Raw genomic sequence first — 144,179 nt, 5'->3', positions numbered from 1 at the left:
CTTGAAGCTTTTTGGACCAGTAGTCTGATTTGGCTCACCACCATTGATTTCAGATATTTTGAGGGCATGATCCAGACTTTGCTTCCAACAAGATAGCACTGGAAAGACTCCAGAACCCTTCCTGTGCTTTGGAGTTCAAAACTATGAGTGATATTTCCTTGCTTATAGCCCAGTTGATATGCTTTTGAGTTACTGGGGAGTTTTCTGCACTTACTGGTTCTGCCCCTGTTTTCCGCACCTATGGAGACTGAACCTTCAGCCTGATTGAAACTTCCTTCACTTTTGGAGTGCTACCATCATGCACTACGAAGACCAGGAATGTCCTGGAAAAGCTTCTCTTACCAGCTTTTAATCTTTGGTAGCTGAAAGTTTGGAGTGCTTCGATGCATTTCCCTCAGCTCTCTTCCCATGTCCCCCATCATGCTCCACTTTTTGGGAGGTGGGAGCTTTGCATTGGAGAGAGTCTTTGTGAGCCTCAAAGAGAAATGTTTCTCAGCTTTCCTGCCCTCAGCCTCTTGCTTTGGGCATATTACCTTCTATACCCATTAAAAATCTGTGAGTAAAAGTTGGTAGGTAGGTACATATTCACAGAGTTGATTGGAGTTCTTAGGCATGTCCTCCGTCATGTCATCACAATATGGCTATTCAGTATTGGTTTAATGTTTGACTGGCTTCAGTTCTTATACCTACCTATCTACGGGGGGAGCCATAGATTTCTTCTCTCCCAGGAAAAGCTTATCATTTTCTGAATTTCCCTTATTTATGTATCTTTACAGCTTATCTGTTTTTTTTTTTTCCTGCAGCTTATTTTATTTTTTTTATTTAAGATTTTTATTTGTTAAGTCAGGGGCAATGATCTATTGTGACTTTCTATATACATACCAGAAGTTCTATTCAAATATATATTAAACCTGAGAATGGTGGACATTATTCAGTATTTAGATCCCATTAGTTTCATTCTAAGTGATGTTTCAACTTGATTTGAAAAGATTAAATTTATACAGTATTCCAAGAAGCACATCCTTCAGAACTATTTAAACTTATAATGAAAAGTTTTAGATGTCAACTTTAAAAATGTAAGGGAATACATAATTCTTGATATTTTTTTGGAGGTAGTACATGATTGATCTCAGCCATAATAATAAAGGTGATCTTTTTTATTCTTTCCTGATCATAGGAGTTGTTTGACTGGCCCAGTTTTGCTTTAGGCTGTGGGTTCTCTAGGCTTGGCTCTAATCCTCTTTCTGTAGGCTGTAATGGAATGAGGTCAAAGCCTTGCCAGTCTCTCTCTAGATGGAAATTGAAGACATTTGGAGCAGCCTAGAACTCTTTCGAAGAAGAGATTTTAAAAGCAATCATTATTAATTTTATAATTTTCATATCAAAGATATATAATTTTTAAACATCCTTGATTCAGATAAAGTAAATTTCCATTTCTATCTCAAATGTAATACATTTTAGATTTTTTCCTGGAAAATATATTTTAAATTGTTATAACAGACTTTTTTTTACCAAGTCAGCAATTTTAAACAGTCTGCTCCAAAATAAATACTATTCAACATATATTATAGGAAACAGATTTTGTTTTTTTAGTATATCATGTATAGATTTAATTTCCTTCTTTAAAACCTAAGTTTTCATTATATAAGATTCACTTTGGCATTGAATCCAGTCAGATTTAAAAGATTAAAAAATTGTTTTTTTTTTTTAACTCATATTTGAAGAAAAGAATGGTAATCTCTTTTTCATAGGTTGCAGACTTGGCCATTTGATAACTAAAAACAATTCAGCAAAATTATTTGTATGTAAATTTTGGTTGCATTGTTTGTTTGTTGTTGTTGGTTCTTATGGTGTCAATAATTAGACAGTCCACAGTGCAAAAAGGTATTTTTTTCAATCGCTATCAATTCAAGACTTATAATTATCTGGACATAAAATAGAATGAAGCTTGCTTAATATCAGTCCTTTTAATGTAAGTTAACTGTGTAATCATAATTAACTAAAAATTAAATGAAACAGTTTTAAATCCTCAAACGCTTGAGGTAACCAAACAGTTAAAATGCTGACTGTATGTCAGTCTTATATTTTGACCTAAAGTAAGTTCCCTGACAGCTGAAGAACTGTGGTTTTCCTTTTATGTATCTATCCAACAATGTAAAAGCAGCCCCAAACTTCACATTTCTCAGTAAGTCAGGATGCTCTTCCTTTACAATTAGAATATTTCATTGTCGTGCATAAGGTTTTGAATGCAGTAAATCTTAAGTTGTTGATATTTTGTGACTTTCACTTGATAACTAACAATAGCAACTAACATTCATTCTATGCCAGGCCCTGTGCCAAGCTTTTTACAGGGATGATCTCATTTGACTCTTATAGCACCCTATGAAATAAGTATTATTGTCTCTATCCTGGAAATGAGGAAGCCAAGCTTAGTGGGTCAGATAGTTTGTCTAAGCAATAACCAGTAAGTGGCATAGCAAGCATTTGAACCCAGATCTGTCTCAAAACAATACCCTCGACCATACTATTTTCCAGTGTATTTATGTGCTAAATGTGTGTGTGCAGCTGTGCTCAGCCACTCAGTCATGCTCTTTGTGGCCCCATGGGCTGTAGCCTGCCAGCCTCCTCTGTCCATGGAATTTTCTAGGCAAGAATACTGGAGCACATGGCCATTTCCTATTCCAGGGGATCTTCCCAACACAGAGACGGAACTTGCATCTCTTGTGTCTCCTGAACTGGCAGTCAGATTCTTTACCACTGGCACCACCTTGGAGGCCCACGTGCTGAACAGTCATATTCTAAGATACCAAGTGGAATAACAGACTGGTTCCAAATTGAGAATGGAGTACGACAATGCTGTATATTGTCACCCTGCTTATTTAACTTATACGCAGAGTACATCATGAGAAACGCTGGGCTGGAAGAAGCACAAGCTGGAATCAAGATTGCAGGGAGAAATCTCAATAACCTCAGATATGCAGATGACACCACCGTTATGACAGAAAGCTAAGAGGAACTAAAGAGCCTCGTGATGAAAGTGAAAGAGGAGAGTGAGAAAGCTGGCTTACAACTCAGCATTCAAAAAACTAAGATGGCATCTGGTCCTGTAACTTCTTAGCAAATAGATGGGGAAACAACGGAAACAGTGACAGATTTTATTTTCTTGGGCTCCAAGAATCACTGCAGATGGTGACTGCAGCCATGAAATTAAGAGATGCTTGCTCCTTGAAAGAAAAGCTATGAGAAACTTAGACAAAATATTAAAAAGCAGAGATATTATTTTACCAACAAAGGTCTGTCTAGTAAAGGCTATGGTTTTTCCAGTAGCCATGTATGGATGTGAGAGTTGGACAATAAAGAAAGCTGAGGACTAAAGAATTGATGCATTTCAACTGTGATGTTGGAGAAGACTCTTGAGAGTCTCTTGGACTGCAAGGAGATTCAACCAGTCCATCCTAAGGAAATCAATCCTGAATATTCATTGGAAGAAACGATGCTGAAGCTGAATACTTTGGCCACCTGATGCAAAGAGCTGACTCATTAGAAAAGACCCTGATGCTGGGAAAGATTGCAGGCAGGAGGAGAAGAGGTTGACAGAGGATGAGATGGTGGGATGGCATAATCGACTTGATGGACATGATTTTGAGCAAGTTCTGGGATTTGGTGAAGGACAGGGAAGCCTGGTGTGCTGCAATCCATAGGGTCACAAAGTGTAGGACATGACTGAGTGACTGAACTGAAGACACCAAGTATCAAATCTTATTCTTGACATACATAAGCTTTGTTTTAGTTAGTTATTTCTGCAATGATGCCATGTAATAGAACACTCCAAACTGAGTGCTTCTGATAATCAGGATCTGTTGTTTTTTGATCCCATGAATGTAGGGCAGCCAGGAGGACTGCTTCAAGGAGTTGGTCAGCTGGGCTTAGCTTCAGCCTTAGAATTGGGTCTATATCTGCTCTAAGTGTCATCATATTCTCCTTGGGCCAGGAGCTCCCTAAGACATGTTTGTCTTATGGCAAAGCACAGTGGTGCAAGGGTATAATCCAAACCACATAAGCAGATTTTAGGTTTCTCCTTGTATCACATCTGCTCACGGTCCATGGGCCAAGAGAAATCACAGGTCCAGGTTCCAAGTCAGTGGGACAGAAAAATATGCCACACCCCATGGGAATATATATTTCTTTCCTAAGAAAGAGAATATTTCTAACACAAAGTCAGTCTATCACATATTTCTTGTACAGTGCTGTGGGTTGAATGCTTTCTTTTGTTACAGTCAACATTGTACATGATAGGTCTATGAACTGAAGGTATATGTATATCACAGATGCTACACAGAATAGAAACAGAAACATATTATAAATTATCAAGTGCAGCTTCTTTCTTTATACCAATTCTTTACTTTTTAAAATAAAAAATCTGCTGCTATTTGGAAAAATAAAACTAATAAAGCTTAAAAAGTATTTTGAGACAAGATTGGCTATTTAAAAAAACACATATGCGTACATGCGATCCATGGTGGATTCATGTCAATGTATGGAAAAACCAATACAGTATTGTAAAGTAAAATAAAGTAAAAATAAAAAGTTAAAAAAAAACACATATGCATAAATTAAAATTAAATTGCATCTTGGTTTCTAACAGCATTTTCCAATAAAAGGAAAAAGTATGAAAAAGTGGGGGGAAAGAGTAACTTTACTTGGAGAAACTTGACAAACACTACCTCTAGCTGGCTGTCAGGATTAACTTCAGTGGTGATAAGTCAGGTTGATGTGACTGACTTGCCACTGCAGTTTATGTCTATGGTTTTCCTCCCAAAATACACAACATAGAAAAACATTTAAAAAATCTCAGTTGAGAGACATTTGAGAAAATACCTATCCAGTATATCTCAAAATTGCCAGTCATTAAAAAATAAAGAAAGTCTGAGAAATTGTCACAATCAAGAGCAGCCTAAGGAGACACAATGTCTAATGTAATGTGGCATCATAGATGGAGTCCTGGGGTGGGAAAATGCACATTAGGTTAAAACTAAGAAATTTTGAATAAAGGATAGACTTTAGCTGATAATGGGCTTCCCAGATGTCTTAGGATAAAGAATCCGCTTGCCAATGCAGGAGATGCAAGGGACGCAGGTTCAATTCCTGGGTCAGGAAAATCCGCTGCAGAAAGAAATGGCAACCCACTTCAGTATTCTTGCCTGGGAAATCCCGTGGATAGAGGAGCCTGGAGGGCTATAGTCCTTGGGGTCACAAAGAGTCAGACAGGACTGAGTAACTGAGCATGTTAGCTGATAACAGTGTATCCATATGGGTTTATCAGGGCTTTTCTGGTGGCTCAGTCAGTTAAGAACCTGCCTGCAGTCTGCCTGGGTTTAATCCCTGGATTAAGAAGATCCCCTGGAGTAGGAAATGGCAACCCACTTCAGTGTTCTTGCCTGGAGAATTCCATGGACAGAGGAGTTTGGCGGGCTATAGTCCATGGGGTTGTAAAGAGTCAGACATGACTAAGTGACTTAACACAGTATTTATTAATAAACACAGGTTTATTAATTGTGACAAATACACCATACTAATGTAAGATGCTAATAGGAGGGAAACTGGGTGTGAGGTGAATGGGAACTCTGTACTATCTTCACAGTTTTTATGTAAATATAAAACTATCTAAAACAAGTTTCTTTAAGACGAATATTAAATTGCAATGATATACGGGAAAGAAAAACAGTAAAAACTAATTAAAAGAAAAAAACAAATACCAGAAAAAAGTTTCAAGAAGGAAATTTAGTGATACTAAATAATTGTGATAGTTGCAAAAACCCAGTCAAAGCTAAAAACTATGTAACTCTTGCTGAATATGTCTCATTAATATTTGATCTTTTAACATTTAAAGCTGGGTATTCTGAAAGCATTGCCCTGGGACTGCCTAAGACAAAGCATGCCATGCCCTCCTCCAATGAATTCTCCCAACCCAGGGATCGAACCCAGGTCTCCTGCATTGCAGGCAAATTCTTTACCATCTGAGCCACCAGGGAAGTGAAGAAAAAGCAAGGAAGAGTCACATGCCAGTCTTTAGGAATGAAAGTCTTGTTGGTTTGACAGAATTCTCTCTCTCTCTTTCTCACACATACACACTGTATGTGGGGTACCATCCATCCTCCCTGTGGTTTCTGATACCCTCCTGAACCCTTCACCCTTAGCCCTCCTGGTTATACATACACACACACACACACACAGACACACACACACACACACACAAACGCTATTATTACCTTGTGCTTCTCAGAAAGAGAGGAACATGGACAGGAAAGGGTTAAGACAAATGACTGGCAGTGTGTGTAGGGGGGTGGGGGTGGGGGAGAGTGTCTTGGAACATCCCAGGGTCACTAGTAGGAGGCTGGCTAAGAACATCTGAGAAGCCTTCTTAAACTATTGACTGTATAGAATAAAGGCAAAACTCCATTAAATGCATCAAAAAAGAGTAATTATGCTCTCAATTTTTTAAACAATGCAATAAAACATTCAAGAAAAGATATGGTTGGATTTTGATAAAGCTGAAATGGCGTCCAGTAGCAGTCCTCTCTCTGCTTTCTATTTTACTGTTTCTCTTGAGAGCAACCTTGACATCCCATTTCTGGTTCACATGTTTCAGAAAAAAAAAGCGAAAGCATATTGTCAGTCATGGAATTGATATACAGTGCTTCTTGACATGTCTATTTTTAATTAAAACACATTTTAATTAAAAAAGGAGAGAGCAATTTTAAGAAGAGAAACTCTCTGCCAGATGGTGATTCCTAATTTACCTCAAATGTGTTGGGAGCCACATGATTCATTTTTGATTAGCTTGGGTTTGTACGTTGTAGAGAATAGTAATTTTATTATGAAAAATAACCATCTACAGCACCCCTGCTAAGTGAGGTAAGTAGGCGTGGGTAGGCATGGTCACCTGCCTTAGTGGGCGTGTTTTACAGCTATTCACCCAGGAATTCTAATGCCATGAATAACATTTCTGTGTAAAAATCCATGTGTGCAGTAGCACTTTTGTTAATAAATAAAACTCCTGCAATATCAGATTCAAATTTGCAAGGGTAGGACCACATTTGAGTGCCAGGTCTCAGAGCCAAAAAAATACCTCTAGACAGGGGTCCACTTGCAGTCGTGGTCAGGACTTCCAATGAAGCTGGATAGGAGGAAAATTACTGTTCTTCCAAATTTTTTTTTTCCCCTATAGTTTCATATCTCATTGGCTTCATTACCAAATCTAAATTCCTTACAAGCTCTTTGCCCTACAAATACATATACCTCACATGTTCCCAGTCTATAGACCATAGTAAGCATATATAGTATATACTATACAATAGTACTTTCTGTAGAATACTGTGTACTAGAACTACACTAAGTATAGTTCCATGTCTTGAGACTGTCGTGAGTAAAAGAGGGTGACTAGAAGGAAATGGAGAAGGCAATGGCACCCCACTCCAGTACTCTTGCCTGGAAGATCCCATGGACAGAGGAGCCTGGAAGGCTGCAGTCCATGGGGTCACTAAGAGCCAGACACAACTGAGCAACTTCACTTTCACTTTTCACTTTCACACATTGAAGAAGGAAATGGCAACCCACTCTGGAGAGTCCCAGGGATGGGGGAGCCTGGTGGGCTGCCATCTATGAGATAGCACAGAGTCGGACATGACTGAAGCGACTTAGCAGCAGCAGCAGCAGCAGCAGAAGGTAACAATTATTCTAAAGAATTTGTCCCTGATGAGAGGGGCAGAAGGGCTTTCTGGGTGGCTCCTCCCTGCCAATGCAGGGGATGTGGGCTCCATCTCTGGGTCAGGAAGATCCCCTGGAGAAGGAAATGGCAACCCACTCCAGTGTTCTTGCCTGGGAAATCCCATGAACAGAAGGAGCCATGGAGTCTCAAAAGAGTCGGGCACAACTGAGCAACTAAAACAACAACTCAAGAGGGGCAGAGCGAAACTAACATTGGAGCATTCTAAGACCTGATTACAGCATAACCTAAATTATCAAAGTTAAAGCACTAAATTTAAGAGACCAGCAGTAACATCACTTCCATATATGACTTGGACGAATCAGTTAACATCTCTATTTCCCCAGCTGTCAAAAAGAAATAATAATACCTGCCTGCTAGAGCAACTGCAAGGAATGAATGTGATAATGACTATTAAAGCATTTTGTATGGTCAAATAGTAAAATATTAATAGTGAATTCAACAACACTTTTTCTTGGATTTGAATATTATACTGTATACAAAAGAGACTATTGGTATTGTTGTTTGCTGTTTGTTTCTTAATAGTCTCTCTTAAGAATAAGAAGGAATAAAAGAGAAAACGCTCCAGGTATCTTTGGACCTTAAATGAACCAAAATATCTATTTAAAATAAAGCTTTGAGGCATATAATTTTAATCACTCATGAGAAACTCAGTTTCCTTTTTCTTGCTCGGATTCAATTCCTGAGTCATGATTGGTGTTAAAATAGCTCTAGAAATGAGAATGCAAATTAAAGGCATTGTCAGAAATAACCATGCCTTTCAAAATAAGATGCCATTTAGTTCAAAATCCTGGGATGAAATTGACCCTAATTTGAAAAGAAGAAATTGTTCAGTGGACTCAGTGAGATTACTGACCTTTCTGGTGTCTTTAAAAAAGATGTTTTAGTGTTTAAACACTGAGTTTCTGACCACAATTTTGAGAAATGACAGGGTCAGAATATTATATTGATTCTTACAAGTTATTATAATGTAGTGAGATATAATTGATAAGTTGTAGAAACTTAAATTTCAGACTTGAAGATCTTCAATAATAAAAAAAACTTTAATCCCCTTGTAATTCAAATTCACTTTTAGTGTGTGTACCTCAAATTTTCTGACTGTAGTAAAGATACCATGTACCCAAATCATAGAATTTATCAATGATGATAATTGGTGTGAGAAAATGGAGTAAAGAAGTTAAGTATCCTTGAATGTACCTCTTAGAAGTTAGATATTTGACAGATGTCACATTTATCTTGAGGTTAGTTAACATTAATCTTGCCAAAACACAGTTTACTTCTAAATATTAAAGTTTATTTATACAAAGGCTATAAAGACGTGGCTCATTACTTTTACCAAAATGCAGTTGATATGACACTGCTATAATTTATCTATCTAACTCCTACTTTTTATATTAATTTATTTTGCATTGGTATGATTTCTAAAGAGTTCAGATCTTTTAAATTTGCATTTCAAAGTAGCTATAAAATATGTATTCCACTGCAAAACATTAGCATAAAGCGATTCAGTATTATATATTCTGTCGGAAATGCCAGGAAGAATTCCACAACTATTGCATTTCCATCTGGCAGCATCTTCCTACACTGAATATCTGCATAAATATTTCAGCAATAAAGTAAAATTATGAAACATAAACTCTTTAAGTTATATTCCAAATTGATAACCTTTTCAAAATTTAATAAGCAAAGGAACTATGCAATTGCAAAGAAATTACTAGAGTGCTTTCCACCTATTTTCAACTGTCCTAGGGAAATAGTTCCTCCTTCAATACATATTTCACTCATATCTTACCTTTTCTGTCCATAAGGAATGAGTATTCAGTGGTTGAAAAATGAATTCCTACCCAAAATAAGTATGAATGTTTGAGTAGTCTAGCTGCCTTTTCCAGAACATTATTCAGCCAGAATGAAAGAATTACCTGTTGAGTTAATGGCAGGTGACTGTAGTGGAATTGGGACATTATAGAGCAAGAACTTTCTATTTTATTTAAATGAATGCCAGTTTTTTTAGTGGAAAGATAACATTCATCCTCAGAGCTACGTTTTTCAGGATTGGTGACGATTGGCGTGCTAACCAAATTTCCAGACCCTCACTGAGTTTTTACCAGTAATAGCAGAGAGCACCTGTGTTCTATATTGTGAAAGGAATGTTCACATTTTCAAGTGTAAATCAGGCTATAGAGATAGGAGATGTACTTCCTATGCTACTTTATTTAATAATCTAACTCTGCAAGTATCATTATACATTATTGATGGCTGAGTCCCTCTGCAGAGTCAGAAAGAAATGAATATCAGTTTGGCTCTGCCCTTTATTGATTTTGTGACCTTGGGCAGGTTCCTTAAAATCCTTTAATTCTTTTGCGCATCTTGAAAAGAGTATAACAGTAATGCCATTCACTGGGATTGTTTTATAAGTTAAGGAAGATAATGTATGTCACGTTTTCACTCCAATGCCTTGCATAGGTAAAAGCTGAAAAACTCTGAGGTATTAATATTAAAACTATTCTTGTTTTATTATCATAGTTGTTATTACCCATCTGTCCAAACTTTACTAAATGACTTCTTGCATATATATATGATATACATGCATATACATATGATATACATTTCCATGTACATTGAAAGATTTATATGTGATATTTTTGGGAAAGCCACAGCCTGGGATTCAGGGCTCTGGTCTCAGATCTATTACTTATTAGGGTCTTTGGGTCAGTAATTTACATCTCTGAACCTCATTTTCCTTATATAAACAGAAGGTTAGGTTTAAAGATGGTAGTCATGAAAAGATAACTTAGTGAATGGGAGAAAATATTGGCAAATGATATGACTGGTAAAGGATTGGATTATATATATCCAACATATATAAATAGCTCTTATAAATCAACATCAAAAAAAAAAGAAACCAAGCTGAAGAACTGACTATGTATTTTCTAAAGAAATCCAGATGGCCGTCAGGCGCATAAAAAGATACTCAATATCGTAAGCATCAGGGAAGTGTGAACCAAAACCGCAGTAAGATATCACCTCATATCTCAGAATGGCTATTGTCAAAGAGAAGACAAATAACAAATGTTGGCAAGGATGTGGAGAAATGGGAACCCTTCACCCTGTCAGTGGGAATGTAAGTTGGTGTAGCCACTATGGAAAACAGTATGGTGATTGCTCAAAAAAACTAAAAATAGAATTACCATACGATCCAGCAGTTCCATTCATGGCTATATAGCCAAAAAAAAAAAAGAGCTAAATAACTTAAACTTCCTTCACAGTGCACCAGTGGATGTTCAGTGTTCGTGATGGGCTCAGCATAGTCTAAAGCTCACATGTCCTCCAAAGAGAATGCTTGTATCAGAATGAGAGGTGGGTCTGGGGGACTGGAGCCTATAGTATTTATGTATTTACTTCCTTGCTAGTTTGTTGTTTTGGATTAAGTTAGTCATAGCCTAAGCTTTAGAATTGTAATGTTGCATGCACATGAGTTTGATACAGTCATCCTCTGCCTCCACTCAGTATACTCACTTTTTTGTGAAGTGTTTTGCTCTTTTGTCAACCATGGAGATCTGAACACCCCTGTCAAACTATATTACCAGCTATCACTTCATCATCATCTATTACATGCCCACCACTGTGCTGCCCATACCACAGGACCCAGCACTTTTATTCCTAGGTATATACTTGGCAGAAATACACACACATACACTCACACACATATATGTAAAGACGTATTTGAAAATATTTGTAATTGCAACTTTTCCTATTTTTAATGTTTTAATTGGAGGATAAGTGCTTTATAATGTTGTCTTAGTTTCTGCCTTACAATGCAAATCAGTTATAATTATATTAGTATTTATATACCCTCCCTTTTGAGCCTCTCTCCCCCATCCCATTCCACCCCTCTCACAGAGCACCAGACTGGGCTCCCTGTGTTTTACAGCAGCTTCCCACTAGTTATCTATTTTACCCATGATAGTGTATATATGTCAGTGTGAAAAGGCACTTTTTGTAATATCCTCAAAATGTCATTGACCCAAATGCCCATCAACAGCAGAGTGGATAAAAAGAATTATAGCAGGGTCACACTGTGTGTCAGGCTTAAAGAAGATGTTCATTGTATGTTATAATTGCTTAAAAATCTTCAGAGTTATGCAAATATTATTATTCTGTTTTACAACAAATCAAGGAAGCTCTGAAGGCTAAACTGACTTGTCCAAAAGTGTTCGCGTACTAAGTGAAAGTGAAAGCTGCTCAGTCATACCTGACTCTTTGCAATCTCATGGACTACACAGTCCATGGAATTCTGCAGGCAAGAATACTGGAATGCGTAGCCTTTTCCTTCTCCAGGGGATCTTCCCAACCTAGGGAGCGAACCCAGGTCTCCTGCATTGCAAGCAGATTCTTTACCAGGGGAGCTACCACAGAAGCCCTATGTGGTAAGTACTGTATCCAAATAAAGTTCTTCCAGATTCTAAAGTCCAGACTCTTGATCACACCTCACTGTCACTTAATAGCTGTTATTTATTAAGCACTTTGTATGTGGCTCCTAGATGCTTTACATGTTATGTATCAGTGGATTTAATCTCATCCCATTTTAACCTCATAATAACTGCAAGGTTAAGAAACTGAAACTCAGAGAAACAAGAAAGTAGGAAAATTGAAGTTAAAACCTAGCTCTTTTGACCTCAAAACCCACACTTGTTTTGTCACAACACAATATCTCATATGGTATAAGCTGCATGCTTTTTTCTATAAATAAATTTATGAGATTTTTGGCTGAAAGTTTTCATGTTTAAAATCAGAAATTGTATAGTAAAAAACATTTGGTTGTATTGTAATTATTTATCCTAAAGTGTAAAACTGTGACTATTAAACTTGATAGTCTGCTTTGATTTTTTTTTTCACTCAATTAAAAATAGTGATGGGAAAAAGCAATTGGAGGAGATTGATGTTTCTGTAAAATAAACTTGGTACTTTAAACATTTATGTTCAAAGAATAATAGTTGGGAAAAATTGATAAATGTGTTTAAGGTTATTTTCATTAGAAAAATGGAGAAGACAGTGGCAACTCACTCCAATACTCTTGCCTGGAAAATCCCATGGACGAAGGAGCCTGGTAGGCTGCAGTCCATGGGTTCGCTAAGAGTCGGACACGACTGAGCGACTTCCCTTTCACTTCTCACTTTCATGCATTGGAGAAGGAAATGGCAACCCACTCCAGTGTTCTTGCCTGGAGAATCCCAGGGACAGGGGAGCCTGGTGGGCTGCTGTCTATGGGGTCGCACAGAGTCGGACACGACTGAGGTGACTTAGCAGCAGCAGCATGGTATACACTAGCAAGTAGGAGATGAGAGTGAAAGAATTTTTGCATCAGTTGTGTTCTAATATCTTCACTGGCTTAACCCCAGTGTATGGTACATTAAATGCACAGCAAAATGGGTAGAGAAATCATAGACCATCAGATCTAGAAGGAACCTTGTTGTTGTTTAATCACTAAGTTGTGTCTGACTCTTTTGCAACCCCACGGACTGTATAGCCTGCCAGGCTCCTCTATCCATGGGATTTCTTAGGCAAGAATACTGCAGTATTTAAGAATACTGGAGTATTCTTGCCATTTTCTTCCCCAGGGGATCTTCTTGACCCAGGGATAGAACCTTGTCTCTTGCATTGGCAGACTGATTCTTAAGCCCCTGAGCCCCCAGGGACGGCCATAGAAGGAACCTTAGAGTTTTTCAAACCCCTTACTGTACAGAAGGGGGAAACTGTAGCCTTAGACATGAAGGGAAGGGTTACAGATAACACAACTTTTCCAGGGCAGAGTGAAGCAAACTTAATCAGTATCTCCAACACTGTGGGAGACAAGACTACCACTGGTACAGTGGATAAGTTTGAGAACTACTGAGATGAGAATTTTAAAAAATGTATTGATATGTTTATTTGTGTTTTTATTCTCACTGTTGAAAAGATATAGAAGAAAAAATATTTTCCCAGGAGTTGTCCAAGCCTGTCCCATTCTTACTCCTTGGAAGGAAAGTTATGACCAACCTAGACAGCATATTAAAAAGCAGAGACATTACTTTGTCAACAAAGGTCCATCTAGTCAAGGTTATGGATTTTCCCAGTAATCATGTATGGATGTGAGAGTTGGACTATAAAGAAAGCTGAGCACCGAAGAATTGATGCTTTTGAACTGTGGTGTTGGAGAGTCCCTTGTGGTGTTGGACTCTCAACTGTGGTGTTGAGAGTCCCTTGGACTGCAAGGGGATCCAACCAGTCCATTCTAAAGGAGATCAGTCCTGGGTGTTCATTGGAAAGACTGGTGTTGAATCTGAAACTCCAATATTTTGACCACCTGATGCAAAGAGCTGACTCATTGGAAAAGACCCTGATGCTGGGAAAGATTGAGGCAGGAGAAGGGGATGACAGAGGATGAGATGGTTGCATGGCATCACCGACTCGATGGACATGGGTTTGGGTGGACTCCGGGAGTTGGTGATGGACAGAGAGACCTGGCATGCTGTGGTTCATGGGGTTGCAAAGAGTCGGACACGACTGAGCGACTGGACTGAACTGACTAAACTGTCGCATTTAAGTCTGAACAGCCTTCATGCTTCATCATTAAGGGACTTAGGATCTGCAGCAGACCTGACAGTAATTGCATCTCTACCCTGTTTGGCGCTGTACCACAGAAACCCCAGATTCTCACAAGCCCTCATTTTGTTCTATTTCCCACCTTCCTCACAAGGATACATTCAGCTTCTTAATTATACCAGGCCCCTTAATTAGACCAGGCCTTTTGTACATGCAGTTCCCTCTGCCTGTGATACTTGTATTCCTCAGTCTACTTAGCTAGAATCTTCTTTCAGTTTAGGTCTGAGGTTAAATGTAGGGTTGCCAGACAAAATATAAGATGCCCAGCCAAACTCATATCTCAGATAAGCAGCAAATGTCTCTTTTGAATAAATATCTTCCAAATATTGCACAGCAAAGCTTATACTAAAAAATTACCCATTACTTACCTGAAATTCACATTTAGTGGTGCACCTTGTATTAATTTTTTTTCATAAGTGTAGACTGATAAGCAATTGTAAGAAATAATACAGACATCCTGTATACTCTTCATCCAGCTTCTCCCAATGGTAATATCAGGTATAACTATAGTATAATAGCACAACTAAGAAACTGACAATGATATGATCCAGTGATTTTATTCACATTTCACCAGTTTTACAAACAGTGTGTGTGTGTGTGTGTGTGTGTGCGCGTGTGTGTGTGTGTGTAGTCTATGCACTTTTACAAAATGTAGATTTATGCACCAACCACAATCAAGATAAATACCAGTTCCATCATGAGGATTCATATTACTGTTTAGAGCCATAGCCACACGCTCTCTTCCTCCTTCCCTAAGCCCTGGTAGTCACTAATCTGCACCCTCACTAAATATCTTTGTTAAGAGATGAACATTTCTAATAGTTCGATTCTTACTTTAACATATATTGGGAAAATATGCTGTACTTAGTCACTCAGTTGTGTCCAGCTCTTTGCGACCCCATGGACTGCAGCCTGCCACGCACCTTTGTCCATGGGATTCTCCAGGCAAGAATATTGGAGTAGGTTGCCATCCTCTCCTCCAGGGTATCGTCCCAACTCAGGTATCAAACCCAGGTCTCCCACATTGCAGGCAGATTCTTTACCATCTGAGCCACCCAGAAGCCCAGGAATACTGGAGTGGGTAGATTATGCCTTCTCCAGGGGATCTTCCCAACCCAGGAACTGAACCAGGATCTCCTGTATAGCAGGCAGATTCTTTACCTGTTGAGCTTCTAAGGAAAATTATTACTTCATAATCATCGATTTCAGAGATATTGCTTAGGATGAAGGTAACTTAGGTACTTGAGTTTTGTAAAAGAGTCAGTTTAAAGAAACATATTGAGTAAGCAATAATTCCAATGATGCATAGCTATAAGAAAAATTGTAGAGGTGATGGGTGAGGTGTTAGGAAACAAAACATTTAAGCCAGATAGAAGAAGTAGATTGAATGGAGGGAAACCGTCTGTTCATCCCTTTAAGGGTAATTCTAAAGGTTACCCTTAAATGTGAGCTGGGCATCCCAAGCCAGTACCTCTAATCCAGTTTCCAGGGCTCAGTTGCAAATTATCACCTAATTATCCCCATACATTTGAGGAAACGTAAGTGATTAAGTACAAGATAGCTCAGATATACTCTGGCTGATTCTCTATGAATAGAATAGAAATTACCATGTGGCAAACAGAGTCTAAACTTCTGAAGTTTTGTTAGACTGAGTTTGGTTTTTCCACTTGTAATTCATACTCAGTTCTTAAAGAATCAAAGGGAAAAAATAAGGTAGAAATTAGCATACCTGAGCATATTCTAACATAAGGGCTAAGGAGAGGAGTTTGCATAAATCTGCAAAAATTATTTGTATCTTCATATGCAAAAAGGGGGAGGAAGAAGCAGGGCTGAAAATATATATGATCATGTGAGTGGAAGGCATTCTGATTGTCTGTTTTATTCTTTCTGTAGGTGTAATAACAAAGGAAATAGTTTAAAAAGAAAGCTTAAGTACAGATATTTTACTGTTTTCTTCATCAAGAAAATAGTACTGTATTTAGTATTGTAGCCTTTGTATTAATTAGAATAGAATCTCTACCCCCAATGTATCTATTTAGCTATCTGTTAAACTAAAACCACAACAGGGACTCTACAGTGAGTTTTCATCCAGAAGAAATACAACATCAATTCCATTAAACACCACTTCCTACCCTCCTGTACACAAAGTAGCCTTTCAATAAATATTTGTTGTCTACTGCATTGATTTAATTTAGAATAACTTTTTACTAGTTTTGACAGCGAATCTTAAGGTTACAAATTGTTTCATATCCTAGTGAATAAAACTCAATTTCATAAAATTTGAATTTTATGAAAACTATTACCACTAGAGATATTTTAAACTTTTATTTGTGTTTTCATTTCCCATGAACTTCTAAATGACAATGAAATCGAAAGAAAAATTCCTCTTACTCACTGACTTACAACATTAAGAACAAATCTAATCTTTGATTTGAAGATTTACTCCACAATTTCAGTACTCTTTCTTAAAAAATTAACTTAGACAGCTTTTACTGAAAATACACAGCAGAAATGGGGTGGTGCTACAGTTAGTGTAATCTTTAACACAAGCTATTCTAATTCTGGCTCTTAATATAAAATAACAATTTTGTATTTGAGAGTCTTCCTGCATCCTAATTAGAAGCACCATGTTACTATATATCCAGAGGCTATATCTGTAATATTTATCACTGCATTAATTCATAGAAGTTTTCCCCTGAATATTATGAAGACACCCAGTGCATATTTTCTTTCAGAAAAATGTGTCTGGAGTTTCTCAATGGCTATTTAAGGAAAGAAAAAAAAAAAACCTTCATTTCATGTTCTAAATTTTATAAACCAGACTTCTATAACATTCTTCTTGTTGGAAATTTGAAGAATGGGAAGTGATTATTCTCCAGAGGAAAAAGTACAGTGAGGATAGCTTAAATGGTGATTTCTCACTAAATAGAAGGACTATTGATTCCAGGGTAACTCTCACTTTAAAATCTGGTGAAGGTAAAGGGAAAAACTTTACTAAGAGTACTAGTAGGGTTAGCATTTTTAAATGCTAAATGCAATAGCTATTTATAAGAAAAAACTTGTAGCATTTATTTCACATCCAGTACCAGAACTGTGTTAGGAAGGAAAATGCAAGTACAATTCTAGTTTGACGCTTCATCATAATATTTAAAGGAGCCACAGAGAGAAATGGGTTCTACTGGAAGAATTTCTTGCCTTTTCTATCCTGCTAATTAATATGCTAAACATAACTAGATTGGCAAGGCTGAATCCATTTCCTCCCAAGGATGGGTTGAACTTCTGGCTGTGTTTATTGACAAAGCATTTGCAAGTCCACTAGACCTGCCAGGTTGTGCCCAGTTTACAGATAAAGGGTGGCTTTGGGTCACATCAACAGTTCTCTGAGGTTGTCCTACCCTGAAGACATTACAACAAAACAGGCGGGAAGGACGATCTCGACGCTTTAATACATACACACACAGACACGCCTGCACACACACACACATACCTTCAAATTTGCTGGGGAAGAGTTTAAAGAAACTGAGCAAGTCCTCTAAAAGGATGAAAAGCCACCTAATAATTTACTCGCTAGAAATCTGTCAGGAGGCATAAATCAATGACACTCATCCCAATGCAGCATCTCTCTTGCATTGAACCCTCCAACACCATTACTGTGTCAGAGCGAAAACAAGGAAATGACTAGATCAAAACAGCCGGGGCTGAGGACATTTATCTTAGTCATTAGTGCACAGGAAGGTGACATTATATAAGATCGGATTGCTATGTACTCAGAAATCTGAAAATCAATTTCTTCAGATGCATGAAATAGAAACTTGATAAGCATCTATTGCATTTCTAGTATTCAGTATTTATCATGGACTCAAAATTAAATTCACTTTCTTGAAGAGTTTCTCCACTCCCTGGTCATAATAATCCTGATCCTTCCTGAACCCTCCTCCCTGCAACCCTCCAACCCAGCCCCTAATACCCTCATCTGCCACTCATCCTCATTACCAAATCTCTGCCATTTCCCACCTTACCATATTTTTCCTGATGAGGATAAATTTGACCTGGACAATTTAAATTAGAATTTCTCCAGGGAGATTACAAACCATAGTGACTTAGGATACTACTCCTTTTACTGTGCTTCATGAAGTCATTTTCCCTGCTACTTGATTTTAGACACTGGGATTAGTAATTTAATGTGAAATTCTTTATTGAAGGCCAGTTCTGCTCATTGAGCTTTCCTGGTGACTTAGCGGTAAATAAACTTCTGCAATGCAGGAGACCCAAGTTTGATCCCTGGGTCAGGAAGATCCTTTGGAAAAAAAAATGGCAACCCATTCTAGTATTCTTGCCTGGAGAATCCCACGGACAGAGGAGCCTGGCGGGGAGCAGTCTATGGGGTCGCAAAGAGTCAGACACTACTGAGTGGCTGAGCACTCACACACACAATGTCTACACCGAAGAAATTTCTCTTAGGGTTGAGTTTTCTATTGTTTAGCCCTATACTATACTTGGAATGTATTCTTGTAGGCCATGAAAAGTCCCGAAGGACCTACAATACCATGTGCCCTTGGCCATGCCAGATTACCTTCTCTTTGTAATGAAGCCAAAGTTAAATTCCTTCCAAATGGTGGGTAGATCCACACTCAGGCTTTGGTGGGATTATTTGTTGCTGTGTTTTGGACTACCATGGTGCTGTGCTCAGCTGTTTTGGAAGTGGTCTTCTATTTAGTTTCCGTTGCTACTCTTATCTTGATTTTTTTTGCTAGAGTTTGAAGTAGGCATTTTAAGATGGAAAAAGACAGTGTGAGGAGATCGTGAGCTTAACTACACCTCATTAGCTAATTAGATCAAGTTTCTTGAACCAGCACGAACTTTTGAAAAAAAACAATACACCTTCGGGTCTGAAAGAATTAAGAATCCAGAGATGCCGAATTTACTCCCTAGGAGTAGTTTGGGGCCTGGGAGAATTTTGACTCATTATAGTTTTTAACTTTCTGTCTGAAGGAGCAGTTCACACAGAGGCAGACAGACGAAACAGAGCCTTCATTAGAGCCGAAACATGCCTTGCGAGCACCCTTTATGTCTGACAGAGGCCACGCTAAAGAGAGCACAGTTCTAAATTATACTTCTCACAATGCTTCCCAAAGAGAACATGGCAAATGGATTCAATTCTTTTAAACCAAATTGGATATCCGAAAATAAATTCAAACAACCAACTTAGTTTTATGTGTTCCTTTTCCATAATTTCACTGCATTCTCATTATTTGAATTGAGTTAGATCAAATTTAAGATAAGACACCTTAACACAAATTTGTAGAATGAGTTTTTAAAAGAGAGAAAAGGAGGCTTGTTTTGAGATGGAGAGATAGCTTACCTATATTCGAATATCACTTGTATTCATAATGTTTCCCTGTCTAGCAATGGTGGCTTTTGTTATGAAAATAAAGGTGAGAAAATCTGAGTTTAGGAGTGAGCCGTCACAGAACATAGTAAGATATTATCAGGTGTCCACATGAAAAAACTTAGAGCAGACTAAGAATAACGTGCTTTTTTCGTATGCATTTCAAGATTACCGAGAATAATTGAAATTCTAGGGAGAGATATATTTTTCAGACTTGGCACAAAATCTGCGTGGACACACACACAGCACACACACAGAAACACACATACTAGCTGGACAACCAGTCAAGTCGGCCTCAGGTGCATTTTATCCATGAGAGAGCAGGAACTGTTGCCCTTTGGAACATATGTTTCTAGGGGAGAATTGCCACATAGACTGTGCAATGTGCTTAGTTGCTCAGTTGTGTCTGACTCTTTGCAACTCTGTGGACTGTAGCCCGCCAGGCTCCTTTGTCCATGTAATTCTCCAGGCAAGAATACTAGAGTGGGTTGCAGTTTCCTTTTCTAGGGGATCTTCCCAACACAGGGATCAAACCCAGGTCTCCTGCAACACAGGCGGATTCTTTACCATCTGAGCCACCAGGGAAGCCCGTACTACATAGACTAGAATGGCTCATACATTTAACCAAAGTTTATGAATGAATTCTAGTGTGGGATCTGCTAAAAGTGTTGCATTTATCTTGATTTTGGAATCAACATTTTTATTTCATTGAAGTGTTTCCCTATTATATTAATATGTATAAAATCCTCTTAAGAATGAGTAAATAGTATCTATTTCTTTATTGAAGCAAGAAACATATATCGAAAAAATACTGAGCACCAGGCACTATCTTCCATATGTAATGAAAGCATGGATTAAAAAAACCAAATAAACAAACACAGTCACTACCCTTGGAATCATACCTTCCAGGAGGGCCACAGGATACAATGAACTGAGGAATAATGTGAGGGTGCTGTGGGAGCCATGTATAGATGGCCATAGAAGGTCAGGTTAAGAACAACCAACTCTGCCTCCATGGGATAAGCACAGGGGAAGGCTTCCACTGGTGGGAGGAGGGGAGTGGTGGTATCTAAACCAAACTTTGGAGGATGAGACTTGGTACCTGGGAACCACTGGTTGCATGAATAGCAACCGAAAGACAAAGTAAGAAGGGGCTTGATTTAGCACAAAACCAGGAGCCATCAATGGCTGTCATGGAGGCAAACACAGAGCCTAAGGGGAAGGAGGAAAGAAGGGTGGGGGCAGTCAGATGGGAAATTGTTGGACATGCCTGGCTGCTCCATCATCTTTTATTATACTCAGCATCTATCTGAGGACCCCCATAAAGGTGGTTGGAGGTGTCTGGCAAGTCCTCAGGAATGGTGGGAGAAAAAGGCAATCCAGGCAGAGCAAACAGCCTCTCAAAGGAAAAACTTTGCAGCATAATCAGGGAAACTGCAAGCAGTAGTGATAACCTGAGTGTGAAGCACGGCCCTGAGGTACAGTGCCATAGCCCTACATACTGGAAGACCTGTGACAGGAATCAACCCCCCTCTCCCCCCAGAGCATGGCAGGGGCTCCCGGGGGGCAGTGAGAGACTGAAGGTCTTAACAGTCTGCACTTCTCAAAACGAGCCACCCTGCTATTGATGAAACTGCTTCAGCAGAACTTTGCTGTTGACTTTTAAGCTTCCCGAGCAAATACTTCACAGAGTGTCAAAGTCATTGCCAAAAACAGGTGCTTAAACAATTGGACAGAACTCCTCTTGGTACATCACATCATGCAGGCTTAAAATTGTGTAATCTGCATAAAATCCACAAGGCAGCTTAGAAAATAGGTAGGTGACTAAGAGATATTAAGGTACATTTATGAAAGAGTCCCTTGGTAGGGGAAATAAAAATGCAAGCATTGTGAGCTGAAGTGTGCGTGGACTTTCATATGGTATTCGAGTCAAATGTCTATATAGCTTAGTACTCATCAATCTTTTAAAGGACGAGACTGAAAAGAACATGATTATATGCTAATAGGTTTCAGAGTCGCATAAAATGGTGTGAGATTTCATTTTTCATAAAAGAAATGAGGATTACTGATCCCTTACTTGTAACAGGAATGAATCTAGTCCTTGCCTTGCCTCTGATGGGTCATGTGGCCTTGAGAAAGTTACTTAACCATCTTGAACCTCTATGTCTTTTATTTTTGTAATGGCAATGATACTAGCTGTCTGTCCACTTAATCAGTTGGTGTAAAAATTAAAAGATGCTATCCATAACAGATAACATCTATAGTAAACTGTAGGATACATAGTAAATATAGAGTCTAAGCAAAATAACTGGAAATTGTTGTTGTTACTATTTAGTCATTCAGTTAGGTCCATCTCTTTTGAGGCCCCATGGACTGTGGTCCACCAGCCTCCTCTGTCCATGGGATTTCCCAGGCAAGAATACTGGAGTGAGTTGCCATTTCCTTCTCCTGGGTATCTTCCCAACCCCAGGGACCTAACCCAAGTCTCCTGCATTGGCAGGCAGGTTCTCTACAGCTGAGTCACCAGGGAAACCCAACTGGAAATTAGAATAGAATCAAAATGCAGTGTCAGGGAGGGAAATGGCTGATCAGTCAGAAAGAAGCTTGTTCCTTAAAGCAATAATCAAAGGACTGTATGCTTCTCTAAGAAAATCTGTCCTTTAAAAGAACAAGTCATCTGACGCATGAGTAGGTAGCTCTTATAAAGTGAAAGCTGATCTCATCTCATGCAGTCATTGTGAATGGCAAGCCTGTTGTAAAAAACAAAGACCCACAGGTGTGACTTTTGTGTACCTTCCTGGTTGCAAAGAGTCGGACACAGCTGAGCAACTGAACAACAATTTATTTGCTAGCTGACAATACACATGCGGAGGTGACAGGCCAGGGCGGGTTTAATAAATGACACCTTGGAGCAAACACATACCCAGAAATTTTCACTGCCAAATAATGCATGACTGGACAAATGTAAATAACTGGACCCAAAGGAGCCCTCCCTGCTTGTCTAAAGATGTTCAATGCAAACATCATAAGGAACCCCTGGGACCATTAAGCTTCTTCTACTTTCTTTAAAATTTATGAGCACGTAGCCTTACAGCTTAGATTTTAGCAGAGCATCAGCAGTATCTTGTAAAGGGGGAAATGTCAGTTTAAAAATTTGCATACAGTGATATTCGCTTTTTCTAATGCATAGGTCTATGAGTTTTTTAACAAATGCAGAGATCTCATGACCACCATGACAAACAGGGAAACAGACCCGTTTCAATATCTTTTGTAGTCAAAGTCCTCCCCATCCCTAATCCCTGGTCATCTCTGATCTGTCCTCCATTTCTATAGTGTTGCCATTTTTCAGAATGTCACCTAAATGGAGTTATTCAGCATGCAGTTTCTTGCTGGTTTAGGTTTTGAGCTATGACAAGTTATTATAAAAATGCCCCTAGACCAGGGCATCAAAAGAAAGCTAAGCTCAGATTCAGTTGGAGGTGGGGCTGGTTTTAGTGAGCCCTGTGCCTCCCTCTTCATTCTTTGCTGCATCAGGCTGACAGGATTTATATTTTCATAAATGCTTTTTTGCATTGGGTTTTTCTTCTCTAGGGCATCAGTAGCTTCTGTCATGGGGACATTATTCTGCAGTCTTTTACTGACCACTTGTTTTCAAATCAGGATGAGGTGTATACAGTGCTGGTGATTCAGAGCTGAGAGACCTTGGTCTCTGCTATCAAGAGGCAAGAAATTCTCCATCGACTGCTCCCTGGTGTCAGGTGTGTGCTATGGAATTCTCAATTCTTTTCTAACAACATCTGGCTTATTTTCACTTTTATATATTTAACATTTGAGCACGTGTTATATGCCAGGCACCTTTCTTGACATTTGGAATAAAATAGTGAGCAAATAAAGAAAAACCTGTCTTAAAAAAAAAAAACCTCCTATGTTACTGGAATTTATAGTCCAACTGGTGGAAACAAATAATAAAACACTCAGTTCAGTTCAGCTGCTCAGTTGTGTCCAACTCTGTGTGACCCCATGGACTGCAGCACGCCAGGCTTCCCTGTCTATCACCAACTTCCGGAGTTTACTCAAACTCATGTTCATTGAGTTGGTGATGCCATCCAATCATCTCATTCTCTGTCATCCACTTCTCCTCCTGCCTTCAATCTTTCCCAGCATCAGGGTCTTTTCAAATGAGTAAAACATTTTTCAAATTAATAAAACATTAATATAATAAGTAAGTAAACTAAGTGCTATGTTGGAAAGTGAAGAATGCTATGGGAAAAAAGAAAGTGAAATGAAATAATGGAGTGCTCGGGGAAGGTAAAATTGCTATTTAAATGATTCATTTTAAGAAAAGGTGGCATTTCCTTGATAAAAGTTAGAGGATTAGTCATAAAGTTATCCAGTGAAAGAGCATTCCAGGCAGAAGGCATTTCTAGTGCAAAAGGCCTGAGGAAGGAGCATACCCAGAGTGTCAAAGGAAGAGGAAGAAGGACAGACTGGCTGGAGGTAACACAGCACGGGGGTAGGAGATGAGATCATAGAATTAATTGAGGGCTGGGTAATGAGAGCATGTGGGACCAAGTCGACCATTACAAAGTGTCTAGTTTTCACTCTGAAGGCCTTAGGAACCTTTGCAGGGTTTTGAGAGGAGGCCTTGCTTCACCTGACTCACATTTTATAAGGATCTCTCCAGAAAGTGTTTTGAAAATAGATTGTGGGAAGCAGTGGGAATCTATTGTGGTGTTCCTGGAGAGAAATGAGGTTGTAAGGACAATGGTTACTAGCAGTGGAGGTCAGAAAAGTTGAATTTGGGGTATATTTTTAAGGCACATCCAACATGATTCTCTAAGAGTTTGGATGTGAGTTCGGATTTTTATAAAGACTGTTCAAAAATGACTCCATTTATTTTGGGCATAAGGAACTGAAAGGTTGAAATTCCCATCAAGTGATTAAGGACAAGGCATGAATATAATATTACACACATTACACATCAGTGCATATTGAAGGTTAAGATAGATATTAGATATCTTTGCAGATCTGGTAGAGAAGTATGAGTTAGAGATGTACATTTGAGAATTCTTGGTGTAGTGATGGCATTTCTAGTTATATGACTAGATCACACAGAGTAAGTATCAGATCATCTTCCTGTCTTGGGTTTAATAGCTAAACTGAACTAGAAGCCTGAAACAGGAGAGAAAAACCTCCTCTCAGAAATTCAATGTCTCTTACAGTTTGGTCTGGGTTTTTCTGGCTAGCAGTTCCCCCTCCCTCCCTTCTTCCTTCCGCTGTGACTTCTTATCATCAGCATCACCAACCTCCTCCATTTAGAGAAAAGGAAGAGAAACAGAGAGAGAAGAGGAAAGAGGGAAGGGGAAGATTTTTTATGCTAGTGATCATATAGTCATATATGATCATATAATCCCACTTCTTATTTTCACAATGTAATATACACACACACACACACACACACACACATATATATGTAGTGACTGACAAGTAACTTATCCATATATATGTATATATAAAAATTAGTTAACAATGAAATGAATTTTGATTATTTATATATCTAAAGAACCAAGGAGATAAAATGGACAGTTTTATTTATCTGTTTTATATTGGAGTATAGTTGATTAACACATTAATTTCATGTGTACAATGAAGTGATTCAGTTATGCATATACATGTATCTACTCTTTTTCAGTTCTTTCCCCAATTAGGTTGTTACAGAATATTGTGCAGAGTTCCCTGTGCTAAACAGTAGGTCATTTGTTGGTTATCAATTTTAAATATAGCTGTGTGTACACGTCAATCCCAAACTCCATAACTATCCTGTCTCCCTTCCCTTAACCCCTGGTAACCCTACGTTCATTCTCTAAGTCTTTGCATCTGTTTCTGTTTTGTAAATACGTTCACATACATCATTTTTTTAAAGGTTCCACATAAAAGCGATGTCATATGATATTTCTCATTCTCTGACTTACTTCATTCAATACGACAATCTCTAGGTCCATCCACATTGCTGCAAATCCATTATTTCATTCTTTTTAGTGGCTGAGTAATGTGTTTTCCCACTTTTAAATTTCATTGAAAAGGGTGATGAAGAATGTTTGCTGTGAAAGAGAAGGCAGCCAGTGAGTTTTACTAAAGAACTTTGTACAGCATGAGGAGAAAGTTGTTTACTGCCGTTTCACTTTCAAATCCTCAAGTGTCTGGACTTTTAAAGTTACCCAATAAGGTCAGGATTCAGCAATAAGGCAGGCTTTTCATAATGTAATATTTGATTAGCTACATTTTACCAAGAACTGCTTTTTCTCCCCCTGACACCACAACCAATCTCATAGATGAGCTGGGAACTGTGTGGAAAGTGTTGCTGTATGTATTGTCCTGAAGTAACTATTTCCTCTCTACTTCACTGGGTGCCCACAGGAACACCAGAGAGGCCCAGGATCTCCTGCCCATAGAACAGAGCCCAGCATTTGCACATCTGACCATGAGCCTGTCACCCCTGGGAAGAACATGTATAAATATTGGTCAGGGGGACCTTTACCCTCCTCTCCGCCCTGCTCGTGGCCTCTCTCCAGATCACTTTCTCTGCATCACTGGGGGCTGATCCCTCCACAGAACTTTTGCCTCGCTGCTTCTTCCTCCCTCACCATCACTGATGCTTACCACCTTCTCCTGTACCAGGATCAATGGGTCCTTCTGCAGAAAACTGCACAGACAGAAGCCTAGTTCAAAAAGCCTCCATTTAACATTCACTTCTTACCCCATTTCCCTCTCCGCCATCTCAATTTCCTTCTTCTGAATATTCTCAATTATAACTTTTTCTGAAATTAAACTCATATTACTCTTCTTAGTTTAAGTGTATTAACTTGGTCATGACCAAGGTCTGGCTTAGGGAAGGTTGACAAGGAAAATAAAGAGCCGCCATAAGATTAAGTTCATTAAAAAGTGAAAGGAGTAGATTGAAAAGATTTTAAAAAGAAGATTGACATAATAAATAAGTAAATCGCTTTAATAAATAATAGTCTTTTTAATGTAGATGTAAGAAAGTAAAAAATAATCAAGGACCTTGTCTTTTGATAGTAAGCAAAATTTCCTCTTCCATAAGGAGCAGAGTGAAGCATAGATAGAGAGAAGATAAATGAGTACAACAGCTGCTGCGTTGGCTCGAAAGCTAGTAATGTGATAGTAATGAACCCAAAGGATGATGGGCCCTTGCAGGTCGTCCAATAATGAAATATTGAGTAAATACCACAGCAATTGTTCCTCCCCACCAGACAAATACACATCTGTGCAAGTGGCCATCTGGCAGGATTTGGTAGATGAAATTGTCATACTTCATTATCTGAATTTCTGTGAGACCCCTAACAAAACATTCACCAGCCCAATCACCCCCCCCCCCAACAACTATTTTCATATAAAAACAGGACAATTACCTGGTATCTCTGCTAACATTTGGTCAGCTCATTTCAAGGGTGGTATTCGGGATTGCACATTGACATTGTCTCATTGGAGGTCATTTGTTTGGTGTTATTTAGCCCTATTCTGGGGTTTCCTGGTGACTCAGTGGCAAAGAGCCCACCTGCTATGCAGGAGATTCAGATTCAGTTCCTGGGTTGGGAAAATCCCCTGGAGAAGGAAATGGTAACCCACTCCAGTATGCTTGCCTAGGAAATCCCATGGACAGAGGAGCCTGGTGGGCTATAGTCCATGAGGTCACAAAGTCGGACATGACTTAGCAACAAAAAAGCCCTATTCTGACAGAAAACATAAAGGTATAGTTTTTAATATTGATAATGGGTTCTATTTTTACTAGGTACCTGGAGAAGAATAAAAAAGAAAATACCTAAATCCAAGTAGGAGAATAGATGGAAACTCTTCAACTTTTGTTTAATGAAAACTGAATTCCTTTAGACAAGCTAGTTCTAAAACAGCCAACTTTACCTCTTGCTCTTTCTCAGAATGCTAAATAATTATCTTGCATGTTGCTGGTTTCAGTAATAGTTTAATACAGAATTTGGGAACTTTCCAAAGAAGGGACACTTTTTACTGTTCTCTGTTGTTAGCACATCTTGCTATCATCACTCTACTTTTCATTGATCTCAAGCTAAGAATTGCATATTAGCAAAGCTAGGAAACAGGGATTTGTAGTTTGATGTAGCCTTCTAAATGGTCAATAAACATAATCTATGAAAATGTTATTGTTATAAGTTGAGGACATAGTAGACACTCAAAAGTACCTCCTGATTTGTTGTGAAGGACCCTGTGGTCTAAAGGAACTGGATTTCCTAGAACTATTGGGATAGGAATTAAAACAGCATATAATAAATGGAACTCATAGAGAAAGAAATCTTTGTTCTTGTTCCTTTCACTCCAAAAGAGAAGTTGTAGGACTCTGTGTCTAGCACCTAGTAGGTACTCCATGAACATTTCTTTAATGAACCTATAACAGAAAATATTTATAATATACTCCCTGTGGCTTTCCCAGAGATAATATTTCCTCAGCTCTACTGCTAGGGATTTAAAATTGTTCTGCAGTTTGTAATGGAAAGAAATGGAATGGCACCTCTACAATTTGGGAGGCAGAAATAAGAGCTACAGCTAGTGCAGAGAGTCAGACAGAGCAACGTGGAAGTGACTCATGAGATCAAAATTCATCGCAGATCCTCCACTTGACTAATCCACCCATCATTCAAGGGTTTATGTGGCCCTTTCCCTCTAGTTCAGTTCAGTTCAGTTCAGTTGCTCAGTCGTGTCCGACTCTTTGCGACCCCATGAACCACAGCACGCCAGGCCTCCCTGTCCATCACCAACTCTCGGAGTCCACCCAAACCCATATCCATTGAGTCGGTGATGCCATCCAACCATCTCATCCTCTGTTGTCCCCTTCTCCTCCTGCCCTCAATCTTTCCCAGCATCAGGGTCTTTTCCAATGAGTCAGCTCTTCGCATCAGGTGGTCAAAGTATTGAAGTTTCAGCTTCAACATCAGTCCTTCCAATGAACACCCAGGACTGATCTCCTTTAGGATGGACTGGTTGGATCTAGATACTGCTTTTCAAAGTCATAGTCATTGGATACGTTATAGCTAATATAGATTTGTGTACAGGATGGGGGTATATGTCCATTCATTGTCTTAAACATCCTGGTTTGTTCATAATGTTTTGAAACCATTTCAGTGCAAAATGAAACACTTGATAGGCTCAGAGTAAAGTATCCTATATATTCTGGCTCTTAATCTGGTATTTAGTTTTATGTCAAGAATTGAACCTGGCAGTGATGTTGTGGAGTGATGCCTGTATTGTACTGAATTCATTACCATCTACACACCCTGAAGGGCGAAGGATATAGGCAGGTACCCAACTCAAGAGATGAGTCTTGACAGGACTGTCTTCTAATATAAAGTATAATCATCTTGGTCTGTCTCTTGTGATATTGTCCTATTGACCGATATTTTGCTTTTAAAATATTCTCTAACAGAAGCTATATGTTACATGTTGTTACATATGTCACTCTGTTCATTTCAGTTCAGTTCAGTCACTCAGTCATGTCCGACTCTTTGCGACCCCATGAATCGCAGCACGCCAGGCCTCCTTGTCCATCACCAACTCCCAGAGTTCACTCAGACTCATGTCCATTGAGTTGGTGATGCCATCCAGCCATCTCATCCTCTGTTGTCCCCTTCTCCTCCTGCCCCCAATCCCTCCCAGTATCAGAGTCTTTTCCAATGAGTCAGCTCTTCACATGAGGTGGCCAAAGTACTGAAGTTTCAGCTTTAGCATCATTCCTTCCAAAGAACACCCAAGACTGATCTCCTTCAGAATGGACTGGTTGGATCTCCTTGCAGTCCAAGGGACTCTCAAGAGTCTTCTGCAACACCACAGTTCAAAAGCATCAATTCATCGGCGCTCAGCTTTCTTCACAGTCCAACTCTCACATCCATACATGACCACTGGAAAAACCATAGCCTTGATTAGATGGACCTTTGTTGGCAAAGTAATGTCTCTGCTTTTGAATATGCTATCTAGGTTGGTCATAACTTTTCTTCCAAAGAGTAAGCGTCTTTTAATTTCATGGCTGCAGTCACCATCTGCAGTGATTTTGGAGCCCCCAAAACAGTGTGACACTGTTTCCACTGTTTCCCCATCTATTTCCCATGAAGTGATGGGACCGTATGCCATGATCTTCGTTTTATGAATGTTGAGCTTGAAGCCAACTTTTTCACTCTCTTCTTTCACTTTCATCAGGAGGCTTTTTAGTTCCTCTTCGCTTTCTGCCATAAGGGTGGTGTCATCTGCATATCTGAGGTTATTGAGATTTCTCCTGGCAATCTTGATTCCAGCTTGTGCTTCTTCCAGCCCAGCGTTTCTCATGATGTACTCTGCATATAAGTTAAATATGTTAGAGGGTAGTATTTTGAGATGTGCTAAAGTTTTTGAGAGTGGTTGTAGAGTGCTGGGGTGTATGATGCATATCACCACTAAGTGTCTAAAATCGCACCCACTCTGCTACTCTTTGTCCCTTTGTCTTGATCACTTTCTCATATTTTATATATCTATTTTTTATTGTCCCTTGCTCACACTAGAACGTAAGGTCCATGAGGGCAGGCAGTTTGTCTGCCTGTTTACCAATGCACCCTGGTGTTTAAATCCTGACATAGGATAAACACTTAAAATATTTGTTGAACTAATAAACAATGTATTCTGTGATAATTTTAAATCTGACCATGGATTTCTTTGCTCTCATGCTTTCTCTATGCACTCTTTTGAATTATTTAGCTGGTTGCTCTGATCTAAAACCATCTATCGGGATCCAGATGTGTGGTTTGGTTGAATCAGTCGCCTCTTTTCTTTGTGATATTGCTTCTAGCTAAATAACTCTATAAATAGCTCATTCCATTCCCTGATGTGACTCAGGTTGGGCTCAGGTTGCCTCATGTTGGCCAAAACCAATAGCTTCTGTGCTTTAGCTCCCTTACACTGGACAGAGTGAATTACCATCTTGTCTCACTATCACTCTTGCCTTTAGCCAAGGACCACTCTCTCTTGGTTTTTAAATTTCTTTCCACACTGGTCCTCTTGGCAGGCTTTTCTGTACTGAGGGATTCTAACAACCATTTAAACTTAATGGAAGTTGGAATAGCACAGTAAACAAGAACTCAAGCATTTAATTTGTGCAAATATGGGTTCAAATCCTGCTATCAGCACTTGCCAGTTTGTGCCCTTGGACAAGTTACTTAATTTTCCTTACCTCTCAGTTTCCTTATCTGTAAAACTGAGTTAGTGATAATATTCATTTCACATAGTGACATAGAGTAATCCTTTAATAACCATTGCCTCTTGATATTACTGGCAATTTGTGTCTAGATGTACTTCCCCAGGCTGATACATCTGCTGACTCTCTGGACCCATCTGTCATAGGCCCCACTCATTTTAAAGTTAAGAATCGTCTGGCAAAAGCAGAGCTGCCTGTCTCCTCGCCCATATCTCCCTCCATGACCAATACCCTAGGCGTTGCCCACCTGTAGTTTGCATGGGACAACAAATATTTAAAAAGACATTTTTTTGATAGGGAAAAAAAGTTTATAAGAATGATAATTTTTACTTAATAATTAATGACCTTTAGAAAATACTAGTTTCTCCTATCTCCATGATTTTACTAAAAGTATTTTAATCCGCGTCCCCCGCCCCCCCGCCAAATCTAGAAAGGATAAAATCTTGCAGTACGGAATGAATAGTCCTTCTCCAAAAAGAGCATCTAGCAACTGTATCTGTACTGTGCCATCTATGAATCTGCATCCTTACCTATTGTGCTGCCTTTCTGTTTGTTTGTTTTTCTCATTTCACTGGAGATTGGTGAAAATTTTGTACAGAAAAGCACTGGGTGACAGTCTGGCATTTGAAATCCCATCTTTATCATGTACCAAACTATCTCAAGATACTTTGAAATCTTCTAGGGAAGATTCTGTAGCCTCCTTTCAATATTCTCCTACCATCTGTCAGAAATGTTAATCCCATTTGAAACCTTATGACCTGTATGTTGTAATTTACTTTAGTTCACTTGAGTATCCCCTCACTACCATCAAATAATAGATACAAGCCTACATACTAGACACTTTGCTTGCATAATCTACATAGAATTGGGGCATATAGACCATCTTCCAGACAAAATTTATTCAAAAACCAGAATTTTTTTCCATCTCACATAGAATTGAGACTTCACTCCCACCAGCTAGCTTCACCCGAAATGTCCTCAGTCCCAGAACATCCTGAAGAGATGGTATAATCCGATATGCTCAATAATGCAAGATGTAATAACTGCTCAAACAATATAAAGAATGTCACAAGACAGCATATGATTAATGGCCAAATTAATGGTATTGAAAATCTATGCCTCAGTAGCCCAGAATTAGTGAGCGCTCACTGATGGCTTTGAATGTTTGTTCTAACTTATTTGTAAAATAGCACACTGCTGCCTTCACTGCTTTTTTTTCAGATACCTCTCTATATTTCTGTTTCAACTTTCTGATTCTTGTCTAATTCCTGACCTTATCCGCAATCTTTCTAACTGCCATCTCCAGCATTTCCTCTTTACTTAAGGCCTTCCAACTCCTTTGATTAAGACTTTTCACTTTCTAAATGCACCAATAGAGTGATTTTCATCAGGTATCATCTATGATTGTCATAACCTCTATTATTTGTCACAGAATCCCAATTATTACTTACCTAATCATCATTTTCTAACTGGTTTGTGCTACCGTAAGGATGTTACCTCTTTTTTCTTCCATTCTCCTGCACCAGTTCAAGCCCATTTTCTAACTTCTCTCCCCACCACATTTTCCCTCTGTTTCAGATATCTAATTATGATTTTTGGTTAGCAGACCTATGGTTTTTTTAGAATGAGATTGCAGTTCTTAACACTGACCTTGGATGAGAAGACCAAGTCTTAAGTAATGAAGAGCCCATAGTAATTAACTTTGAACAAGTCACTGGGCCAGTAAAAAACATGGAGTAAAATGGTAATTCTAGAAATTGGTACTTTAAAATTGTTGTAACTTAGTGAAATAAAAGTAAGGCAACCCATGAAGTAGCCTTTGTCCCTGACAACAATAGTAAAAACTGTCTTCTAAAATATCACTGATCCATGCAATCCACGTGTCTGACAATGCCTAGGTTAGCAAGTGTGGTGAGAGATGTGGGCAGGGTAACAATGTAGCTTAGCTTTTATCAGATGATGCTTAACTTTAAATCCAGTGGGGCCTGAGAGAGATGTGTCTGGAGAGTCAGTGAGTGATTAAGCCCAGAGAGGTATGTCGAGACACAAGCTATTAATTATTGGATTGGCCAAAAAGTTCATTTGGGTTTTTCCATATGAATAGAGAGAACAAAATAGAGAGCCTAGAAATAAACCCATACACAGATGGTTGATTAATTTATGACAAAGAAGGCAAGAATATACATTGGAGGCAAGAGTATTAGTCTCTTCAATATATGGTTAGGGAAAACTGGACAGCCACCTGCAAAAGAATGAAGCTGGACCCCCACCTTACAACACACACAAAAATCAGCTCAAAATGGATTAAAGATGTGAATGTAATGACTATGCCAAAGCTTTTGACTGTGTGGATCACAATAAACTGCAGAAAATTCTGAAATAGATGGGAATACCAGACCACCTGATCTACCTTTTGAGAAATCTGAATGCAGGTCAGGAAACAACAGTTAGAACTGGACATAGAACAACAGACTGGTTCCAAATAGGGAAAGGAGTATGCCAAGACTGTATATTGTCACCCTGCTTAGTTAACTTCTGTGCAGAGTCCATCATGAGAAATGCTAGGCTGGATGAACATGGCTGGATTCAAGATTGCCAGGAGAAATATCAATAACCTCAGATATGCAGATGACACCACCCTTATGGCAGAAAGTGAAGAAGAACTAAAGAGCCTCTTGATGAAAGTGAAAGAGGAGAGTGAAAAAGTTGGCTTAAAACTCAACATTCAGAAAACGAAGATCATGGCAGCCGGTCCCATCACTTCATGGGAAATAGATGGGGAAACAGTGGAAACAGTGTCACACTGTTTTGGGGGCTCCAAAATCACTGCAGATGGTGATTGCAGCCATGAAATTAAAAGACGCTTACTCCTTGGAAGGAAAGTATGACCAACCTGGATGGCATATTCAAAAGCAGAGACATTATTTTGCCAACAAAGGTCCATCTAATCAAGGCTATGGTTTTTCCAGTGGTCATGTATGGATGTGAGAGTTGGACTATAAAGAAAGCTGAGGGCCGAAGAATTGATGCTTTTGAACTGTGGTGTTGGAGAAGACTCTTGAGAGTCCGTCCCTTGGACTGCAAGGAGATCCAAGTAGTCAATCCTAAAGGAAATCAGTCCTGAATATTCATTGGAAGGACTGATGCTGAAGCTGAAACTCCAATAATTTGGCCACCTGATGTGAAGAACTGACTCATTTGAAAAGACCCTGATGCTGGGAAAAATTGAAAGCAGGAGGAGAAGGGGACAACAGAGGATGAGATGGTTGGATGGCATCATCAACTCAATAGAGATGAGTTTGGGTAAACTCTGGGAGTTGATGATGAACAGGGATGCCTGGCATGCTGTAGTCTATGGGGTCACAAAGAGTCAGACACGCCTGAGTGGCTGAACTGAACTAACTGAAGGCCTGAAATAAAGCTCCTAAAAGAAAACACAGGGATAGGCTCCTTTATTAGTCTTGATGATGACTTTCAGGATACAATACCTAAAGCAAAGACAGCAAAAGTTAAAAGAAACAAATGGACTGCATCATAAAAAGCTTCTACATAGCAAAGAAAATCATAAACAAAATGAAATGTTAAGCTATGGAATGGATAAAATATTTGCAAAGCATATAGCTTATAAGGAGTTAATATCCAAAATATATAAGGAATTCATACAACTGAATAGACAAAAAACAAAACAAAACAAAACCTGATAAAAAAAATTAGGCAGAGGTACGGAACTGACATTTTTCAAAAAAAGTCATACAGATGGTCAACAGATACATGAGAAGGGGCTCAGTATTACCAGTCATCAGGGAAATGAAAACTAAAACAAAAATCTGTTACCTTACACCTGTTAAAATAGCTGTCACCAAAAAGAGAGGAGATAAGTGTTGTTGAGAATGTGGAAGAAAGGAAACCTTCCTCCTCTGATGGTAGTAAATGCAAATGGTACAGCCACTATGGAAAGGACTTCCCTGGTGGCTCAGACGGTAAAGCATCTGGTCACACTGCGGGAGACCCAGGTTTGATCCCTGAATCTGGAAGATACTCTGCAGAAGGAAATGGCAACCCACTCCAGTACTTTTGCCTGGAAAATCCCATGGACAGAGAACGTGGTAGGCTACAGTCTATGGGGTCGCAAAGAGTCGGACTCGACCGAGTGACTTCACTTTCACTTTCACTATGGAAAACTATGAAGGTTCCTCAAAAAATTAAAACTGCAACTACCATGTGATTCAGCAATCTTACTACTGGGTATGTATCCAGATATATATTTAATATTATTCACTCATAAGGAAGAAGAAAACTCTGCCACTTGCAACAATGAGGATGAAACTCGAGGGTATTGTGTTGAATGAAATAAATCAGGCAAAGACAAATAATGTGTGGTTATCACTTCAGTGTGAAATCTGAAAAGATCAACCTCATAGAAACAAAGAGTAGAAAGGTGGTTGCCAAGGGCTGAAGTTTGCAGGAAATAGGGAGAGGTTGGTGAAAGGGTACATACTTCCAGCTATGAGATGAATAAAATCTCAGGATCAAATGTAAAATATGGTGACTATAGTTGATAGCACTCTGTTTTATAACTGACATTTACTAAGATAGTAGAACTAAATGTTCTCACTAAAATAAAATAATATGTGATGTGATAGATGTATTAGCTAACTAGATGGAGGGGAATCCTTTCATAATATGTATATATATTTATATCAAATCATCACAATGTACACTTTAAATATTTTACTGTTTTATATGTCAATTATACATCAATAAGGTTGAAATTTTAAAAAGTTTAATGAAATTGATGACAATTTTCAGGGTTCTTTCTCAGTCCATTGTCTTTAATGAAAATTCATTAAATATTTGTAGCTCCTACTCTGTTTAAATCCCTGTTGAGTCATCACTTTTATTTATCTCAATAATTTATTTAACCATCATCTGTGATATCCTTTTGCCAGTGAAGTGTTAAATAATAAAAATGTACTATTCAGAAGTTTTATTTCAATAATGGCAATTTAGCAGTATTGTAATACTGATAATATCTCATGTTATATACCATTTGTCAGCTGTTTAAGTGAATATTCTTTCTCCTTTCAAGAACAGAGATAATATTTCAGGGAGATAAGTGATCAATGTTATGTCTATATGACCTAAACATCAGGTTGACAATCTGTACCTAAGCATTCAGATGTTGGGAGGAGGGTAGGGGAAAATAAAACAAATTCATTTGATATTATGATACTTATGTATAAATATATGTAGAATTATTTTTAGAAATGAATGTCATATAACTTTCAAATTCATGGCTAACTGCCCCCAAGTGATACTTGTCATGAACATAAATAAAATTGAAGAGACCAATTTGGTACATAAATAACCCAAGGGTAGCTAAATGAAAATGAACAGTTTATCTCACTTCCAAATATGTTGTCTGGACAATGCCAAAAAAAAAAAAAAAAAGCACAATTTTAAATATTCAACATGTGTAGAAAGTTGGGATTATCCAGTTAAAATATCAGAATTGATCGATTTCTTTTTCTTGTGAGTAATCAACTGGCCCTAACATAATCAATGAACAATTTACAGGGAAACAAAAATCATTCTTTTCAACCATATTCACACTCCTGAGAACTATCAGACAGGTTAGGAAGCCTAAATTCTCATCCCACATTTTCCAAGTGTTAATGTGTGTTCAGGCAAAATGCTTCCTTTATGCATCAGCTTCTCCACATGTACATTCTTTTAATGAATGTAATCTTGCTAAAACCTCAATAGAATGTGTCACTACTCTGCTCAAAACCCTCCAATGGATTTCAGTCTTGGCAGTAATCTTCGAGACTGTGGATCTGAATGCCTGTCTCTCCCCTGACCTCTACCCTGACTGATTCTCATTCATTCACCTGGTACCAGTCACTCTGGCCTTGACAGACCAAGCATCCTCCCTGCCCTCTTTCCCCCAGGTATCTGTGTGGTTTGTTTCCTTCTTTCCTTAATCTTTACTTAAATGTCACATTCTCAGTGAGGTAACCCAGTCTCAACAACACTCATTATGCCCCTCCCTGCTCGATTTTTCTCCATGGTGCTTACAATTATCAAACATACTGTATATTTTCCTGATCTGTTTCATTGATTGTCTTCCCTCAGAATGACAGCTCCACAAGAGCAGGGGTTTTATCTCTTTTGTTTCACTGTTGTATCTCCAGCACCTAGAAAGAACCTTAGCTGGAACATAAAAGGCATTTAACAAATATTTGTTAAATGAACACATGAACCGGTCATTTATTTCCTGAGCACGTGTACCTTGCTGTGCATCATGCTGGCTGCTGAGATCCAAATATGAATAAAATTGCAGTCCTAACCCTTAGGAAGGTCACAGTCTGCAGATGTGACCCAGCTCTTGCCAAACAGCTCAGTTAGTTTAATGAGATACAAGGAGCATTGGTCACATAGAGGTTGGACTTTTATAAAACTGGGGATGGTTTCATGGAGGAAGGGAATTTCAAGCTGAGAAGTGTAGCCAGAAGTACTACGGGGAGAATGAAGTCAAGTATAGGGGCACTTCTGACATCATGAATTTTTAAAAATTAAAAGAAATAGTGTATATGGAAGTGCTTTGCAAACTAATGCAATAATAGAATGTATTATCATTATCTACCTTTGGTAATTTTTCTTTTCCCACTGGCGTCATCTCCCAGAATGTCCAAGACACAACTTTATGCAAAAGACAATCATATACATTTGAGTTTTACTGAAATAGATGATAAATTGAGATATTCATATTGGTCAAATATCTGTCAAAGGATATATGAAATGTTTGGCATGCCTAAGCATTTTGTAGATCTGTTTTTCAGTAATTAAAAGCTGTTATCTGTAATTTCTCAGGCTGAGTACAAATTAAGTAGGACACTGAAAAAAATTAGTCTTAAAATAAACCATGCTGTATTTCTCAAGTGTATAAATTGTTAATTAGAATTGGGAAGTGAACAGAAGGGGCTTAAAATAAAGACCTTCCATTTCAAATAAAAGCAAAAATGGACCATATTTGGCACTGGCATTAAAAAAACTAAGGATTATGGGGACTGAAATGGAAATTGAGAATTTCTGAAATATTTAAATAATTTTAATTTAAAATTTTATATTGAGTGATTGAAATATATATTTGCCTTTTAGTAGTCAATTTTAATATTTTAAAATAAAAATAACTTTTTTGAAAGCATGAGAAATTATTTTTGTATTTTTACGTTTATTTTAATTTACATTTTTCTATACTAGACTCAAACTTTGCACACTTTGAAATCAACTGCATTTTGTTTTTCAATTATTTATATCAGAGTTTAGCAGACTATCCTTTGCAGACCAAATGTGTACCTGTTTTTGTAGTCTGCATGCTAAGGATGTATCTACATTTTAAATAGTTGGAAAAAAATCAAAAGAACAGTAATATTTGTGGTATAAAATAGTCATATGAAATTCTGTCTGTAATGTCTATCAGTGAAGCTTAATTGGGACCCAGTCACAGTGTATGTGCTGCTTATAACTGCTTTCCCATGACAACAGCAGAGCTGAGTGGTGGCAACAGACCATGTGGCCCACGATGCTGAAAATACTGACTGTTTGTCTTTTACAGAAAACTGCCTTCAATCAGTCCCTTCTGTAGAACACAAATTATATGAGAACCTTGATTATAATAACACAGTATATCTTCAGGAAAAATAACTTTTATATTTTAAGTGAACAATTATCAATCATATATTTTTATGTTCATTACTCTTCTAAATATCACTGACCCATTCAGTTCAGTTCAGTTCAGTCCCTCAGTCGTGTCCGACTCTTTGCAACCCCATGAATCACAGCACGCCAGGCCTCCCTGTCCATCACCAACTCCCGGAGTTCACTCAGACTCACGTCCATCGAGTCTGTGATGCCATCCAGCCATCTCATCCTCTGTCGTCCCCTTCTCCTCCTGCCCCCAATCCCTCCCAGCATCAAAGTCTTTTCCAATGGGTCAACTCTTCGCATGAGGTGGCCAAAGTACTGGCCCATTAATAGAACATTAAAAAAATTATAACCTTACATGAATATTTTGAATTTTTGGTATATGTTTGTCAGTGGTGAAGGGTGCGTGTATTTTATTGAACAGTGAAGGATGAATGTACTTTATTTAACAGTTTGTTCATATGGTTTGTAAGTATTTAGATATGTGGTAGAGGGGGTTCCACTTGTGCTGTTGGCTCCACCTCTGCCTTGTTAGGAAAGCTGATAAACAGAGTAATCACTGAGAAACAGAAAGGGTGCAGGAAGTGAACAGGATTGTGGCCAAGCAACTGATCTGACAGAAGACATTTTAAAGAAAATTAAGCAAATTAGAATCAAAGAAGCTGGAGTTATCTCTGGACCGTGTGGGAATCTGTGCCCTAAAAAGACAATTAACTCTTGGAAAAGTGTTCTCTTCCTAAGTTATTCCACACATTATGAAGGAGAAGGCTGAAGCACAGTAAGATTGTTGGTCATACTGTTACTTGTTATGAGACATGATTAACTGAATCAATCCATGCACCTAGTAATTTAAAGAACCCAGAGATTATAGGAAGATTTACTTTAAACATTTTTATCAAAATGGCATACAAGGAATTTTCAACCTTATGACACTAAAGACGCAGTAATTATTGTTGCTTGTGATGCATACTCGTTTGTCAGCAACATTTCTTGAGTATCTTCTGGGTTGCAGACACTGCCCTAGAAGCAATGGCATAGAGCTATGTAGTCCAACATGGTGACATAAGCCGTGTGTCGGCTGCTGAGCACTTCAACAGTGGCTGGGCCAAACACAGTTGTGACGTGTGCTCCAAGTGGAAAATATATGCTAGATTTTGAAGATTCACTATGGGAAAAAAAGAATGTAGAATGTCTTTATTCATAGTTCTTTATATTGGCTACATATTTTTAAAATAATATTTTAGATCTATTGGGTTACATAAAATATTATTAAAATTACTTTAACCCATTCCCCTTTCCCTTTTATCATGTGGCTACTAAAAAATTTTAAATTGCATATGCGGCTCCCATGATATTTCCATTGGACAGCACTGGAATGGAAGGCAGAAGGAGTGCCCTCAGGGAGCTCATGCTTTAGGCAGACGGATAAGTAAATAAACAATGGCAGGTGACAGGCGTATACATACAGTTGCTCAGGTAGCATCCAGGCAAGTCACAGGTGTCTGCAGCAGTTGGTGATGGCTGCTCTGAATCTTCCAGTAGAAGCAGGAGAGAAACTTCAGCCAGGGGAGAATGTTCCAGGTAAATAAGGAATACAGCATATGCAAAGGCGCAGTCATTCGAAAGAGCATGTCATGTTTGTGCTTAGTCACTCAGTCGTGTCTGACTCTTTGCAAGCCCATGGACTGTAGACTGCCAGGCTCCTCTGTCCATGGGGATTCTCCAGCGAAGAATACTGGAGTAGGTTGCCATCCCCTCCTCCAGGGGATCTCCCCAACCCAGGGATCAAACACAGGTCTCACACATTGCAGGGGAATTCTTTACCATCTGAGCCAGGAGGGAAGCCCAACATATCATGTTTGGGAGACTATTGATAGTTTGGTATGTTTAAAGCTGGCCTTCCCTCATGGCTCAGTGTTAAAGAACTCACCTGCTAATGCAGGAGATCAGGGTTTGATCCCTGGGTCAGGAAGACCCCCTTGGAGAAGGAAATGGCAGCCTATTCCAATATTCTCGCCTGGAAAATCCCATGGACAGAGGAACCTGGTGTGTTACAGTAAATGGGATGGCAAAAGAGTGGGACACGAATTAGCAATTAAACAGCAACAATATATTTAAAACTAGGGTGGGTTTGTGGGAATGAGAGAAGCAAAGCTAGAGAGGTAGCCAGGCATCACTGATGAAGGGTTTTGAAAGTAGGCGTTAAGGCAAGTTTTGGGGAAATTTGACCCCAGTCTCACATCTAAAAATGTGTTATTTTCCAATAATGTTGAAAAGGCACTTACAAGCTTTGGAGTGAACCTTCTTCAAAACAGCTTAATGTGAATTCTAGAAATGATATTGATTATTCCTTTTCTGTTGATCCACGAATCAATGAATGTATGGCTTAGACGACCGGAAAAGCAGTGTCCAGAGTACGGCTGTGTGGTTTACAAAATGTAAATATTACCTAGAAAGGTGGTGAAAAGTTAAAAGACCCTGTTAAGTAACAGAGCAAATGGTTTTGGAGGATGCAAAAATTACTTACACAGAGGCTACTTCCTTCAGTTGTAATTCACTAATTATTTATGCAAAAAGCAAGCAATATTTCACTGTCAAGGAGACGCTGCAACTTAGGTGACTTATGCAGTCTTCACAAGAAAGAGACAAATGACCATGACATCAGGGACTTTGTGAGGAAATCATTTTTCAAGGCCAGTTCTGTACTGAGAGATGATCATCCTGGCATAACTACTCTTGACTCTTGATGGAAGAGCCTTCTTCTGCCAACAGCTGTGACCGTCTGACTCTCCAAGAAAAGCTTCAGCTTATTCAGTATCCTGGGACCAGTTGCTTCCTAAGTAGAAAACACTTTAAGGACCCTGAATTTAGCACATTGAAGTGTTAGTCACTCAGTCGTGTCCGACTCCTTGTGATTGCATGGACTGGGACTCGTCAGGCTCTTCTGTCCATGGGATTTTCCAGGCAAGAATACTGGAGCTGGTTGCCATTTCCTTCTCCAGGAGATCTTCCTAACCCAGGGACTGAACCCGGGTGTCCTGCATTGCAGGCAAACTCTTTACCATGGAAGCCTCCAGGGAAGCTCAAATTTAGCACATTATTTGACTAAAAAACACTTCAGAAATGTTCTGAGCTTGGACTCTGGGTCTGGTAACCAGACTTTACAAAAGCCCTTACTTTGAACCTCAGCAACTCATAAATGGGAACCTGCCATTTTCTTTAATCTTATCGAGGTTCTGTGCTTCATATTCTTGTCTTGATCTTTCTCTCCATGCTTGTTCTACTCCAATGACCTGTCTTATCTGTCTCCCTCTCTGTACTTGTCTATACATGTGAACATGCCACAGTTCTTGATCTTGTTCCACCCATTAGCCAGTGCCTAACAGTTGATAGACCTGTATACCCTCTATTTCTGCATCAATAACTGAAATTTTAGACATGTTGAAAATGCTCACTGAGAAGTATACACTGTTTAAGAAATCAGGAAAGCACAGGCTTTTGAAAGCACTGTCTTTGAGCCTTACTATTATAGTTTTTCGATGTGGTATCTGATTGCTTGTATGAGCTTAGACTTATTCTTCACAGGTGAACTATTCCATTGTAATGCCAAAGTTGAATTTTCAAAGGTGGTTGAACTTTTCATTTTTATTCTTTTTTGATTCCTTAATTCTTTTGAACCAGAAAGTAGACTTGATTGCTGGGGGGTGGAGGTAAATTAACTAACTGTTCAGTTGGATTGTAGAAAGTAGCATGAATTGTTCTGAAAGTGAAGAACTTTCATTAATACAAACAGCTCATTTTCTCCATATGCCTGCTAATTTTTCTGGTTTCCAACCAAGACACTCTGGACAACGTTAGCCTTTCACAGAAGAGCCCAGTATCTGATCCTGGTCCTCACTCAGCAAAGGAAGTATGGCTGAAGCACTTTCTTCCAAGTGCTTTTTACATACTCAGACTCTGAATTTCATAGGTTTACCTTGATCAGGAACTGGGCCTGCTCACTTCTTTCTTTTGCAGATGGTTTGTTGTATCCTCAGACCTATACCCTATAAATACAGGGGAAATAAAGTTAAATGGCATGAATAGGCAATGACGAACCTATTGCTTTGTTCTGGCTCGGGCTGTTAGCTGCTGTGTCGGTTATCTGTTTTTTGGTGGTCATTTGAGATGCTGAGTAACTGGAAGAAAGTGACTGGTTTTTAAGTAATTGAAGAACAATACCTCTCCAGGGGAGACATCTACATTGGAACAATTTTTGCTTCTTCATCTGAAACTATATAAAGCAAAGTTAATTTTGTGTTTTTAGGCTCTCATCATCTTCTGGTGTTTAAACACTTTTGAAAAAGTGTGTTACTAACAAGTCTGCTTTCTAGGAGAAATCTCACTGACTTAGGGTTTATAAACCCAAGGAAGGGCTATATGAACCACAAAGGCAATGGAGGAGAAAAATGACATGGGTAACCATGGCCGTCCAGATTTGAGAAAGATGAACATACGCTGCATCTTCTTTTAATCTGTCATTGTCTTCGGTCAATTGGCTGCAAGGCTCTGTCAGGTAGGATGGACTGTGGAGTCAGAGTAGGGTTGGGTTTTAAGAATGATTAAGAGATTAGGAAGGGCTTCCCTGATGGCTCAGTGGTAAAGAACTTGCCTCCCAGTGCAGAAGACACGGGTTCAATCCCTGGATCAAGAAGATCCCCTGGAGAAGGAAATGGCAAACCACTGCAGTGTTCTTGCCTGGGAAAGCCCCTGGACAGAAGAGCCTGGTCCATGGGGCCACATAAGAATCAGACACAACTTAGTGACTAAACAAGACATAGGAAGACAGAATCAATGGCTGTGACATGCTTTCTTTGAAAACAGAACCCATCCCTAACAATGAAAACTCTTCAAAGCAAAGTATTTTCTTGGGTGATTTGAAGCTGAGAAAACTGCCTTCAGCAGCCCCACACATCTGCATTCTTATCACCTAATTTATAGTATTTAGGGGAGCAGACCAGGCAGTAGTGAAGGTTAATCTCAGTGTCTGAGTGTCATCGGTAATTCACTCTGTAGAGCTGGGATTTGCTAAGCTTTGGCACACCAGGCAATCATTTCCAGCCACAATCAGGTGGTAAGCAGAGGTATTTAGATAAAAAGGATATTTCTTCCTGAAGGGAGGTGGTTGATTTTCAGGAAACCTTTCCTGGAGGTTTAATATATCAAACAGATCATTGACTCCTGGGGTGGTTGTTTTTGTTCATTTCGAAACTTTCAAAATATTTAGGAATTGTAATGTCTCTTGACTCATCTCACAGGCAAGTGTTCTCTTGGAGAAAGAGGGAGTGAATTTGCATCTTTCTCTTTTGTGAGTGCCCTGATTGGGGTCAGGTCATGGGGCTTGTGAGCACAAACTTGTTTTTATGTCGGCTGACACTGTACTCTTTGAGCTCCGGGCCAGCCCTCCCAGGAAACCTCTGGGCTCTCTCAGGCAGAAAAGCAGGTAATTGAAAGCAGCTCTGGAAGCTGTATCTGTTCACCATCATCAGTTATTATCACCTCGACACAGCCTCTCGTGAAGGTTTTGTATCTGAGGAGTCTGCCTCTGAAGTCGCAGTGGCAATTAATAACGTCCACACCGAAATAAAAATTCCTACCACAGCTCTTGCTAGTAATATAAGATTTTTCCTGTTTCTTTCATAAATTAGTTGATAACTGTTTCTGCTTCTCTTTTGAGTGAAAGGATTTTAATTACACAATGCACAGAAGCACAAAGCTTCATCTCACAGGCAACCGACAATGGAGGCTTGTGATAAAAGCACATTAAACCTTCGTTGAGGTTGTTTACACATTTGTAACGGTGGCTGTGGTCGTCTCTGATAGCAGGGACAATAAATCAAAACCTGAGGATGTTCTTTTCATTAGCCAATGATTTTATAGCCTTTGGTGGCTTTTTAACTACCCATGCGTAAAATGGAGTGATATAATTTGTAATTACTGGAAATAACTAGCTTTAATTCCCTCCACAGATATTTAGAGCTTTCATATGATTTGAAAGCCTCAAGTTGACTTCAAAATAGTGCATATAGTCCCCTATTAGTGATTGCATCCCACTGTGTACTTGGAGAATTTCTGTAGGTGTCTTTCTCAGCCTTTACTAGGGGTTACTTTAGTCCTGTAACTCAAAGTATGACCATCAGAATGGCAATGTTGATCCTAGACAGATGACAAGAAAAGCTGCCTGGTATCCTGGGAAAAAGATGGGATGGGAAGATGAAATGAAATATGAGAAGAAATATGGGGAGAGACTTCTCTCTGGGAAAGTGGGAGAGATCTGTTCTCATTCTAGGTGTACCGAGTACCAGGTGTGTGGACTTTGGCTTGTTCCCAATCTCTCTCAACATCAGTTTACTCATCTGTAAAATGGGAGTGTAACAGCTGCCTTGTTCCAGGACTGATGAGATGATGCTATGACAGTGCTATGATGATGCTATGACAGATTTTGGTTTGGTAAAAGGTGCCCAGTATACCTAGACTCTGTTCACTCACCTGCAGCCTGTGCCAGAGAGTGGTCTGATTCATCTTCAACTTTCCCAGAAGTGTATGAAAAATCAGTAGTGCTTTGGCTCATCTGAAGTCCCCAGATATCATCATTTTATTTTCTAGCAGGGACTCACAAATTAAAACTTGCATTTCAGAACCCTAATTTAATGCTTAGGATGTGTATTTAATTTATAATATGAATTCAAAGGCCAGCCTAAATAATCGATGTTAGAGAAAATATGGCAGAAAGGAGAAATTTTAAAACCGGGGATATCTAGTTTGAAATGCCAAGTTTTCTTGAGTGTCAGAAGGTTTGCAAACTTCTTTCATTGAAAAATGCTGTGACAGAGACAGGCAGTCTTAAAATCCCAAGAGGGTGTTGACAGTATGGATCCCATTTGCAAGTGGTCCTTGGAGAGAATAATGTTTCTCCCAGCCCCTGTGGTCTCATCAAAACATCAGGAAACAGTTTCTGGTTGCTTTGTTTGCCATCAGTTGTTGATGTTTTTTATAAGGCTGACACAGTTTCATTTTGCGTATCTCTTTTCTCCAAGCAACTAGCGATATAAAGGGCACCAAAACTCTAAATATGAAATGTCAAGCTAGAACTTTCCTGTGTCTTCTAATAAAATATAAACCATCAATTAATTCTGCTTTGAATCTGCCTTAGATGTCACTGTCATATTATTATTATATTAATGTATAGAACTTATTAATACAGTACTGACAAATTAAAATATAACCTTATATAACAATATATAATAGCATACATTAATAATTTTATATTATATATTATGAAAGTATCTCTCTATGCTTAGCACCTGCCATGTGCCAGACTTTATACACATTGTTTTAAAGCCTCACAATTACTTTAAAGCAAGTAACATGGAAATTGTCCCAAGGCTAAAGGCAAGGAAAGTGAGTGAAGTTAAAGAGGTTTAGCAAATCTTTCAATGCCACATAGTTAATGATTATCAAAGCCAAGTTTCAAATACAGTCTGGTCTAACTTCAAAACCCAGGCAGTTTTCACCACATTCTGCTGCATCCCTTTCCTGGAATGGGACCACACGCTCGCAAAAAAGGTGTGTTACATACAGAACAGCACCGTCTATAGCAGTTCATAACTGCTCATAAGTGTTCATAAGTATCACTTCCGTGCGGGCAAATTTTAACTACCGCATGAACTATATTTACAAGGAGATGCTTAATTTACTATGGATTGTTTACGAGTGCTCTTGAGCAAGGTGAATCATTTAGGGCAATTTATTTTCACAGTTACCCAAGGGGTGGATGAATAAAAGACAAAAAGAAAAATTTCAAGCAAACAGCCAGCACAAGGTGGACACAGAGCGTTATACGTTTCCCACTGAACTTAGCCCTCATTCCTCTTTGTAATCCTGATACAGACATCACTGCTTTGCATTTCACAAAATCAACTTTTTAGTGAATATAAAGCTTTTTGTTTAGAAAATCTGAATTAAACTTTATTACTATAGGTTTGCTTTCTTCCTAATTTTTAAATTTTATTTATTTAGGCCTCCAAATTTAGAGCTATCCTTGACACCTTTTCTTACATCCCATCCTCCATGCAGAAACCCTGCTGCTGCTGCTGCTGCTGCTGCTGCTGCTGCTGCTAAGTCACTTCAGTCGTGTCCGACTCTGTGCAACCCCATAGACGGCAGCCCACCAGGCTCCCCCGTCCCTGGGATTCTCCAGGCAAGAAACTGGAGTGAGTTGCCATTTCCTTCTCCAATGCATGAAAGTGAAAAGAGAAAGTGAAGTTACTCAGTCATGTCTGACTCTTAGCTACCCCATGGACTGCAGCCTACCAGGCTTCTTTGCCCATGGGATTCTCCAGGCAAAATTACTGGAGTAGGGTGCCATTGCCTTCTCCGAAACCCTGTTAGCTCACCTTAAAGAGTGTGAACTTATCTTACCACTTTTGCAGTTTCTTGCTTCATTCATTTCTAGCCCTGGATTTCTGTAGTAAGCTGCTAACTAGCTTCATTGCTGCAACCCAGTCCCTAGGGTCTGTTCTCAACATAACAGTCAGAATTATTCTCTTAAAACTTTAATCAGCAAGTCATTCCTCTTCTCTGACCCTGTGTGGGCTCCCCCATCTCTCTCAGGGCAAAATCCTAGATGTGCTATGAGATTTTCTTCCTCTCAATGCTTCTCTGCCCTCATTTCCTATGATACCTCTTACTCCCCTACTTTAGTCACCTGGCCTTCTTGCTGTTGTTTGAGGACCCAGACATATTCCACCCTTGGGACTTCACATTGATTGCTTGCTCCATCTGCCTGTAAGACTTTTCCCTAAAGATTTGCCTAGCCAATGACCTCACCTCTTTTAAGTTTTTGATCAGATGTCACCTTCTCAATGAGGCTAACCTTCCATCCCCTTTAACATTGTAACCTGCCAATTTATTCTGTTCTACTACTTCTTTGTATCATCTACTTTATTTTTTATTATTTATTTTTGGCTGCATTGGGTCTTTGTTGCTCCTCGCAGGCTTCCTCTAGTTGGAGTGAGTCGGGGGCTACTCCCCAGTTGCAGTGTGTGGGCCTCTCATTGCGTGGCTTCTCTCATTGAGGAGCACAGGCTGTAGGGTGCAGGCTTCAGCAATTGTAGCACACGAGCTCAGTAGCTGTGGCTCACGGGCTCTAGAGTTCAGGTTCAGTAGTTGTGGCACACGAGCTTAGTTGCCTTATAGTATGTGGAATCTTCCCATACTGGGGATGGATCCCATGTCCCTTGAGTTGGCAGGCAGATTCTTAACCACTAGACCACCAGGAAAGCCACTACTTTTTTTTTTTTTAACGGAGCCATTATCAACTTATTTATTATGCCAATTGTCTGACTTCATCGGCTAGAATGTAGGCCATAAGAGAGCACTGAACTTTGTTTCCCTTGTTGACCTATTTCAAGTGGCTAGAAAAGTGGCTTACTCCTTGGAAGGAAAGTTATAACCAACCTAGACAGCACATTGAAAAGCAGAGACATTACTTTGTCAACAAAGGTCCATCTAGTCAAGGCTATGGTTTTTCCAGTGGTCATGTATGGATGTGAGAGTTGGACTATAAAGAAAGCTGAGGGCCGAAGAATTGATGCTTTTGAATTGTGGTGTTGGAGAAAACTCTTGAGAGTCCCTTGGACTGCAAAAAGATCCAATCAGTCCATCCTAAAGGGGATCAGTCCTGGGTGCTCATTGGAAGGACTGATGTTGAAGCTGAAACTCCAATACTTTGGCCAACTGATGCAAAGAGCTGACTCATTTGAAAAGACCCTGACACTGGAAAAGATTGAGGGCAGGAGGAGAAGGGGACAACAGAGGATGTGATGGTTGGATGGCATCACCGACTCAATGAACATGGGTTTGGGTGGACTTCAGGAGTCGGTGATGGACAGGGAGCCCTGGTGTGCTGCAGTTCATGGGATTTCAAAGAGTCAGACAAGACTGAGTGACTGAACTGAACTGAACTGGAAAAGTGGCTGGCACATAATAGGTGTACAATACATGTTTGTACAGTGTTGATTAAATAAAAGTAGGGTGCCGGAATAATAAAAAGAAAATAATAGTTCTACCTTATATTTCAATTTTTGGTAGATATTTTGTAAATGTATATTTATGCACGTGGACAATTTCCTATTAGACAAAGGTGGCATTTGACTAACATTTTGGACCAAAGTAGCACAAGAATCTTTGCCTGATCTCTGACCCAAACGGCCATTTAATGAATGTAAGAGACCTTTGGCTTTTTCTAGAATGCAGAGGACTCACCTCTGGCTCTACACCTGGAGGGCTTGCTCTTTAGTAAAAGGGCTTTGGCCCTTTTACTAAAAAATGCTCTGTGTTTTATTTATGAGCATCTCATATATCAGTCTTTGATAAAAGTGCCAAGGGATTGTGTCTATTTGTAGCTTTATCAAGACCATTTTATTGAGGAGACAGGTAATTCAGATATAGAGGATTCTGGTAATCCATTCCAAGGGGTAACCAAACAGAGATAGTCTTGAATAACTAATGTTTGGGTGTATCCTTCAAACTCTCTCTAGAATTTTAACTATTTACCTAGGATTTTGCTAAAATACTATTTCAGCTTACTTAAGGTCTCTAAGCAGTATTTAGTGATCAAGAAGGGATGCTCCAAATTAGTAGAAAACCCCTGCAATTCTAAATACATGTAGCTTTCTTTTGAAAGTGAGTTTGTGTTATTCCTTTTTACCTGAATATTTATTCATTCCTTAAGCAGAAAAAGACTGAAGGCAAAGTACTAAAGCACAAAAGTGCAATTTGAATCTACCAAGTTGTCAGAGAATTGCTCTATTTCAGACTCCAGAATCTAGTAGCATTGGGCATGGAAGAAGTAACTTCCACAAAAGATTTTTGAACATAAGAGTTACTTATCTAACTCTATCATAAAAGTCCATAAAATGACATATCTTGAACAAGGCTGATTCTACCGAGATAAATTAATTGCAATATGCAGCTCTTCAAAGAGGGAAACAGTAAGGGTGGGACGCATTGGGAGATTGGAAACTCTGGATTAAAGACTCAATAACAGCGTTTTGAATTTTCTCCATGTATATTTATAAATTCAACGTAAATCCACTCAGAACCACTATAGACCTATTTCAGAGCTGGACAAGGTGATTTTAATATTCAGTGGGAAGATTAAATGTGAAAGAAAAATTAAGCAAAATGTTAAGGGAAAAAGAACATTGAGGGGCACTTGCCTTTCCCAATATTAGAACTCCTATAATGCTATACCATTATTATAATGCTGTAATAATACAGTGTTGTGACAAAAATTTCACAATAGATCAGTGATATACATTATAGACTTCAAAGGTTAACTCAGAAAGATATTTGTAATAAAAGTAGTATTTCAAAGTGGTGAGGAACAGATAAACTATTTGATAAATTATCTTATAATTATTTATCCATCTGAAAACAAATAGATATAAATGCATATCCTCTCCTCACATCATATACAAAATAAATTCCAGATGGACTAAAACACTAAATATATAACAATTTATAAATGCTTTAGAAAAATATTTTCATAAGCTTTCAATGAGACATGTGTTTCATAGGAAATCATATATCCCTGTGCCCAAGAAGGAAAATACTGAACTATTTTACCTAGATGAATGTGTTCTCACACACACACACACACACACACTCATTTAGGTCAAATATCTCAGTATTTATATTGGGCAAAAGTTTAATATCCCCAGTGTAGAAAGAGGCCCTAAAATAAATGAGAATTTTTAAGCAATTTTTTTCTGAAGAAAATGTAGATGTATTGAGTGTTTTATTAAATGGCAAGGACAGTTTTATGTACTTTATTTCATTAGCACACCAATTCTGATATATTTTTCCCCACATTACTAATCAACATGGGAAGATATGTTGAAATGAACATTTTCCTCTATCAAACTGGTAAAGTCAAAGATATATAATATTGTGTTAGCAGTGTTTGGTGATGTGATGAATCCCTCCCTCCCATACACATATACTTATATTGAAATAAAATTATTAATAGCACAGCCTTTTAGGAGGATAATTTGGCTGTTTGATCACTCATTAATGGTCATACTTTTTGACCTAGCAATTCAACTTATGAGAAACTTTCCAACACAAATGCTAGTGAATAGGCATTAAAATACATGCATAAGGATAATCAGTGAAATACTGCTTCTTACAAGAAAAAAAGTTGGAACAATCTGAATGTTGCATTACTCTGACAGACCAAGAGTAAGACAGGGAAATGTGATGACTCTTCTTAAATTGTTTGGAAAAATTGCCCAAGAGTTGGGCAATGGTCAAAAGAGATTACTAGGTGTTCTTTCAATAGGGGAAGGAATGCATACTGTATGGATTATCAGGTTCCGTAAGACATATTTACCTTTATATTTCTATTGACTAAGCTCTTTTGTAACCCTGAAAGAGTAGAAGTTAAGTTGTAGAAGATACATATTAATGCAAAATGATTCTTTGTTGTTGTTGTTTAGTCATTAAGTCCTGTCTAACTCTTTTAGTAACCCCATGGACTGTAGCCCTGCCAGGCTCCTCTGTCCATGGGATTTCCCAGGCAAGAATATTGAAGTAGATTGCCATTTCCTCCTCCAGGGAATCTTCCCAACCCAGTAACTGAACCCCAGTCTCCTGCTCGGCAGGTAGATTCTTTACCACTGAGTCATCTGGGAAGCCAATTATTGTCTATAAGAATGTAAATGAATTATATTCCATAGAAAAGCAATTGATTTCCAGCCTATGGAAAAGATTACTTCAAACAATACATTTAATTGACCCATGGAATATTAACCAGTTTTGCATCTATTACCACATTCATTTCACCATTCCTGATTGCCTATCTATATAATGTTTGTTCTTCAAGTTCTCTTTTGAATTGGTCTTAACACATTATTGTGATTTCCTTATTAATTTATGAGTTGAAAACAATCTTTGATATATAGTCATTTTATATTCGCATGAGAGAATTGTACCTTTTTGGAAATTATATGTCAGCATAATATTAAAGTCATTGCTTTTTATGAGACAAGAAGTTCTTTACTGATCTTTGCTATGGCTTTAACCATCTGTTCTCATTCAAGATCAAAATAAATTTTATTACGCCCTGGACAAGAATAATATTTTATTTGGATATACTGTTAAACTCTACATTGGGACAATGAGATTTAGCTCTTGTACACAAAAAAAGGTGAACCAGAGAACATTTTCTGGAAGTTCTGTATTGTCTTATCCAAAAGTCTTTCAACACAAAAGCTTCGTGTGAAATTTATGCCAAAGGAGAAGGAGATTGTGGATCCCCCAAAATTGAAGAGTTGGAGTGAACTCATTAAAAAATAAATAAACCCAGCTCCAACGATAATTTAAAAAATAGCTCTTGGAAGATTTTTTTGAATTTTATCCTTAACCTTTTTCCCTTTTGCTACCATAAAATGCATTGTGGTATTCAGGTTCAACAAGATGGAATTGTGCCCTGTTCTAATCCATGTTGCCACATGTAGGCTGCCAAAACTGGCATTTGTTGAGGCAGAAGCAAAGGCACAATGGTATAGACTTTGTCATGCATATAGCCAACTCATTCTTACTATGTGTGCAGTGACTCAGGGAGTGGGGGAAATCAAGGTGCTTAAGGAAGAAAAAAATAAATAAATAAAAGAGAAGAGAGAACTCAATCTACAGAGCTCTGTGAAGTACCACTTGCTTCTTCCCTTCATACGATCAGTTAATCACCTTATAAAATGCCAAAATCATCAGAGCCTGAGTTGAAACAGCAAATTCAATTTTTTCCTCTCCTTTAAATGTCTCCTTTTCAGTTATACAGTATTTTATGAAAAATTGATGTCTTGCTAGTCAACATGATGAATGTTGGGACATGCTGGGAATAGTTTAAAGAGTTTGTTTTAACAGTTATGCATTTAAATTGTCCCATTACAGTGGACATGTTTCCTCTGCCAACAAAAAAATCAGTTCTTAAAGGTCCAGTTCTCTTAGAATTTTTTTCTGCCTTCAATCATTTTGATAGCAATCCTGATGAATTCATGAATTAAAATTATTTCATCCAAATGTTAGATTTCAAGGCAGCAGTTCAGGAGCCCCTTTTTCTTTTATTGCAGGGCTTTAATACATAATACTGAAGCCATTTAGAGTTTAAAAATATGATACATTCTCTAAGGAAAACCTTTAGATATCTAGGCTCAGTAGGGCATTTGTCTGAAAGCAATTAAGTCGTGCAGTGTATATCAGTATAAAAGCCATTTCTGCACTCAACGTACTTTTGTTTAAGTTTAGTTCTTGGGTCAAGGTCCTAGCCTCTGATCTTGCTCAGAGTACATACACAACAAATATTTACTGAACAAATGAGCTCATTGAAAACATCATCCATTCATCCATTTCTGTAGTCCTTCAGTGGAAGAGCAAACGTAAATTGTTCTTTTCTTTCCTTGTCCTTCTTTGTCTACTTACCCCAGAATCATAGATTTATAAACAATATAGCTAGATCTTAAGAGCCATTAAAGCCAATTTCTACACTTTACAGATGAAGCAACTGAGGCCTAGAATTTTGAAGTGGCCGGTATACTGCTACACAGCAAGTTAATGGCATGACAGCCAGATGGCAAATCCAGGTCTTTCATCTGTAAAGCCAGTGGCCTTCTTATTGTGCCAGATTGCCTCTAAGATGTGTTCCCAAATTACTGGTAAAGGATAACCTGGCCAGCCTATTGGCTTTTGTTCTGCTGGAAGAAAAAGAGACAGATCCCAAAAGACCTTCTGGGTCTTGGGTTCCCAAGATTCATAGCAGCCTGTCATGAACTCATTTTGGTTTCTAGGAGGCAGTATCATTTCTGAGCTCTCAACAAAGCAAGATTAGTAGCAATGCAGTTAGGCCAGTGTCTGAAGTACTGTTCTAATAAAGACAGGTAAATATGACTGAAATTTAAGAAAGTGTCTTTGCCAGAACTCTTTTCAAGGAGTTCTACAATTAGAGCAAGTTAGCCAAGGCTTTGAGAGCCACAGTGAAGATTCTGGTAGGTCAGGGGTAGTCATGGAGGAGTTTTAATTTTGATATTAAATGTCTGATTGGCTCTTTTCAAAAAGTAACTTTGGAAGAGTAACTGTGGCAGTTGAATGGTAGCCGTGGTGAAGGCAAGAACAGTTAACAAGCAGCAGCTGTGGTTGTGGTGGTCTCAGAGATAATGGCAATGTAGAGGAGTGAAAGGATTTGGAAGGTATCTTGGAGTAGGATAGTCAGGACTTAATAAATGATTGAATTTGGTGGAGGGGGGTGGTGTGGGAGCAAAAGACTCGATTCCCTGATATCTGGTTTTGTTGACTGGATAGATGTGCCATTAACAGGAACGGAGAAGTCTGGGGCAAGGGCAGGTTTGCAGGGGAATGTACTAAGTTTTTCTTCCTCTTGAACTTGAGTACCTTGGGCCACCCAGGTGGAAATGTCTCATAGATGATCAGATATACTCTCTGAAACTTAGCCATATATAGGATCATCAAACAATCATGGACAGCGTATTCAGGCTACAGCACAGTTCAGAGAACCTGTTGCTGCTCTAACCTCATTTCCTGGTGCCCACCCACCCCCACTCCACTCCAGCAACACTGGCTTCATTGTTGTGGCCCCAACATTCCAGGCACACTCCAGTCCCACACTGCTTAACGTGCTTTTCATCTGTCCCCCTGCTAACATTGGGATATCTTGCTACTTTAAGCAACCTGAAAGCTTAAAGTATAAGACATACATTCTTATATTTCCATATTTAATATGTTATACAAATAAGTAAGTGAATGAACTGTAAATATCCACTTTCAATACCCCTTTCTTTCACATGCTGAGCTCTGCATTTGGTGGTGAGAATTTGTTCAAAATACATGAGCCCTGCCTTTGAGTGATCTAGACTGAGTGTTATGGTAGTTCAATGTAACCAGTGTTGAATGACATCTGTTTATTCAATGAAATAAATAAAAATCTACCATTTTTTACCTTCATGTCATACACCTGGTACATGCATAACTTGATTTAATCCTCACCTACCATAGATGACAGGTACTATCAGGTAGGAAATGGCAACCCACTCCAGTACTCTTGCCTGGAGAATCCCATGGAGGGAGGAGCCTGGTAGGCTACAGTCCATGGGGTCGCAAAGAGTCGGACATGACTGAGCGACTTCACACACACACACATCAGGTACTAAAATCAGGGCTCACATCCAGATCTATTTAACTCCAAAACTCATACTCTTCTAATCCTCCTCTCTGCGCATACTGTGAGTTACTTGTAGAAACATCTCTTGACTATACAAACATTTATTCCTGTAAGAGACCCCGCACATGTGATAATATATATACCTAACTGAGGAGTCGTGAAAGACAAGGGATCAGTGAATCTAAAAATGAAAGAAGCCCAGTGACAAAGAGTTAAGATTCCAGGGCCCACATGTTCTGCCCATTCCTTAATGAGCAAAGAGGGCAGAGGACTAACCAAGAAATGTCTCAGCAGAAACAAAAATCATAATAATTTTGTATTAGTTGATTAATTATACTCTAACTATACATTAAATATACATTAGATATGCATCTATTCTACCCCATAAGAGTATGAATGACTCCTACTTGCACTGTAGCTTGCACTTGTCAAAGAGTAACGATTAAAAAAATAACAGGTCAAAAATGGTATTGAGGCACCAATATACACTGAAGGATTAACTAACTAATCTCAAACAGAATAAATAATAGCCTTTAAAAACTGCTAATATGAAACCCTTAATTCTGTATTAAATGGAAGCCTATGAAGTCACATGTCATTTATTCACAACAATAAAAAGAAACGCCTGCATGATCTCAGGTCTCAGGCCACTATCTGGATCCTCCTGGCTTGGCATCGGGCCACAGATCACACACTGAGAATTACTCTCATATAACCCTGTGACAGCAATTAAAATTGAGGTCTGTGTTCATCAGACCCCAAAGTCACTTTGTAAAACTCAAGTTCTTGAACCAGACACCATTCATGAGGCATGAAGACCAGGACTGTGACACCTTTTATTACAGGGAAAATTAAGTGCAGTCAGAGAGGAAAGTCCAACGTTGAAATGAAAGAGAAGAGCAAGATGAGGATGAGAAATGAGACCACTTACCACTGGATACAGCTATCAAAATCAACTGTCAATTATCAAGTGCTTGTTACATACTGGAGATTATGCTAACTGCTTTGCATATATTATTGTGTTTAAATCTCAAAACAAACCAATAAGGCAGTTAGTGTTATCAGTCCCAGTTTATAGCTGAGGAACCAAGGTGTAAAAAAGATAAGCAACTCCACTCAAGATCACTTAACTAGTGAGATTTTTAATCCAAAGCTAATGTTTTTAACCACTACCCAATTCTATGACTGCCATTAGACCACTAGCCATTAAATTCAAAATTTAATATACTATCAGCTATTGTCCTGTCAGAGATCAGACTGCATGACTTAACCTAAGGGTTATTGTTCAAACTGAGATACTTTTTATGGTAAAAGGTGGGCACCCTTTTTTATTGGACTTTCACCAGGAATTTCCCAGGCAAACAGGATGAACAGTTCATATCCTGACATGATTCATATATAGCAAGAATTCACATGCCAGTATGTAATTGTAGCTAGGAGTACAAGTTTAGATGGCACACCACAAACACCTGCAGGGAATCGTTATGATATATGTGCTAACAGACCTCTTGTGCACCTGGAGAAAATCTATTTTCTGGCTTTGAAAAGGACCAGTCAATTGCATGGGTCCAAAGTGATGCTTTGGGGCTATGTGTAGCAAGGTTGCACTATGAAATTTCACAGAGGCAAGAACTTTTGTGTCAGTGATGAAAGGCTGGGATCCATCAGCAGTTACAAAGCCAACTCCCCACTGTCTCTAGCCCAGCAGGAAGGTAGTTCTGCTAAACAGGGGACAGGCATAGCTGTAGCTTCTGCATGTGCAGCCTGAATCCAGGCTGGACTGGCATGTCAGAGCAGAACCACCAGCAATAGAGGTGGAGGTATAGAAGTTGGGCTGGAGGAAAATGGAGCAAAATGAAGCTGCGGAACCAAGCTGGAGTCTCCTCCTTCACGTTAGTTGTACAGATTCCTTCCAGATATTAGTCTGTTATGGTAATTTTTTTTGTGACATGCGAAAGGAACTTTCTAAGCTCTTTTACTTGGATATTCTTTTCAACCATCAGATGGTGGGGCTTCAGATGATGCAGTGGTAAAGACTCCGCCTGCCAGTGCAGGAAACGTGTGTTTGATCTCTGGGCTGGGAAGATCCCCTGAAGGAGGAAATGACAACCCACTCCAGTATTCTTGCTGGGAAATCCCATGGACAGAGGAGCCTGGAAGGCTACAGTCCATACGGTCACAAAGAGTCAGACACGACTGAAGCGACTTAGCACACATGCACGCACATAACCACATCTTCATGCGAGTTCACATTTTTAGTGGGTTAATATAGAAACTAACAGGTTTGTCTCATTGATGTGGATCCTCATCTTTGTCTGAGACTATCAGTTGGGATTTCTAGTTATTTTGATCCAAAATTTCCATTATAATCAACAGGAAACTTATCTCCAAGAGCTAAAAATTTCTGCCTTCATTTAACAATGAGCTGATTGAGTGTTCTAGGAGGTCTTCTCAGAGCTGCGGATGTCACAGTGATCATGACACATTCCCTGATCTCGTTCTTGAGTATGTTTACATACTTTTATGGAAAATGGCACTTTGAAAAAGGTATGTATACAAACTATCCTGTTCCAAGTCATGAAAATTATATCTCCTCTCTATCCATCAGTTCCCTCAAGTGTAAAATGAGGACACTGACCTGGATGCCTCCACAGATCCCCTCTAGCTCTAAAATCCCATGAGCCCCTTGTCATATTCATCAAGTTGGTGTGAAGGGCAATTTCTTTAACTTTTCCTTTCTTTCCTCAACTTTTCCATTCTTAATATTAAAAATCTAAATCCATCTCAAAGCAATAGATTTGACATTTTTCCATACACTGACTATGAATCAAAAGGTCATAAATCAACTGAGGAGATATCGAGAAGCATGGTTATGCATCCAACATGAAATAAAACTGTCCTCTGACCACTGGAAGGGGCATCAGAAGAGATTTTTGCCTGCTCTTTCTGGGCCTTGTGTAAACCAACACTCCAAAGTAATCGTGCAGCGGCAGGGCACCATGGTTAAAAGAGAAATTTTGTCTTCCTTATTATTTTTGGTTCAGAAATAAAGTAGACTCCAAAGGTGACGGCCCTTTTCCAGAATGAGGTGAAAATCTTACCAATTTCAAGGTCAGGACTGGCAGCAATTGGCAATTGGCAAGCTAATGTAGGGAGATGAGAGAGAAAGGATACATTAACCCTCCCTTTCTGCACATCAGCACTGTGCAGCACTATGACCTCTAAACCTCACAAGAAGTCTATCCAGCAAGCCCTGTTAGCTTCCATTTTAGAGCCAAGGAAACATAAGGATGAGAGGCGAAGCAGCCTTCATGATGAAGTGGCTCAGAAATGGCAGAGTTGAGATGCACTTTGAGCCTAGAGCCACGCTCTTTCTGGGCTACCCCTATATATTTACTCCAGTTTAAAGACTCCAAATTAATTATATATCCAGAACTCCAACTGTTGGTTCCTCATAGTGATGTATGCCAAAACCAATACAATATTGGAAAGTAATTAGCCTCCAGTTAAAATAAATAAATTTATATTAAAAAAATAAAATAACATATTAAAATTTTCCTAATAAAGGAAATTTCTTTAAGTCTTTGTCAGATAATTTTGACTTCTGTGTTGTGTCATTGGCGTCTACTGTCTTTTGTCTTTTCTACTGCCATCTATTATCTTTTCCCAGGTGAGTTGTGACTTTCCTGATTTTGCATGTATGTGTGTTTTTGTGCGTGTGTGTTGAACAGTTTTAAAATATTTTGAACATTATGGTTTGAGGTTCTGAGTCTCATTTAGCTCCTTTGGAGAATGTTGATATTTTCACATTAGCAAGTAGCTAACCCAGTTGGGTTCAGGTCACAAGTTCCTACCAGCCTTCTGTGTGTTATGGCTTCAATGTCAGTCTGTTGGTCCCGCCTTGTGCAAGTATGCCACACAATTGTGAAGATATGTGTAAATGCAGAGTGGCTCAAATATTGCTAACTCTTCACAAGAGGTCATAACCTATGTCTACCTAATTTGGCAAATTATATGATTGAGGACAGTTTGATTTTGAGACTAGAAGAAGAATTAGGCCAAATTAATGAGCAAACTCTTGATTTGGCACTAGCATGATGAAGAAAAATGAACAGAGCCCAAAGATTCAGAGACTTAACTTGAACACCAGTTTGGACACAATAGCAATGTGACTTTGAGTACATTACTCCATCCTCTAGAAAACAAGATAAATACACACTACAGGATATTTGGAGGATTAAATAAAAATATACAAATTAAATGTTGAAATTGAAATACTCAAAACCCCTAAAACAATGCCTGGCATATAGTAAGTACTCAATAAATACTTTATTATTAACTCAATAAAACACATACTTCAATAATAGACTTATTAAAAAGAACAATATTTTCAGTGCACACACCGAAGTCTACTTTTCTTTTGTTTTATGTGTGCCTTCCCAGCAGTGAAAGATGCTGATGGGTTATAATGGGCTAAAACCCTCCCAGCAGCAAAAAGTCAAGCTGATGTCCTCAAAGATTTCATGCAATGTCACCCCTCCTGCCTCTCTGACCTTATTTCCTACCACTCTCCACTTATTTACTATCCTTGGACCTTCTTCATAGCTCCCCAAATTCTCTGACCACAAGGACCTTTCCATCAAGCATTCACTCTTTTCCAGAATCTTCACATTGCTGGTGCTTTCTCATGGTTTGGGTCTCAGAGCAAAGGTAATCTCTCAGAGAGCCTCCTATGACAACCCCATCTCAGATCACGGCCCTACCCCTACACTTCACTGCCCATCCTGTTACCCTGACTCATTTTATTCACAGCATTTCTCATTATCTGAACTTCCTGATGTTCAAGCTGGTTTTAGAAAAGGCAGAGGAACCAGAGATCAAACTGCCAACATCCACTGGCTCATGGAAAAAGCAAGAGAGTTCCAGAAAAACATCTATTTCTGCTTTATTGAATATGCCAAAGCCTTTGAATGTGTGGATCACAATAAACAGTGGAAAATTCTGAAAGAGATGGGAATACCAGACCACCTAACCTGCCTCTTGAGAAATCTGTATGCAGGTCAGGAAGCAACAGTGAGAACTGGACATGGAACAACAGACTGGTTCCAAATAGGAAAAGGAGTATGTCAAGGCTGTATATTGTCACCCTGCTTATTTAACTTATATGCAGAGTACATCATGAGAAACGCTGGACTGGAATCAAGCACAAGCTGAAATCAAGATTGCCAGGAGAAATATCAACAACCTCAGATATGCAGATGACACCACCCTTATGGCAGAAAGTGAAGAGGAACTAAAAAGCCTCCTGATGAAAGTGAAAGAGAAGAGTGAAGAAGTTGGCTTAAAGCTGAACATTCAGAAAACGAAGGTCTTGGCATTCGGTCCCATCACTTCATGGGAAATAGATGGGGAAACATTGGAAACAGTGTCAGACTTTATTTTTGGGGGGCTCCAAAATCACTGCAGATGGTGACTGCAACCATGCAATTAAAAGACTCTTACTCCTTGGAAGAAAAGTTATGACCAACCTAGACAGCCTATTCAAAAGCAGAGACATTACTTTGCCGACTAAGTTCCATCTAGTCAAGGCTATGGTTTTTCCTGTGGTCATGTATGGATGTGAGAGTTGGACTGTGAAGAAGGCTGAGCACCGAAGAATTGATGCGTTTGAACTGTGGTGTTGGAGAAGACTCTTGAGGGTCCCTTGGACTGCAAGGAGATCCAACCAGCCCATTCTGAAGGAGATCAGCCCTGGGATTTCTTTGGAAGGAATGATGCTAAAGCTGAAACTCCAGTACTTTGGCCACCTCATGCGAAGAGTTGACTCATTGGAAAAGACTCTGATGCTGGGAGAGATTGAGGGCAGGAGGAGAAGGTGACGATCGAGGATGAGATAGCTGGATGGCATCACGGACTCGATGGACGTGAGTCTGAGTGAACTCCGGGAGATGGTCATGGACAGGGAGGCCTGGAGTGCTGCGATTCATGGGGTCACAAAGAGTCGGACATGACTGAGCGACTGAACTGAACTGAACTGAACTGAAATTATTTTAGCTATCTACTTATTTAGTTTCATGTTTACTCCTGTTTTCATAAGAAAAATGTCAATTCTATGGGACAGGTATCCTTTTATTCCCACTATTGTATTACTAGAGCCTACACGTGTCTGGAACAGGACAGGTTTTTCAATACATGTTAAATCAATGAATAAGCCAAGTTGCATTTTGTTGCCTATAATTTCTTGGATTTTTTTTACTCTATTAGAAGAAAATCTGGAAGTATTATTTGCTCATTTAACTGGACCTTTTCCCATTTATGGTATCCACTAACACTCAATGACTCATCAACATACCTGAGTAAATTTTACATTTGAATTGATTTCCATATTTAAAATCTTGATTTAGTATTTTTACTGCAGAAAAATCCAGTGAAACATGAAGCTATTAATCGTGCAACTTGTCAGCAAATGACATATGCAGATGGTGTGGCAACGTAGGGCTCCTTGGCAAGGCATTAAATTATCTAACAATCACAAAATATCAGTAACACACCTGGGGTTGCATCAGACAGGATGGTCTGTTCAGATGTGGTTAATGCCATTGCTCCCTCAAGGGAAAGCAGTCTTTAGTTTTACATAAAGCCAGTATGGATCCTTGACAGAAATCTGCAGCCAGATGCACTCACATTTAAGAAATATAAACTCTGTGATTATTCTGGCCACCTTTAAGCTGTATGTGGCTGGAAATGAAGACAGAGTGACTGCTGGATTTCAGGCCAAGATATCTTGCCCAGCACTGATTAATATGTGTCTTATTTCAATCTCTTTGGTCTATATCATTTGGTAGGATTTGTTCAGGAGAAGTCTTGGGGTCATTTATCCTGCTCAGTAATGTACTCTTCCTCCACCAGAGAAGGTCCACCTGCAAAGCTGAGGCTTAAAGAATCTGGAGGGGCCATTCAGAGCATGGGAGACTGATTTGCCAGAGGGAACTTGAGGTTCAAAGTCATCAATTATGAAGAATCACACAATTACTCTGAAAACTCATATGCTTTGATGCCTCAATAAATAAGTATTTTTAAAATTTTAAAATTAACTTTTGGATTTATTTATGACAAGCATGCAAAATATACAATCCTAGAAATTGGGAAATAAATTTAAAGTTCTCTTCCACTTTGCTCTACAAACCTACATTCCCAAGATAAAACCAATAGTCTAAGTTTTCTTGGCATCTTTTTAGAAATTTTCTGTGTATCAACATATAGCTGTCTATATTAATGAACAGGTAAATAGTCGGATAGTAATGAAATCAGTCAGTGAATACGATTCCTCAGACTGTTGAGTGCATTCCTTCCTGTAGCTTCGCAGTGTTCTCTTCCTATGGGTAGTTGACCTCTTCTATCTTTTGGCACTGGGCTCAGCTATGCCACTTGGGATGATTGTTCTTTTTGTTTAGTTGCTAATTCCTGTCCAACTCTTTGCGACCCCATGTATAGCTCACCAGGCTCCTCTCTCCATGGGATTTCCCAGATAAGACTACTGGAGTGGGTTGCCATTTCCTATTCCAATGAGATGATAGTAGATATCAAAAAGTGGTGGTTTCAAACAGAATTGTGCATTAGAGGCTGTTCTTTTGAGCCTGTGACACCATCATTTTTTTCTCTTCCAGTTTTACTGAGATAAATGACATACTGCATTGTATTAGTTTAAGGTATACAGCATAATGATTTGACTTACATACATCATGAAATGATTAACACAGTAAGTTTAGTGAACATTAATCATCTCATATACACGTGAAATTAAAGAAATAGAACAAAATTTACCTTCTGCTGAGAACTCTTAACAGCTTTTGTATACAACATATAGCATTGTTAATTATGTTTATCATGTTGTATCAATACTTCATATCCCTAGTACTTGTTTATCTTATAACTGGCACTTTGTACTTTTTGACTCCTTTTACCACTTCCCACTTCCTCTACTCACGTGCCCTCATCACAAATCTGATCTCTTTTTCTATGATTTTGTTTGTATGTTGTTGGTTTTTTTAGTATAGTTGACCTACAACACTGTGTGAGTTCCTGTTATATACAATGTAGTGATTTGATATTTCTGTACATTTAAAAATGATCACCACAACTTTACATCACATTGCAAAGATATTGACTGTATTCTCCATACTGTACATTTCATACACATGACTAATTTACTAAAATATTGAAGTGTTTAACTCTTAATCCTTCACTTATTTCTTTCTTCCTTTCAGCACTCTCCCCCCTCTGGCAACCACCTGTTTGTTCTATCTATAACTCTGTTTCTGTTTTGTTATGTTTGTTTGTTTGAAATCATACAGTATGTGTCTTTCACTGTCTATTTCACTTAGCAAAATATCATTAAGGTCCATCTATGTTGTTACAAATGGCACGATTTCATCCTTCTTTGTGGCCAAGTAATATTCCATATCTTCTTTACTGATTATCTATTACTGATGGGTATTTAGGTTGCTTTAATTTATGGGCTATTCTAATTAATGCTGTAATGAGAATAGGGGTGCATATATCTCTTCTAATTCTAGTGTTTTTGTTTTCTTCAGATGAATACGCTGGAGTGAAATTGCTGGATGCTATGGTAGCTCTATATTTAGCTTTTTGAGGAATTTCCATATTGTTTTCCACAGTGGATGAAGCAGTTTACATTCATGCCAACAGTGCACGAGGGTTTTCTTTTCCCCACACCCTCACTGACACTTTTATTTTTTATAATAGTCATTCTGTATGAGCTAATATTTCATTGTGGTTCTGTTTGGATTTCCTGATGATTAATGATGTGCATCTTTCCCTGTATCCATTGGCTATCTGTATGTCTTCTTTGGAAGAATGTTTATTCAGATCCTCTGCCTATTTTTTGAAATTGAATTGATTGGGGTTTTGTTGTTGTTGTTATTGAGTTATATAAGTTCTTTGTATATTTTGGATATTAACCCAAAGATACATATTAATCATATGTATCACTTGCAAGTATCTTCTCCCATTCAATAGGTGGCCTTTCTATTTTGTTGGTAGTTGCCTTCACTGTGCAAAAACTTTTTGGTTTGTTTGTAGTCCCATATGTTTATTTTTGCTTTTGTTTCCCTTGCCTGAAGAGACATCCAAAGAATATTACTTCAGACTGATATTCAAAAAACTTACTGCCTATGTTTTCTTCTAGAAGTTTTGTGGCTTTAAGTCTTATATCTAAGTGGTTAATCCATTTTGAGTTGACTTTTGTGCAACTTTTTGTGCAATGATGTGAGAGACTAGTCCAGTTTGATTCTTTTGCATGTACCTGTCCAGTTTTCCCATCACTATTTATAGGATGGACTGTCTTTTCTTCATTGTGTGTTTTTGCTTCCCTTTCTGTAGATTATTTTCCTGTGTAAGTGGGTCCATTTCTGTGTTCTCTATTCTTTCCCATTGATCTTGTGTCTGTCTTTATGCTGATGCCATACAGTTTTGATTACTGTGGCTTTGTGTATAGTTTGAAATGAAAGAGTCTGATTCCTCCAGCCTTGTTCTTCTTTCTCAGATTGTTTGGGCTATTTGGAGTGTTTTGTGCTTCCATATAAATGTTAGAATTATTTGTTTTAGTTCTGTGAAAAATGCAATTGAAATTTTGATAGGAATTGCATTGAACCTGTAGATTACCTCAGATTTTATGGTCACTGACAATATTAATTCTTCTGGTACAAGAAAACATTATATCTCTCCTGTTTGTTTTATCTGCAATTTCTTTCAGTAGTTTCTTACACTTTTCCAAGTAGAGGGCTTTTATCTCTTTAGGTAAAAAGGAAGCAAAATATTCCCAGGTATTTTATACTTTTTTGAAGCAATTGTAAATGGGATTGTTTTCTTAATTTCTCTTTCTGATAGTTTGTTCTTACAAGTTTACCAAGTGCGTTGATGAGTTCTAATAGTGTTTGGTGGCACCTTTAGGATTTTCTATGTACAGTGTCATGTCATCTGCAAACAGTGACAGTTTTACTTTTTCTGTTCCAGTTTGGATTCCTTGTAGTATTTTTTCTCATCTAGTTGCTGTGGCTAGACTTCCAAAACTACATTGGAAAACAAGCTATGATAGTGGTTATTTCCACTAGTGCTATGTTCCTTGTCCTGTTCCTTATCTTAGAGGAAACAGATTTTCACTGGTGAGTATGATGTTAGCTGTGAGCTTGTATTTTATGCCTTTATTAAGTGGAGAGAGCATCACATGTTCTCTGACCTGAAAAGCTTGACATGCCTCCTACTGGCTGCATGATCTTGAGTGCAGTCAATTCACCTCTTTGTACTTTTCCCTCTCTTATAAATGGAAATACGGTTCCTACCTTGAGGACTGGTGTGAGGCTTAGAAGTACTATGTGTGAAGTACCTGGCATAGGGCATGGGACGCAGTAGGCACTCAGTGGTGGTACTGAGTACATTTATTTGTGTGACTTTCGTGACTACAACTAAGTGATCGTTACTTTGCCTCATGGTTTTCTCCTACAGTATTTTATTTGATTTAGGGAGCCCATTCCTTACATTTCACATCTCTGAATAGTGCTCTGTGACTTAATATCGGTGATATTTTGTGAACGCCATCAGCCCGGCAGCAGTCATGTTATTGTCATTACCTGTGCATGGAGGAATTTAGTGACATAAGGGGACAACTGAAACCTTTCAGTGTCTCATTTCAGAGACCATTTAAGGAGCAGGACTAGCATTCCTATTTTCCATCTGAAAACTGGTTATTTCTACTAGTGCTATTACCATTATCACCAGTTACACCCAACATTTATAAAGCATCTAACAGGTGAAGGAAACTGGGCTAAGACCCAGAAAGGTAAAGCCCTTGAATATCTTACAATATCACCAGAGAAATAGGACACAGACATAAAACATAATTAACTGTACAAAGCAGTCTGTGTCTGGTGCCAAGAAATAGAGCAGACACTATGTAAATGCTTCAAGAGGCAAAGAAAAGAGATGAAAAGAGATGACTGGGAGGGTGAGGGCTCAGAGGCTCACAAAGACGAAAATCATCATGAAGTTTTAAAATGAGGATAGAACTTAGGAAAGAAGGGAGATCTCTCTGGCATGTGGGATGGCTGGAACAATGGAACAATGGGAAAACCCCAAAGTGCATGACAAAATTTAAGTAGTCCCTTTAAATATTCATCCTTTTAGCATCAGGTAAAAGAAAAGATGAAGCAGTGTGGCCAGTAAATTAGGGACAGTGTGACCTTAAATTTTCATTGTATAGCCCTCCTTATTTTTAATTCTTAAGTTAAAGATGTGAATGTTTGTGAAAGATTGCCATTTAGGCAATCAAGAATAGGGTGGAAATTTCTTCTTCATGGATCATTTGATCTGATCGTACAGCACTCAAAGAGGTCTCAAAAGACTATTTGTCCTGCTCTCTATTACTGGAAAGAATAGCATAATTATCAACTGCTCAAAACTGGAGATCATTATTTTTTGGCAGATGTCCTTTAAATGTAACTGGTTCAATTTGTTAACCCCAGGGAACAAGTCAGTTCACTTGGTTACCAAGAAGCTTTGTTGAGACATGTTTATGGTCATGGTGGGCAATTGGCAACACCTGCTTTGAAGATCATACAAGCCCATATCATTCTGGCCTCATAATGTACAACTTTTAAGATAGAAGCAATTATTTCTTAAGTAATAGATCGGGCATTTCTTAAGACAAAACCTACCTAATGCTGAAAAAGTGACCCCATAAATTTAAGTGAGATTCTCACCTCATTAAGGTCCATTAAGGATGAACCTCACCTTCTTAGTGAGACTGAGCTCTGAACCAATCTATGAAAAGCTGCACCCTGCCCCCCTTTCCACCATAGCCCTACACTCTAGACCCTTTGGCTGCTGCGTTTATTCCTGCAGAGTTAATCATCTCTAACGCTATGTATTTGTTTGTATTTGTTTGCTGTTTATTGTTGACTTATTGTGAACAATAAGACAGTTTATTGTGTCTTTTCCGACTTTTCGTTTGGAATATATGCTTCCAAAGGGCTAGGATTTTAGTCTGCTCTATTACTGCTTTGCGAATATCTAGAACAGTGCCTCAAATCTGAAGATTCCAAGTATTTGAGTAACTATTTCTTGGATGAGTGAACTCAACAACAAAAGTCAGGGATATTGTAGAGAGACTGTCACTCTGGGGATTGGTTCCTCATCTTATTCTATGGCTTCATTGCTTCTTTAGACTAAGAATCTATGATGTTCTACTACAAAAGAGGAGAATCACTAAAGTTCAAAATTTTTTTAAATATTGATTAACACATGAATAACAATGTGTCATTGGATATTTCTAGTGATACCAGGTCAGATCTCTCCATTTGATAAAGATCCAGGCAGGAGTTCTGATTCAGAAAACGTGGCAGAAGAACACCTGAATGTATTCCTATATCTCTTATTTATAAAAACTGACTCTGCCTATTGCTCTTAAATGCTGGAGTTTGGGATTGACATTGTATATACTGCCAAAATGACCAAATTACATACACCAGCTCATCTTCTGAACTTCAGCTTTTACAAGGAATTCCAACCACCACCAACCCCCTTAACTTAAGTTCACATTGAGTCCACTGCATGTTTCTCTCAAGCTCTTCATAGGCACGTGTAAGTCACGTTGCAACTTTATCACCATATGACAGTGCAAGGAGGGACTTGCGACAGAAAGTTTCATGGAGACAATATTCTTCCAATGCTAGTAGACTTCTGAGAATGCATGCCCTGTACTTAGGTGAGCAATGCGTTGTGTTTTGTTATTCAGCTGCTGAATTTAAACTCTCAGGGTCATTCTGAGCATCTTCCCTGAAACATTCTGTGGACCTTTTATCTGGTATGGCTCTCCATCTACCATGCAAGATAGTAACTTGCCAAGCAGAAATGTGAAGATGCCTTGTTCAATTTCATCATTGGATTACTAGCTAGGGGATGGGAAGAGTGGGAGTGTGTTGCCTGCTTATCCTTTGACTCAGACTTTTTGGAAAACTTTTGTAACTTTACAAAAGGTCTCCCAGTTCAGTTCGGTTCAGTCGTGTCCAACTCTTTGTGACCCCATGAATTGCAGCACACCAGGCGGCAACCCACTCCAGTATTCTTGCCTGGAGAATCCCATGGACGGAGGAGCCTGGTGGGCTACAGTCCACGGGGTCGCAAAGAGTCGGACACGACTGAACGACTTCACTCACTCACTCAGGCCTCCCTAGCCATCACCAACTCCTGGAGTTCACTCAGACTCATGTCCATCGAGTTGGTGATGTCATCCAGCCATCTCATTCTCTGTCGTCCCCTTCTCCTTCTGCCCCCAATCCCTCCCAGAATCAGAGTCATTTCCAATGAGTCAACTCTTCGCATGAAGTGGCCAAAGTACTGGAGCTTCGGCTTTAGCATCATTCCTTCCAAAGAACACCCAGGACTGATCTCCTTTAGAATGGACTGATTGAATCTTCTTGCAGTCCATGGGACTCTCAAGAGTCTTCTCCAACACCACAGTTCAAAAGCACAAATTCTTTGGCGCTCAGCCTTCTTCACAGTCCAGTTCTCACATCCCAGCTCAAATCATTTTTGTCAGACACATCTAGCAAATGCTTTGCTATTTTCAACAAGATAGAAGCCAGAAATAAAGGGCACCTGGTCCTTTGAAATCCAACTAACCTAATACTGATGTTTTAATTATTTTTCTTTTTTAAATGCTTACTTAAATTTGTTCTTAAAAAGCACTTAAGCTTACATGAGCTTACAGCTCAATGAGTTTTCACGACATGAATACACCTGTGCAGCAACACCCAGCTCCAGAAGGAGAACACTGCCAGCAGCTCAGAAGCACCCCTTTGTGATTACTTCCAGTCACTACCTACCTCCTGAGGATAATCACTATCTTGACTGGTTAGTAACAGCATGCATTACTTCTTCATGCTTTTTTGTCCTTTATATAAATGGAATCATATAGTATGGATTTTTTTGTGTTGACTTCTTTCAATTATTTTACCTTGATAGTATTTTTTCATTGAATTTAATTATAGACCATTCTCACTGCTCTATAGGAATCTATTGTGTGAATATACTACAATTTATGTATCATTTCCAACACTTGATGGAAATTTGGACAGTTTCTAGAGTAAGACTAATGCCTGCCAATAACGCTGCCATGCACATTCTAGTGCACGGACTTATGGTGGAAATATGTAGGGAATTCTGTTAGTTATATATCTCAGAGTGAAATCTGGGGTTCTGATGCTTTTCTGGAATTGCACTGTTCATTCTCTGAAAAGGAAGACACACGTCTGCATGAAGGAGAAAAGAACATGTGAAGGCAATAGAATCCAGCGATAGCCATCAACTTGATGATTTCATAAGAGGACTACAAAACAGTGCCCCCTACTGCAGTCACCATGAAGAATTCAATTACATATTCTCAACACCTTTCCTTGTCTCTTCCATAGAGGGGTGGGGCAAGATATAGATGCTTGGGTCACCTCAAAACCCACAAAGAATTTGACTCTCCAGAAATCAAAGCATCAACATGATACATTAGACCATTGCTTCTTGTTCCAAGAAATTATCCTATTTGTATCTGCCAAGGAGGGCAGGGAACCGTAATTAAAATTCACACTTGCATATCACTCTCCATCTGCAAAGTACTTCATAGATATTAACTAATTAATCCTCCACCTTTCTCCTCCTGCTCTCCCACCATTCCTCCCTACCATGAAGCAGGTGGCATCTCCATAATATGTCGCTCATTTGCAAGAAGATAAACATGAGAACAGGTTATGCCACTTTCTTGATGAGGTCCAGGAGTGTAAAATAAATACTTTGCTGCCTGGGGCTTTTGTGAAATAAAATTACCACATACTTTAAGCCTGCAGATCTAAATTGCATAAATAAGGCCTCTGAAGAATTTTTGTCACATATGACAGGAAAGATGAATTTATTGTCGGGTTTGTTTACTAAACTGTCACAGTGGTTGCTCATGAATAGCAATGATGCCACAGCTCCTGGGAAAGCCATGTAAGAAGCCTGAGATGGAAAAAAATCACTAAATGTTTTCTAACATGGGACCAAGAAAGGCTATTAATGTGGTTATTCTGTATTTTTCCCCCTCCCAATACAAGAAGAGAAGATTTTAAATTGGTTAGAAAAGAGAGTATGGGTGAAATAACTTTTAAATGTAAATATATAGAAAACAAAGTGATGTCTATTCCTTTTCATGTCTGTGATTAGAAGCGAGCCTTTTGTTATACATTTCTGTCTTTTTTAAAAATAATAAAATCTCATGTAAGTTCTAGTTGTCTATATCTAGATATTAACACAAATCAAATTCAGCTTAAGCTATTATTTTTTAGGAGGAAAAAGCCTAAGCTTGTGGAAATTTTCAGTCATTTTATGTTTGTAATTTATAAATACAGAGTAATCTACTTTAATTTTAGATACAACCTACATTTGTAAAATCAGGAGCCAGGAAAGTCATCAGACTAGTAATTATACCCAGACAAAAAGGAATTCTTCCTGAGGCTACATTCTGCTCTGGTTCTTTGCATGCAGTTTGCTCTGGTTTCCCGGGACTTTCTTGTGCATATTGAGGGCACTGGAGGCTCCTTAGGGTTTTGAATAGAAAAATAAAAAAAATTAAGGTGGAGAAATAAATGGCTATTAGGCTTGATAAGTCTGTTCAAAAGAGAAATTAAGATGCTTAATATTTGATTTTTTTTCTATCCATCTGAGCACAGCTGGGGTGAAAGCCCTGTATCAGAAGCTACCTAAGAAGAATAAAACAAAGCACTGCCCTAGGGGAATTTCCATAGAGCGGAAGAGATGAGTCAGGCAGTCTTATGTCTACATTATGAGACAGACCAAGAAATTAGTCTGAGTGAACTGAGCTGCTCAGGAGGGGCTTCGCTCCCATCCCCCTACAATATATAGAAGTGTCTCCAAATAATAACACATTTAACAGAAATATAAAGCAGTGCTCCAAGCAAGCAAAGGATATACTGAGATTCTGGAAATGAAGAGGGAACTCAAAGCTGGGATGGTAAGTGGGATTCAAAGCCAAAGTCTCCCAGGGAGAGAATCCACCTTAGGGCTGAGACTTTTAAGACTAATTTGAGGTCTGTATTGAACATCTCCTATGGAGAGGCTTAATGAGAAGTCAAGGAGTCACACATTTGATGCAGGAATCAAAACAAAACAGCGTGAGGAACAAGACCCGCTGAAGGAGGCAGGAGAACATGGGTAGTGAGGTGGGCAGAGCCAACAGGACCCAACGGTGAGCGTGGCGGCTGCAGCGACCGTGGGCCCTGGAACCAGGGGCTCGTTTTCCACTTTCGGCCCACCGAAGATTGTGGGCGACGAGATTTAGTTTGACAGTTAGGATCTTGGTGATGCTTGGGAGAGTGGTTTCAGTATATGTGAGGCCGGGGCGGGGTGGGGGTGGGGGGTTGGGGGGCGATGGGAATTAGACCTCAAAAGCAAGCGGACTGAGAAAGAGCAGAGGTAGCTGAGGAGGAGGAGAAGGTGGAAAAGTGAGAGGAAGGCAAATGGGGCAAGAGTGTCATTTGTTTGTGGTTGTTTTGCTATTTTAAGATAAAAGAGATCTTTATAAGTTTGTAGGCAAGAAGTCACAGAGAGAGGGAAAGAGACATTGAAATTCAAATGATAGGAAGAGATGGAGCAAAAACCCAGGAGGAGGCAGGAAGGACTGCATTCAAACACTAGGCAGAGGATTAGCATTGGGCAGAGTAGTCAAAAGCAGTAACTTTTTATTGAGTATTTCAAGATATTTTATTATCTTTCATCATTACTACAGCTGAAAAGGCTGCTCTCAGTCTGGTGTCATTCTTTTGTAGGCCATCTACCTTTTTTTTCTGGCAGTATATTAATTATCTAATTTTGCATAACAAGTTATTCTAACAAGTAGTAGATTCAAACAAGGAACATTTGCTGTCTCACATGGGATCTGTGGATTAGGAACCCAGGGGTTACTTGGCCGAGTGTTTCTGGATCCAGGGTCTCTGTGTATTGGACTGAAGGCTTGCCTGGGGCTGGAGGACCCAGGTCCAAGTGGTGGACTCTCTCAACTGGTAAGGTAGTGATGGTTGTTGCAGGAGGCTTAGGAGCTCCAAGTGGACCTCTTCAGTGTGCAACCTGGCAGCTGGCTTCCCTAGGGCAGGTGATCTGGGAGGGAGAGAAGGAAGAGGGGGAGAGAGACAGAGACAGAGAGAGAGAGAGTGAGTGCTAAGTCACTTCAGTTGTGTCTTTTTGCAATCCTATGGACTGTAGCCCTCCAGACTCCTCTGTCCATGGGATTCTCCAGGCAAGAATACTGGTGTGGGTTGCCATTTGCTCCTCCAGGGGACCTTCCCGACCCAGGGATCCAGCTCAAGTCTCTTAGGTCTCCTGCATTGGCAGTTGGGTTCTTTACCACTAGTGCCACCTGGGGGAGAGAGAACCAGGAGAAAGTTTTAATGACCTCATACACCTCTGTGTCTACCACATTCTGTTTCCTGGAAGTGAGTCCCTAAGTAGAGCACACAGTCAAAGAGAAGGACATTGGTCTCTGTATTTTGAAAAAAGGGGTGTCAAAGAATTTGTGGTTATTAAACAACAACTGGCAGTTAGGACCTGAGGTGGATGCAGTTAAGAAGTTGGGGGAAATCTCACATTGGAAATGTTTAACTTTCTTGATGAGCTGAGATTCGTTAGGTGTGAAAAATAATGAAGTGCCCACATACCATGTCATGTTATTCCGCTTTGCATGCCCGAGAAGGTTTGTGTAATTCTGAGGATAATATCACTGAATAGTATATGCTATGCTGTCTCAGATAGTGCAGGCGAGGGCTTGCGTTGATAATGGGATGGACAGATGATGGGGGAAGGAGTGGACACATTCACAGCGCCATTTGTTACCTCATTTATTTGCAGATCTCCTCAGTGAGTGCCATTTTGTGTTTTATTTCACAGGAGAAATAGTACTGTTGGTCACAGAGTTTCTAGAAGTCCTGACCTTGCCTGTCCAGCTGCTCAGAGCAGGGCAGCCCTGTGTGAGTGGAAAGAGCCAGGTTTGCAGTGAAGTTTCTAACATACATTAAAAAGAGAAGAATGTGCCCCCAGTTTTGTTTCCATGTTCCTTCATTGAGCTTGGAAAGAAGAAGGAATTAATGAGACTCATTGTGTATGCAAGGATGAGCACAGTTTGTGTTGAGCTCAGTCTAGCAGAAGCTGAAAAAGCATATCTGGAACAGCTAAATAATTAGACTTCACTTTTCTCGAAAAAAATGTGTTAGTGGGAAGTGTCTTTAAACTCATTTTCCACAGACAGAGATGACTTTCTCAGCCCAGCTCCAGGCTTAGTCGTTTGTTTGAAATAATGGTGGAAATCATATCGTCATTGTTTAGGTTATTTGTATGCTCTGCAAGAGAGGGGTGACTGCTGGAGGAAAAAGAGCATGGCTGATGCTATGCTCTTGACTAGAATGGAAATCCAGCAAAACATCCGTCCAGATCAAATGCAGACACCAGAGCAGGGATGAAAGCGCCCATTTCTAGTCTTCTCAGATTACTGGAAATATATCAAGAAAGGGCTTCCCTGGTGGCTCAGATGGTACAGAATCTGCCTGCAATGCAGGAGACCTGAGTTCAATCCCTGGGTCAGGAAGAGCCTCTGGAGATGGGAATGGCAACCCACTCCAGTATTTCTGCCTGGAGAATCCCAGGGAGAGAGGAGCCTGCCAGGCTACAGTCCATAAGGGTGCAAAGAGTAGGACACAACTAGGTGACTAACACACACACACACACACACGCAGAACTAGAAAACAGTGAGTATGTCTTGCAAATACTGGCTAATAACTGGTTTCTAGAGCCAGACAGCCTGGATTCAATTTTGGCCCTGCCACCTACTCTCTGTGTAAATTAACTTCATCTTTCTCTCAGTTTCTCCATCTGTAAAATGAAGAAAATAAGAGTACCTACCTCACTGGGCTTTTGTGAAGAGGAAATATATAAATATATGTACACCACAAAAAACAGTGACTGGCGCACTATAGCACTCTAAAGCGGTAGTTCTGGGATGATTATTAATTGTTTCAAAGAATAGTGTCATGCACAGAGTGGCTGTTGAATGAATATTTGCTATTTGAACTGAACACCAAGACTGAAACTAGAGCAGAGGTTACTCCTTCATCCCTCATCCTGCCCCCAATACAGGATTAGTTACTCCTTTCCCCATGCTCGGGCAACAGTTATACAGTAATCCTCCATCACAGCACTTCTCACACTGCATCCTAACCATGGGTCATATCTGCCTCCCAACTTGAACTCCCCCTAGCATATTAAGGATGGACTGCATATCTTATTTATCTCTTTATCACCTGAATCTCTCTTAGTGCCTGGCATATAAAAGGGATGGATAATGAATATTTGTGGAGACAGTATTTGATTAATTTAAATTAATCAGCAAATATTTGCTAAGCACGTACTATGTGCCAGGCACATTGCTAGTGACCAAGACAGAAGCTGTTCTTGCTCTCATGAAGTTTACCCTCTAGTGTCTCTTTTTCTAGAATTCTGGACCCTTCCAAGACACTGAGAGGAAGAAAAGGCAAGGAATAGTATCTGCTGATTCCTACTCCACGCGAGTCACCAAGTATTAGATTGTGACTTAAAACTTAAGACACATATGTTCAAGTAACAGAATGTCTGAGGTTTGATGGTTCTAAAGATGGTTCCCTAGTTTTCCGAGGTCAGAATGATAGGTTAGCGTATCACCACTTTACACAACTCAGCTATGAAGACAATCACATCAGAGAAATAGAACACTCCAAACAAGCCTCAAACACTCCCCTGCACCTCTAGTGACAAATGCTAGCCCGCTTGAGGAACCTGGAGATCGCTGCACTCACAGTTGTCAGTTTCCTAGCTACAGGTGCCAGCGTGTGAGCTCGTGTTTTAGCATGTTCCCATGCGCTTCTGGGATCTTCAAGATGATTACATGCGAACCAAGAAAGGCAGGTGAAGAACTTTGCCTTAGGCCCCTCAGAATTTCAAGGTACACTCATAACAGAGGGTACATTATTTCAGACATTATGCATGTAAACATAGTCTTGATCTTGCTAAACATTGGAAATATGCTAATAAGAAGGCCGTGGCTGTGTTCAGTTATGAACTGAAATGCCACACTTTACAGAATGTCATCTCCCCAGCCACATGTGCACCACTCCATACACCAAACAGGTGCAAGTTTCTCTCCTAATCAGACTTAAAAATCCTTGGAAATATTTGAGGGGAGGTGAGGGTGTAATAATTTCCTAAATCTAACTCAAGTTCTTTAAGAGTCAAGTTTATTGAATCATATCACCTAGCAGGAGATACAGACAGCCAAGCCAAACGGAAGAAGAGATTTGTCCTGTTTGCATGAGAAAAACCTCCTAAGCTCGTGTCTTAACTGATGGAATCTGACAGCCGAACCTGAAAACTTCAGCTGGAAAATGATAGAGAAGCAAAAGCTGCTAGAAATGCTCTAGAGGTGCGATCACCTTAAGTAACCCCTCAGTGTTACAAGTGATTCAATCAGCACTGGTAGCCAAATAAGAGTGCTGGAATTTTCCACACATCCGTGCATATTCTTGCACAGAATTTCTTTACCCTTTTCCAACCTTTTATGTTAAACTATCTCTGGAGAGTAGTAGCGCAGACATTGCAGTGAAGCAGACATGGGCTCAGATCTCTTCAGCACCCACTTGAGTGATATTTACTTCTTTGCACCACCATTTTCTCATATGAGAAATGAGAAGAAAATGAGAAGCATAGCTCCTCACCAAGTTGCCTTGAGGATTAAGGAAAATAATCCTTAGAATCTAGCAGACAGTCTGTCTCCAGCACAAGTGATCAATAACAATTCCCTTCTTTGCCCTGTCAATGGAACTAGAGGAGTTTGGTACCTGTCCTTGGCTGTGCTTTCTTTCTCCACATGTCAATGGCTAAAATAGTTAATTTTGGGCAAAACTAATGAACATGGGCTTCCCAGGTGGCACTAAAGGCAAAGAAGTGGCCAATTCAGGAGACATGAGATGTGGGTTCTATTCCTGAATTGGGAAGATCCCCTGGAGGAGGAAATGGCAACCCACGCCAGTATTCTTGCTTGGAGAATCCCATGGACAGAGGAGCCTGGAGGGCTACAGTCCATGGGGTCACAAAGTGTGTTCTCTCTGATCTGCCTGCCTTTATGTTCTACCTTTAGCCAGAGTTAGCCTTTACTGTTTTGTCTATCTAGGTAAATCTTCCTGCGATCATCCTCAATTATATAAAGGTTCCTTCTGTAGGATTCTTTCCTATCTTCTTCTTTACTGACATGTTATCCCCCTGATGGCTGTCTCAGGAACTTATTCTGTGAATTACAGATTTTCCTTTTGCTCTAGACTTTGAGGTCCTTAGTGTCAAGAACTGTGACTTCCATCCCCTTATCTCTACTGTTTTGTTTGGTTCCTGGCCTGTGGCTCATTGTCAGTAAATGTGAAAGAAAGGAAGGAAAGAGTGAATAAGAAAAATTAATCCCCGTTTGTCTTTCAAAACTCTACCTGTGAAGGGAATCCAAAGTCATTCTCTTGCCCGGCTGCTGCTGCTGCTAAGTCGCTTCAGTCATGTCCAACTCTGTGTGACCCCATAGACGGCAGCCCACCAGGCTCCCCCGTCTCTGGGATTCTCCAGGCAAGAACACTGGAGTGGGTTGCCATTTCCTTCTCCAATGCATGAAAGTGAAAAGTGAAAGTGAAATCACTCAGTCCTGTCCGACTCTTAGCAACTTGGGATTTCCAGGCAAGAGTACTGGAGTGGGTTGCCATTGCCTTCTCCAATTCTCTTGCCCAGCCTTAACTAAAAGGGCTATAAGCCTGAATTCTTGCTCCAAGAAAGCCCTTAGTAGAGAATGTTTTGGGACTTCCCCAGTGGTTCAGTAGTAAGGAATCCACCTGCAATTCAGGAGACTCAGGTTCAGTCCCTGGGTTAGGAAGATCCACTGGAGGAGAGCATAGCAAACCACTCTTGTATTCTTGCCTGGAGAATCCCATGGACAGAGAAGCCTGGTGAGCTACAGTCCATAGGGTCGCAAAGAGTCAGACATGACTGAAATGACTGGGCACGCATGCACAGAGTATTTTGGGTACCAAAATTTGTTTTATGAGAGAGAATTTATATTTAAAGACAAGACCTAGTTTCTGAAACTGGAATCACGGAATCTTTGAGAAAGATGCTGGGGAGAAGTAATATAGCATAGGCATTAAGAACATCAATCATGGAGCTGGACTGCCTTGGTTCACATCTCAGCTCTGCCATTTACAACCTTAATGAACTTGGGTGAATTGCTTAATATTAATAGCTCAGTTTCTCAGACTACAAAATGGGGATAATAACAGTATTTTATAGGGGTTGTTGTGAGGATCAAATGCTTTGATGTATGTAAAGTGCTTAGAAAAGAGCCTGGCACATGATAAGCAATATAGAAGCATTTACTCTCATTCACAATTATCTAGACCAGAATTTTCCTAAATATTTAGCTGCAGTCTTGTTTTGCACAGTCTTACATGGAAGCCCATATATACAACTTATAAATGCAGAGCTGTCTTATTCAGATGAAGGAAAAGACTGGAGCAGATTTCCAGGGTTCCTCCCTGCCTACTCCTGAGAGGTTCTTTGGAAACCTAGGACCATAGAAACCTAGTTAAGAAACTCTGATCTCATCCTAAAGCCCCTCGTTCTCTGGAAGAAAGATTAGGGCCCAACTTCACTCCCTAAAGGAGCACCCAACCAAGCAGCAGACACCCTTTTAGGAACCAGGTCACCTGGTCCTCAATCCAGAGCTCTCTCTATCCACTTGTGCTCCCTAGCTTCAAAGGACTCATGGTTAGGACAAAAGGAGCCAGGTTCTGCTCCCCTTCCTACAGTCATTTCTCAGTGGCCCTTCAAAAAGTTTGCTTCATGATGTAATCATACCCACTTGCTCTCTGCCAGTGGAAGAGTGTATTTCTACAGACTCTCAGATTTATATCGTAGAGTCTTGTGTTTCTATTGTGCAATTGCCATGTTTGTTTTGGTAAAATTAGAACTGGAACTCACTCTTTCTTTTACCAGTATCTTAAAACCTTCCTTACCCTTAATTCATCACATTGCCCTGAAATAGATAGGCTGTGCCTATACAATATTCAACCACACTAAGTAAACAAGAAATTTTATCTTATTATATAGTTAGATACACATGTAAACCAACCCAGCTTTTCCTGGATTCCCTATTGGTCACTTGGTTGACTCAACAAGTTGTTTGAAGCAGGATAGCATCCTTATGGGAGAAGGCAATGGCAGCCCACTCCAGTACTCTTGCCTGGAAAATCCCATGGATGGAGGAGCCTGGTAGCCTGCAGTCCATGGGGTCATGAACAGTCGGACTCAACTGAGCGACTTCACTTTCACTTTTCACTTTCATGCATTAGAGAAGGAAATTGCAACCTACTCCAGCATTCTTGCCTGGAGAATCCCAGGGACAGAGGAGCCTGGTGGGCTGCTGTCTATGGGGTCGCACAGAGTCGGACATGACTGAAGTGACTTAACAGCAGCAGCATCCTCATTCAATTCACTGTTTCCTTTACTATTTAATAGTAACTTAAGTTCACTTTGATGGAGAAAATAGTGTATTTCTATTTTTTACAGCACAGTTCTTTGACAGAGTAGCACACTGTAGTGCTATATAGACGATTTTCTCAGGAGAGAGTTATCTTAGTATGGCTTGGTCCAGAGAACCCTAATGACCCTGGTTGTAGGGTAGGAACTTTGAGCTTTCTTGTTACACATGAGGTCATGTGGAGTGGTTATAGAAAACCAGTGTTTTCCATTAGGTGTTTTCTTTTTTGGCTAGACTCTAAAATCACTGCAGATGGTGACTGCAGCCATGAATTTAAAAGACACTTACTCCTTGGAAGAAAAGTTATGACTAACCTAGATAGTATGTTCAAAAGCAGAGACATTACTTTGCCGACTAAGGTTGTCTAGTCAAGGCTATGGTTTTCCTGTGGTCATGTACGGGTGTGAGAGTTGGACTGTGAAGAAGGCTGAGCACCGAAGAATTTATGCTTTTGAACTGTGGTGTTGGAGAAGACTCTTGAGGGTCCCTTGGACTGCAAGGAGATCCAACCAGTCCATTCTGAAGGAGATCAACCCTGGGATTTCTTTGGAAGGAATGATGCTAAAGCTGAAACTCCAGTACTTTGGCCACCTCATGCGAAGAGTTGACTGATTGGAAAAGACCCTGATGGTGGGAGGGATTGGGGGCAGGAGAAGGGAACGACAGAGGATGAGATAGCTGTATGGCATCACGGACTCGATGGACGTGAGTCTGAGTGAACTCCGGGAGATAGTGATGGACAGGGAGGCCTGGCGTGCTGCGATTCATGGGGTTGCAAAGAGTCGGACACGACTGAGCAACTGAACTGAACCAAAAGAGAAGTCTTGAAACAACACACTCACACACACACAGACACACACAAATACACACACACATATATTTATAATTCCTTGGAATATGTGCTACTCATTACATGTTTCAATTTTAGATTGTTTGTTTTTATCAGGATGCTAGATGTAACTTGAACCTGTTCAATTATTCTTTTAACAAAAGTTTATTGAGAACCTAGGCTTTATTCTACCTTCTCAACCATCTTGTAAAGTAAGTACTGTGATTTCCATTTTGTAGGTGAGTCAATTTAGAAAGTTCAAGTAACTTGCAAAAAGCCAAGCAAATTGGGGAGTCAGAGCTGGGATTTGAACCCAAATATGTAAGACTTCAATGAATGGTAGGTAAGGATTCTCAAAGGGGAGAAGGATGGTCCAGTAAGAAATAGCATGGATAACTGTGTTGCTGTGTGTTGTGTCCAGGGAGTGATAATTCACTGATGAGGCTAAAGTATGGTGTGAAAACAAGAACTGAGATTCTGTGTCTTTATCTTAAAGTCAGTGGTGAGCTATATCAGCCAGAGTTCCTCTCTTGGAAGCAACAGAAAGATACTCCATGTTAACTTAAGCTCTAGAAAAGACCCTGATGCTGGGAAAGATTGGGGGCAGGAGGAGAAGGGAAAGACAGAGGATGAGATGGTTGGATGGCGTCACTGACTCAATGGACATGAGTTTGAGTGAACTCCAGGAGTTGGTGATGGACAGGGAGGCCTGGCGTGCTGCAGTCCATGGGGTTTCAAAGAGTTGGACACAGCTGACCAACTGAAATGAACTGAACTGAATTGAACTGAACCTCACAGGATGTACACTGGCAGCTGATAGAGACTATGGGAAGGCTGGCGATCCAACCTTGGAGACCGGTAGGAATTTCTTTTAGAACAATAGCTCCAGAGGGCCAGCAGAGAGAAATATCAGGAATGGTTCCTCAACAGGAAGGATCTGGTCAGTTATAGGAGCTCCAACTGTTGTCTCCGTCCTCCATCTCATGTTGAAGATCCAGAGCCTAGAAGGATAAACACACTGGTAAGCTTAGGCATCTCATCGTCCCTGGATCTGAGAGGAAAAGGCAGTGGGAAGAGCCTCTGGAGGACTTTTCAACTGTTCACACAAAAGGGGAGAGTATTTGGCCAGAAGGAAGAGAGGGGCTCTGCTGGGAGAGCAGAATGAATGCAGGATAGTTTTTTTTTTAATTCATTGATATACTGTCAGTGATTTCAGAGCAGGGCAGTCACATGAGGTGGACGCCATGACAACGTGGTGGGTGGTTTGGAGAAGTTTGGGAGTGGACCACTGGTCTGCCCAAGAGGCAGTTAGTTGCTTTGCTCCAGGTGAGAATCACTGCTTTCAGAGTGAGCAAGCATGGGGGTGAACAGAGGTGAGGAGACAAGCTCACACTGTGATAGGAATAGTACTCGACCGCCACAGTTATCTATAATAGTCCTCACTTGGGCAGTGTTACATTCATTTGATGAGAATATTATTGATCTAATGAGGGATTATCCCAAGGCTTATGATTTTACAAATGAGAAAATAACACACACTCCAGGGAGACTTAGCTGTTACATTAACAATTAATAGGAAAATCTGACAAAGCCAAGGCTTGGAAGTCATGCTTATCATGAATAATATAAAGCTGGGAGAGTTGGTCTGAGCCCAAATACACTCAGAGTCATTTTCCATAAACCTGCCACCTCTAGTTTGAAAATATTTCACGTGTGAGACTGCGATTTTCTCTGACAGGCGAGGCTAGGAAGAAGGGGAAGTTGGAAAAGTAAATTGCTCTTTTTGTAATGGTAAAAATGTCATTACTGCAAAGAGCATTAATCTTCCTGATCAGGTATTAGATTTTGAGCTAAGATAAGAGCCTGGCTCTGGAATCCTCTGGGTTACAAGCAAGCATGTTTGAGAACCCCTAAATATATGATAACTGGTTTTATTTTATTATCCAAACAGTAATAGGTATATTTTTTAAGGCATTCAGTGCAGCCAATCACTTTTCCCAACACTGAAAACTGCAGTAATTTCAAGGAGAAGTTGCTTAGGCCACAGCCCAGCTGGCCCTGGCAGTTCCAGTGAACTTAGATTCTAACAGCTCTACCCCATTATCCTCTCTTGTGCCTTACTGTGTAGGACCTGCTAGAGATAATGAAATGGTGTGTTTTTTTTGACCAGTTAGGTTCACTGTGGTCCATATTCTAATCCCAGATCTGATTGCCAGAGGACTGTGGGGAGAGGATAGAAATTGTCTTAGTTTGGATGGTTCCCCTTGCCCCCTGCCCCACAACTGAAGACTCTGAGACAAGAATTTGGAAGCCATTCATTTATTTAAGAAGCACTAAGAAGGGATTGGTGAGGCTTCCCGGGTGGCTCAGTGGTTAAAAAAAAAAAAAAATCCACCTGCCAGTGCAGCAGCCACGAGAGACACAGGTTCTATCCTTGGGTTGGAAAGATCCTCTGGGGGAGGAAATGGCAACTGGCTCCAGTATTCTTGCCTGGGAAATCCCCTGGACAGAGGAGCCTGGCAGGTTACAGTCCATGGAGCAGCCAAGAGTTGGACAGGACTTAGTAAGTGAGCACACACAAGAGAGGTTGGTAAGGTGAGTAGGAAAGGAGAAAGGCAGGGACAGGAGACTTAGTGAGCAGTACAGCTGTGCACTGGGGGAGCTCAGTTCCTGCTGAGCATCCTCTGAGAGACTGCTCGGGACACGCTTGAGAACTATCCAGCCAAGAGGGAAGGAAGCTGGGGCATTTATCCACCTACTTTCACTTATTGAAGGTCACTGCCGGATGCCAAAGCCTCAGGACCTTGGGTCAGGCTTCCCCTGACCCCCTCCCAATGCAGGCCAAGCATGCCCTTACAGAGAATGTTCTCAAGAAACTGTTTGCATGCACAGTAACTGTTGGCAGGCATCCTTCATGGAAGGCCCAGAAGATGCAAACAGTAGCTGATACAAAATGAACTAGGAAAAATTAATTGCTATGCCTGAAAAAAAAAAGCCAAACATGCAGCAAAGAGTATCCTTAAAGAATGTCCCATTGTGTTAAATGAGGTAGATTGATTTCTTCTCTGAGTGAAGCAGAGTAGATAGTCAGCCGTGGATCACACTAGAAAGCACTGACAATTTAATAAAGGAGTTAGGGTGTATTTAAAAGTAAGTCTAATACAAGAGACACAGTGATGGGAAATCTAACAAGTTATATAGAGAGAGTGAGAGGCAGGAGGGATAATCTCTAGGAAGGAGGAGAAAGACTCAAGAATGACTCCTTAGACAAGGCAATCCTTGGCTTTTATATTCAGAGGTGAGGAGGATGGACGTTCCATGCAGAGGAAACAGAATCATCACAGACACGGAGGATGAAAAGTGAGCAACAAGATTCAGTCAATCTAACCTGACCTTGGGGGAGTGAAGGTGAGCAGTTGGAAGAAGATTAGAAAGTTTTATTGGGCCCAAGGGCTTCCCAGGTGATGCTAGTGGTAAAGAATCCTCCTGCCAATGCAGGAAACATGAGAGACGTGGGTTAGATCCCTGGGTCAGGAAGATCCCCTGGAGAAGGGCATGGCAACCCATACCAGTATTCTGACTTGGAGAATCCCATGGACAGAGGAGCCTGGTGGGCTACGATCCTTGGGATCACAAAGAGTCGAACAGGACTGAAAAACTGAGCACAAACACATTGGGCCCAAATTGTGAAGAGTTTTAAATACCAGACTCAGGATGTTGATCTTTGCCTTTGCCACTGGTGTACCAGGCACAGATGGGTGCAAACAACCCTTATGGGCATGCTAACATATTTTTTATTAAAATTAAAAACACATGTACACATACACACATAATACACACTGTTATCATGGTGTCTTTCAGGTAAGCCTAGTGGGTCATGTGTCACAGTGTAGGACAGTGTACAGCTTGCAGAGAACAAGTAGAGAGAGGTGGAACAGAGTGACAAGACAATGCTTCCCATTGTGTGAGACAATGCTGCCTCTTGTGTCTATAAACAAGCACACAAACAATGCAATGGGGAGGGCTCAACCACTGTCTCAGATGTGAAACACAATCAAGTAAATAGTTCAGAGACAGTGGATAGAATCCACTCAATACTTTTAACTGGGCACATGCTTTTTTCTTAATCTTAATATTTAGAAGTGTGCCAAGAAATCCCTCCAAAATGTTGTCAATCATCTTAAGACAATGGAGAATCATTTCAGAATTTTTCTGAGCAGAGTAACATGTCTTCCCTTGACTTTGTTGTTAAGAGCATGAGCAGTGATTTCAGTCCTCCATGGGTCTTCATGGGTGAAGGGTTTTCTGGTAATACAACTCGGTGTTGAGGTCATTTGACAGGCTACTTATGCATGTGGCAAAAAAGGAAACTAAATTGGATATTCTGAGATTAGAGACAGAAAGTCAGGAACGGCAGCGGTAAGGAGATACCCCTCGCCCAAGGTGAGGAGCAGTGGCTGTGCCTTGCTGGAGCAGCCGTGAAGAGATACCCCACACCCAAGGTAAGAGAAACCCAAGTAAGATGGTAGCTGTTGCAAGAGGGCATCAGAGGGCAGACACACTGAAACCATACTCACAGAAAACTAGTCAATCTAATCACACTAGGACCACAGCCTTGTCTAACTCAATGAAACCAAGCCATGCCTGCAGGGCAACCCAAGATGGGCGGGTCATGGTGGAGAGGTCTGACAGAATGTGGTCCACTGGAGAAGGGAATGGCAAGCCACTTCAGTATTCTTGCCTTGAGAACCCCATGTACAGTATAAAAAGGCAAAATGATAGGATACCAAAAGAGGAACTCCCCAGGTCATTAGGTTCCCAACATGCTGCTGGAGATGAATGGAGAAATAACTCCAGAAAGAATGAAGGGATGAAGCCAAAGCAAAAACAATATCCAGTTGTGGATGTGACTGGTAATAAAAGCAAGATCTGATGCTATAAAGAGCAATATTGCATAGGAACCTGGAATGTCAGGTCCATGAATCAAGGCAAATTGGAAGTGGTCAAACAAGAGATGGCAAGGGTGAGCGTCGACATTCTAAGAATCAGCTAACTAAAATGGAGTGGAATGGGTGAATTTAACTCAGATGACCATTATATCTACTACTGTGGGCAGGAATCCCTCAGAAGAAATGGAGTAGCCATCATGGTCAACAAAAGAGTCCGAAATGCAGTACTTGGATGCAGTCTCAAAAACGACAGAATGATCTCTGTGCGTCTCCAAAGCAAACCACTCAATATCACAGTTATCCAAGTTTATGCCCCAACCAGTAATGCTGAAGAACCTGAAGTTGAATGGTTTTATGAAGACCTACAAGACCTTTTAGAACTAACACCAAAAAAAGATGTCCTTTTCATTATAGGGGATTGGAATGCAACAGTAGGAAGTCAAGAAACACCTGGAGTAACAGGCAAATTTGGCCTTGGAATGCAGAATGAAGCAGGGCAAAGACTAATAGAATTTTGCCAAGAAAATGCACTGGTCATAGCAAACATCCTCTTCCAACAACACAAGAGAAGACTACACATGGACATCACCAGATGGTCAACACCTAAATCAGATGGATTATATTCTTTGCAGCCAAAGATGGAGGAGCTCTATACAGTCAACAAAAACAAGCCAAGGAGCTGACTGTGGCTCAGATCATGAACTCCTTATTACCAAATTCAGACTTAAATTGAAAAAAGTAGGGAAAACCACTAGACCATTCAGGTATGACCTAAATCAAATCCCTTATGATTATACAGTGGAAGTGAGAAACAGATTTAAGGGACTAGATCTGATAGATAGAGTGCCTGATGAACAATGGAATGAGGTTCGTGACATTGTACAGGAGACAGGGATCAAGACCATCCCCATAGAAAAGAAATGCAAAAAAGCAAAATGGCTGTCTGGGGAGGCCTTACAAATAGCTGTGAAAAGAAGAGAGGTGAAAAGCAAAGGAGAAAAGGAAAGATATAAGCATCTGAATGCAGAGTTCCAAAGAATAGCAAGAAGAGATAAGAAAGCCTTCTTCAGTGGTCAATGCAAAGAAATAGAAGAAAAGAACAGAATGGGAAAGACTATAGATCTCTTCAAGAAAATTAGAGACATTAAGGGAACATTTCATGCAAAGATGGGCTCGATAAAGGACAGAAATGGTAAGGACCTAACAGAAGCAGAAGATATTAAGAAGAGGTGGCAAGAATACACGGAAGAACTGTACAAATAAGATCTTCACAACCCAGATAATCATGATGATGTGATCACTCACCTAGAGGCAGACATCCTGGAATGTGAAGTCAAGTGGGCCTTAGAAAGCATCACTACGAACAAAGCGAGTGGAGGTGATGAAACAGTTGAGCTGTTTCAAATCCTGTAAGATGATGCTGTGAAAGTGCTACACTCAATATGCCAGCAAATTTGGAAAACTCAGCAGTGGCCACAGGACTGGAAAAGGTCAGTTTTCATTCCAATCCCAAAGAAAGGCAATGCCAAAGAATGCTCAAACTAACACACAATTGCACTCATCTCACATGGTAGTAAAAGTAATGCTCAAAATCCTCCAAGCCAGGCTTAAGCAATACGTAAACTGTGAACTCCCTGATGTTCAAGCTGGTTTTAGAAAAGGCAGAGGAACCAGAGATCAAATTGCCAACATCCGCTGGATCATAGAAAAAGCAAGAGAGTTCCAGAAAAACATCTAGTTCTGCTTTATTGACTATGCCAAAGCCTTTGACTGTGTGGATCACAATAAACTGTGGAAAATTCTGAAAGAGATGGGAATACCAGACCACCTGACCTGCCTCTTGAGAAATCTGTATGCAGGTCAGGAAGCAACAGTTAGAGCTGGACATGGAACAACAGACTGGTTCCAAATAGGAAAAGGAGTACGTCAAGGCTGTATATTGTCACCCTGCTTATTTAACTACTATGCAGAGTACATCATGAGAAACGCTGGACTGGAAGAAACACAAGCTGGATTCAAGATTGCCAGGAGAAATATCAATAACCTCAGATATGCAGATGACACTATCCTTACAGCAGAAAGTAAAGAGGAGCTAAGAAGCCTCTTGATGAAAGTGAAAGAGGAGAGTGAAAAAGTTGGCTTAAAGCTCAACATTCAGAAAACGAAGATCATGGCATCCAGTCCCTTCACTTCATGGGAAATAGATGGGGAAACAGTAGAAACAGTGTCAGACTTTATTTTGGGGGGCTCCAAAATCACTGCAGATGGGGACTGCAGCCATGAAATTAAAAGACTCTTACTCCTTGGAAGAAAAGTTATGACCAACCTAGATAGTATATTCAAAAGCAGAGACATTACTTTGCCGACTAAGGTTGTCTAGTCAAGGCTATGGTTTTCCTGTGGTCACGTATGGATGTGAGAGTTGGACTGTGAAGAAGGCTGAGTGCTGAAGAATTGATGCTTTTGAACTGTGGTGTTGGAGAAGACTCTGAGAGTCCCTTGGACTGCAAGGAGATCCAACCAGTCCATTCTGAAGGAGATCAACCCTGGGATTTTTTTGGAAGGAATAATGCTAAAGCTGAAACTCCAGTACTTTGGCCACCTCATGCGAAGAGTTGACTCATTGGAAAAGACTCTGATGCTGGGAGGGATTGGGGGCAGGAGGAGAAGGGGACGACAGAGGATGAGATGGCTGGATGGCGTCACGGACTCGATGGACGTGAGTCTGAGTGAACTCCGGGAGATGGTGATGAACAGGGAGGCCTGGCGTGCTGCAACCATGGGGTTGCAAAGAGTCGGACACGACTGAGTGACTGAACTGACTGAACTGAACTGATAGATAAAGAAGAAGAAATCTAGAGTCTCTACATCAGCATTTATCAATATGCATTTGAAAACTATATCCTGAACTTTAACTGTACACAAGGGTCCCACTTGTGTGTTGAATCAGAAAGACACATAATACTCTGAGGTCTCAGTAAGTTACTCATCTTGGTCTCGGTTTACTTACCTATGAAACTGGAGATAAAAAGAGCTATTTTGCAGTCTTGAGAATTGAATGATACAATTTGTTAAAATTCTTAACCTTTAGTTGAGCGTAATAAATGAGAAATCTTAGATATTTTCTTAGGAACATATTTTGAAAATCACTCAAAGTAAATCTCCTAGCAATTCTAGGAGAAAGCAGAATTTCTTCAATAAGCTATGGTCTATATAAAGAAACTTTCTGTCACACTAGTTTATATCTGTTAAATTGGGTGTTGTTCTTGTGGAAAATGTGGTATACCTCTCTCTCTCTCTCTCTCTCTCTCTATATATATATATATATATATATATTCTTAATTGGCACATAAGACTGAAATTTATGAGAATTAATATATTGTACAGTGCTGCGAACAGCTGACTCAACAAACTGTGGAAGACTCTTCAAGAGATGGGAATACCAAACCACCTTACCTGCCTCTTGAGAAATCTGTGTGCAGGTCAGGAAGTAAAAATTAGAACTGGACATGGAACAACAGACTGGTTCCAAATAGGAAAAGGAGTACATCAAGGCTGTATATTGTCACCTGCTTATTTAACTTCTATGCAGAGTACACTATGAGAAACTCTGGGCTGGATGAAGCACAAGCTGGAATCAAGATTGCTGGGAGAGATATCAATAACTTCAGATATACAGATGACATCACCCTTATGGCAGAAAGTGAAGAAGAACTAAGGAGCCTCTTGATGAAAGTGAAAACGGAGAGTGAAAAGGTTGGCTTAAAGTTCAACATTCAGAAAACAAAGATCATGGCATCCGGTCCCATGACTTCATGGGAAATAGATGGGGAAACAGTGGAAACAGTGTCAGACTTTATATTTTTGGTCTCCAAAATCACTGCAAATGGTGACTGCAGCTGTGAAATTAAAAGACACTTACTCCTTGGGAGGAAATTTATGACCAACCTAGACAGCATATTAAAAAGCAGAGACATTACTTTGCCAACAGAGATCCGTCTAGTCAAGGCTATGGTTTTTCCAGTAGTCATGTATGGATGTGAGAGTTGGACTATAAAGAAAGTTGAGTGCTAAAGAATTGATGCTTTTGAACTGTGGTGTTCAAAAGAAGACTCTTGAGAAGACTCTTGAGAGTCCCTCGGACTGCAAGGAGATCTGACAAGTCCATCCTAAAGGCGATCAGTCTTGATGGTTCATTGGAGGGACTGATGCTGAAGCTGAAACCTCAATACTTTGGCCACCTAATGTGAAGAACTGACTCATTTGAAAAGACCTTGATGCTGGGAAAGATTGAAAGCAGGAGGAGAAGGAGAAGGAGAAGACAGAGGATGAGATGGTTGGATGGCATCACCGACTCAATGGAAATGAGTTCGGGTAAACTCCGGGAGTTGGTGATGGACAGAGAGGCCTGGCATGCTGCAGTCCATGGTGTAACAAAGCATCGGATATGACTAAGCGACTGAACTGAACTAAACTTGTCTAAAATCTCTCATTCTACAACCATTGTTTTAGTATATACTATAAATGCTAGGCATAGAGGAGAAAGAAGTGTAAAATTTCTTTAAGTATCTTACAGTCTATATGTAAATACAAACTATACGTGTGAGTGTGTATGTATTATACAATGCACATATAAATTATGCCAAGCATATAAGCAACGCTACAAGATAGCTTCCTTGGTGGCTCAGACGATAACGAATCTGCCCGCAATGCAGGGTATCCAGGTTCAGTCCCTGGGTCAGGAAGATCCCTTGGAGAAGGGAATGCCTACCCATTCCAGTACTCTTGCCTGAGAATCCCATGGACAAGACAGATACTGGTGGGTTACAGTCCATGGAGTCACAAAGAGTCTGACATGACTAAGCAACTGACACTTTCACTTTCACCAGATGGTATAGATTAAGAGCAAAGACAAACTGTAATGGTGAATATTGTAATTGTTTATAAGAGGAAATGGTTAAGAATGTCTCATGGAGGACATAGAGCTTAACTTGGCCTTGAAGAGCATCTGAGAGATCATCATTTAGGGAAGAACAGGAGCCTGGCTTCTGTGAGAATAAATATTAATAGGACAATGAGAAAGTCAAGCCAGAGAAGAGCATTGTGTTAGGGATTAATGGGAAGTAGGCAGGTAAAAGTAGCAGGGTTTGGGCCACAGAAGGGTTTTAATGTCAGACCGAGGCATCTAGTCTATAGCTCAAGATCATAAACCAAAATGTCTTCAGGAGCAGGTAAAAGTTTTGGGTGGCCAAGGGTAAGAAAGGGAGTGTGCAGATGGTGGGAAACCTGGAGAATATAAAGATCTTTAATTTAGAATATTTGAAACATTGGGCTCCCCAAGCAAAACGTGTCTCCAGGCCAAGTTCTGTCTCCTGGATCTTGGTTTTTGGCCACTGCTCTGGACCATTATTCAGGCTACCTGCTGTCATGCACCCGACTGGCAGATATCATCAAATCAACAAATTGCTATTTCTTACTGAGCCTAAATGAGCTCTCAGAATCCTTCTCAAAATAATAAGTCAGGAGATTATTTCCGTGTTGATCCCTCTCTCTCCCACCCTGTTCTCCAGTCTCAATAAGGCCATCACAACATTTGCCTTGCACATATTTGCAAAACCATATTAATTTATAAGTGAAGGGGATGGTATTTATTGTATAAATGTGTACTCTCTAACCCCCAACTACCCACATTCAAACGTTTTTCTTTTCTCATTCATTTTCAACTATGTGTCAGTTTTGTATTACGAGAGCCTTTAAGGTAACTATAAGGTTACACGTTCTTAAGAGAATCAAAGTCTCATGGTGTCCTGTTGGAATAAAGAGCTTAGGAATCCAGGCAGGGGCAAACAAGGGTAAAGACAGTTATTTAACGCACTGGGTCTTCCCAGATGGCGCTAGTGGTAAAGAACCTGCCTGTCAATGCAGTTTAGACATAAGAGACACAGGTCCAATCCCTGGGTGAGGAAATTCCCCTGGAGGAGGGGCCAAGCAACACATTCTAATATTCTTACCTGGAGAATCCCACGGACAGTGGAGCCTGGCAAGCTACAGTACATGGGATCGTACAGAGTTGGACACGACTGAAGCAACTTAGCATGCACAAGCATTTGTGTGTGTGTGTGTGTGTGTGTGTTAGTTGCTCAGTTGTGTCCAACACTCTGCTACACCCCCATGGACCAAAGCCTGCCAGGCTCCTTTTTCCATGCAATTCTCCAGGTGTGAATACTGGACTGGGTTGCCATTTCCTTCTCCAGGGGATCTTCCCAACCCAGGGATCAAACTCAGTCTCCCACATTGCATGCAGATTCTTTACCATCTGAGCTTCAATTCCTGGCTCTGTTGATGATTGACATGAGTAAACTAACCTCTGAGTTTCAGTTTCCTCAGCTCCCAATGAAGATAATCATCTCTACCTAATGATGTGGCTGTGAGAATCTGATAAACTCATGAGTATATAAGGGTCTGACAAACTGAAAGAATTTTTACATTACTTTTCAATCTATTCCTCTTATGAATTAATCATAAGAGAATTGTGGGAAGTCGATGGATAGGGTGGGCATACATCTGATGAGACTGTATTTTATGTGTTGATTAAGTTGTACAATTTTAAGATTTACCATAGACTATCCTGTTTTAAAGGTTGTCCAGGAAACCAGGAGAAATTTTTTGGCGGGGGGGGGGGGGGGGGGGCAGGGAACCATGTTTGATGATAACAAACACAAAACTGAGGTCATACAAAGAAATAAAACCATTTTGCAGAGTGACTATTTCATCCTGTACTACAGTGAAGCTTTCTCCTCTCCAGCCTCTACCACCCTAGCCACCCTTACACATTCATGAACTCAGGTGGTCCTCACAGTGGAAATAGTCTGGGAGGGGATGATTGCTGTCATTTGAAGCAGAGAAATCCATGATTCAGTGAGGTGAAATTGCTCAAGGAGCAATCCAAAAATGGGATGTGGATTTTCTGATTCCCTGTATAACCCTGTCAATTTCCTATCTATCCCTATCTAAATCTATTTTTTCAGCTCAAATTCTGAAAGGATGGTTGAAATAAAGAAAAAACATGAAAACATGACCATTCCTCCCCATGTCTTTTGCCAAGATTGTACTCCCAGATTTCTGCTGCCCTTGGCTTGCAGAGCCGTGCCCTGCTTTTAATCAGCAGCATAAAGGTGGCCTTACCTGCAGCTAACCCAGTGCCCTTCTGCATTGCCCAGATGCAAGAAGGAATGGATTTACACTTAAATCAATATTTAATCTAATGTACCTCTCTTGATTCCATTTGTAAAATGGTGTGTAGATCTTGGATAAGAATGTAAGCCTGTGAACCGAATCAAAGCCATTTGAAAGACAACTCAGGAAAAAGACATGGTAATACATGCAGAAGAGAGGACATCTCCTTGGTGAGGACCAGTGTATTTCCTTACCCTCCCTGTTATTAAAGATATGAAAAAGGGAATCGATAGTGATTTAATTGTGCCCTGTTGCAAATAAGGCTCAGGATTCCAATAGGACCAAAGACATTAGCAATAATGAAGAAAAATAACCTAATAACATGAATAGGAATTCTTTTCAGCCATATATCATAATACTTCACAGGATATTTTCATTATTTGGAGAAGAAAAGGCCCATGTATGTCATTTTTCCAGATCATGAAATAAGAACCAAACACATAATGCTAAATGAAACTTAACCCAAATATTTCATTTTCATATAGAACCTGAAGTCTATGTACCCAAAGTGTCCCTGTTTCAAAACGACTTGTCCAATGCCATTTAGAGTGTGAATTTCAAACTAGAAATAGAATTCTCAGCCTGACCATTAAGAAACAGGTTGAACTTCCATCTCCTAGTCAGGGAAATAAATTGCTGTCTGTGGAATGGAGATGCTGAAGTGAGCTTGAAGCATGAAGCAAGAATGCAAGGAGAAAAGAAGGGGAAAAGGTGGAGCGGGAGTAAAAAGAGAGAGAAAGAAGAGGAAGGGAAGTGTAGAGGAGGGAAGGAGAGGAGATGGAAGAGAGGGAAGGGCTTGCCTCTAGTGACCTGCAGGAGTTAAAGCCTCTTCATAGTAAGCTTTTGCATCTTTCTTATCAGCAAGATCAGACTCATTTTTTAATTAACAGATTTCAAGGTTTCAAGTTCAGTGAATTGGTCTACTTAATTTAAAAGTGTTTCACCCTTCCCGTGCTAAAATATTGTCCCATGTTCAACAGTGTTCTACATGACCATGTTTTTGATTGACAGTAAAATCACAGCAAGGGATTCATACCATAAATTCACAATTAAGTGGTTCTATGAGGCATATGAAATGAGTATTTCATCAGTGAATTCTATTGCCCGCATCTAAGGATCAACAAAGTGTCTCTAACTCAAGGATGCCTTTGGAAGCACTTCTAATGCTGATAGGAAACTTTAGTTATATGCTTCTAAATGCATTGTTCCAACAAGCAGTGACACCATTCATAGCTAGTATTTTTAGTATTCCTCAGGAAATGGCAACCCACTCCAGTAGTCTTGCCTGGAAAATCCCATGGACGGAGGAGCGTGGTAGGCAAAGTCCATGGGGTCACAAAGAGTCGGACATGACTGAGCGACATCACTTCACTTCACCTGGTAACTAGGGCTTTGGGAAGTCAAGTCAGATTCAGGACAAAAAGCACATTTTGATAACACCTCTGTTATAAGACATGAGCTTTGGATTTCTATAGTGGTAAAATGCCTCCTCATAATCACTTTCAGCTTCTGTTTCCAAAACTCCTCAAATAGACATACAGTCAAAGCAGAAGATTGGTGCTTGCTTTGCAAGTGCAGCTTCAAGCCAAGTGGTTTTTCTCCCTGCAATCTGATGGCCTCATCTAAGATTGTCCTAAAAATTTTAGAGCTTTTACTGAAACAAAATCATTACATCTGAAAACTTACAAAATGCCTAACTTTGCACATTTAGTACTTTTATAATGGCTATGAAATTTTGGACTTCTTTTATTAAATCTTTATAATAAGCTGAGATTTTGATATAAGCATACAATGAGAAACACTGTCCTCTATCTGGAAGATAAATGTTATAGTACACATGGGTGGTCATTTGTTTGTAAGTTAGTGCTTACACACCCTCTACCCCCTTAACCCTGATGATACTTGTCTGATTATATCAAAAGGCAAGAGACAAAGTCACTATGGTCAAAATAACAGGGAGAGCAGATAAACCACATGAAAATCACATCACAGCTTTTCATCTGTATCCTCCTTAAGAGCACACATTGCAACTGTGAATGTTTGATAATGAGATCTACTTTGTCATTTTAGGTTTAACTAAATAGATAGTCAGTGAGAAAGGTATTAACTATGCTTTAACTGACCTTCATTCTAAGTTAGATTACACCACTTTTTTTGCATTTATCTGAAAATATTAAATCAATATTTTCTTTAAAATTCACATCCAAGAATTTTTAGTTGACATCTGAATCCCTTCACAACAGTTCAAGCACTTAGTCAACACATGTTTATTGACCAAACAATCTGGTTCCATGGAAGACACAAAGATAAATAAGACTGTCTGCTCTGAGAGAGTTCAAATCTAGAAGGGAAAGTAAGATTCACAGGGAGACCCGTGATATAAACCAGAATGTACTGGAAGGAGAAAAGAAGTGCTGTGAGAGCTGAGAAGAGCCTATCAATAGGTGGATATCAGAGAAATGGAGGAGCAGGGGGGATTAAGGTGGATACTGAAAAAGGGGTTGAATTTTGACCTTCAAATAAATTTACATTTTCCTCCTTCCAGAAAGGAGAATCCCGGCTTTCTTGATCTTATTATGAAGATAATTATAAAAAGAAATGTTCAAGGTCTGCGTTGTATACAATTATGTCACCAAAATGCTCTAACTTCATTGAACCAAGACAATAAGGCTAAAAAAAAATACAAAAACAAAAGCCATTGAAGTATCTCTTGTAACAGATTTGATCCTTTGCCAATGTAAGAGAAAATTTTAAAATGCATAAAGAAAATTAGGGAAATACTAGATGCATGCTCAGTTGCTCAGTCATGTCTGACTCTCTGTGGACTTTTTGTAGCCCTACAGCCTGTAGCCCGCCAGGCTCCTCCATCCATCAAAGTTCTCAGGCAAAAATATTGCAATGAGTTTCCTCCTCCATGGGATCTCCCCGACCCAGGGATCAAACCCACATCTCCTGCACTGGCAGGTGGATTCTTTACCACTGAGCCACCTCAGAAGCCCAAAATATTAGAAGACAGAAACTAAACTGCTAGAATTTAGCTCAGTGTTCTTTAAAAAAACATGCTTTTCTCTATTTAACTTTGTAAACCTTGCCACACTGAGCTGGCTTCTGAATCAGATTGGGGACAAAGATTACAACTGAGTCACATCAGTATAAGACCTATGAGTCAGTAGCTGCTTTCCCTCCAACTTTTGTTCCACATTCCAATTAGACACTCCCAACCAATTCTTCTTGCAGACCTCGGAGAGCTGTAAGTGGAGCCAGCGTGGGACCAAGAAGGGAGTGTGCACCTAGACAGGGCTCAGCTTCTCAACCCACTCGGCAACCCTGGACAAATACTGTCATTTGTGAGCCTCACTTTCTCATCTGCACAATGCTATGCCTACCTCACAGGGTTGTTGTGGGTTTCCAGTGAGGTAAGCCACAACATGAAAATGCTCTGTAAACTGCAAAACACAGCCTAAATATCCATGTCATCATCATCAGTAGTAGTTGGTTCCTTCCCTAAACAAGAAACCTCCCTTATAGAAGCAAAAGCTCTTTTATATTACCATCAAAGCCATCTTTATTGCTGCTTACATTTTGCTCTATGACCTCAAAGAAGCTATTAGACATTTTTAAGCCTTGTTTTTCTCATCTAGAAAATGGGCATTATAATTGTGTCTGCCTTGCCTATGTTAGAGAGTAATTAAATAGGATAAAGGGATGTGAAAGCAAATTGCAAACATAAATCTTCCTATACATATTCATTATTATGCTCATATGGAGGCCCCAAGCCTGCATTCCTAACCCAGACCCTTTAATTGAGTGTCTGATCCTTGCTCCTCTGGCCAGCTCCCTAGCTCCCTAGCTCATCACCTACTCTGACCTTCAGGCTTTCAAGCCTCTGCTCACCCTTGAAGCCTTGCTCGCCTCTCTGGTTCTTATCCTCTGAGTGCTGATCCAGCATATGCCCTTACTCTGGAGTGTTCTGCTCTACCCTGCCCATCATTTCAGGAATCCTACTTCTGAATCAAGCTACATGTGCTCCATGGCCCTGACCTTCAGCTCAGCCAGGCCACAGTATTTTCAGGTCTTGACAATTCCAGGCTTTTTTGCTCTTGGCCAGTAACCTCTTTGGCTTTCAGAATTCTACCCATTTCATCTCACTTAGTGCATGGAAGGTTCATAGAAGGCAGTGGTTCCCAATGTTAGCTGCACACTGGAACCACATGGGCAACTTGAAAAAAAATATGCCTGGGCCCCATCTCCAAAGATTCTGATATACGAGCTCTGGAGTAGTTTAAACATTAGAATATTTCAAAGCTACTTATATAATTTTAATAGATAGCCATGGTTGAAAACCACCAAATTAGAGGTTGTTCCAGCTGAGTTATAACCTGGACTGAAACTGAGGTTGGTGACAAACCACCTTTTACCTTTGCTGGTTGTGGAGGGCAGAATCTATTATTACAACATCAGTCAGTCAGTTCAGTCAGTCAGTTCAGTCACTCAGTCGTGTACGACTCTTTGCGACCCCATGAATCACAGCACGCCAGGCCTCCTTGTCCATCACCAACTCCTGGAGTTCACTCAGACTCACGTCCATCAAGTCAGTGATGCCATCCAGCCATCTCATCCTCTGTCGTCCCCTTCTCCTCCTGCCCCCAATCCCTCCCAGCATCAGAGTCTTTTCCAATGAGTCAACTGTTTGCATGAGGTGGCCAAAGTACTGGAGTTTCAGCTTTAGCATCATTCCTTCCAAAGAAATCCCAGGGCTGATCTCCTTCAGCATGGACTGGTTGGATCTCCTTGCAGTCCAAGGGACTCTCAAGAGTCTTCTCCAACACCACAGTTCAAAAGCATCAATTCTTCGACACTCAACTTTCTTCACAGTCCAACTCTCACATCCATACATGACCGGTGAGTCCTAAAAGCAGCTTGCTCAACACTTAAAATACCAGTCCTGATGGCAAATCCCAGGAAGACCAATTCAAATAGTAGCAGCATCACTAGGGCTCAAGAATCAGTAAAGAGGAGGATGGTGGTGGGAAGGCTAAATCTGAGTCTCCAGCTTGGTGTCATTTGGGAAGAGGGTGGGACCTTCATAGTTAAAAATAGTGGGCGAAGTATTTCCTACAGTGGGCTACAATAACGTTTTTATGGGCTTGCTGCTGCTGCTAAGTCGCTTCAGTCATGTCTGACTCTGTGTGACCCCATAGACAGCAGCCCACCAGGCTCCCGTCCTTGGGATTCTCCAGGCAAGAACACTGAAGTGGGTTGCCATTTCCTTCTCCAATGCATGAAAGTGAAAAGTGAAAGTGAAGTCGCTCAGTCGAGTCCGACTCTTAGCGGCCCCACGGACTGCAGCCACCAGGCTCCTCTGTCCATGGGATTTTCCAGGCAAGAGTACTGGAGTGGGGTGCCATTTATGGGCCTAAATGTCAGCTTTTAGCTTATTTTTACTTTTTCACATTTATAATTTTGGAATCACTTTGGGCCCAGGAAGTCTTGGTCTTTCCCATGTTCAATATCTTTAATAAGGAATCAGAGATGGAGACCGCAAGAACCTCAAAGCCCAACTGTTTCATCTTAAATATGTAAAAACTGAGGCCCAGAGAAGACAGGGGTTAGTCCAAGGTCATACAGCAAATTGGAGGTAGAATCCTGTTAAGAGTACGTGCTTTGTCACTTCAGTCATGGCCAACTCTTTGCAACCTTATGGACTGTAGCCCGCCAGGCTTCTCTGTCCATGAGATTCTCCAGGCAAGATTACTGAAGAGGGAATCATGTATTTAAACTGTGAAGGCAAGAACTATGTAAAAGATTCTCTTATGATAGATTATGCTGTTTGTAAAATTTCTGACTAATGCAGATAAATTTTAAATTCTTCCTCCACTTTAAAACTATGGGGCAAGATACTTTAGTAAGGGTGGAGGTTCAGCTGGTGAAAGCCCAGGTATATTCCACTTAAGGGAAAACAAAATAAAATAAATCTGATTTCTTCCTTGGATTTTTTTTTTCCCTTAGCAGGACACAAATTAGTAAAAGCTTCTACTATCTTCCTTCTGTGATTTCTGGGGGAGTGTAATTAGCAGGGTGGGATGCATTTTTCACCTAGACCCAGGGTATTGGTCTAAGGACTCAACTGTAGTCAGATGCTGAATGCAGATGTTTAATATTTCTATGTAGGTGAATGTCAAGGCCATGGGCGAGCCTCTAGAAGACTCCTCTCGCTGGAGGACCTTGGCTAAACAGGAAGACAGACAAGGCAATAATAATAATGCCTGGCATTGCACTTTACAATTTGCAAGACACTTTAAAAAACTGGTTAGCCATATCTTAGAAAAGTATACAAATCAAGCGAGGGTCACAAAATAGATAGAAACAACTCGAGCTATTTTAAGAGAAAAAGAAAAAGGCATTTTGTTAGTGCCCTGTGATTTGGAGATAACTATTTCTTAGCTTCCCAGGTGGTGCTAGTGCTAAAGAAATTGCCTTCCAATACAAGAGAGGCAAGAGACATGCGTTGGCTCCCTGGGTCAGGGAAGATTACCGGGCATCAGAAATGGCAACCTACTCCAGTATTCTTGCTTGGAAAATCCCATGGACAAAGGAGCCTAGGGGGCTATATAGTTTGTGGGGTTGTAATGTCAGAGAGGACTGAGCAGCTAAGCGTTTCTTAGCTGCCCAGACTAATGTTCAGCAAGACCATGTAACTTGTCAAGGTGACACATGAGTAAGGGTAATGAAATGACCAGTGTTCACATATCACATGGAGTTTACTTTTCTATCACACCCCAGAGGCCTCAGCGCAAAGAAAGGTAGCCAGGGCTGAGAGGCCTGCAGGCCAGATTGGCAAGAACAGCACCTCCAGTGGCAGAATGGGCCGTGAGATTTCTGGGCTCATGAGTAGGGAGGAAGTTGAGGACAGACATTTAGGGCTACAGTCAGCCTGGGGCAGATGTGCCGTCATTTTTTTCTTTTTATTTTTTTAAATTGAAAGATATTTGCTTTACAGAATTTTGTTGTTTTATGTCAAACCTCAACATGAATCAGCCATAGGTATACATATATCCCCTCCCTTTTGAGCTTCCCTCCCATCTCCTTCCCCATCCCACCCCTCTAGGTTGATAGAGAGCCCTTGTTTGAGTTTCCTGAGCCTTACAGCAAATTCCCGTTGGCTATCTATTTTATATGTGGTAATGTAAGTTTCCATGTTACCCTTTCCATACATGTCATGCTCTCTTTCCCTCTCCCCATTTCCATAAGTCTATTCTCTATGTCTGTCTCTCATTGCTGCCCTGTAAATAAGTTCTTCAGTACCATTCTTCTAGATTCTGTATATATGTGTTAGAATATGATATTTATCTTTCTCTTTCTGACTCACTTCACTCTGTATAATAGGTTCTAGGTTCATCCACCTCATCAGAACTGACTCAAATGTGTTCCTTTTTATGGCTGAGTAATATTCCGTTGTATATATGTACCACAAATTCTTTATCCATTCATCTGTCTATGGACATCTAGGTTGCTTGGATGTTCTAGCTATTGTAAATAGTGCTGCAATGAACAATGGGACACATGTATCTTTTTCAGTTTTGATTTCCTCAGGGTATATGCCCCAAGAGTGGGATTGCTGGGTCATATGGCGGTTTTATTCCTAGTTTTTTAATGAATCTCCATACTGTCTCCCATAGTGGCTGTATCGATTTACATTCACACCAACAATGCAAGAGCATTCTCTTTTCTGCACACCCTTTCCAGCATTTATTGTTTGTAGACTTTTTGATGATGGCTGATGTGAGGTGATATCTCTTTGTAGTTCTGATTTGCATTTCCCTAATAATAAGTGATGTTGAGCAGCTTTTCATGTGTTTATTAGCCATTTGTATGTCTCCTTTGGAGAAATGTCTGTTTAGGTCTTTTTCCCACTTTTTGATTGGGTTATTTGTTTTTCTGGCATTGAGCTGTATGAGCTACTTGTATATTTTGGAAATTAATCCTTTGTCAGCTGTTTCATTTGCTATTATTTTCTCACATTCTGAGGATTATCTTTTCATCTTGCTTCAGGTTTTCTTTGCTGTGCAAAAGCTTTTGAATTTAATTAGGTCCCACCTGTTTACTCCTGTTTTTATTTCCTTACTCTAGGAGGTGGGTCCTAGAGGATCTTGCTTTGATTTATGTCATCAAGTGTTCTGCCTATGTTTTCCTCTAGGAGTTTTATAGTTTCTGGTCTTACATTTAGGTCTTTAATCCATTTTGAGTTTATCTTTATGAATGGTGTTAGGAAGTGTAGGAAGTGTTCTTATTTCATTCTTTTACATGTAGCTGTCCAGTTTTCCCAGGTCCATTTATTGAAGAGGCTGTCTTTGCCTCATTGTATATTCTTGCCTCCTTTGTCAAAAATAAGGTACCCATAGATGCATTGGTTTGTTTCTAGGCAAGATAGTGGTGCCATTATTAGTGAGTATTTCTGGCTTGTCTGTTTGTCCGGGTTGTACCAGCTGAGCTGACCCTGTCTCTGAAATGACCACTCAGATATGGCTTCAACCTAATAAAATAACTTAATGGGATTTTTCAGTCTGATCAGATGTCTTCAGGACCAGCTTGGGATGACTGATCACACCCTGCTGCCACTCGTTCATCCACCCTCCACTAAAGCTTGTTGGATTATCTGGTGGCAGGATTTGAATGATGTTGTCATATGGTTTGTGTCTCTATTTAACTTGGATGAATATCTTGAGACTTAAATACATTGTTTAACATAAAGAGTAAAAGTGTCTCTGTGCCTTTTCTCTATGTTGAGAAAACAGTAAGATAGAATAATGGACTTCATTTTAGAGAAAATCAGATAAATTGATCTTCTCATTTGTGTGGATACTGGGAGTTTTCATACTCTGAATTGGAAAGATGAGCTCAAACTCATAACCAACTAAATGCCTTATGCCCCAGAAAAATCTCTGTGGAAAAGTGATCTTATAGGAAATCTCAGCTCCACTCTCTCCCTCCTGTGAAGAGTGTAATCTTTGTTCACAATTAAAATGATATGTTTACATACAGCAGCTAATAGAAAGACTCTCTATGAATCCTCTGTTGTGAAAGCAGAATATTTCTTTAGTGCAGACTCTGGTGTCCAACTCTCTGTGTTGGGATTTGACTCTGCCATTTACCCTCTATGTGACTGTAGTCAAGTTACATAACCTTGCTTTGCCTCAGTTTCCTTCTCTATGAAATGGGAGATACCTCATAAGGTGGTTGAGAATATTAAACTAGTAAATTCATATAAAGTGTTTAGGGGACCTAGCACATGATAAATACTCAGCAAATTAACTTTATCATTATTGTTACAGTATCATTTCCTCCTTCTGGATTATTTTAATGGCCTCTTCACTCTTATTTTTGTTTAGTCTCCCTTTTCCAGTTCCTTGCTTTAGAAACCCATTCTATATCTGGTTACTAAAATAGTCTTCCCAATGAGCACACTATATTATTTTCCTATCCAAAAATTCACATTGAGAAGATCCTGCTACAAAATAAAGTGGAAAGCACTTTCACATATTGTGTTTTTCACATGTAACAGGTAACTATATAATTATGAATCAATATACTTATGAATGAATAAACTATCTAGATCACTACTGGGGCAGGGGTAGGGGAGGGGGGCAGAAGACCACATGAAAATTATTAATTAGGAAAATTATTAATATATATTCAGAATGAGATGAGAGACTAAAAGAGCAACAGACTCCCACTTCATAAAATAATTTGTTAAATTCTTGACTTGCTTTTCTGCCCAAAACCTGTTAGTCATTCTGGCCTGGTCTTAGAAGTCTCAAAATATTATGATATGTAGTCATTTTGAATATGAGTAGATAAACATAAAGTTAAGTAGAAAAAATTTTAAGATCATGATATCTAATAAAAGATTTTATAGAAGTACATAACCATAACAGGAGGGGTTGTTAAAGGCAAAATAATGTTGTCTTACACACTATATATTTATTGATCTGAATTTATATAATTAAAGTGGCAAAATAAAACCCTCAATACAATTATGATTTGGGATGCTTTTGAAATAAGAATTTCTGCCAAAAACTAAATAAGCTTGTAGATGGCACTATTTCTTTTGTATCAAAAAATGTATGATATTTTTAGAATAAGAGTTGATGAGAAATTCTAGACATGGGTTCTGACATGCTTGTAATTAGCTCAGCTTTCTCATTAGGGAATGCTCCTTTTTTGAAAGTAGGAGATTGCCAAGAATAATAACTTATCTAATTGAAGATCATTATAAACAAATCAGAAAGTATTTGTGAGTTGTGCTAATGATGCATGTTAAATGTATGAAGTGATATCCTGGTGTAGAAATATGATGAATATCTGTCTTCACATTTTTAGTAACTGTTGTTTTCTATAACATATGTGTTATTTCTAATATATATATATATATATATATACATATATATATATATATACACATATACATAATTTCTAGGGATAGGGAGGTTACAAAACTGGTGTTGTACTTTGAGAGAATTAATCTAATAAGCAAGTATAAGTTGGTTGGATAAGGGAAGAAAGGTCTTGATGGAAGATCCTTTGATGAAGGAAAGCAAAGAGGCTGTAAAGAGAATGTTAAATTTGATTAATATATAATTTAAAATATCATGTATCATGTTGATTCAGCAGAATCATATCATTAAGAAAAATATGCAGTGTCAAAGGGAAAAAATACATTATTTAACAATTGCTAGCAAATATGTTGTAAACCTCAAAACTGGCTTAACAATAAAACTTTTGATGGTATCTTCTCTGTGGGGAATTTAAAGTACTTTACCATGATGCAGAGTTCTAAATAAATAATCCATAAGAAACATAAAAGAAAAAATAATATTAAATTATCATGAGTTGTTATCATGCAAATGTGTCCATGTGACTCTTGCACTGACCCAGTGACAACCCTCTTGTCCTTCCCATTGGGTGTCCTTTCTCAGGAACAGATGGTCAAAACTGCCTCACATGCATCCCTTTCCTGAGAAAGATTTCACCTTCTTCCCAGGCCTCCCTCTGTCCCGCAAGTACACTCCCATGAATATGCATTCAGCTACCTGTTCCCCAAGCCAAAAGAGGAGGCTAGCCCAGGAAGACAATCTCACGAGGCATGGTAGGTAACAGGAGGTATTACAAGAAAGGTCCGTGGGCTTTTTTTTCTTCCCAGGCTCCTGGAAACCAAGAATAAAGGAGTAACCGGACTCAGCATAGGTGACTGTCAAAAGTTATACATTTAGTTCAGCCTCATAACAGATGAACTGACTTTAAAAAAAGAGTTAATGGTTTGGGATGGTGGTAATAGCTCCTTGTAATAGGTAGAAAAAGAGTTGCATGGATTGAAGCCAAACTTACCTTCAGTGGAAAAGTACAGGAAGGTAATTCTTCAGAGAACTTGTACACCAAACAAGAACAGTTCATGACATTTTAACACAATAAATGATGGTGAAATGCCATTTGGGAATTAATCTTTAACCATAGGCCTAGAAAGTTGAAAGGGAGAAAAGTAAAACTATTCTTTTATCTGGCTTTGGAATGAAAAACCACAATCCTGAGGATGCTACCTTTTCCCTGGGAAATACAGGCATTTCCCTGAGATTATGCTCTGATGAGAAAAGAGCTTTTCATAAAAACGCACTTTAACATATCTCTTCATGTGTACTTCTGTATTTTTATTGAATACCTGTATGTGATTTCTATTAGCATATTATTCATCATTGTTCTAAACTTTGGCATCTAAAATTACACATATATTTGACAATTCAAACAGGATAATTGTAAGTTTCTCTTCTCTCCTTTTTTTATTATGCAAAATGTAGTGAAGGCACATTTTTTATTTCTGCAAACACAGTATCAATCATTTTTGCTATCCCTGCATTTTCTACCACCTTAGTTGTCCTGCGCTTCTGATTGCTCCTTTCCCAGGTACTTTGTCTCCAGGGCCCGGCAATGGTTTTATAATGCTGGAATCAAAGCTCAGTGATTTAATTGCAGCCATATTAATGTTATGGCCCAGAAAACACTAATCAAAAAAGTTAATAAAATGAATACAATGAAAGTTGAGAGGAGCATTTCTTAGTCTTGCTCTTCCAGGCTTCCTGCTCAAAATGCTAATCTGTCTTTATTCATTTGATAGACATCACCAAGTACCTGCTATGGGGCTGGAGATGAGATATGAATAATATAACCCTTGCCTGAAAAAGTTTACACACAGCTAAGTACAGTAGGTTGACCTCTGAATAAGTTATAATACTAAGTGAAAAGTGCCATATAACCAAAAAATGTGACAAAGCTGTATCACATCGGCATACTTCAATGCAAATGACACAAAGCAAAACTGAAACTCAGGGTATCCCAAAGAGCAAATCTATCAGCTTATATAACTAAAACAGATATTTCTGATCCAAGATGAGAATGGACTCAGCAGCTCAAAGTGTGACGAAGGCTCTGGCTTCTCTTTATTTTTCTGCTCTTCTTTCCATGATGCTGGTATGTTATGGGCTAAATCGTGTCTCCCACAAATTCATATGTTGAAATCCTAACTCCTAGTACCTAGAATGTGACTGTTTTTGGAGACACGGCTTTTAAAGAGGGGGTTAAGTTAAAGTAAGGTCGTCTGGGTGAATCCTGTTTATTCTCACTGGTGTCCTTTTCAGAAGAGCAGATTAGGACACAGACATATATAGAGAGAAGACCATATGAAGACACAGGAGAAGATAGCCATCTACAAGTAAGAGAGGCCACAGAAGAAATAAACTCTGCGCCCACTTGATCTTGTGTTTCTAGCCTCCACATTGTGATAAAAGAAACTTCCATTGCTTAAACCTCTTTTGTTATGGCAACCCTAGCAAACTAATAGAAGATATCATTAAGGCGTCATGGTGGCCCCGCATCAACTTTTGGCACCATTCTTGAGGCTACAATATACCATCAGCAGTTCTAGTCTTTACAACTTCTTACTACTTCATCCAAGTGTAGCAAGAGGAAGCTTCTAGTAGTTCTCTGTAAGCTTCAGAATTCTTACTCTCTCCTTTGCCTTTGTTTGAACAGTTGCTGTGCCTGAGGATGGAATCTTTGGATTGGCTTAAGCCAACCAGGACCCACCCACCCCTGAGGATGAGTGGAGTCATATCCATCCAAACCATGTAAAGCCCCCAAAAGAAAATCAAGGTATGTTAGTGACACAAAGAGATGGAGATAACCAACAAAGATATGAAAAGGATCAAATAAGTTCACCTAGGAAAGCTGAGCAAAAGGAACCCCAAGAAGAATTAGGATGGGGTGGCTCAGAGATTAAAGCGTCTGCCTGCAATGCAGGAGACCTGGGTTCGATCCTTGGGTCAGGAAGATCCGCTGGAGAAGGAAATGGCAACCCACTCCAATATTCTTGCCTGGAGAATCCCATGGACAGAGGAGCCTGATGGGCTGCAGTCCACGGGGTCGCAGAGTCGGATACGACTGAGAGACTTCACTTTTCACTTTGAAGAATTAATAGATATTCACTTGGTAGAGAAGAACTCAAGGGACAGTCCAGACAAAGTAAGCAGCGTCTATGAGTGCACAGGAGACACAGAGGGCTGGTTGCATTTGGTAGGGTGGCCAACTTGTCCCCATTTGCTGTGAAAGTGAAGATGCTCAGAAGTGTTTGACTCTTTGTGACCCTGTGGACTGTAGACTACCAGGCTCCTCTGTCTGCAGGATTTTCCAAGCAAGAATGCTGGAGTGGGTTGCCATTTCCTTCTCCAGGGGATCTTCCCAACCCAGGGATCGAACCCAGGTCTCCCACATTGTAGGCAGACACTTTACCATCTGAGCCACCAGGAAAGTCACACAGTTTGCCTTAGTCCCAGGCAAACAGATGCAGTTTGCCCAAGGCTGTATCTATTTCAAAACAGAAGCCCCACGTCTCAGGACCTGCTCAGTCCTGTAAAAACTGGGATGATTGTTCTCTATGTGTTTAGGAGTTATAAGCAAGGTTTATGGGGCAAAGTGTCTGGAGATAAGATTGGAACATTTGGCTGAGACTAATTGGGAAGGGGTCTTCATGCATACTAGTTTAGACTAGCTAGACAATCTGTAGTGGTCTTCTGCCATGCTGAAACAGTAAGTTGTAGGACATTATTCCACAGAGGGTAAAGTAAGTTGTAGGACATTATTCCACAGAGGGTAAAGGAACTCCATGTTAATAATGTGAATAATAATAATAATATGAATTTCATGGACATTCTGCAATTTGACCAACCTGAGGAAGTTCATAGAACTTCAGGGCTATATACGTTTGGGAACAGCAGAAAGTTCCAGGCCAGGTCTTCTAACTCAGAAGTACTGATCTCTGGGGTCAGAGGTCAGCACTCTGCTGAGCACATCATGAAGCTTGGTTAACAAGCTTATCTTTGTAACTGGAATTCTCTCTTTGCCTTCAAGGACCCATTCTGTGAAGTCTCTTAAAACTGTCTCTCTCCTTTTTTTAAAGGCTTTTTTCATACCTTCATCTTTCAGATACCCACCTGGATATTCAACCTCTTATCAACCACTAACTGCTCATTTTCCCTCCATTATTACTTATTTTTTCCATTGCTTTGCCTCTGTTGAGAATATTACCTTTCTCCCAGTCACCCAAGCCCATGCCATGGAATACACTGCAGCCACTGAAAAGAAAGCACTCAAATAAACAGAGTAGCAAACAATGAATATTTAGAAGGATTCCATATTTGTAAAAATAATATATATGTATTTTTACATATATAAAAATATATAAGATAAGTGTCCAGAAATTAACACAGCAGACTCTTAAGTGTGATTCACTGGAAGATGCTGGTGAGAAAGTGGGAGGGAGAGGATCCTTTTAGTTTTTTTTTTTTATGTTTATCTCTATTTTTTAAATGTTTATAGAATAAGTATCTGTGACTACTTTCCAAATAAAGATAATATACATTCACTGTAGAAAATTTCAATTGCAGATAAACATAAAGGGCAATATGGAATCCATTTGAGATTTCACCCCCAGAGGTGCCACTGTTAGCAGTCTAGGGAACAACCTCCCCACCCTCCCTCTGGGCTCCTGTGCTGATGGAGAGACAGCAACTGCAGAATGGCTCTTCCCTCCTGCCAGAGACCAATAGTATGTTGCAAAACCCTCCATTGCTTGTGCACTGCAGGGTACTGGAACCTGTCCCCTTCCATTCCACCATCATCACCCTGTTGAGCTCTCGTTAACTCACTCTTGTTCTGCTTCTATGGTGTCCGAATGGGCACCCACTCCTTTCCTCTCTCCCTCCTTGCATCCAATCTCCCCGCAACATCCAGATCAACCTTCCTAAAACCTGACTCTGATCATGGTATTGCCTTGTTCAGAAACCTTCAGCAACTCCCTGTTAAAGAACTGCCAAACTCCATGATCTGGACTGAATAGGAACTTTTCTATGTTCCCTCAGGAACTTTTCTTCCTCTCAATTCTAGTTCACATTGTTTTCTTTAACAGGAATGCCATCTCACCCAAGCATTTCCAGCCATTGTAATTCCCCTCCTTCAGATACGTCCACAAGTGTGAGAAAATGTTCCCACAAGAATGTTCATTGTGGTCAAATCTATGATAGGGAAGAACTGAATTCAGCTCTAATGTGCACCAATAAGGGACTGATTAAATAAATTATACTGCATGCAATTTTCCAATGGAATGTAGTTATGCTGTTAAAATGATATAGCTGTAGCTTATTATATAGACATGGGGGTAAGTCTACAGAATATTATAAATTAAAAGAGTAGATTGTATAGCAGTTAATAAATAATGTTGTTCTATTTTTAAAGCACACATTAAATAATAACAGAGGGAAACTTGGTGGTTGAATTTAGTTGATTCGTCCTTTCTTCTTGGTACTTTTCTATTTAATTCAAGTGTTTATAAACACAACCAATTGGGTCAGTGGTAACGAATCTGCCTGCAATGCAGGAGATATCTTTTGCACAGGAGATGCAGGTTTGATCTCTGAGTCAGGAAGATCCCCTGGAGAAGGAAATGGCAACCCCCTGCAGTATTGGAAAATACTTGCCTGGAAAATCCCACGAACAGGAGAGCCCGGTGCGCTACAGTCCAAGGGGCTGCAAAAGAGTAGGACATGACTTAGCCACTAAGAAACAACAACAGCAAACATAACCACAGTTATAGAAGTTACCATTTGTTGAGGGTTATTTGTCAAGTATGGTGCCTGGTGTTTGACATAGAATAATTCATTTAGCTCCTACACTCAAACTTCGAGAAGCTTACCATCACTATCATATTATAGAAAAGGAAACAGAGTTAGGAGCTAAAGAAATGTTCCCAGGATCACACCATTACTGAGAAACAGAGTTAGAATTCAAAATTCTGTTTTTCTGACTCCAAAGACCATACTCATAGACACTATGTTACATAATAATGAAGTATCATTTCAACAAAAATAATAGAGTTACTAAAATATGTTCCCCCAGTCTTATAAGAACATCCTCCATTTCTCTGTTCCTCAAAACCCTCCCTCGCTCCATATTCAGAAGTATGACGTAGTCAGAAGATGAGAGTAGAGTGAGATACATATCAGGAACACCTATAATGGTTTTTATTTTTCAGTATAAGTAGCACCGTTCTGTGTATTATATTATTTTATGACTATACCTGGTTGTTTATACCTGAAAGTGCATCCTAGACATCTTCCCATGACTGTACATATAAATCACCTTTGACAAGTTTGTTAGCAGCTTCATAACTGTGTGGACATCCTAGAATCACTTACCTGCCCCGACCCTTTGGAGGGTCTTTTGTGTTATACGTTTTGCTATTATAAACAATACCAGAATGAGCACCCTCATTTAAATCAATGTCTGTATATATGGGGGACTGCTTTTGCAAGATGGATTCCTATAAATAGACTTATGAGATTAAAAAAAAGCTTTTTTTTTTTCTTTATCAGAATTCCAAAAAGTTTTAGCTGTGCTGAGAGAATCTGATCTAGGAACGAGCCAGTTGGGCTCTCTTGTAGCCTTGCTTCCTATTCACAAACTCCCCAGGTGTTGGCAACTGTCTGCACACTGACAATGCCATCATCTCCCAGCTCACTTGTAGAGACAAAGTGCACTGCCCTGGGTATTGCCCGACTTCTGGTGAATTGTTGGCCATCAAGTTGCTGTGTGACCCTGAGTGATAAATGATGCCTCTGGTGACTTACATTTTGACTTCTATAAATAAGATCCTTCCAGCTCTAGCAGTCAGTGTTTCTTAACATTAAAGAGAATAGCAGTTTGTTATTCTGACTTCCTAGATTTTGAAAAATAGCATACATACCATAAAGGGTTATCCTGCCTCATTGAAGGTTCAAATGATATGGTGATAAGACCATAGTAAAAGCATTTATAAAGGTCCAGGTAAAGAGTTCATTATGGTTCATTAAATCCCCTCATGCTTTTATTCACTTTAGTTACTGTATTTCCTGTAAATGGGATTTATGCCAGAGCCACGTTAACACCATTTCACATTCTGCTGTGCTATTACCCAATGAGCTTGAATCAATTGAATGAAAGAGGCCTTTTCGAGTGTATTGATTTTCATTTATCCAAACTCATCTGTTTGCTTTGCTGCATGCTCACACATGAGAACCGGGCACAGCTAACTTTCTCTACGGTATTGCTTTTTTCCCTTAAGCACTGAATACTAGAATGTGCATATGATATGGCAGAAAGTGAAGAGGAACTAAAAAACCTCTTGATGAAAGTGAAAGAGGAGAGTGAAAAAGTTGGCTTAAAGCTCAACATTCAGAAAACAAAGATCATGGCATCCGGTCCCATCACTTCATGGGAAATAGATGGGGAAACAGTGGAAACAGTGTCAGACTTTATTTTTAGGGGCTCCAAAATCACTGCAGATGGTGACTGCAGCCATGAAATGAAAAGATGCTTACTCCTTGGAAGAAAAGTTATGACCAACCTAGACAGCATATTCAAAAGCAGAGACATTACTTTGCCGACTAAGGTCCGTCTAGTCAAGGCTATGGGTTTTCCTGTGGTCACGTATGGATGTGAGAGTTGGACTGTGAAGAAGGCTGAGCGCCGATGAATTGATGCTTTTGAACTGTGGTGTTGGAGAAGACTGTTGAGAGTCCCTTGGACTGCAAGGAGATCCAACCAGTCCATTCTGAAGGAGATCAGTCCTGGGATCTCTTTGGAAGGAAAGATGCTAAAGCTGAAGCTCCAGTACTTTGGCCACCTCATGCGAAGAGTTGACTCATTGGAAAAGACTCTGATGCTGGGAGGGATTGAGGGCAGGAGGAGAAGGGGACGACAGAGGATGAGATAGCTGGATGGCATCACTGACTCAATGGACATGAGTCTGAGTGAACTCGGGGAGTTGGTGATGGACAGGGAGGCCTGGTGTGCTGCGATTCATGGGGTCGCAAAGAGTCGGACACAACTGAGCGACTGAACTGAACTGAACTGAAACACTGGCAAAAGAGCTGCAGACTATTTGCTGGAAATATGGTTTTCCAGGGATAAGGGCTTGGTGTTCTCTTATATCCAAAAAAAGAAAACACTGCCTGAAGCAAGATACTGCAACCTTGCATCCTGCATGAAGGCAGCTGCCCTCTACTTCCCCAGCCCCCAGGGACTCAGTCCTGGGCTCCTGCTCTCCTCTCCCCAGATATTAGGAGTGTTTTCAGAACAATAATTCTTCTAAACATAAAAATTTGTTCACTGTCAGGAAGCAAAGTATTACACTGCTGCCCTGCAGAGAAACACTCTTGTTTCTTTGGTCAGAGATCAAGCTGAAATCTGAACAAAATGAAATGTGCAGTAGAGAAACACTTTAAACATACGTTTTAATGCCCTTTTTATACTCTCCTAGCTTGATGTGTTTGTGTTTTCTGTGTTTGATGTGTTGTGATTTTGTTTGACAGAGAGAGAGAGACCCAGAGAGGAAGAACACATTCATTTTGACCCACAGTTAGGATTTTTAAAGTGGAAAGCATTTTAACAATTTTGATTGAATTATTGTGTTTTGTAGGGTGAATTGAATTATTGAATAATTTGATTGAATTACTGTTATTAGGTAGGGTGTTTAGATAGCCTACCAGGCTCCTCTGTCTATGGGATTCTCCAGGCAAGAATATTGGAGTGGGTTGCCATTTCCTTCTCCAGGGGATCTTCCCGACCCAGGGACTGAACCCGCCTCTCTTGTGGCTCTGCATTGCGAGTGGATTCTTTACCGTTGAGCCACTGGGGAAGCCCCATACTTAGCACAGCACATACTTTAGGTAGGGTGTTCCGTCGCTCAGTCATATCCGACTCGTCACAGCACCATGAACTGTAGCCGGCCAGGCCCTTCTATCCATGAAATTTTCCTGGCAAGAATATTGGAGCGCGTTGCCATTTTCTACTTCAGAGGATCTTCCTGATCCAAGGATTGAACCCAAGTTGGCAGGCAGGTTCTTTACCGCTAACACCACCTGGGAAGCACTAATGTGTTGTTAGTCACTGGATAATGTTTGTCCATCTGGTGTGGGATTACGTGAGATGTCCTAGACTTACAGTAAATAGATCTTGACTCCTGCTCAGGTAAATACTAAAATTTGTTTAGCTGGGGGAATAAATATTGGCTAAGGCAGAGCCAAGGTCCATATTTTCTTTGAACTGCAATAAATATTTCTATACTATACATTGAAATAAGATTTTATGTTAGAGCTAATAATTAAACATTATCCAAGGCCACAGCAGAAACTAAAATGATCAGGCTAATTCTAAGACATCTTGCTTTTATATTTAATGCTATAAAGGATAATCACTGTTGGTTTAAGCAAGATCTGATATTAAATATTGGCATAAATCAGGTTGATTAAGCCTGAGTCCTTGTTGTGAAGTAGAAAGTGAAAGAGATTCATTTATGAAAAGCTTGAGTTACTTAAACATACCAATGAATTGGCATTATTGATATAAATATAATGAACAGTTAACTTTTACAAAAGTTTAAATGTTTAAATGTAGCTCACTAATAATTGAACTATTTTCCCTCATGCATTTCCATATCATATGCAGTGTCATAAAAATGTTGACATATCATTTATAAAAAGAGTTTTTTAGAAAAAAACTTTTCCTTTCAAAAATAACTATATTATAATAAGTAAAAAATATCTATTACTTGGTTTAGAATTAGGAACAGTGTAGAGATATATATTCAAGGAGATTATCTGTTGTTTCTAATTGAGGAAAACAACAGATACATTCAAATACAATACTGTATAGCTGTTAAAAACATGAGATTTGGAAACTTAATGAGTTTGAATTCCAGCTCTGACACTTTGACCTCAACAAGATTTTCTGAGTCTACTGTATAAAAATGGGATAATAAATCTGACCTCATAAGATCATGATAAGAATGAAAAGTCTGTAACGCACTGAGAATGTTCCTGGCAATAGTAGAGCTCTCCAGAAGTGGTAGCTTAATGATGTACTGTTTAAGTGACAGATGAAAGCACTCATGGAAGAAATGAAGGAGGTACACAATTACTGAATTTTAATGAAACAGAATATTTTTGTCTTAATTTCAAAGAGGAAAACTTTCCTAGGTGAGTTGCATGGTTAGTCAGCTCTACCAGGAAGAGGTAGGACTTGAACTTGAGGTTGTCAGAGAAATCAAGTCTTATTGTCCACGCTCAGTCGTGTACAACTCTTTGCAACCCTATAGATTGTAGTCTAAGAGGCTCCTTTGTCCATAGGATTTCCCAAACAGGAATTCTAGAGTGAGTTGCCATTTCCTCCTCCAGGGGATCTTCCCAACTTGGGTATTGAATCCATGTCTCCCACATTGGCAGGCAGATTCTTTACCACTGTGCCACCCAGGAAGCCCCAGGGTTTTATTAGTTGATACATAAAACTAGAAGTAATGAGCACTACAACTGCCAATAAAATAAGTCATCTATTCAACCATGGCCCAACCACATCTTCATTAATTTTCCATTCTTGATTAATTGCCATAATATCATTTCCTCCAGGTTTTTCAGCCATTTCTTCTGGTTCTCTTTTATTAACACCTCTTCTGCCTCTTTTATTTCCCTCAGTGAAAAATAACTTTAAATAATAAATAAACTAAATAAAATAAGAAAAGCAAAAATCACCAAAAGTCTCATCTTTCAGTTGATGTATAACCCTCTGTTAATATTTTGGTGAAGGTCCTTCTAAATCTTTATATATCTCTATCTTTCTGTCTCCCTATTCTTACATGCATGTGGGCATGCACACACATACAACACACACTTATCTAATATGATCTAAATAAGATCATGCTATACTTACATTACTCTGTAATCTCAATTTTTATTTGAAAAATATATGCAATATACCATAAATATCCTCCCATGTCAAAGAACAATTTCTTTATATTTAAATGGATTTATCACATTTTATTGTATAAACATTAACACAGTTTAATAAAAATTTTAATCATTTGCAGTTTTTATCTATTAAAAAATGTGCCACAGTGCTACAGTGACCATACTAGTATCTCTTTAAGAAAAATTCCTGTAAGTACAATAGAGGGATCAAATAATACATGCACATTTACAGTTTTGGCATTTAGAACCAGAAATGACACATAAAATCACCACATTTTATTTTACAGGACTTTAAATTTTTTTATTGAAGTATAATTGATTTACAATTGTGTTGTGATAGTTCCAGGTGTACAGCAAAGTGATTCATATATATACATACACATATAGTTTTTCAGATTCTTTTCTCATATTGCTTATTACAAAATATTCAGTATAGTTCCCTGTGCCATACAGGAGATCTTTGTTGTTTATCTGTTTTATATGCAGTAGTATGTTTATGTTACTCGCAAATGTAGAAAACTAACTTATGATTCCCAAAGGGGAAATGTTCAGGGGAGGGATAAATTAGGAATTTGGGAGTAACAGAAGACTTTTTTAAAAGGAACTTTCCCCAATCTTAACTTTCATAAATGAATAATACAATTATCCTTTTAAAATTAATATTCAAAACTGAAAATTAAAAAATAGGAATAAATAATTAGAAATAGTTACATTTAATTCTATGTAGAACAATGTTTTAACAATAGAAAAAATTATGGAGAGGGGAAAAAATATCAAATTGGTTTTGTTGAAAGAAGTGTTGTCAATTAAGCTAATCAAACTTTTTCATTTAAATGCCTAACTTCACAATTAAATTGACTTTTCAGCACAACTGTCTGACATTTCGTTGATTATTATGGTATACTGAACTGTACTGATCGTTGTAAGTTTCTTGTATAGAGAACTTGTGGGCTAGTAACAGTTTAATCTGGTCTATGCAGTTCCTTCCTCTCATTGCTCTTAAAACTAGAGTAAATAACTTATGCTTTTATTGATTAGTTACCTTGTCATATTTAAGAAGCTTCTCATCAACATAACTTCAATTGTCTCAAGGGTGTCTGAAGGATGTCTGCTTCTTGCAAAGTGTTTGGTTTCTTGACCAATCTGTACTAGTTTATTTTGCTAAATCTGGCTTATTTGTCAGAATCTATGTTACTTTTTAAATTCAATTCTTAGTTTTATCATGGTAGAGTGGATTTGATGATTCTGTCCTATTGGATTATTGTCCCTTTGTATGACAATCTACTTCTTAGAACATGTAATTTCCTTGTGTCATTGTAAAATTTTTAGAATCTGAAAAATTCTGATGCATCATTTCCCAAAATTTGGCCCTTAAGGTATATATGCCCCCAGATAATAATACCATATGTGTTATCCAAAAAAAGGAATATAAGTGAGCATATATAAATTAATTTGGGAAACTCTAGGATAAATAGGAGATCTTTTTACTGAAGGATATTCATGAACCTAGTGAGCTAAAATCCTATGCAACCATTCACAAACTGATCTGATCTTGAAATTCATTTTGATAAAGTACCTATTAAAAGCTGTTATTGGCAGAGCTTCCGTGGTGGTAAAGAATTAGCCTGCTACTGAGAGAGGCACAGCTTCAATCTGGGAGGGTAACACACTGCAGAGCAACTAAGTCCATGGGCCACAACTATTGAGCTTGTGCTCTATAGCCTGGGAGCCGCAGCTACTGAGGCTATGGGCCCTAGAACTCATGTTCCACAACCAAAGAAGCCACCGCAATGAGAACCCCCTCATATCACAGCTAGAGAGTAGCCCCTACTTGCACAACTAAAGAAAAGCTCATGAAGCAACAGAACCAGCATGGCCAAAAATAAACAAATAAATAAAATTATATTTTTAAAAAGCAGTTATTTGTTAACTAGTTAGGCAAGCACAGAGTTAATCCAACCCCCTCTCTTCACATGTGAGAAAACATATTCAAAAAGATTTAAAAACTTCAGTATTCTAATGAAAAATGAACATTTTCTTTTTTATATAAAAATAAATAAAATGATTTTAAATTAGCTGCATTCATTGCATGTTAAGTATACACTGTCAGTCAATAGAGAAATACTCAGCACTTTTGTTAAAGTATGCAGAATTATTAACAACTCTATCCATTCATAAAAAAACAATTTTAAAATTTTGCAACCTCTGGGAAAAGAGATTCAATGTTAAATCAAACTGTGAAAAAATAAATTATTACATACATGAAAGGGGAGACTTTTAAATCCCAAACAAGAAGGTAAAAGGGGAGACTTTTAAATCCCACATGCCTTATGGAAGAAATTTGCACACATTGAGGTACAGAGAAGTCATCCTAACTTATACATGATTTAACTTAAATCCTGTGCTAACTGGAGCAGCCTGTTTTGTGGCCTATCAAGCATGCATTCTACATTTAAAGAAAAGAATGCATTTAAAAAACAAACTGGAGTAACTGTGGTTCAGGAATCCAACATGGAGCTGGGCAGCCATTGTGGAGGTGCTTTCAGACATGTTCTTATATCCCTGAGCAGTTGAATTTTCTGAACTGCATTAGACTCAAAGACACCACCATATCTCTCAAAACAATGTCACCTAGCAGCTCCCAAGTGCAGCCTTGAGATCCCAAGCTTTCCCCTTATAAATATGCAACTATTTCAGACCCCAACTAATCTTCCTTTAACAAGTATCTTTGCTTCTTGCAAAAGCTCAACAGTAACCACAAGACTGGAAAAGGTCAGTTTTCATTGCAATCCCTAAAAAGGGCAATGCCAAAAAATGTTCAAACTACTGCACAATTGCACTCATCTCACACGCTAGTAAAGTAATGCTCAAAATTCTCCAAGCCAGGCTTCAACAGTATGTGAACCGTGAATTTGAAGACGTTCAAGATGGATTTAGACAACACAGAGGAACCAGAGATCAAATTGCCAACATCTGTTGGATCATAGAGAAAGCAAGAGAGTTCCAGAAAAACATCTACTTCTGCTTTATTGACTATGCCAAAGTCTTTAACTGTGTGGATCACTACAAACTGTGGAAAATTCTTCAAGAAATGAGAATACCAGACCACCTGACCTGCCTTCTGAGAAATCTGTATGTAGGTCAAGAAGCAATGGTTAGAACTGGACATGGAACAACAGACTGGTTCCAAATTGGGAAAAGAGTACGTCAAGGCTGTATATTGTCACCCTGCTTATTTAACTTCTATGCAGAGTACATCATGTGAGATGCTGGGCTGGATGAAGCACAAGCTGGAATCAAGATTGCTGGGAGAAATATAAATAACCTCAGATAAGCAGATGATACCACCCTTATGGCAGAAAGTGAAGAGGAACTAAAGAGCCTCTTGATGAAAGTGAAAGAGGAGTGTGAAAAAGTTGGCCCAAAGCTCAACATTCAGAAAACTAAGATCATGGCATCTGGTCCCATCACTTTGGCAAATAGATGAGGAAACAATGGAAACAGTGAGAGACTTTATTTTGAGGGGCTCCAAAATCACTGTAGATGGTGCTTGCAGCCATGAAATTAATGATGCTTGCTCCTTGGAAGAAAAGCTCTGACCAAACTAGACAGCATATCCCAAAGCAGAGACATTACTTTGCCAACAAAGATCTGTCTAGTAAAAGCTATGGTTTTTCCAGCAGTCATGTATGGATGTGAGAGTTGGACTATAAAGAAAGCTGAGTCCCAAAGAATTGATAGTTTTGAACTGTGGGGTTGGAGAAGACTCTTGGGAGTCCCTTGGACTACAAGGAGATCCAACCAGTCTGTCCTAAAGGAAATCAGTCCTGAATATTCATTGGAAGGACTGATGCTGAAGCTGAAACTCCAATACTTTGGCCACCTGATGCAAAGAACTGACTCATTGGAAAAGACTCTGATGCTGGGAAAGATTGAAGGCAGGAGGAGAAGGTGACAACAGAAGATGAGATGGTTGGATGGCATCACTGACTCAATGGACATGAGTTTGAGCAAGCTCCAGGAATTGATGAAGAACAGGGAAGCCTGGTATACTGAAGTCCATGCGGTTGCAAAGAACTGGACATGAGTGAGTGACTGAACTGAACTTGCTTCTTGCCAGCTCCAATTATAATTCTTGACAAATAACTTACGTAATTCTGCAGTTTTTGCCTATATAAGCCTCCCCCATTATGTAGTCTGATGGGATCAAATTCAAGTGCTTCTTGAATCTGTGTTTCCTGGGTTTTAGTCCTCAGTTTGGCAGAATAAAACTTTTCTCTTCCTATTAGAGATTGTTTATTTGTTATTTCCATTGATAAAGGCAAAATGATGTATGTATGATGGACAAAGCAACCTGAATTGGAATTGTAGGCTGCCATTTGTTAGCTCTATGATACTGGGAAATTCCCAAATTTCTCTGAGCTTCTTTTTGCTTATTTTAAAAGTAGAAGTGATAATAATACTCTCCTGACAAGGAGTTGTAAGAATATAATGAAATAGTAAATGTCAAAGTTGATGATACTCATTCAAGTATTTATTTCCTTTCTTGAGGACGGAAATATGCAGGAGCAGACAGGCTGTTGTGAGCAAAGGGGAACAAGGAAATGGGGGCATCTTGCAAAAGCTAGGAGTTTTATTCAGTAAATATCTCTCATTCAAAACAATGCTGAAAAAGCTTCTGATAGCATCTCTGATTGACTCTTTCATATATTCAGAGAATATAGGTTCAAATAATGATACAACATGACCAAGTAGGTTTTCTTCTAGTAATGCAAGGATAGTTCAAGGATAGATGTTATGGGGAGGGAGGTGGGAGGGGGGTTCATGTTTGGGAACGCATGTAAGAATTAAAGATTTTTTAAAAAAAAAGAAAGAAAGAAAGAAAAAAAAAGGATAGTTCAATATAATGAAATATTTACATATAATCCTAAACTGTTAAATATAAAAATCTTTATGACCATCAATAGATGTAGCAAATGAATTTGATAAAACAACACCATCCTTTCCTAAAAGCATCAAAAAGTAATATTAAAAATACTTAAAATTATAAATTGGCTAGTTAATATTATATTTAATCATGAACTGCTAGCATTATGAATATGAAAATCACAGCAAACACAAATCTTTATCATCACCATGACCGCATTGAACAAGATTTCCAAAGTATGTTAAATCAAAGGTATGAAACAGAAATAGCAGTTTTATACAATAGAAAAGAAAAGTGGTGTGACTGTATATATAGACAATTCAAAGATATGGGCAAACAACCATTTGATATGATATACAATTTAGATAAGTAGCTGAATACAAGATGAACATTAAAATCAGTGATATTTCTATAATCTGGCAAGAGCTATCTGAAAGTATCACTTAAAAAATATCTTGCTCACATTAGCACAGAATTATGATGTACCCATTAACAATGTTAGGTTAAAAATGTAGTTCCTGGGACTTCCCTGGCAGTCCAGTGGTAAGATTCCACACTTCCACTGCAGGGGGCATGAGTTTGATCCCTAGGTTGAGAACTAAGTTACTGCATTCTGTTTGACGCAGGCAAAAATAAATAAATAAAGATTTTTAGTGTATGTCCTATTTGAAGAAAACTACACACACACACAATAAAATAAGAGTTTGAGAAACAGAAGAGCCATGCATTATTTATTTTCCCTTATTGAGAACAATAAATGCCAAAAATGTCCTTTATCCCCTTTAATATACATATACATACAGCTATAGATATAATCCCAATCAAATTTCTGATAGAATTCTTATAGAACTGAAAATTATTATTTGAAAATTTAACTAGAGAAAATCCAGTTTTCTACGCAAAACCTAGCATTCAAATGTTTATCTCAACATGGTTTGTAATCACCAAAAGCTGTGTGTAGCCCAAACATCTAACAGCTGGTGAATGGATAAACAAATTGCAGTACATCTATATAATGTAAATATTAGTCCTTTATAAAAAAAAAAAAGAGTGAAGTACTAATGTATGGAACAAAACAGAAGAATCTCAATAACATTATGCTAAGATAAAGAAGACTGAAAAGTTTGCCTAATATATGATTCCATTTATATGGCATTCTGGAGAAAGACAAAATTATAGGGAAGGATATCAAACCAGTGGTGCCCTAGGACTGAAGGAAGAAATTGGATACAAAATGACACAAGAGAATGTTGGGGAATGGTACTAGTTATATGACTATGTCCCTGGTAGCTCAAAAGGTAAAGAATCCACCTACAACGTGGGATACCTAGGTTCGATCTCTAGGTTGGGAAGATCCCCTGGAGGAGAGCATGACAACCCACTCCAGTATTCTTGCCTGGTGAATCCCCATGGACAGAGCGACTAAGCACACAGCACAAGTTTGTGCAGATTTATAGTAATATATACCCAGAAAGGGTCATTTTCACTGCGTGTTAATTATACCCAAATAAACAGCAAAGCAAAACATACACACATACTTTTTTAAAAAGTGAGGTATTAAAAGGCCCTCCTGGAAAGGAGTTGTTTGTCTCTACTTCTACAAGATGTCAAAATGTATCTGAAAGAAAAGAATTAAACAGTGGCTTATTTATAAGAGGATAGATCACTAGTGGAGATGGTATGAGCCCAAAGTCAATCCCATTGTACATAATCATTAAAGATCTGGTAAAAAGAAGTCCATCCAAAACAGTGGGGAAGAGAAAGATTTGCCAGTAAATTGTTATAGAATACTAACTGGTAAACACTGTTTCAGTTTAGATTTATACCTTACCTATCATAAAATGTTTCATTACATAATCAGCATCAAATCTTTAAAAATTAAATCATTTTCCAGGACTCTGAAACACTTAGAAATATTATAAATAAATCACAAAAATAGATCCAGCTGTCTAAAACATATATTCCCATATAAATAAAATTCTACAAAGAAAAACAATGAATAAAAGAAAATATTCCCAACAAATACAGCAAAAGATATTTGTAGTCCTACAATACAATGTAATTAGCAAGAAAAAATATTAAAACTCTGCAATAGATAATTGGGTAAATGAATTACTTTACATTACAAGAAAGTAAATATAACTATAAAACCAAACTTATGAAAATATTTTAATATAATAGAAAAATGCACATTATTTTGATTATAGCATGCTATTCTTTTCTGTGTACAATGACACTGATGAGTTGTTTTCTTGCTACTGATGGTAGAAATTTGCACATCCCATTCAAAGACATACTTCTGAAATATGAAAGCATTCCTACTTCTGGTCATTTTTACCTTATTAATATTTCAAATGAAGGAAAATGATATTTAGTTAAACATAGTCACTGTGGCATTATTTATAACAAGAAAGTGAAATCAATTTAATGTTAACCCTTGTACTAGATAGACTGGTATGCAGTCATTACAATTTTAATTATGCAAACAATAACACAGCATGGGATGAAATTATTAGGATCTTAAATGAAACAAGCATCATACACATTGTAAACATATTATCTACTCAGCTGTGTTTTTAGAGTCATGCAGTAGGGAAAAAACAGAAAATACTGCTTAACAGAAAATACAGCAAATGCTTATACAGCTCATACTACGCCAGGCAGGATTCTAAAATCTGCCTGTGTATTTGTTGATTGAATTCTCACAATCCTAAGACTTTCATTTTATCAATTAGGAACTTGTACAACAGAAAGGTTAGGTAATTTGTTCAAAGTCACACAATTACTAAGTGCAATTTTTGAAATTCGAACATAGGCCCTCTCTTAACTATTATCCTGTATTACTTCAATGTGCTATACTCCCTGAAGCAAAATGGATATAGTTGTGTTAATACTACTTGTGACTTTTATCTTCCAATCTTTCTGTTTAATATTCTTAATTAAACATGCACTTTAGAAACGTTTGCATGGAGGCATTTAAAGGTTTCAGGGAACGGGATGGAAAGCATGAAGGGGAATGAAGGAATCACAACCACCAAACTCTCTGTACCAAAAGAAGTTGCCTACAGGCTATAAGGTTAAGGGATCCAGCAGGCCTCCTGACCGGGCCAGCTGGCAAGCCAGAGTGTGCTCTGGGTGAGTATTGCAGGCTAGGGGAGGCAGAAGGCTGATCCTCCTTTAAACTTTTTTTATTATTTTAATGAAGCATAGTTGATTTACAATGTTGTGCCAATCTCTGCTATACAGCAAAGTGACTCAGTTTTACACATATATGCATTCATTTTTATATTCTTTTCCATTATGGTTTGGGCTTCCCTGGTGGCACAGATGTTAAAGAATCAGCCTGCAATACGGGAGACCTGGGTTCAAACACTGGGTCAGGAAGATCCTCTGGAGAAGGGAATGGCTACCCACTCTAGTATTCATGCCTGGAGAATTCCATGGAGAGAGGATCCTGGGGGCCTACAGTCCATGGGGTTGCAAAGAATTGGACATAAGTGAGTGACTATCAGAACACTTTCCATTATGGTTTATCCCAGAATATTGAGTATAGTTCCTTGTATTATGCATTAGGACCTTGTTTATCTATTCTAAATGTAATAGTTTGCATTAGCCATAAAAAAATGAAATAATGGCATCTGCAGTAACATGGTTGCAACTAGAGATTATCATCGGAGAAGGCAATGGCACCCCACTCCAATACTCTTGCCTGGAAAATCCCATGGATGGAGGAGCCTGGTGGGCTGCAGTCCATGGGGTCGCTAAAAGTCGGACACGACTGAGCAACTTCACTTTCACTTTTCACTTTCATGCATTGGAGAAGGAAATGGCAACCCACTCCAGTGTTCTTGCCTGGAGAATCCCAGGGACGGGGGAGCCTGGTGGGCAGCCGTCTATGGGGTCGCACAGAGTCAGACACAACTGAAGCGACTTAGCAGCAGCAGCAGCAGAGATTATCATGCTAAGTGAAGTAAGTCAGAAAGAGAGAGACAAATATCATATGATATCAGTTATATGTGGAATCTAAGATATGGCACACATGAACCTCTCTACAGAACAGAAACAGACTCGTAGACATAATCCTGCTTTTTGATTGAGTCTCCTGCTGAAATCAGTTGAGATTCAACAGAAGAGCCAAGTGTATCCTGTAGAACCACATAGTGGGTTGTAATGCAGTTGGGTCAAATGTTTGGTCCTCCCTGATTCACCTGGGCTCACTTATATCAACACATTTGGTAGCAAAAATCCTGAATGACCAGTGCATGGTCATTATTTTATATCATACAGAACACTAGAAAGAATACTAAATAGGTTCTGTTTTTTCAATGAACTCAATAAAAACTATATTGCCCCAGACCCATTTGGAACAATTACCCTAGCAGTATGTATAGCTATGGGCTAAATTACTTATGAAAGTTCGTCAGAAGAGTATTGACTAAAATTGTGTAATTTGTCACCAGTTATTGAAAAAGATGAGATGATCTACTGTCGGTGCTTTAGGCTGCAACTGGGGAAAAAGTCAGAAGTATAAAAATGTCTCATGTTTTTTAAAATACCACTAGGAAAAAACCCAACATTGATTCTCTTACTTTGTCATCTAAATATAAAGCATGTTTCTTTTTTTGGCAGAAAAGCCAGCAATTCCTGTAATAAAAGTTACCCTGGAGGATATGTAAGAATAAGCTTAGAAAAACGTGAATAAAAGAAATCGTAAAAAATTACTTGGAGCTATAGTTGTTGATCATGAGGATTAGGTTTGACAGGAAAATATATCCTTTGGGAAATACTATTAATTCTTAAAAGCAAATTTCGCTACACCCTGTACAATTGTTGCAGTGCGTCTGATGCTGAAAACCTATCTTTATTGAATTTAGGAAACAGGTTTCTAATGCCCCAAAATCTACCATACAGAAAATGGGACTGCAAGATTCTAAACATGCAGACAAAACAAACAAACAAACAAATTAAAAAACGCTAAAACATCAGAAACCTGAAAATTCATAAACACAGAATACATAAAGCATCTGGATTTGCAAACATTTTACTTCCGATTTATCCACATACTGAATTTCAAGTAGGGACTCAGTGAAAGCAAAAAGGAAGCGGTTTGGCTAAAATTTCAAGTGCTATGCATACATACTCAGTTGTGTCCTACTCTTTGCAAACCCGTGGACTTTAGCCCTCCAGGTTCCTCTGTCCACGGGATTCTCCAGGCAAGAATAATGGGGTGGGTTTCCATTTCCTCCTCCAGGGTATCTTCCCGACCCAGGGATCAAACCTGAGTCTTCTGCATCTCCTGCATTACAGGCAGAAGCTTTACAGCCGAGCCACCAGGGAAGCCCCATTTCAAGCATTAAGTAGTTTCATATAACATATTTTTACAGGATTATTTACTTTGTGAATAGTTTGATTCCCTCCTTCTTTTCCACTTCAATTGTCTTTCCAGTCTAAGATAGCCTCTTATTCCAAACTGTGGTTACAATTTTCTCTAAATAAAAACTGTCTGGTTTCTGACAGACACTGGTTCACTCTGAAAACAGATTATTTCTTATCTCTTATTAAATGTATTGATCTCCTTTGAAGCATTTTTCTGTAATCAGTCTTCACTACCTGTTTGATATTCTAGAGTCCTGTTATTACAGATATAAAACCAAAATATCCCAGTTTATAAAGGACCTCTAATCCTGAGTGACTTGGCTTTATTAATGTTTTCAGATTCACCTTGGTTCTGACCATTTCATAGATTATCAGACTGTGGATTCTTTTAGCAAATTTGAAGCAACACAGGGAAGATGGACTATATCTGCAAGATGTATTCCTGGTAGTCTTTGGTCAGTGGTTTTTCACAATCCCAAATGTTATGAGTCATAACATGCTTCTGTGGAAGAAGCATTTTTATGGCCCTGATTGAATAGCAAGAAAAAAAAAAAAAAGCATGTTGGTTAACTTAAATTTTGCTTTCAGAAAGCTTAATCTCTAAGACATTATTTCAAAATATTTCTAAACTATATCCTGATTCAGTTGTTTTTAAGCAGTAATAGAATAAAGGGTCTTCCCAGATGGATCAGTGGTAAAGAATCTGCCTGCCAAACCCTTCTCCCCTGGAGAAGGAAATGGCAAACCTCTCTAGTATTCTTGCCTGGAGAATCCCATGGACAGAGGAGCCTTGCAGGCTATAGTCCATGGCATCACAAAGAGTCAGACGTGACTTAGAAACTAAACAACAACCAATAGAACAAAGATGTTCAGATGCAGAAATAGCAAGTATAGAAGGGATCTCAAACTCATGCCCACAGGAGCTAGGCAGGTGACATGACGGGGTGAACCCCTACAGAAGTTAAATAAGTTGTGGGGGGCGCTCTAAAACATGTGAAGGGCTGGAGAATTCATACCCTGCCTAATGTCAAGTGAAACCCATCCTCTCCTGAGAGACACTAGTCAGAGCCCTCCAGTGCAGACAGTCAAACTGAATGTGTCCTAAACCCATCCCAGGATGTCTCTTGACTATTACTTTTAAAATTAGATGAGATACCAATACTACAATGAGGTACCATTTCATGCACACTAGGATGGCTATAATGATCATCTGAGTTAAATTCACCCATTCCAGTCCATTTTAGTGTGCTGATTCCTAGAACGTCGACATTCACTCTTGCCATCTCCTGTTTGACCACCTCCAATTTGCCTTGATTCATGGACCTGACATTCCATGTTCCTATGCAATATTGCTCTTTACAGCATCTGACCTTGCTTCTACCGCCAGTCACATGCACAGCTGGGTATTGTTTTTGCTTTGGCTCCATCCCTTCATTCTTTCTGGAGTTATTTCTCCACTGATCTCCAGTAGCATATTGGGCACCTACTGACCTGGGGAGTTCCTCTTTCATCAACCAGTAACACTGAAGAAGCTGAAGTTGAATGGTTCTATGAAGACCTACAAGACCTTTTAGAACTAACACCCAAAAAAGATGTCCTTTTCATTATAGGGGACCAGAATGCAAAAGTAGGAAGTCAAGAAACACCTGGAGTAACAGGCAAATTTGGCCTTGGAATGCAGAATGAAGCAGGGCAAAGACTAATAGAGTTTTGCCAAGAAAATGCACTGGTCATAGCAAACACCCTCTTCCAACAACACAAGAGAAGACTCTACACGTGGACATCACCAGATGGTCAACACCAAAATCAGATGGATTATATTCTTTGCAGCCAAAGATGGAGGAGCTCTATACAGTCAACAAAAACAAGCCCAGGAGCTGACTGTGGCTCAGATCATGAACTCCTTATTACCAAATTCAGACTGAAATTGAAGAAAGTAGGGAAAACCACTAGACATTCAAATATGACCTAATCAAATCCCTTATGATTATACAGTGGAAGTGAGAAATAGATTTAAGGGCTTAGATCTGATAGATAGAGTGCCTGATGAACTATGGACTGAGGTTCGTGACATTGTACAGGAAACAGGGATCAAGACCATCCCCTGGAAAAGAAATGCAAAAAAGCAAAATGGCTGTCTGGGGAGGCCTTACAAATAGCTGTGAAAAGAAGAGAGTTGAAAAGCAAAGGAGAAAGGGAAAGATATAAGCATCTGAATGCAGAGTTCCAAAGAAGAGCAAGAAGAGATAAGAAAGCCTTCTTCAGCAATCAATGCAAAGAAATAGAGGAAGAGAACAGAATGGGAAAGACTAGAGATCTCTTCAAGAAAATTAGAGACATCAAGGGAACATTTCATGCAAAGATGGGCTCTATAAAGGACTGAAATGCTATGGTCCTAACAGAAGCAGAAGACATTAAGAAGAGGTGGCAAAAATACACAGAACTGTACAAAAAAGACCTTCATGACCAAGATAATCATGATGATGTGATCACTCATCTAGAGCCAGACATCCTGGAATGTGAAGTCAAGTGGGCCTTAGAAAGCATCACTATGAACAAAGCTAGTGGAGGTGATAGAATTCCAGTTGAGCTGTTTCAAATCCTGAAAGATGATGCTGTGAAAGTGCTGCACTCAATATGCCAGCAAATTTGGAAAACTCAACAGTGGCCACAGGACTGGAAAAGGTCAGTTTTCATTCCAATCCCAAAGAAAGGCAATGCCAAAGAATGCTCACTACTGCACAACTGCACTTATCTCACATGCTAGTAAAGTAAGGCTCAAAATTCTCCAAGCCAGGCCTCAGCAATACTTGAACCGTGAACTTCCAGATGTTCAAGCTGGTTTTAGGAAAGGCAGAGGAACCAGAGATCAAATTGCCAACATCTGCTGGATCATGGAAAAAGCAAGAGAGTTCCAGAAAAACATCTATTTCTGCTTTATTGACTATGCCAAAGCCTTTGACTGTGTGGATCACAATAAACAGTGGAAAATTCTTCAAGAGATGAGAATACCAGACCACCTGACCTGCCTCTTGAGAAATCTGTATGTAGGCCAGGAAGCAACAGTTAGAGCTGGACATGAAACAACAGACTGGTTTCAAATAGGAAAAGGAGTAGGTCAAGGCTGTATATTGTCACCCTGCTTATTTAACTTCTATGCAGAGTACATCATGAGAAACGCTGGACTGGAAGAAATACAAGCTGGAATCAAGATTGCCAGGAGAAATATCAATAACCTCAGATATGCAGATGACACCACCCTTATGGCAGAAAGTGAAGAGGAACTAAAAAGCCTCCTGATGAAAGTGAAAGAGGAGAGTGAAAAAGTTGGCTTAAAGCTCAACATTCAGAAAACTAAGATCATGGCATCTGGTCTCATCACTTTATGACAAATAGACGGGAAAACAGTGGAAATAGTGTCATACTTAATTTTTTTGGGCTCCAAAATCACTGCAGATGGTGATTGCAGCCATGAAATTAAAAGACACTTACTCCTTGGAAGGAAAGTTATGAGCAACCTAGATAGCATATTCAAAAGCAGAGACATTACATTGCCGACTAAGGTCCGTCTAGTCAAGGCTATGGTTTTTCCTGTGGTCACGTATGGATGTGAGAGTTGGACTGTGAAGAAGGCTGAGCACTGAAGAACTGATGCCTTTGAACTGTGGTGTTGGAGAAGACTCTTGAGAGTCCCTTGGACTGCAAGGAGATCCAACCAGTCCATTCTGACGGAGATCAGCCCTGGGATTTCTTTGGAAGGAATGATGCTAAAGCTGAAACTCCAGTACTTTGGCCACCTCATGAGAAGAGTTGACTCATTGGAAAGACTCTGATTCTAGGAGGGATTGGGGGCAGGAGGAGAAGGGAATGACAGAGGATGAGATGGCTGGATGGCATCACTAACTCGATGGACGTGAGTCTGAGTAAACTCCGGGAGATGGTGATGGACAGGGAGGCCTGGCATGCTGCGATTCATGGGGTCGCAAAGAGTCGGACACGACTGAGCAACTCAACTGACTGAACTGAACTGAAGATGGCTATAATAAAAAAAGGTGGACAATACCAAGTGTTGATGAGGATGCAGAACAATTGGAACCCTCAGACATTGGTGGTAGGAATATAAGACGCTGCAGCTGCTTTGGAAAACAATTTGACAGTTCCTTGAAAAGTTAAACATAGACTTATCATATGATCCAGCAGTTTCACTCATAAGAATATGCCCAACAAAATATGAAACACATCTGCACAAAATTTTATTCACTAATGTTCATGTCAACACTATTCATAAATGAAGTGCAGAAACAATTCAAATGTCCATCCACTGATTAAATGGATTAAACAAACTATGATATATCATATAACAGTATATTTTTCAGTCATAAAACAGAAACCAAGCTCTGCTACGACATGGACAAACCTTTCACACATTATGCTAAATGGAAGAGACCAGACACAGAAGGCCACATTTTGTGTGATTCAGTTTATATAATATGCTTGAAAGAGGTAAATTCATAGAGATAGAAAGTAGATTAGTGATTATCAGGAGCTGGGGAGACAGGGGAACGAGGACTCTGTACACTAATAGGTACACAGTTTGGGGGTAAGAGTGAAAAAAATGTTCTGAAATTAGATAGAGGTGATGGTTGCACAATTCTGTGACTATACTAAACACTGTCGAATGGTATACTTTAAAAGAATGTATTTTATCATAATTTAACTGTATTCAATAAAAATAACTAAGACTTGATAAGAAGAGCTTATATACCTACAGGTTTTACTTTCTCAATAGCTTCACGCTGACAAATAGAGAACACCCCCCACCCTCAAACCTATTACCCATCTTTGAGTTTCTTATTTTAAAGTTTTTCATATATCGGTCTCACTTCTGCATCTCTTTTTGGCAACTCTAAAAATATTGGTGTATTATCTGAGCGTCACTCTAGTTGGAGGTGATTAGGAAATGAAGGATTCAAAGGCTGGGAATTGAAACAGGAGGAAAGGCAGGAGCTGAAATGTCTATAGTGAGGTCTTGGGAGAAATAAAGGAAGCTGTGGACGAGTGAACCGGGCAAGGATCTGCACTTGTGCATCTGTAGGAAGGCAGGTCCTGTGTCGCATAAGTCAGAGACTGGGGGCTGTTCCCTGATGCTGCCACCTGAGGCCTGGATAGGATGTAAGAAGCCTCTGGGAGTCAACAGCTCAGAGCTGGAAAAACTCAAAAGCATCCTGGCTTGAAAGGCCAGTCAGAGAAGAACAACTCTGTCTCTAAGTGGGCAGTTCATCTATGACAATTCAAAATGAGTTTACAAGCATTTAAGTGAGACTTCACAAGAGAATTAAAGATGTGCAAGGCAGTCAAGGGCTGGTAAATCAAAACTGGTTGTATTGTACTCACTAGCATTAACTTTTTTTTGAGATTTAAATATATATATTTGTTTTCATTGGAGGCTAATTACAATATTATAGTGGTAGCATTAACTTTTGATCCATAGGATGCCATGGGTGTGATCTTGAGGTTACAGTGACTTGAGTTCATTGTCTTCAATATTCATTAATCCCCATCTCCCAGCCCATTTCTCCTATAAGGCTTAAATTCTTCAACTGAAGATTCCCTTATAAAGGGTTTGTCAGTTGTGGTTGGGGAGGGGATTGCTGCCTTTGGTTGACAGAGGTTCTAAATAGCCGGGTACAGTAGGAGCAGATTCAGTGATTTTCATTTTTATTGCTGCTATCAATATGCACTGTGATGCAAAGACTACACCACCAAAAGCAAAACAAAGTAGGACAAAACTAGATCTATTTATGAAAATAATGGACATTTTCTAAAGTCTCAACTTAAAGTATTGTCATAAATTATGGCAACTACATATGAGATATTATGCATCTGTTCCAAGTGATATTTACAGAGGTTTTAAAAGCATGAGGAAATCCACACATATTAATATAATATAAAGCCAGAAAAACAGATTGTCAAGTTTTATATATTATGTTATTATGCCTATTATACATTATGCATCAAAAAAAGTTCAGAATAGAGATTAGAATTTAATGCTAATGCTTTAGTAGTGATAACTTTAAGGGAGTAAGATTACTACTGATAATTTGTTCCCTTTTCAATGTTTCTGAATTTTCCAAATTTTCTCATATATTACTTTTTTTAAACTCAAAACTTTCCCAAAATATTTGATAAAATGGAGTTCAAAAAAATCTAAAATCTGGGTGTGAGAATGTTGAATTTCCCAGGTGCCACTGGTGTAGTTGTGGAACACATACAAAAAGGCTCAGCAGAATTCTGTATTCAGTGTGGAATAGCCTTTATGTCATACATTTTGCAATATCCCAAGAAAGCTGTCCCTGTTTTTTCCCACATATGGTCAGATTGAAAGTGAATATGGTTAAACAAGTTGTTTAGCTTTTAAATAATCATGTCATTTATTTTTCCAAAGAGTAGGCAACTGGTTGGCTAGTTTGTTTTTATTTGATTCATTACATTTTACACTGACTAGTTAGACATACAAGCCCTATCTTAAAGGATTTCCCTGAATGTCAGGCCAACTTTCCATCCACATTTTACAATAAGAAAATTGTTGTTGTTGTTCAGGCGCTAAGTCATGTTTGATTCTTTGTGATCCCTTGGGCTGTAGCATGCCAGGCTCCTCTGTCCTCTATTATCGCCCAGAGTTTGCTCAAATTCATGTCCATTGAGTTGATGATGCTATCTAACCATGTTGTCCTCTGTTGCCCCCTTCTCCTCTTGCCTTCAACCTTTCCCAGCATCAGGGTCTTTTCCAGTGAGTAGCATTTCGAATCAGGTGGCCAAAATATTGGAGGTTCAGCTTCAGCAACAGTCTTCCAATAAATATTCAGGGTTGATTTCCTTTAGGATTGATTTGTTTGATCTCCTTGCAGTCCAAGGGACTCTCAAGAGTCTTCCAGGCCCAAGAAAATTAGTCAACTGGCTGTAGGGGAAAAAAAAATCTGATGAGTGTGGGAATGAAGACTAGACTCCAGCAGCCTGATTTGGCAGCTAACAAGATCTATAGAGCAAAAGACAACAGATAAAAATGACTAACATAATTTCAAAGTTAGCTTCTCTGTTCATTGAAGATTTCTTGAAGCAGGTAGCCATTTTCTGGTAATTAACACAAATGCCTACCAAAAAAGCCACATATTTTTGGCCATTGGGGAAACTAAGGAAGAAAAGTCTCAGCAACTATGAGGCTATGTGTGTAGAAGATGAAAAGGATCCCAGGCATCCATGATTCATGTTCAACCTACCCCTGATAGATATGGTTTCATGACGCTCTGGACTTATGTTCACTGAGTCTCTGTAAAGTGTCAGGGTGTCTCCAAGGCTCCTTTCCTGATACATCTCTTGGAATCCCTCAGCCATGTTGTGCAGAAGATGTTATTTCCAGCCATGTTTCTGAGTGGGGGAAATTTATTAGGCTCAAAGAGGTTATGAAGATTTCTCAAGATCACCCAGCTAATACTAGCCAACCCAGAATTCCCACATAGACCACAGGACTCCTTAGTCTACCACCCTCCCAAACAGAGAGAACAGTTGGCCCGGCTGGCTAAACTCATGGCCATCAATCACCAGCACCCTCTAGTATAGCACATTCAGCCTCCTGCCTCACTTGCAGCTGCTTAGGCAGGTGGATTGTGCTAAACATCATTGCTCCATCCTGAAAGAGACAGAAATGAAAGATACTTCCTATTTGGGACAATGTTCTAGAAACTACTCCTCCCTCAGAATTTGGTCCTAAGAAATTGTTAAGTATCTGTTGCACATGTGCCCTCGATATCAAAACATAGTGAAGTAAATATACTTTTCTTACTGTCTCTAGGCTGACTTCAAATTAAACCATGATTTATTCCAAAGGGGTAAAATGAATGATGGTTTGGGAGAACTTAATTTTGTTTCTGTATAAGATACCATATACCGCTCCTCACAGAAATAAAGAACACTACAGTCTCTCTCATTTAATAAGAACTACTTCTGACATTCCCCTCTTCCTCCTCCAAAGTTCTTTCATTGTGTAAGATTGGCTCATGATGACCTGAGCAAAAAAAGTTCACCTCATGTCTATTATGACTACCAGCAGCAGCACCTGTGATCTTACTAGAAATGCAAATTCCTAGGGCTCCGCCTTGGACCTACTGAATCAGAAATTCCGGAGATGGGAGCCCAGCAACCCATGCTTTTAAAAGTCCAGTAGATGATTCTTAGACACTTCAAGTATGAGAGCCACCTGCATATAAGTTATTTCCTTTTTAAAAAAACATTTATTTTAGGTGATGTAGACCAGATGTAGATCTAAAAAGATCAAGAAAAGTAAATTTAGTAATCTAGTTCTTACATATTCAATAACTTTATCAGGTAAAATACAAAGTGTCTAGTTATATTTGGATTTTAGGTAAATGACAAAGTATTTTAGTACAAACATGTCCCATGCAATACCGAGGACACAGTTCTACTAAAAAATATTATTATTTATCTGAAATTTAAATTTAACTGGGAGTTCATATTTTTCATGTGCTAAATCTGGCAGCTGTATCATCAGCACAAACTCATTCTTCTACAAGTAGACTCTGAGAGGTGGGAGTAGCTGCAGTTTGGTGGGACCGGACCGGATGGCCTCTCTCTTGTTTTGATTCTCCAGCAGGTCAAGCTGGGAAGAAAGCACCATGTAATTCATGCCTGTGCCTTTTATAAGCACTTGGCTGCATGCTGTGATTTGGGAAACAATAATTACTACACTTAACATTACTTGTTTGTTTTGTATCACAGAAAAAGATAATGCATCTCTCCCCCTTTTAACCTAATAGCCTATTAGAAAAACACAAGGTAGCCTCCCTATTACTGCCTCCAGAGAATTTCAGAAAAATTAAGCAGAGTGAGATAAAATAAGATGGTGGTTGAGGAGGATGATTTGTTAAAACTGCAGAGGGGCAGCCAGCGCACCTTGAATGATGGGAAAGGATCCATAAAGGATTAGGAAACTAATACTTACTGGGTTCCAACTGGTATCAGACATTGTGCATGAGCCTTTACATAAATTATATTTCACCTTGATGTTACTACAGAAATATACTTTGAGAAGGATTGTTGGACACAAGGGAGTTCAGCACAAATGTCAGCATTACCCTTCCCAATGCTACCTGAGCTTCAACAGGAAGCCATCATCTCTATCGTGCCCACTTAGGTAAAAGAATGCACCCAGCTGTAATTATTGTAAGGAGGAGCAGTTCAAGACTCTTGAACCATTTGCAACTTTCCATAAAATTTAATCAGCATATTTTATCTGTCTTCAAGAAGGAGACACGAATAGCTTTTAAAAAGAGAGAAAATTCATCCTAAACTTCAAGGAGTTTAGAATTAAATCCTGAGTGGGAATCTTCTAATAACAAGCTACTGACGCTTTGACTGATTCTATGAGATACAATACAATAGGAGTCAAGAGACATTCAGCTGAATGTGGCTCATGAATTTAATCACCTTGTTGAGCATCCCCACCTACAGGTACTAATTATAAAGCACTGTGAAAATTATCAAAAACATATTTCTTATTATCTAGTTTATGTAAAGGTGTATTTCTTAGCTGGTAATAGAAATAGTTTATAATTTGAATTTGTATTTCTAGCACATGTATGCTTTTGCTACTGAGGATTAAGGAGAGCAACACAAACAAACAGCCAATACCCGCCCCAAACCCTCTCTTTGGAATGCAAGAGAATTGAGGATAGGAGAGTGATTCTGTGCATGGGGCGACTTAGAGACCAAATGGCCTCTTCTGTCCTCCAACTCCCACCTCTGGGCAGGCGTGAGTGACAGTGGAACAGGGTCTGCAGTCACATTTCTGACAACGCCTGATGGTGAGCAGTATATTTTTGTTGAATGACAAGTGACAAGTGAGCTAATGGCCAGGCAATGTGATCACGGGCAGTGGGTGAATAGAAAGAGGGGCATGGGGCCTCGATGGTCTGGACTGCCTCGTGTTGACTTAAGGAGGAGCAGTTCAAGACTCTTGAACCGTTTGCAACTTTCCATAAAATTTAATCAGCATATTTTATCTGTCTTCAAAGCAGCCTCCCAAGCAATTAGTTTAGATGCAATTTGGGGATCGCTGACATAGCTCCCACAGTTTTTTACTAGTCATTAACCAAGCAGCTGTTTGGGTTTTTTTTCTTTTTTTCCTAAACTAATTCAAATTTAGAAATCACTTTTATGGCCACTCAAACTGCTCTTATTTCCCCTTCCCTATCAAAGAGGCTATTTTTTTCGTGATTTCTAACTGAAAGGCAAAGAATTGTTTGACATAATGATTTCACTTTCTTAACCAGGTCTGGATATAATTACGTTTAATTGGCAGAAAGCATGGTGAGAAGTAAAAACAATCTAGAGTTTACAGAAAACTCATAAAATATAAATTATTTCCTAAGTTCTGACATTATACTTCTAGATAGAGATACACTTGTATTTGCAGTTAATTAGAAATGAAATTTGTGATAAACGTGATAATTTTTTAAAATATATATATACTTGCCTTTTTTTAATCAGTGACAGTCTTGATACACTGTCATATTAATAAGAAATATGTTTGCCATAATTTTCACAATGCTTTCACATGCACATATTCATGACTTTATAAGTATTTATATATGTAAATAAATGCAAGTAAGTATATATATATATACACACACAAACATATATGTTTGTAATGTTCTGGCACATTGTGGTTGCTCAATAAATAGTAACCATTATTATTACAGAGTGCAAAAAGCATGTGGTAAGTAGAGTAAAAAAAAGTCCAAATTGTCAGGTCTCCTTGTTGCACAGTGAATACAAAAAAAGAGAGTGTTTTCAGCTGGTCTGTAATGTCACCCCAAAGCCCACAAAATTAAATAGGAAGTGAAACTTCTATTGTACCTACAGACCGTATTGTGAACAAAGACAGTTCCAAAGAAGCATCACTTGTTCCTGCATTTAAAAATGAGGGTGGGGAGGGGATCAGAACCAATCATTAACCATATTACATGTAAGCAGGTATAATCACAGGGTTTTATATAGTATTCTGAGTAGTTAAAACTTATAACATAGTTTATGTATATTATATGTTAGCTGATAAACCAGATCATTCAACTATCTGAGTGAAGTTGCTCAGTCATGTCCAACTCTTTGCGACCCCATGGACTGTAGCCTACCAGGCTTCTCTGTCCATGGGATTTTCCAGGCAATAGTACTGGAGTGGATTGCCATTTCCTTCTCCAGGAGATCTTCTCGACCCAGGGATCGAACCCAGGTCTCCTGCATTGTAGACAGACGCTTTACCGTCTGAGCCACCCTATCTAGTTACTTCATTTCTCAAACATTTAATACAAATGAAAAATTTCCTATGATTTTATTAACTATAGTTAACACTACTGAATTGAACATTTCAAAATTGCTAAGAGAACAAATCTTAAAAGTCCTTATAAAGTAAGAAAAAAAAATTGTAAGTATGCATAATGACGGATGTTGACTAGACTTATTGTGATGATCACTTTGCAATATATAGAAATCATTATATTGTACACGTGAAACTAATGTTATATGTCAAGAATAGCTCAGCTTTAAAAAAGTATATTCTAATTCTTATCCCTAGGTTTATCACTATGACATCATTAAAACTGGCTGAAAAGTGAAAGTTAGGTTAAAGAGGGAATCGGGTATTTAGACCTACTGTGAGATAGGTAATAATAGCCAGAGTGGAATTTCTCATGGTAGTTGCATATGTGTGTGCTAAGTCGCTTCAGTTGTGTTTGACTCAGCATGACCCCTTGGACTGCAGCCCACCATGCTTCTCTATCCAAGGGGTTCTCCAGGCAAGAATACTGGAGAGGATTGCCATGCCCTCCTCCAGGGGATCCTCCTGACCCAGGGACTGAATCTGCACCTCTTATGTCTCCTGCATTGGCAGGCAGGTTCTTCACTGCTAACGGCACTTGGGGAGCCCCTCTCATGACAGTTGGGGTCTTCCAAATACAGATAAAAATCTCAGTGGTATAATTGGCAATAGCTAATTGATGCCAAGAGGTTTTTCTAACTCTAAATCAAAACTGAGCAGGTTATCATCATGTGGTATGAAGGGATCCTATCTATACTTCATTGATATAATACAAAGAAAAATTTCTGTTTTCTTTATTACAGGCATTTTTCTTCTTTGAAAAATCAGATGAGAAGCTCTATTTAAATCTCACTCATTGCAGCTTTTGTGGGGGGAAAAAAACCCTCCATAAACAGTTGCCTAGGCTGATTAAAATCACGTATTATATACAAATTAAAACTATTGACCATTTAGAGGAACAATTACAGAGCTCTGCAACACACTGGCACAGAATTCTATCAGTGTTTTCTGCCTGAGTCAAAGCAAAATGACTCTTTCGATTCCTACAGCTCATTAATTTCCAAGCTGGGTTATTAAGGATAATAACGTTTAGTTTTTCAGTGGATTGTATTCCCATCTCCCTTTTGGTTTTTAGAGAGTAAATGGACATTTTACATCCAGGACATGGATAGTAATTTCACAACTGTGTCTTTAGTACCTTATATATTTGACCTTGAGGAACAAGCTCAAGCCTCCCTTTTCAGCCAAACAGAAGCAGAGTTCTCAAAATCAACCTTTGATTCCAAGGAAATGGCAGGAAATCTTTTCTCCCCACTCCCTCACACTTCCTAGGTAATCAACCTTTCTCCCTGTTGTCTCAGAAGGGCATTCTAGTGTCTGAGCCAGCCCACCTGGGCTTAGATCTCCACCCACTCACTTATTCCTCTGGGTAGCTTCAAACAATTACTTCATCTCGAAAGTCAGTTTCATCACCTGTAAAATAGGAATAACGCACATAAGGCCAGGCACCTAGTAAGCACTTATTAGTGGAGGGAAAAGCACTCCAGTAATCTTTGAGGGACTACATTTTGGTAGAGCAGAATGAGTGATGCTTTTGGAAACGAAAGGGATGGGCTGTGAGATTTGGGGCCAGTAACTACACATCTCGGAGCACTAAATTTCTCCTAGGTAAAATAAGAAATAGAATTACCTTATGGAATTGTTATTAGGAGAAAATAAAGTAATATGCTTACGGGAAACATTGCTGAGAGAACATGAGTTTTGGTATTCAATGAAGACTGTGAATCCTAGCTTTTCCACTTAAATAGCTCTGTGGTCCTGAGCAAATTACTCTCTATCTCCTAACACCTCCATTGCAGAGATGCCATGTGAACTTAGAGTTAATTTCTATAAAATTTCTTACACATGGTAGGGACTTGATAAGTTGCAGATGCATTGTTTTGTGAGATATTTTGTAAGCCATGCACTATGAATAATGAAATCTAATAGCACTGTGCAGATATGATATGCCAACCTCATCATTACTATTTTTGTCCTAGACAAGATGGGCCAGTGAGTTCTTTCCCCCTATCTCCCATCTGCGAGGTATGTTTACCATGAGCTTTAGAATTTAAAGGTCTCATGTCTTTTGAAGTCTCAGAAATACAATGCCAAAAAAAAAGACATTGCCTCAAGAAAGTGGCCCTGTCAATGATCTGCTTTCTGTAGCAAGTATCAGAAATCCAGACTAAATCCATGATGATTTATTTACATCACAAAGGAGAAGATGCAGGAAAGGCAATTCAGCACCATCAGAGATATCAGGCACCTTCTGTCCACCTGGGATTTACTTCTCAGTGTGTAGATTTTGTCTTTGTGCTGCTGTGAGAACACATTCCTGGAAGGAGGAGGGTGGATGGAGTGGCAACTGCTCTTAACGTCTCATAGGCCAGTGCTAGGTTACATAGTCACTTGTAGCCACAAGGGAGTCTGGAGCAAATGTTCACTTGGACATATTGTCTCTCCAGATGAAGTTGGGATTTTAGCAGTAGGGAATAAAGGAAGAGTATATATTGTTTGGCAGTTAACACTGTCTTCCTCAGTGGTCTGGACTTCTGAAGGAGATGAAAATGAGCTGGTGGCCCTCCTGCAGAACAGAGGTCTGTTAGAATTGCTTCAGAAAATGAGTTGGCATTGAAAATTCTAGGAATTCTAAGATTCAAACTGTCTTCCTTCCTTTTGTGGTGAGAACAGATAACATGAGATGTATCCTCTTAACAAATTTTTAAGTGTATCATAACAATATTGTTACATGTGAAATAAGGTACCATTTGCTTTCCTTGCTTTACTTTCAGGAAATGAAAATGTTGAGTCTGCTGTTGAGAAAAGCAGTTATATATCTATGGTGATGTTTGGTTTGGTTTAATCATTTTGTTTTTCTGAGGTTTGCAGAGCCTCAAGTATCCAGGCTAATACACTTCTTCCATCATCTTTGTCCTCACAATCCACAGCTACAGGTCTGTCTCCCCGGAGTAATGTGTGGCCATTCCCCACATCAGTCTGCACCCACTCTGGGCTCTCTGCTGTAATTTCTGTAAGTCCTGCTGTGCAGAGCACAGCTCAGGTGTTGCAGGAGCAGTGGTTCTGCCTCACGAGGTGGGAGCTGCTTTCTTCGATGTGGAGAGGGAAGTGCTTGACTGAAATATAAATCCTATTCAAATAAGCTTTGCCTGATTCCACACAGGCCTTGGATATTGCTATGAATTCTCTATCTGAGAAGGAAAGATAAATCATATGTATAAAACTGAGATTGGCGCAATAAATACAAAAAATAAATGTTAACATCTGTAACAGGTCTGTGTGATATACAGACCTGATATACAAGCCCATCTAAGAAAAATGTCCATTCTTATTTGCTCACCTTCTGGGTGAGAAAGTGACTCTCAACACAAGAAAAATAAAAAGTGTGCTCCAGTTGTCTTAACCCAATGGCTGAAGTTTTTAGTAATACTTAGTCTTTTAAGAGGAGAAGGCAATGGCACCCCACTCCAGTACTCTTGCCTGGAAAATCCTGTGGACAGAGGAGCCTGGTAAGCTGCAGTCCATGGGGTCGTTAAGAGTCGGACATGACTGAGTGACTTCACTTTTCACTTTCATGCATTGGAGAAGGAAATGGCAACCCACTCCAGTGTTCTTGCCTGGAGAATCCCAGGAACAGGGGGGCCTGGTGGGCTGCCGCTATGGAGTCACAGAGAGTCGGACACGACTGAAGCGAGTTAGCAGCAGCAGCAGCAGTCTTTTAAGGTTCCTGTTAAATTATGGATGTTATAAGTGACATATTACTTAGACTTTATTTTCCATAGTGTTTGACCTTATATCAATTTATCAAATTAATTCTAGAAAATTCCATCAAGTTGAAGCTTTCCTGGAGCAGGAATTGGGCTATCTTCCTACCTCCAAGGACCTGGCATGATGTGGGCAACTGGGTACAGAGCAAGTGTCAATGAATGTTGTCCTAAGTTAATGAAGGGGATTGGATATGGGAATGAAGAAGGAGATGGCCTGAGGAGGGCAGAGCTGACATAGCAGATGACCTTCCAGGGGGAGGCCCTGACAGCTAGATATTGGCAGAGAAAGGCAGAGAAAGAAGACTGAAGAAGCCCCATAGAAACATGCATCCTATAACATGCATTTGCCAAGAGCAATGCTGCCCTTTGTACAGTCTAAGTGGAGATTAGTAACCCATGACACAATGTCATAGGAAAAAAAAAAACAGAGAAGAAATATTTGTCAGCAGGTCCATTTCTGGCTTCTGCTTTGGATTTATTTTTAAATAAAGCAAGTCTTATTAAAGTCATTAGCCTAGCTGTGAGAGTTTTGCCACTGATTCTGGAGTCCCCAAGACAATAGAGCACATGTTGAATAAAAAGATAATTCTGAGCCTCCATGCTTCTCTAGGGTGCTTTTTTAGTACATGCTTATAGCCCAAATTCATAAGTGTTGAGGTAATGTAATGTTTTAATTGCTTCTGCTCCTCTGTATGCCATGATAGAATGCAAGCCATAATACTGATTAATTTTACATTTTGCTTAAGCAATATAAAAGTCCTTTCCATCTTTTCTTTTAATCATGCGGTACTTTTTGAGTATATTCTTTTTAGATTTTGTTTAGTAATAGGTGCTGATACTCATATATTGGTGAATACTAAAGTGTTTGCCCTACCCTTTCCTTCAACCCATGTCAGTTCCCTCTGTCTCTATGAATTTGTGGTCATACTAAGTGAAACCACTAACTCAGGAACACTTACGTATTCAAGGGGATTTTTAATAGTAATCTGATATAAAAAGCCAACATTCTGAGCTAACTCATTGCATTATACTATCAGTGTATATATAATCACTGAATTTATCAGGTCATGACTTGTAATGAGGAGATAATTAGCCATGTCCCTCTTTAAAGTGGAAATGCACTGGGCCTCTCTGGAAAATCATTGATGAGATTGTAAATAATTGACTAAACTTTGAGGGAAAGCACTGTGGTGGCATGTATCAACATTTTAAGTATGTATGTTCTATGACTAGCATCCATGCCTAGGAATCTGCCCTACTGAGATGCTCACATTATGTATACCAATGAATGTTCAATTCTCCAGTATGGCTTATAACAGCCAAAAATTAAGGCAAACATCTAAACATTTATTATGAACAAAGTGATCAATAAGCCTCAAGACAGCCACACTTTGGATTATTCTGTACCTACTAAAATACTAATAGATGGTTGATAGTACAAAGCTAATAGAAAGAGCCCAAGACACATTGGTCAACAAGGTGGTAGCTTCCCTACTGGCTCAGATGATAAAGAATCTGCCTGCAATGCAGGAGACCCAGGTTCAATCCCTGGGTCGGAAAGATTCCCTGGAGAAAGAAATGGCAACCCACTCCAGTATTTTGCCTGGAGAATCCCATAGACAAAGGAGCCTGGAGGGCTACAGTCCGTGGGGCTGCAAAGAGTCGGACGACTGAGGGAGTAACACATGGTAAAACAATGCATATGGTATGACCTCTTTTATATGAAAAAAATATACATATTTGTATACATTTGTACATATTTGTAATTTTATAGCAGAGAAGGCAATGCCAATCCACGCCAGTACTCTTGCCTGGAAAATCCCACGGACGGAGAAGCCGGGTGGGCTGCAGTCCATGGGGTTGCTAAGAGTCAGACACGACAGAGCGACTTCACTTTCACTTTTCACTTTCATGCATTGGAGAAGGAAATGGCAACCCACTCCAGTGTTCTTGCCTGGAGAATCTCAGGGACGGGGGAGCCTGGTGGGAAGCCGTCTATGGGGACGCACAGAGTCAGACACGACTGAAGCGACTTAGCAACAGCAGCAGCAGTAATTTTATAGAAAGGGGATTGGAAGGATGTACAGAATATTATCAATTCTGGTTACTTCTGGGGAGCAAAGGGGTTGAATGAAGAAGATCTTTAGCACTTTGCTGAGATAAATTTTATAATTTTAATCTTTATATGAAAATGCATTCATGTATTAATGTCTTGGATCTAACTTTTTTCTGGTTCAAAATAAAAGAGTATGCATAATTTTTACTTTTAAATAATAAATGGCATCTGTGGGCATAAGTTGATAGAAAAAAAGAAATATCAGGAAGATAAAGCAGAAGAAAGGGTTCTTTATAGCTAGATATGTTACCAAACAGCACACACGCACGCCTTCATTCAACTTCATTCAATGACTTATCCAACTGATATTTATTATGTGCTTACAACTTGTCAGTGCTAAGATAAATATATAAGTGCATACACACAAACCTTCAAACACTGAGGGAATAATGAACCGAAGATTAAATTGATGTCCTATTTACTTCTACCAAAGTCATGGATATAGAGGGGGGCCCTCGTGCATGGGGAGGAAATTAATTCTGTCTAAGATTTACACAGCAAACCACAGGAGGCAGTTTTGGGTGTCACTGGGTGGAGGTAAAGGAATTAATCTTAGGTTCTCATCTGTAAGATAACTGGCAATATGACTAGTTATAACTATACAGAGAGATGCCAAGAAGGGAAGGAGAGGTGATTCAGTAAGTGGGTATGACTTTACACCAAAAAGTTGGGAATCTGATTTTCATGATACTTTTCAGCTTTACCAAATAAGATCCTGGCTTGAATTTCAATGTTAAGGAAATTATTCCATAATAAGACCCATTTGACTTAGAAGTTTGTGAACTTATTAAATTTATTTTCATGTTTTTGTTTTAAAATTTCTTATTTTATGTTGTAATATAGTTGATTTACAATGTTGTATGAGTTTCAGGTGTATATCAAAGTGATTCAGTTATACATACACATATATCTGTTCTTTATCAAATTTTTTTTTTCCCATTTAGGTTATTAAAGAGTACTGAGTAAGCGTTCCCTGTTTTATATGGTAGATCCTTGTTATAAATTATTAAGTTTAGTAGTAATTTGTAAGTAGACATTTTGCAAGTTCTGGGGAGGGAGAAAGAGAGTAGGATGAGGCCAGCCTGAGGCACTATTACACATTCAAGAGAATCAGACACACAAGACGAGCCAGGAGTTCACTCCTTCCACATTTTAAGTTTATACCACTCTGTATGTGGAGAAGGGCTTTTATAAATATTCTATCACATGCTTTTCACAGCTACAATATGAGATAACAATTACCATATATTGAGGGTCTAATATGTACTTTATCATACCAGCTGCTTACATAAACTATCTCACTTAATCATCACAATTGCCCTGCCAGTACATATTGTTACCACATTTCAGTGGAGGAAACAGAGGCCGCCTGGCAAATTGCCTGTGTCATCACACAGCAGAATTAAGATGCCAACAATGTTTATCTAATTCTGCTAAAAGAATAAGAGGAAGAAGATGAAGACCAAGAAGATAGGAAAGAAGGGAGGGAAGGAACACTCTTGTCAGTCATTATTTCATGGGTTTAAAATTGAGGACTGAGTTTGCCAGGGTCTCAACTAGTAAGTGGCAAAACCCAGAACAAAGCTCACATCCTCAAAGTGTTCTTCCCACGGTGCCTCTGCTGGCTCTCCAGTGTCAGGGAATAATGAGACCATGATAAATCTGACAATTCATTATGTCTCATTTTACATCTGTATATCTTCTCTAAACCAATACTGGAAGGGTAAAAAAGTGATTCAAAATATTTTTTATCTCTCCCTGATAGAAATAGATTTTCTCAATCAAGCTATAATGCAGAAGTGAACAAACTATGTATTATACATTCAGATTACACAGAGCAATAAATAATTCTCAAAGGAAATAAGCAATGATTTCCAAAAATTCAATTGACATCCCAAATTAGATCTACATAAGAAGATCAGCCAATTAACTCTGCCAACCGCTCTTTCTATTTTGCTATTCTCACTTGCATTCTAAAATTTTGTTTATATAATTACTTCAGAACCATAGGGGAAGTAAGCTCATTTCTGTCTTTTAGGGAATAATTGTCTTGTTCAAAGGGCAGCTATTCTATCCATGAATATGAAAAAGATGCAGAAGAAGAATAACCAATAATTCCTTGTATTATGAGAGAAAATTGCTTCAGGTTGCAAAAGAAAGAAAAGGTTAGGAAGATTAACTAAAATAATCTAATCATTTGCTCAGATAAATGTCAGAGAAAAAGGAAATAGAGTTGGTTTCTCGTTTCTCCTTCCTAAAACAATAACTCACAGAGGTGAGTGAAAGAAGAGTTAGCCCTATGATAGATTTCTTATGTGGAAATTTAGGAATATCCATCACCCAGCATTGGGGAAAAGGGCCAATGTTATGTTCCTACCTACACATCTTCAAAATCCCTTTTCCTTAAGACAAAGTCACACTTTGCCTAAAGAAGTAACCAGTTAGCCCCCCAAAATGTTTTGATACCCATATGTTCACAGAAGTCCTTTATGTAATAACTGGAAGTTACTAAACACAAGAGAATGACTAAATAAAATAACAGTGCAAATATATATCATATTTCCTTAATCCTTAGATGCTATCTACTGCAAGGTGCAATCCTATTTTATAAGTTTCTTTGAGAGGAAAAAGATACAGTATATTACACATTCATCAAATTTTTTATTAACTAACATTGCAATTTGCATGTAGAATTACACACTCTTACGACTGAGGCTGAATCTTTTTTACTCTTCTAGGGTAAAGTTATATCTGGGTCCTGTGGCCCAGGGCAGTCTGTATGGCTCGGCAGGAACATATGTCTTATCTCACTCAGGCCTATTCAATTTCTGGGTATCTGAGAAAAAGTCCGAGTTCTGTCTGCATTTTCTCTTTGGTTAAACTCAAAGTTCTTTTCTGTCCTGAATTACTCACACTGTATATTAAATAGCTTCTCTTCAAAGCAGTTTGGAAGTTTCTGACAGAGACGTTCAATGCCTGAGTGATAGACCATCACAATGCATAAATCAGGCACATCTATTCTACCAGCTTTGAAAATGCTGTGATCTACTCTAAAGAATTTGACAATTTCTGCTGCCTTTAATTCCATGACTCAGGGTATGGCCTACTTTCTTCTGCATACACAGTAGCTTTTCCTTTCAAAGTCCAATCACACTGTGATATTTTTGAAGTCATCAGGAAATCATCAAGAGTCCATATTTAAGCTAAATATTTAAGTTAAAATTCAAATGTATTTGCTGTTGCCAAATCTCCTGAGATTATACTCAAATGGACAGGTATTTCCCTTCTTAGACAGAAATCCGTAGTCTCAGGTAATGACAACAATGTTTTACAATGTACTTCTCTGTCTGGCTGCCTGCATGTTCCTTTGTCTTTTG

This window comes from Capricornis sumatraensis, chromosome 1, assembly GCF_032405125.1.
Source record: "Capricornis sumatraensis isolate serow.1 chromosome 1, serow.2, whole genome shotgun sequence".
Classification (NCBI taxonomy): domain Eukaryota; kingdom Metazoa; phylum Chordata; class Mammalia; order Artiodactyla; family Bovidae; genus Capricornis; species Capricornis sumatraensis.
Note: the sequence above shows the minus strand (reverse complement) of the source record.